Source organism: Emys orbicularis, chromosome 1 (genome assembly GCF_028017835.1).
Source record: "Emys orbicularis isolate rEmyOrb1 chromosome 1, rEmyOrb1.hap1, whole genome shotgun sequence".
Classification (NCBI taxonomy): Eukaryota; Metazoa; Chordata; order Testudines; family Emydidae; genus Emys; species Emys orbicularis.
The window spans coordinates 39,221,747-39,365,925 of NC_088683.1; the positions used below are offsets into that span (position 1 = coordinate 39,221,747).

At 43.2% G+C, this 144,179-nt stretch overlaps 3 protein-coding genes and 1 pseudogene across 3 annotated transcripts; 3 read left to right on the forward strand and 1 right to left on the reverse strand.

Annotated features, from left to right (window-relative positions):
* The first annotated feature begins 6,003 nt into the window (after nt 1-6,003).
* ZBED4 (zinc finger BED-type containing 4) lies at nt 6,004-33,682 on the forward strand. Its single transcript, XM_065405394.1, has 3 exons — nt 6,004-6,191; nt 13,249-13,325; nt 29,520-33,682. Exon 3 carries the CDS (start codon nt 29,917-29,919, stop codon nt 33,436-33,438), a length of 3,522 nt encoding a protein of 1,173 aa, XP_065261466.1. The 5' UTR covers nt 6,004-6,191; nt 13,249-13,325; nt 29,520-29,916; the 3' UTR covers nt 33,439-33,682.
* A 5,658-nt stretch (nt 33,683-39,340) lies between these two features.
* On the reverse strand, nt 39,341-59,949 carry ALG12 (ALG12 alpha-1,6-mannosyltransferase). Its single transcript, XM_065405405.1, has 10 exons — nt 59,914-59,949; nt 52,257-52,462; nt 51,955-52,087; nt 50,829-51,002; nt 48,808-49,002; nt 47,537-47,640; nt 46,122-46,345; nt 44,500-44,669; nt 44,222-44,297; nt 39,341-40,107 (listed from the first exon to the last, which is right to left on the reverse strand). Exons 2-10 carry the CDS (start codon nt 52,416-52,418, stop codon nt 39,876-39,878), a joined length of 1,470 nt encoding a protein of 489 aa, XP_065261477.1. The 5' UTR covers nt 52,419-52,462; nt 59,914-59,949; the 3' UTR covers nt 39,341-39,875.
* Nucleotides 59,950-60,451: 502 nt separating this feature from the next.
* CRELD2 (cysteine rich with EGF like domains 2) lies at nt 60,452-74,470 on the forward strand. The gene is made up of 10 exons (XM_065419431.1): nt 60,452-60,601; nt 61,489-61,571; nt 62,636-62,746; nt 64,349-64,440; nt 65,855-66,031; nt 67,455-67,553; nt 68,601-68,684; nt 70,055-70,150; nt 71,644-71,784; nt 73,875-74,470. Exons 1-10 carry the CDS (start codon nt 60,452-60,454, stop codon nt 73,931-73,933), a joined length of 1,092 nt encoding a protein of 363 aa, XP_065275503.1. The 3' UTR covers nt 73,934-74,470.
* LOC135873147 (U6 spliceosomal RNA) lies at nt 69,305-69,404 on the forward strand (annotated as a pseudogene).
* Nucleotides 74,471-144,179: the final 69,709 nt, after the last annotated feature.

Genomic DNA, 144,179 nt, shown 5'->3' on the forward strand with positions numbered 1-144,179 from the left:
GCACACAGGCAAGCCACATAGGAGCCAGGACAGAAGCTGCAGACTTGGAGAAGACCCTCCCTTGATTCCCTGCTGACCCTCAGCAGTGAGAGATCTTCCATAATGATCAAATCCTGTGGAAAGTGTGGGGACAGGAATGATAATCAGGCCCCCCTACAGTGCTGGTTCTCCCCAAGAGCCATGTGCCCAGTGTACAGCAGGGTCCAGGAAGAGTGATTTACCCTGCTCCTGCGGCTACTCACCATTTTGGGGGTCTTGTGCCTCCTGTGTGCTTGCCTGGGGTCAGCCAGTTAGTGACAGGTGTGTGAGTACTGGCTGTGTTTTAAATCACTGAATCAGTGTTCTCTGTGTTGCAAACAATACTACTTCTGTAAAATGTTGCGTTTAAACTTCACAGAGATGACCTTGGGAGCCCAGCCTCCCTCTTTGTTATTGGCGGCTGAATGGCTGCACAGAATTAGAAAGCGGCCAAGAAGAACTAAGGAGGACTTTCTGCGTGATGTTGTGATGCACTCCGCCGCTGAGAAACAGGAATTGAAGGAGTGGTGGGACAGAGAGAAGAGGGACCGAAAGGAGAACGCGACACTCAGAATGAAGCCACGGAGCGGCTCTTAAATGTTATGGAGCGCCAAGCTGACATGCTCCAGGCGATATTAGCTCTTCAAAGTGCGCAGCTCACCCTCCCCTGCAGCCGCTATCGCAAAACTCTTTTCCATGCTCTACCCAGACACCACCAATACACTCTTATCAATCTCCTGGCTCCAGTCTATACCCATTGCATTCCACTCCTCCCCCCTCAGAGTCCAAAACTGCGGACTCCCACTACCCACTGCACTCAACACCCATCCCTCTGCAGTTTGGCCCTGATGAAGTACAGTACCCGCTGCATTGTACTCCAAAGGAGAAGGCTGGATATGATCCCTGGACATACACAAATCTTTAGGCATCTCAGGACCCCTCCTCCTCCTGGGACCTTCCCTTCCCCTATGCCCCTCACTGCTGATGGGTTTTTTAGGTTTGACTCTCTCCTTCGGTTGTTGTTGTTTTTTTTAATAAAATAATTGTGTTGGTTTGAAAGCAATCTTTATTCTATTAATTGAAAGCAAAAACAGCCATACAAAGCAACACACAATTATTTTAAATCTACATACTGCACCGTCTGCACCAATCACCTCCCACCATTACAAGCACTGCACTCCCGAGCATAGCAATAAATATTAGTGGCTTTCAGCTTCAAATTGCTGCCTCAAGGCATCCCTGATGCTTATGGCCCTGTGCTGCGCCCCTCTAATAGCCCTGGTCTCTGGTTGTTCAAACTCAGCCTCCAGGCACTGAGCCTCTGTGGTCCAGCCCTGAGTGAAGCTTTCACCCTTCCCCTCACAAACATGATGGAGCGTACAGCACGTGGCTATAAGCATAGGAATATTGTCATCGGCCAGGTCCAGCTTCCCATAGAGGCAGTGCCAGCGGGCTTTTTAACGGCCAAAAGCACACTCGACAATCATTCTGCACTTGCTCAGCCTGTTGTTGAACCGCTCCTTGCTGCTGTCAAGTTGCCCCGTGTATGGCTTCATAAGACATGGCATTAAGGGGTAGGCAGGGTCTCCCAGGATCACAATGGACATTTCAACTTCCCCTACGGTGATCTTCTGATCCAGGAAGAAAGTCCCTGGTTGCATCTTCCTGAACAGAGCAGTGTTCCTAAAGATGCGTTTGTCATGCACCTTTCCGGACCAGCGTTAATGTCCATGAAACTCCCCCGACAATCCATAAGCACCTGGAGAACCACTGAGAAATACCCATTGCGATTAATGTACTCAGTGGCTAGGTGGTCAGGTGCCAGAACTGGAATATGCGTGCCATCTATCACCCCTCCACAGGTAGGGAAGCCCATTTGTGCAAAGCCATCCCACAATGTCATGCACGTTGCCCAGAGTCCCAGTCTTTTGGAGCGATGCGATTAATGGCCCTGCGGACTTCTGTCAACACGAGTCCAACAGTCAACTTTCCCACTCTGAACTAGTTAGCAACTGATCGGTAGCAGCCTGGAGTAGCCAGCTTCCACAGTGCAATCGTCACGTGGTTCTCCAATGGCAGGGCAGCTCTCATTCTTGTAAAAAGAACAGGAGTACTTGCGGCACCTTAGAGACTAACAAATTTATTTGAGCATAAGCTATCGTGGGCTACAGCCCACTTCATCAGATGCATAGAATGGAACATACAGTAAGAAGATATATATACATACAGAGAACAAGAAAGCTTATGCTCAAATAAATTGTTAGTCTCTAAGGGTACGTCCAGACTACCCCCCCGTATCGGCGAGTAGCGATCGATTTATTGCGTCTCGTTAAGATGCGATACATCGATCCCCGAACGCGCTCCCCGTCGACTCCGGAACTCCACAGGAGTGAGCAGCGGTAGCGGAGTCGACGGGGGAGCCGCGGCCGTCGATCCCGCGCCGTGTGGACCCCAGGTAAATCGATCTAAGATACTTCGACTTCAGCTACACTATTCACGTAGCTGAAGTTGCGTATCTTAGATCGATCCCCCCCAGTGTAGACCAGCCCTAAGGTGCCACAAGTACTCCTGTTCTTTCTGTGGATAGACTAACACGGCTGCTACTCTGAAACCTCTCATTCTTGTGTCCTTGCCCCGCAGGGCTAGGGCGAGCTCATCACACAGTCTCATGAATGTGGCTTTCCTCATCCGAAAGTTCTGCAGCCACTGCTCGTCATCCCAGACGTGCATCACGATGTGATCCCACCACTCAGTGCTTGTCTTCCAAGCCCAAAAGCGGAGTTCCACTGTGGTCAGAACCTCCATGAATGCCACAAGTAAACTCATGTCATAGCTACTACGTATGGCGAGATCAATGTCGCTCTCCTCTTACCTTTGTAGTTTAAGTTAACTCCACTGCCACTTGTGACGTGTTGGTCAGAGCGAGCAGACTATTGATCAACAGTTTGGGATCCATTCTTGCAGCCCGAAGAGGGAGGGCGCGCAATACACAAACCATTGAAAGATGGCACCAAATGCGGACGGAAGCACAGGGATTGCTGGGATGCGAAGCAATGTATCACAGGGCATTGGGAAAGGACCCAGGATGCCCCACAACCCCTCCACCTTCCCACAACTCTTAGTGGCAGAGAGAAAGAGGTGCTCTCTAGGATAACTGCCCATAGTGCACCACTCCAAATACTGTTGCAAGTGCCACAAGTGTGAAGATGCTATTGCGCAGGCAGCTGACAGTGTGAACACACAACAGCGGTTTCCCTTCAGTGCTCTGAGTGGCGCTGTAACTCCCAGCGCTGTAACTAAGATTGAGAAGACTTTTCTGATTAAAGGATGAGTTTTCTAAGTGCTCTGAAATCTGCATGCTTAGTTGTATTGTCTTGAAATTTGCTGTCTAATAGGATTATTGATATAAATTTGGGCTCATTTGAGCGAGAGGTTCCTGAGATAAAACCTCCCAGAAAAAACAGCTTTTCTTAAAGTTCACAGTATCGACAAACTTTTTTATGCACACCTGGTTTCTGAAGATGTAATGTCTTAATGGAACGGAAAGGGGCAGGTGACCTGGAATTGGTGGTGGTGGGGGGAGGGTGTTATATGCTGCAGGAGATAGTTGCCGGGGGTAGGGGTAGAGCAAAGACAAGAGATACGCACAAACCAGTCTGCTCTCACATGCTTAAAGTTACAGTTACCACCATGTAATAAAACTGTCAAGTGTTTTGGGACATAGACCATGTCTTAAGATTTCTCTCACTGGCTGCATTAGCAACTACACACTAAACATTTCAAACCACAGCCATTATCTCCATTCCATTATAACAAAGCATCGGATGTGAGGGAAGCATGCAATTTGTTTGTAGATGTCCATAGTTCTATAGCTAGCCCATAACTGTGTTTGCACAGCCTCTTCTCCCCTCAGGCCTAAGAGAGCCAATACCTCCTGTGCAGAAGCATGTCTAGTATGTGGAGCTGACACAGTCAGTTGCACGCAACAAGGGAACGCTGCTAGATGAGCTGCCAAGATGTACAATCAGGAAAAGGAATTGCAAAAACACATGGAGGGCTTTAAGCAGGGGTTGGCTTTCAGCCTCTGTGACCCTGGGCAGTGGAGTTTACAGTTGTGACCAGAGCAGTCACTGTCACGGAGTGGGACAGATGCTGTGGAGGACTGTCAGGATCAACATAGGTCATGCAGCGCCTATAGTTGCATTGTGTCAATCTCAGCAGGTCGACCATAGTTCTACACTGTTCGGGGAGATGATTTTACTGAGTTGCCATAATGGGATGGTTACATCAGCCAGAAACAAATTTGAGTGAAGATACATGCACAAAAAGTCAGCTTGAATTAACCAGGCTTTCCACTTCTTGAAATAAATCTGCTTATTGAGATTTAGCACTAGGGTTGAGACAGAAACTTTTGTCATCTACACAGACACAGTGTCATTTTTAAAATTATTATTTAACAATAGCACCATGTTGGACGTGAGATTTTTTGCTACCCATGGTGATCAGTGAGCCCAAAGTTAAGAAAAGGGGGAAGTCTATAGCTGCCTCCTCAAAGACCGAGATCAAGAGATCAATATAAAAGCCTACCAAATTGTCACAGATTGGCCTGTCAGGACAGCAATTCCTCTTTAGAGCCCTTTGGAAGTGGACCAATTGCATTAAAATAGGTGACCTATCAAAACATGTTTACTACCCTGACATGAGAGGTGTACCTCAAAATTGAATTGCAGAGAGCAACGACTGGTCCATGATTAGACATCAAAACTTTGTGAAGCCCTCTCCAGGGCAGCTGCCAGATGTATTTTGGATTAGACCCCAAACATATAGTGAAGAACTAGCCAGAATGGGAGATAGATGTATTGCAAAAATGCATAGGAAAGTATTCTTAGTGCTGGCTGAAGATGCGTGTTCTGGAGATCCCCAATGCCTGGTGAAGGGAGCAAATGTATCACGGTTAAGACTACAAGTCTGAACAAAGAACTCTCCCAAATTAGAGCTAGATTTATTAGGTATTTTACCCCCAAAATATGGTGAGCATAATTCTTATGCCACTATTTGGCACACTGGGGATTAGATCCCAAAACCCACGATTGGATCATATTCAATGTAAGTGAAAAGTGTAGTGTGATCATACCCGTAAATGAATAGTGAAACCATAACTATGTTGGATAATATACATATTTGGGGATGAATATATATGGTGAAGCTCTGCTTGGGGTGAGAGAGAGCGCTACTTGGGATCTGACCATGAACACATGGCTTTGACTAGAGTAAGTGATGAACATACTGCAGATTAAACCCTCACCTATAGATGGAGCTCTTCAGAGCGGGTGCCGTACTAGGGACTGGATTTAAAGCTCTTGTCATAAAACACCTGTGAGCGCTCCCTATGCAAGGTACCTTTGGGGATGAGACCCCGCTAGGGTGACCAGACAGCAAGTGTGAAAAATCGGGATGGGGGTGGGGGGTAATAGTAGCCTATATAAGAAAAAGACCCCAAAATCAGGACTGTCCCTATAAAAACGGGACATCTGGTAACCCTAGACCTCGCGCCCAGCGAAGTTCCCCACCCCCGACGCTGCGGGGCGGGTGTCTCATCCCCAAACGCTGCATGAAGCGAGGAGAGTCCTCCCCTTTCAGCGCAGTCAACGGGAGCCCCACCCAGGCTAGCTCCGCCAGGCACCCACCCCAGCCCAGGAAACCCCGTAGGGACGGGGCCGCCCTGTGGTCAGTGCCAGTCCCTGCCAGCGAGGGACCTGTTCTCACTCACCGCCCTCCTCTGCTAAGGAAGAGGGCGCGGCGCGGCTACGCGCAGAGCCTAGTAACCGTTCAGCGCCCCAAACGTCCCATGCGCGCTCACTCTGGAGCCGGACCCAGACGCGCCTGAAACGGCCATTTTGCATCGCTTTGCCTGTACGACGACACGTTACGCGCCGTACGTGGTGCCGTTCCGTTCCGCTGCGTGCCCCGCCCCCGCCCGTGGCGCCTGCGCGGTGTGCGCAGTGGCGGCTGAGCCGGGGGAGCCGATCAGCGTCGCGGCGGCGGCAGCTGGAGACAAAGCGCCCGACTAATGAATGGGACGGTCCTGCCTGACCCTTCCCTTTAACTCCTTCGGGCCCGGCCGGGTGGCGGTAATTGGTGGCCTCCCGCTTCCGCGACGGCTGACCGGCGAGGTGAGTGGTCGCGCTGTGGCGCAGGGCGGGGGCTGGAGTGGGGCGATCCGGTTCTCCCGGGCTCCTACTGCCCCCACCACTGGCTGGCTCTGCCTCAGCGGCGCCAGTTCTCGGGTGCCCGAGCCGCTGGCTCCCGGGGCTCCCCGCCGCAGTGTTCCGGCCGGGAGCGCCCCCAGGCCGGGGAGGGGGCGTGCGGTGGCGAGGCACAGGAAGCGGGGGACTAGGCCCCTGGTGCTCGCCCGCTCCATTGTCTCTGAGGCCCTGGGAGGGGGCTCCGCTGGGGTTGGGGGGTGCCCGGTACCGCTCCCCTGGGCGGGGCTCTCCCCGACCCCGGTGTGGGGAGCGCGGGTCTGACCTGCCCGGGGAGCTGCTGTGCTCCCTCCGCGGTATCCGGCAGGCTGGGTGGAGGGCTCCCGGCGAGCCCTCTCTGAAGGCCCGGGGCCCGCTTCGCATGCATGGCAGCGCGCGACTTGCATTGTCTCTGTCCGTCGCTGTCCGCCCCGTACAGCGCCAGGCTAGCCCGACATCCCCCCTCCCCCCCCGGGGACTGCGCCCAGAGGCCGCGGGAGGAACCGGGCCCTTCGCTTGGGGGCGGGAGGAAGAAGTGACCATGTGGCCGGTATGAACCCGATCTAAGATGGCTAAGAGTGAATAAGAATAGCCCAGGGCCCCGCTAGGCAGGCATTGCGCTCTGCAGAGCTGTGATTGCTGTGTCCAGCTTCATAACGCATGCTGGGGTGTGGGCTTAACGAGTAATGGGGAACTCCCTGCCCAGCGTACTGCATCTAGGTGTAAATGTGTGTAACATGCAGTCTGAGATGGAAAGTGTTTGCTTAACAAGACACACCCCCGCCCCCATTTGTGTGCGCACAAGCTGAGATGGAAAGTGCGTTCTGGACTCTCATACACGAACATACAATTTACAAACGAGACTCTAGACATCAGGGCTAAATAATTGTTTTGAGGTGGACACTGGATTTTAGAGGAAAGACTATCCACGGCTAGCATCAGCAATAATCTGGACACCATCTCCATCCCTTCCTCCTTTGAGGGTCCCCAGTCCTGCAGTTGGTATTCAGACAAAACTGCCCTTGGTTTTAAGAGAGACGTGTCTGTAAAGCCTGCAGAATTTGACTGTCATCTAGTCCAATTGAGTTTTTAATATTAACTTTACATTTTTAAACAAAATCTTGAAAATACTTCAATATGTACATGTTTTGGATCTTTATTACTTTTTTTATAGCACATTGTAATAGAGTAGCAAACTTCCTTATTGCACACCAGTTCATTATAAGAGATGTTAGCTATTTTGAAAAACATAGTGTGCATGTGCAATAGATGACCAAAATTGTGAAAATATTAAAGGTATGCAAGTTAAATTATGAAAGGATCCTGTTGGCATTAATGATAACCTGTAAATGTTTTTTTTTAAAAGTTAGGAGTGCACATTTCTTGCTTGATTGTGAAAGGCCTGATTTTCTCCCTTCCCCCCATCTTATTTATATATTAGAAATAGCAGGAATGTCAAATCTGGTCTTTCCTGGTTTTGCTACAGGACTTCTTGGGGACCTCAAAGGTCTTTACCTTTACCTATCATGCCTTAACTGAAGGAATATGTTTACTGAATCTTTAATGAAGATATCGTTTCAACCCCCATTAAAACAAACTTTTTAGGCTTTACATATGTATTGTTTAAAAAATGGAAAAGGGGACACAGTCCCTTACTTTTTCTTTAACAGTGACCTATAATTTGCAGGATGTGTGCGGGGGAGAGTCTGCATCTGAAGAAGTGGTTTTTTTTACCCACAAAAGCTTATGCCCAAATAAATCTGTTAGTCTGTATCAACAACGAGGAGTACGGTGGCACCTTAAAGACTAACACGGCTACCCCTCAGATACTTGGAGAATCCCTGTCAGCTCCCTCTTTCCTGCCCAAAAAGTCATACCTATAACCATGAAAATCACCATTTCTTTCAAATATTGTAAGGGTTGGGATAGGGGAGGGATGTTGTGATGGAAATGTAGAATTTTAAAGGTGGATGCAGAGGAAAAATAGAGCTTATATATCTTTTTATTTGTTGCTTCTTTATGATGGATAAAGAAGTCCTGAAAAATCCCCTCCTCTCCCCCTCCCCCCCCCCCTTTGATTTTAAGTTAGAGATAGAGTCCTGTCTGGGTTGGAAGACTATTCATGACTACCCTGGAGGGAGCAAGTTTAAAATAGTATCAGAGTCAGAACCATCTACATTAGGGTTTCCAATATTGCTAACACCCCTGTAGCCAAATAGATGTTAGCAACAGTGGGAGTTTTTCTGTGTAAATTGAGTAATGTAAATCTAAATTGGGTGGAGAATATATGAAATTTTTGCCTCACAAAAGACTGTAAGATGAGCAGTTCAGAGGGGAAAGTTTTTAATCACATTGTTTAAAATTTACTGTTTTTAATAAAACCTGTTTAACTTCAATTGCTGACACTTTGGATAAAGGAAGATTTTGTTAGACTCAACATCTTCAATTAGTGTGAGAGCTAAATATATAAACATGTTTATACTGTGAACTGAGACGACTGTATACTTTGCAAAACCCACTTGTTTTACTGTTATCTTGTTCTCCCACCCTCTCCAGACCTGTTTTTATTTTTTTTTTTCCCCATCCACCTGTTCAAGCTTGTCATAAATTGAGATTGCAAGCTATATGGTGTAGGTAGTGTATTCTTGTTACTTGTCTGTACGATGGCTAGCATAGTGGGGCCCTGGACCGTGATTAGGCTCTGTAGGCAATACTCCAATACAAATAGTAATGTATATCTGAGGCATACAGTCCTCCAGGAAAACCAGAAAAGACCAGAGTTCACCCTGCTGGTATCTATAAAATTAAAACAAAAAATAAAATGTCAGGGTCGCCTATAGAGAATGAGAGAATCTGAGAAGCCCACTTTATTTAAAAAATAAAATAAAAAAAAATTCAAATCGTCTCTAAGGGTGATTTGATGTTGTAATGCATGGGATCCTCCAACCAGATTTTCTTAACTAGATACTACAGAAAAACCCATAAAAATGCTTAGATTGTTGGGAAATAGCCGATCCTCTTACCGCAGTCCCCCAGCAGGCATGTGTTAATCTCTCTCATTTTTCCATGACCTAACTGAAGACTACCTTTGGGAATCTGTTTCTGGGTAAGGGAGGGCTTGGGACTGAGGGACATGAGTTCTCTGTAAAATGTTCTGTCTTCTCTCCCTGAACACCATACTGCCTCATGCCCCTCATCACAGTCAACACAAAAATGCCAGGGTAAATCTGCAAAGGTCTGGGGAAGAACTCATCATTTCCATCCCCAGATCAAATAATTTCCATGTAGGGGAAAATCTGGTTTTGAGATTTTCATAATTAGAAATTCTCAATATCCCACTGCAGCGTACATTGAAGGGAAATAAAGTAGACTTTCTTTACTTAATTACATTCACATCCTAATTGAGGCAACCAAAGAACTGTAAATATTAGATCTTTTTAGATAGAAGGGAATTATTATAATCATTAAGTCTGATCTGCATATCACAAACCATAGACCTTCACCCAGTAGGTCAGATACCTTGGTGATGGGTAAGAGATAAAAACCTGAATAGATTATAATAATAATTCAGGCACTGAGCCCAATAACTTTGTAGTATCAATATTTCTTTAAGAAGAGATATTTCAAGAATATAGTTAGTACTGACACAGACTAGTGAAAACTGCTTTATATGTTTAAAACTCATCTGTCTTAACTGTTCACCTTTGTAGAAGTTTGGAAATACATTTTCCCTAACAAATGTGTCCTTTTCTGTTTGGCAAAATTGCCCTGCTTTCTGTGGCACTGTGGCTTTTTGTTCCTGCATTTGCACCAGCATCATTAGTGTCAGTAGAAATGTGCACAATTGTGAGAATGTGTTAATTTCAGCTGCTGAACTAACAGGTGGAGTGCATGCTGATTTTGATGACTCAAAAAGCTATTTATGTGGGTTTTAAAGTTGGAGGTTTTAAAATAAATTAGAACATAAAGGTGCCACCAGGTTACAACTAATTAAAAGTTAGATAAACTTTTGACTTAATCTATGTGATAGTATCCTTGTAACGCACTACTTCAGTACTGGACAATTTATTAAGTTATGGCCATGCCACGTTAAAGTGACAAGCAGAATAGGAGAACATAATCTTGGCATTCTTCTTTTTATTTGTACCATATTTAATTTAAAAATATCATAATTTGTCCTGAACTCTTGAAAACTTAAAACCATGGTGTTTTTAAAATGTGTTGATCTTTCTGAGATTTATCCTGTATTAGTTTACAGTGGAAGTTGGCACAATAAATGTTACAATATTACTACCGTTTTTATTAAAGTAGGAAACAATCCAGTCTGTAAAATTGTATGATAAAATTGTCTTTTTTAAAGTAATAATTTAAGTAGTGATGCAGGGCTGAACGAAGATTGATTATTCTGTTCAAACTTAGAGTTATTAATTCATTTTTATAGCTGACTAGAAGCTCATTGCATTTTGTCAAAAGAAACTATAGCTTTTCCAGACAGTGAAACATGTCTGCTTTTACTTGAGCTGTGCAAAATTCATTTGTGTAATTTAAGCCCCCCTAAAATTTCATTTTATTTGCTGGGTTGAATAAAGGTCTACCTTTGCATTGAAAGCACAGATTTTGACTTATTAATACAAAAGCCATCTTTGCATAAATTATGTCTTTTCATAAGCAACAGATCAAGTCTGTGCTTGATTATTGGCCTCTTTTCACTGGAAAATGGACATGGTTTTACGTTTTAAGGTTTGTGTCTTAGTGATAATTCTCAAGTGTTCTCTTTTGAATTTATAATACAATGCAGAAAACCTTCAAATTCAAATAGTTTTGTTTTTCCTTGTGAATATTTCAGATACTAGTAACTGCTCTATAGATGGTGAGATACTATGGGATAGAGCAGAGGTGGGCAAACTACGGCCCACGGGCCACATCTGGCCCGTGGGACCGTCCTGCCTGGCCTTGAGCTCCCAGCCGGGGAGGCTAGCCTCTGCCCCCTGCTGCCACGCCGCCAAGTGGGCAGCGCTCTGGGCGGCGGGGTTGCGCGCTCCTGCCGAGCAGCGCGGCAGTGTGTTTGGCTCCGGCAGGGCGGCGCGGCTGCCAGACATGCTGCTCTGAGCGGCATGGTAAGGGGGCTAGGGGCGAGGGGGTTCCAGGGGGCAATCAGGGGACAGGGAGCAGGGGATGGTTGGATTGGGCGGAGGTTCTGGGGGGCGGTCAGGGGATGGGGGGGTTGGATAAGCATGGGAGTCCTGGGGGGCCCTGTCAGGGGGCAGGGGTGTGGATATGGGTCAGGGGAACAGGGGGTTGGATAGGCATGGGGTCCTGGGGGGCCTGTCAAGGGGTGGGGGTGTGGATGGGGTCAGGGGACTGGGAGCAGGGGGGTTTGATAGGGGGTGGGGTCCTGGGGGTGGTTGGGGTGCGGGTCCTGGGAGGGGGTGGTTAGGGGACAAGGAGCGGGGGGGGGGGGTTGGATGGGTCGGGGATTCTGAGGGGGGCAGTCAGGGGGTGGGAAGTGGGAGGGCGTGGGGGCCAGGCTGTTTGGGGAGGCACAGCCTTCCCTATGTGGCCCTCCATACAGTTTTGCAACCCCGATGTGGCCCTTGGGCCAAAAAGTTTGCCCACCCCTGGGATAGAGGATGGGAATGTGCCCATAAGGTGCTTAACTCTCTCAACTTTCAATTTCAATATTTCATGCTGATTCTCTCCATTACCTTGGGCAAGTCACCTAGCCCCTCCTCTGCTCAGTTTCTCAATATGTTGGTGGTGGAGTTTATTATAAATTATTTTAAAGATATAACTCACTATTTTTGCAGAGTAGTCCTGATTATTGTAATTCTGCTGGGCTGAATTATCCCACCTGTCCCCCATCTCTTCCCCTCTGCACTCGCACACACACTGTTCTGACTGCTCCTTAGCCCATGTGGATTCTTGGAGAACCATGAAGTGGAGGAGGGGAGGGAAAGTGCCAAAATGTCTACCATTCACAGCAGAATCCAAGGATTTCTGCCTGGAAATATGAATGACGAGATAATACAGTTTGGAGTTCCTGAGCAGCCTTAGGGGGATATCTGTCAGTGGTATCATGCCTTCTGCTTCAGTTGTAGTTTCAGATGTAGGGGAGGCTATGGAGCAGTAGATGACCCTACAGGATAGCTCCTGTCACTGGCTGAAGATATGTGGGGCTAGAGGGGCATAGCCTTTAAAATCTACAGGCCTCCAGCCCAGCTCCTCTCACCAGGAGAGTCAGTTCTTTAAAAGATATAAAAAGTGAACGTTAGCATTTTCCTCCTCCAGACTCTCAGTACCTCCTGTGTGGTTTTCTGTTCTGGGGGACTGATTTCTGGCCCATTGTAATTATTCTTTGATTCCTACTTGTTAATTCAAAATACCTGTTTTTGGAACAAATACAGTGTATAGAACATGATATATGAGTTTAGTGTATGGTGATCATGTGCTGTAGTACATGTTGATTAATACAAGATTCTGTTGGGCTAGAAGCACTGAAGCCGCATATTCAGTTTATGGAGGGAAGGAATAACTTGCTGTCAGGTAGATCTTCTGTCTGTAATGAAATAAATTGATAGGCTCTTTTGAGTGAACTGTTTCCAATGTGATGCAAGTGCCGTGTGTGGGGAGAAGTGGGTGGCATGCCTTGACCCCTTTGAGGGAGAAATCAGTATTGCCAACCCCAAGCACGCAATAATAGCGTCAGGTTCCAAAAATTGTGAGTTTGGGTTAAAACCATGGGTGTGTTATTTGTCTTTACAAGGTTCATAGAGTTCAAATTGTCCAGCTTTTGTCCACAACTGAGGCTGGAAATTTATCAGTTGAAAGCTGAGAATTTCATGTCCCAGGACCTGGGACTTAAAGCAAAAAAAAAAATAAAAAACTCAAAATACTGCAAGACTTGGGACAAAATCGTGATAGTTGACAACACTGAAAATTTCTTACGTTTAAAATAAAAAAATGTTTCTTCCCCCCCCTCCCCCCTCAGGTAGACGCCTCAGCATCAATTTGGATAGCATGTATTGAACCTGAAATGAAGCCAATGGAACACAGTGGAGCAGATATGTAAGTCTCTGTCAATAAACTGTTGGACAACTCTTTTTTTTTTTTCTTCCAGTTTGTACCTCTTTTTTTCCCTTCATTTAGAGCAAGGCCAGCTGTTACAGAAGGGACTTGAATCCGTGATCGTGAAAGTGACTTAATTTGTGCAGCAATTAATAATTTAGTGTGAGTGTGGGGGGGAATTGCATAAGTGCTTATAGAATTTAGAAGCAAGTGTCTCATTTGTGATCCTAAATCCCTTAGTTGCTTTTGAAATCAACACCCTTGCTTGCCAAAATACCTAATGGTTTTTAGATCTTTATCTTGTGAAAGGACAAGTGCTAGGCCTAAGGTTTCCCTCTGCATTTTCACTCTGATCAGTAAGCACAGGTCATCAGAAGAGCAGGATACACTTTATTGCCCGTTTAAAAAAAAAAAATAGAGCACAAATACAGTGGGGAAGAGCTGTTCATAATATATTAATGTAGCTTGACGATAAACACTATTTATTCTTGTGTAGGGTTTTAGAACGTGTTATTTTTTTCTTTCATAAATCCAATTTAACTTAATTTTTAAAATGGATGCATTCATTGGATCATGTGGACAGTGACAACAGATGGATGAAATATTAAGGTAGGCAAAATGTTGAGTCTGGAAATATTGATAGGCTTACTTAAACACTATAATAGCTTCACATATTTTCTCAAAATTTATCAAAAGTTCAGAGACAGTAAGATGACAATTCTTCTAGGTCATATGTCTGTGGTAAGCCTGAGAGGTCCTGTTGTGTACTAGTTTTGCCTTGGGATCTTTTCCTTATTTAGAGCTTAGGCTAGTCTACACTACAGCCGGGATCGACGCTCTGAGATCGATGCAGCAGCGGTCGATTTAGCGGATCTAGTGAAGACCCACCAAATCGACAGCAGATCGCTCTCCAGTCGACCCCTGTACTCTACCCCCGATGAAAAGAGTAAGGTAAGTCAACGGGAGAGTTTCTCCTGTCGACTCCCCGCAGTGTAGACCCGGCGGTAACTCGACCGAAGGTACGTCGACTCCAGCTACCTTATTCACATAGCTGGAGTTGCATAGCGTAGGTCGACTTACCGCGGTAGTGTAGACATAGCCTCAGTTAAGGGGAAATAAACTACTATGGCTGTCTCAGACAGAATTATAGGAATGGGGATGGAAAGAGCAGTTTCTCTCTGTAGTGGCCTTCCTATTCAACTCTAGCATCCTCTAAAGGGACTTTATGAAAATAGACAATATTGCTTTCTCCAGAATATGGTAATATGTAATTTTAAATATTAAAATATATATTTGTTGCAGGTATTTAAAACTGAAATGTAATGTGCACATCAGTGAGTTTTAGTACCTACTTCACATCATTTCATTATATAATGTCAAATACTGCAGCTTTTTATAGATGTTCCTAAAGCAATTTTCTAATGCAGCTCTCAAGGTTAAAAGCATTAATTGAAAATATGAAAATATCCACTTTAGCTCTATTGTAAGTGGGCATCATGTCTCAGCTGTAATTCAAGAAATAATTCTTGAGGATAATCCTAGGTAAAATAACTATTGACTGCAAGCTAAGGTTGCTGCAGTAGATAACATAATCTTATAAGCAGTTAACACTAGACATTAAGTAGTATGGAAATGTATATAAATATTTCATTCCCCTTACAATTCATACATTTCACTCCCCATTCTTTGTCATGCTCATTCATTGTATCTTAACTTTAAATTGTAAGCCCTTTGGGATAGGGCTTATGTGTAACTTTGAGCATGCTTTGGGGCACTATACAATAGAATATATGCCTATATTAGAGCTGAGTGTGTCCTGTTAGTTAGAATTAAGGTTTTTATGGGAGTGTGTAAGATGAAATTTAACATGTTGGGGAGTATGAAATATAAAGAAAATAGAATCTCTGTGTAAATGTTTAACCAGTCAGTTTCTTACTACTTCATGTTTGGCTATAATTGTTTTCATATAGGGGTTAAATTTATTGTATTAACTTGCAGTAAAAGTCATTTGTCTAGGTATTAATAAGAAATATTGTATAGTATATTAAGAGTAAATAGACATATAATGTGTATGCACCAAAATAGACCTCAGCACAAAGCATATTGTGCACAGGTCATTGTGTGCTGGTGCATGGAATTGCATAGCGTGGCTCTGCTCCCAGTCTGCACAAGAGCAGCATGAGAGTAATTTAGGATATGTCTACACTGCAGTGTAAGCCCAGGGTTTGAACTTAGGCTCAGGCCCTAACCCTCCTTACATCTACACATATGTTATGCTATCCCAGGGCCCAGATTTAAGGTCCCAGGACCCCACAGGGTTTAGGAGTTCTAACCTGAGTCAAGCTGGGACTCAGGGTTCAATATTGCTTTGCAGTGTAGATGAAACCCCACTGGACTTGTGTTCTGGGAGTCCATCAAAAGAATTCCACAGGCCAATGTGTTTTGTCCTCTGGACAGTCAAGTTTGGGGACAGTCAGGTTTTTCCATACTGCACTATGAACAAGGGGCTAGAGCAGCTGCATTATGGAGGGGCGCTAGGAAGTCTGGGATATGCATGGCTGGATTTGGGCTCACATAATACAGTGTAGATGCTGGAGTACCAGGTTGGGACTCAGGAGTTCCTAGCCTGGGTTTACAAATGAGTGTAGACCCTTAAGCCCTAGGGTTAACATACCCAGGGTCTGCTAACTAAAGTTCTACTAACCCTGTGCTTACATTGCAACGTAGACGTACTCTAAGGGTATGTCTACTGAGGAATAAAAGACCCATGGGCATGACTGTGGCTGGCCCAGGTCAGCTGACTTGGGCTCTCAGGGTTTAGGCTGCGGGGCAATAAAATTGCTGTGGGACCCGGAGCCGAAACATCTACAGAGCAGTTTTGCAGCCCAAGCCCCATGAGCTCAAGTCAGCTGACCTGGGCCAGCCATGAGTGTTAAACTGCTGTGTAGACATACCCTTAGAGTTGGGTGTGTCAGTGAGGCTTAACTCCTGTGCAACTGAGATGATGTGCTACTTGGCAGGTTGCCTGCGGTATGGAATTGCAAGTTTCATAGGAGCAGAGATCCTGCTTCTGCAGACCTTTTAATTCTGCTAGCAAGTACGTTCTTTTCTGCTTCTCAAAAGGGCTGATGTCTAAAGTTTGAAATCTCATAGTTCTGGTGTAAAATTTTAGAGATGTTTTATTCATTAGCCTTTAGTCTAAATAGAAACAACTAAAAAAAATTAAAACATCTAGCTTATTCACTAGATTTTGTTTGTGTATCTGCTTAGTATGATTGTTAAAGCAAGTCTAGTTGCAAGTTATAGGGATCTAGCAATATCAGACACGTTCCCTGAAATTTTAAAAATGTCACTTCTAATTTTTAGAACACCACCTAAACTAGTGGCTCTCCTAATCTTGTTGGAGCCCTCCTGGTGATTAATTAGGGGATTAGCACACCCTCTGGTCTCTCCCATCATACATTGGTATAGATCAGGGATCGGCAACCTTTGGCTGGCGGGCCAGGCTGGTTTGTTTACCTGCTGCGTCCGCAGGTTCGGCCGATCGCGGCTCCCACCGGCTGTGGTTCGCCGCTCCAGGCCAATGGAGGTGGTGGGAAGCGGCGGCCAGCACATCCCTCAGCCTGCGCCGCTTCCTGCAGCCCCCATTGGCCTGGGATGGCGAACCACGGCCAGTGGGAGCTGTGATCGGCCAAACCTGTGGACGCGGCAGGTAAACATACCAGCCCGGCTTGCCAGGGTGCTTACCCTGGTGGGCCCCATGCCAAAGGTTGCTGATCCCTGGTAGAGATACAGTCATCTACACTTTTTCTGACCCCTTTTTCTTTTTTCTTTGCTTTCTATCTTGATTATTTTTGTTCTGTCTCCCCCCCATATTCCTCCACTCTTTAGAAAGCTACAGACAGTCCAAGGAGGGGTGAATGAGAATATGCTAGTGGCTGTTGCATGTGTTCTCACAGTTAAGTAGAAAGTAGAAGAAAAAGTTTGGCAGGTGGGCTGATACCCTGTACATGCACTGAGGAAGTAGGGCTAAAAGGGCAGCTTTCAAGGAGCCACATGTTATGTTAGCCACAGCTTCAGGAGTGTCTTTGCTGTTGGGGTTGGAGGGCAGAGGGAGGGAACAAAGTGCCTTTCCTCTTTTGTCTCTGCTCCTCTCCTTTGTTCCATTTATTTTGTTCAGTTCCTCTTCCTCACACCCAAAAAACATTAGGTTTGTTAAAAGGATTTACTTCCAGTTTTCTAGGAAATTAGACCTGTAAGTGATATAAAGAATAAATGGTATAATTTTGCTTAGGGAAAACACTAATTTTCATACTCTGTGAAGCCATTTAAACTACTTTGAATTTAAAAAAACAAACACACAAACCACCCTCGATGCAACCTTAACCACTGAGTCACAGATGACACTTCGATAATACTTATCTATGTTACAGGGAGTGTTGTGTGGATTAAAGTTTGTGAAGCACTTAGAGTATGCAAAATATTAAAATTATTTTTTTCATATAAATTAAATTCCTGTCCTATTTCAATTTCACCTTTTTGAGCAAAATTTTATTTACCCATGCCTGCATCAATAGGACAGTTCTCTTTTATGACCAGCTCCTTGGGGAGGAGGAGACTGGGGTTTTGGTGTGCCAGGGAGGAAATGAGTCTGTGTCAGAATTCCTTCTTGTACCAAATGCTGCCATGGTGGCAACCACTACCTTTTCCCTTGCTGGCCCTCTCGGTAACAACTGGCTCTTTCTGCTGCAGTCTTGCCTAAGCAGCAGAAGGCGAGCAAAATGTGCATGCAACAGAGACTAGGATCAGCGACTCCTGGCATGGAGCCTAGAGTAGTTATATGCTGAAGAGCTGGCTGATTGCTGACAAGTGGGCAGAAAAAGCCTCTGTAAAACTATCATAGTGGGGTCTAGGAGTGGGCTCATTATTGAAGTTAGAGAGGAAACTTACTGTTCTAAAATGGTGTATGGGCCTTATGGCACAGTGGAAGGTTCGGGTGCCTGTAGTGAATTTACAGTTTACTTAGGATTGTAAGCACATCGTACATTATTTTGGGTCCTCAAGTATAAACTTCATTGGGTGATCTGGTCACAGTTGTTTCCATGATAGGCAAGGTAAAGCATTTCCAAAGTGTTTTTTTGTTTTGTTTTGTTTTTTCTTTTTTTTTAAAGACTTATAGGAAGTTTCCAAGCTAGCACATTTGTCATGGTCCATTGTTAGTTGCAGCAGAAGAGAATCGGAGAAACATGTTAGGATGAACCCAGGAAAAGACCAGCTCTGTTAAACCCCGTTAACAGAAAAAACCAAGGGGTTTGGAAATATTTGAATTCTGAGGAAAGCCTAGAATAGAGATGAACTAGAAAAATCATTTGTAATTTATGGTAACTTTTGGTAGCTATATATATAAAACTATTCAGAGCTCTTAACAGAGCTAACTGTAAAAGAGTAGTCAAACTTAGCAGCAAAATTAATATGGAAGATTTTGATTTAGTACTCATTACCTCATAGAATATACATACTGCTTTTTCAGGGACCCTCTGCCTCAACACATGTATCTATTTTATTAATTCACCTCCATATGCATAATCAGGCTTTCAGTTCCAGCAAACAAAGGCTTTGTGTAAATATAGTACCCTGTCTCTATATAAATGTAACATACAGTAGAACCTCAGAGTTACAAACACCTCAGGAATGGAGGTTGTTTGTAACTCTGAACAAGATGTTATGGTTGTTCTTTCAAAAGTTTACAACTGAACATTGACTTAATACAGCTTTGAAACTTTACTATGCTGAAGAAAAGTGCTGCTTTTAGCCATCTTAATTTAAATGAAATAAGTTTCTTTACGTTGTCAAAACTTTTTTTTAAACTGTCCATTTATTTTTAGTAGTTTACATTTAACACAGTACTGTACTGTATTTGCTCTTTCTTTGGTCTCTGCTGCTGCCTGATTGTGTATTATCGGTTCCAAATGAGGTGTGTGGTTGACTGGTCAGTTTGTAACTCTGGTGTTCGTAACTCTGAGGTACTACTGTAATAAAATAATGAAAAATCTCCATAGGCTGTAAATAAATCTATCTAAAGACACTTCATTGTATTCAGTCCATCAAAGTCCAGCTCATATTGATGTCAGTGGGAATTATGTGTAGAGATCAACAGTTCTGGGTGGCCCTTGGGGATTAAAACAGACCTTCCTGGGAGCTGATTCTCATTAGTAGGAAAGAAAACTGACACATAATGAAAGTGTCCTTGCAGTTTCATAGTTGATCTTCAACTTGAATTTTAAAAAATCGAGTAACTTAAAATAAATAAAAATCCAGTTTTGGTTAGAGCATCCTTTAAATGATGTATTCTAAATTTTTAAAAATCCTTTAAAATCTGTGTTTTTTTTCTTCTACTACTCCGTTAATATTTATAAGGATATTTTCAGGAAGAAAAACAGCAAAACTGACTAGATACAACATCCAGATCCACCAGCTGCCCAGCCAGTCTCTCTCCCTCACCTTATGCCTCCACCAGTACTGACTATCTTGAATCACTTGTCATTTTATTCCTTGTTTCAGCAAAATGATTATTCTTACATTGAAAACTTATGAATATGTTCTTTTTCCTAGATATAGATATAGATTGGAGCAGGGTTAAGGGAGACGTGTCCTCCTCCCCCCCCCCCCAATACCCCTTCATTTCGCAGCTGCACTCTCTATGTCCACTGTGCATACCAGATCACTGACATGTTTAGGTCTTTCCATGGCACAGGTACAGTAGGGGAGCAGAGCAGACTGGGTGTCATGAAGTAGGGAAAGAGCAAGGTTCTGCAATGTGGCTAATGAGTGGTTCTGTTTGGGGGAAGGGTTGTCTGAGGCGTAGTGTTATGCTGTGTGAAGGGATGGTGTGGGGGAGAAACAAGATCAGAAAGGAGCTGTTCTCTGACTCTCTGGTGGCTTTTCTAAAAGTTGACCTGGTATTTTCAACCAACGAAATGCAGTTTGTAGTGGGATAATTGTTTCTCTTGTCTTAAATTCTTTTTTGTCTCATCTGTTTTTCTCTTTCCATGATCTCTGATCCCTTTTTACCTTGCTATCACTCTCACCTTTTCATTCTCCACCATATTGTTCTCCTATTCCAGTCCTTTTGTTGCTGATCCCCTCATCCCCCAATAGCTTATAGCACTAGACTTTAACAGCAGTTTTGATGTCCCATGCTAAAAAATCCTATGAACAAATGAAACCTAAATAGCAGTTTTTCTGTTGAAAAAGAAACCCTAATATTCAACAAATGACTTTTCATAGTAACACTGTCCTAGGTCTTCTAATGTTAATAAACTTGTATAACCTGACATGGAAAACTTGTTTGTCTAAATGATCAAAATGTCTCTGAGACAATCTCCCATTGAATTCAGTGGAAGCAGAATTAGGCCAACCTTGAGAATTTCTGAAAATCTTACCAATAGTTACTACACAAAACTCCAACAAGTTATTACAATATAACTTCTGCAAATGACAAAGAAATTTAAGTCAGAGTTAACACTTTATTGTAATAATTTTCTTTTTTGGGTCCATTAGATTTTTGGAATTGTAACGTTTTATGTATTTTTTTTTTTTAAATTTAGCAGAGCAACTGTAACTTAAAGTTAATATATATTTAATGATTTTTGTATTAGGGTGTTGTCTGTCAGGCTAAAATGAACTGTATTGCTGGGTTAGAACTTGCAAAATGAACAGCGCTTACCCTCAAAATGTGCAAAGCAAGAACTACTTTTAGACTGCAATCCTTGGGGTAGGGATTGTTTATATTTGTCTGGCACAACGGAGCTCCAGCTTGGTTCAGGCATGTAGGTGCTACAGGAATATAAATGTCTAATTTTCAAGTGACTTATGAAAAACACAGAATGAATGCCAACATTTTCAAAAATATCTAAAGTTTGGCTTCTTAGTCATTATTTAGACACCCTCTTGATTTTCAATAATGCTGAGCAACCAACATCCATCATGGAGGTAATTGGGAACTTTGGATGCTTTGCAGTTTTGAGAATCAGGCGCCTTAATACAGGCTTTAGAGCTAAACTTTCGCCAAACATACTACTCATGTGGGCACAATATAATCTTTCTATTGTTTCTCTTCCTAGTTTCATACACATAGCTAGAACATGTATAATATTTGAGGAACAAAATCTCCATTTATGAAGATGCTGCATAGTGAGTGGAGGGCTAGTGTGAGTAAACAGTGTCTGATCAATTATTTAAATTTAAAATAGGACCGCATTCCTTAGAATGCTTTTATTTTAAATTACATGTTTAAATTACAAAATGTCTGAGTAAAGTTTTTAAAGGGACTTCATCAACGTAGGAATCATATTTGTATCTGAAATTTTTTGGTCAGGAATTTTTTTCCTTTAGTTCTTGACAGTGATTTGTATAGTCTTTTCATTATTTAATTGCTGGTCTGTTTCACTTCTTGCCTTGTACACTAGCACATCTTCTCTGTGTTCTGAGGTGGGCTCTTTTTCACATGTTTCAGGAAATGTATTAAAAGTAATACGGTAGCAGAGTTGCTGCTGATTCCAAATTTGAACCCAGAATGCTTGGGCAGAACCAGGAAGAATCAGGTGTTGGCGTGTGCCTGTGTGAGGGGCTTAATACCTATGTGAGCGAGAAGCGCTGGGGTATTGGGGGGGTGGAGGGTTGCTTCATTCCTTGTACCCTTTCCAAGGGTATAAAGAGCATCCGGCCGTGGCCTCTATGGACCTGATGAAGACTGGAGCAGCAAGGTTAAGAAAGGAGAAGGCAATTGTAAAATCACAAATTAGCCTGGGGAAGTTGGGGTTGGGTCATGTTGACTTGAATCCACTTTTGATGTATTTTGTAAAGCTGGCTATATTTCAGCTTGACTGTGTCCTTTTAACTGAAACAGTCATTTCTGAGCTTTCTATTGGTGTCATCTTACTACATTATTTTTTGTGATGGGGTAGGTAGAGGGAGGCTGGGTAACCAAGAGACTGTTAAAGAACAAAAATGTAACTTGAAATCAACAGACCTACTCTAATTTTTAATATAAACAAAATGGTTCCTGTTTACACACAGTAACATTATTTTGTGATTTATACTGTAAGTAATTGTATTGCTAATTTTCACATTGTAGCATAGTTTCTATAGCCGAAGATACAGCTGGAAAAGTCAACCCCCTGCATTTGTTACTAGGGCTAAATAACCCAGATGGTGATAGTTGTGGCTGCATACTCACATCTTCACACCTGTTACCCCTGACCAGAATGAATTATTGACTTGGTCTCAGTCTCGGACCAGGCACCTAGATATTTTAGTTACGCGGGGAGAGATGAATTGTCTCTGATAAATCCGAGCCCTCCACAGAAAGTGAGAGAACAGTTAGGAGCTCACATACCTTTGTAGCTGGGTTCCTCAGTCCTTCCACTCTGCTCTGTCTGCCTAGGTCTGTGGGTTTCTTATGCTGTTCCATCATTTTCCACAGTTCATTTTCACTTTCCTCCTCATGCTTTACCCTGGTCTGCCTTGTACTCTCGTTTCTGCCTGTTCTGGTTTCCTGCCTTCCTAGGGAAGTGGCTGGGGTGGGGGGAATCAGCTGCTATCACTGCACTTCAGATGCTGCCTTGCCTTTCCCAACAGCCTGTGTCCAACTGTCACAGAATCTCCACGTACCATCTGAGTCCAACATTCTGTCCCTATCCTGGTAGAGACATCGCACAACATTCTGGGCCTGTTTCTGCTCACTTACACTGGTAAAAAACCTGTGTAACTTCATTGATACTGATTCTCAGCAGTTTGAGGGCAGAAATGGATGCTCTTTTTCTTCTCTGTTGCAATTCAAACAGCTAGTAATGATTTTGTGTGTACCCCAATGTAGAGAGTAGAATTTTCCACTATCCTAGTCCCTCCTAAAATAAGTTGTTTCCCTTCAGGTCCCAAATCTAGAATATTTTTAAATTACCAAACATATTTTTTTTATTCCAATAAGTATTTCAGTAGTGCCTAGAGACCCACACCTAAAACAGGACCTTATTGTGTTAGGCCCTGTAGAAACTTACTGTAAGACAGTCCTTGCCCTAAAGAGTTTACATAATCTGAATAGACGAGAGAGAGAGAAACACATTATCTCTGTTTTAAGTGTGAGGAACTGAGGTGCAGAGACACTAAGATTTCCACAAGATCATGTGGCAGCACTGGGAATTTAATCCAGATATCTGGAGTCCTAGCCCAGTGCTTAATCACAAGATTGTTCCCCTGTTGTTCCAATTTGTCACTGTTAAAAGTGAATCGAGTTTGAAAAAGAAATTAAGAGCATAAACACAAGTAAAACAGATTTTTAACATTCTTTCAGCGTTTACAGTCAGGTATTTTTCAGTATTAGTAATCATTGGTCTCTTAAAAGTGAATTTGTCCCTTTTTTTTTTTCCTGCCAAATCCTTTTCTTCGTTACTCTTCTGATGACTGTTCTAGATATTACTCTTATTTTGTTTTTGTGATGAGTGATGGTGGTAATTTATCCCACTTATTAATTTACACTTCTCTAAATTATCTTATTAAAATTTCTCTAAACTATTCAGATCTTTTTATAATTGTTCTCAGGTGCCACTCCTACATTGATATAATTTACAGACCGTATCAGTCTGTACTTTACGCATCTCCTGGAGGATTAATGAAGATAGTAAATATGTCTGGCCCCCAACACTGTAAGCTGTTCCAGTGGCATTTAGGGGGTGTAAACATGATGCAGTCAGCTACAGGGAGAACTCCCCCAGCTCAAGAATCACATGATCACTTTGTGTAGCCCTGTACATCCCACTTGCAACTCCTGGTATAGTTATTGGCACTAGGGACAGGGAAGGGGCTACAGAAATTCTTGGCTGCTGTAGGCTAGGGGACAGCCTGTGGGCAGTCCCAGTAAACCATACATTTCTTCTTCTCTCCTCAGCTGGCTGAAAAATCAGGTGGTACAAAAGTGACTTAGTCACAGACCCTCTTTAAGGGCTGTTAGTCTTTAAGGTGCCAGCAGACTCCTCTTGTTTTTGTGGATACAGACTAACATGGCTACCCCTCTGATACTTAGACCCTCTTTAGCCGCTTCCCAATTCTTGCCTCTCCACCCCCTCCCAAGTTATGCTGTGAAGCTCAGCACAGGATCTATTCTTTTAGGTCCCAAGACCAATTTTGGGGAACTAAAGTACTAATCCTGCAAGTTGATCCACTCTGGCAGCTATCTGTGCCTATGCAGAGCCCTGTCAACTTCAGTAGGACTCTGAGAGTGTAAATCTCTGCCTACATAGATCTGATTCCAGGAATGGAGCCCTAGTCATTATCTTTTAATATAATCTTATGGTAACTTTCCAACTTTTGTATTTTCCTTTCCAGGCGGGGCTGGATTGAAAGCTTTTGGTATAAAGTCTCTATAGATAAATTAATTCCACTGCATTCCCAATCTTTGTTTAGTGAACATGTAATTTTGTCAAAGGGCGGCTAACAGGTTTATCTGGCATAATTGTTTTTTTATCAACTTATGTTGCTTATCATTCACCATGTTATTCTTAGTGGTTGCATATTAATACTTTTTTATTATTTTAATATTGACCTGTTTCACTTCAGTACCAGATAAACATTAGAATAATAATTTCCTAGGTTGTCATCTCCTTTCATAAACTGTCTTGTTCTATATTTTTTTTCTTCAAACAAGTTCATTAATTTAAAAAATAAACAGTTATATGTTAGTTCTTTTAAGACATATCTGTTAAGCTTGATGTCTGTTTCTTATTGATTAATATCTAATTTGCCAGATACTTTCATCTCTTTCCTCACTACCAAAATCTAGCACTATAGTCCTACAAATCTCTAATCATATTTAATTTCCTAAATTTTACTTAATGTTTGTACAATACTTGGAAAATATAAAGAACTATAGAAGCGTGTGCTAAGTAATATTCCATAATTTATTTTAAAGTCTGAAATATGACATCAGTTGAGAATGTAAGCCACTCCGAGCCCTGAGTTTCTTTGTTAGAATTGGAGAACACCAATGAGGTCTAGTATCTCCACCGGACACTGTTGGGTTTTTCCATGTTTTCTAAATCTGTGGACAAGCTAGTAAATTTGACAGCATTTCCAGTTTTCCTATTAGTTTTCCATGGAAAACTGACATGTCTAATGTCTGCTCTCTTTTCTTTAGCTGTCTTTATTCTCTCAATCATATTTACAAATGTTGTTTAATTTTTCCCCAAGTATTGAACAACATTTTCTTTATTTCTATCTGAATTTTACTGCTTGCTTGTTGTAAAACTAGGCAAATATTTAGATGAGTTGACATACCTCCTACCCCCAAAGACCTTTGCGTACCCCCAGGGTACGCATATCCCTGATTGAGAACCACTGCCTTAAAGCAACCATATATGTTGCTAGTTTTATATACTTATTAGTTTTATAACTCAAGCACCTTTTAAAACACATATTGTTATAAATGATCACTTGCTGAAGGATTCCCAGGGATATTTAGGTCCACAATTAACACTAACCTACTAGTCAGTATGAAATCCAAAATTTTCTCAACCTCTGGGTACCTTATTTGTTTTCAGAAACAAGTTATCTACATATGTGGAAGTATTCTTTGACGCATGTTTTGCTATATTTACTCAACACCTAGAGATGTTTGTTTTTCAGAAATGCTTCTTTTTGGCCTCGATAATAGTAGAAGATTTGAACAAATGGTTTTTCTTTATTTCTGTTTTCTCCTATCAAAAATATTTGGACTTTCATTACCATTATTACCTTCCTTAATTATCTGTAGTTCATTGTTTGTGTATATGAAATTGAGATTTTCAAAGGCACAAATGACTTTCAGTTGGAGTTTGAAAATTTTATGCACTTCAGAAATTTGCTTGCAGTATTTTACAATAGCCATTTGTAAACTTTGCATTTTAACAAATATTACAAAACTGTGTGTACTGAAGTACACAAGATATTTACATTTAAAATTACATCAAATGTTTTTTTCTTAAGATACCAAATGATGAGCTCGCGACTGAGGCTGAATTTTCTTAATTCCGAATAAATGACAAAAATTTCAAACTCTTTTAAAGTTGTTTCCAGTGTACACACCATAGTAACAGTGCTATTTCCAGGAGAAAATTCATGTGGAGTTTCATTAGAAAGAAGCATTTGCTCACTTCCAGAGGAAAAACCCTTAAGAGAACATAGCAGTTTTCTTCAAAACTCAAAAGCATTCAACTCTACAAAAATACACTTACCTATCCGTCTTTACCCCCTCCCCATATATTATTAATCTCCATATTTCACCCAGCATACGCTTCATACTTTGTGAGAGGTGAATGGTTTCTGAAACTTGAAATGAGTTTTCATAAGGGTTAGCAGCCATATTTGTCTTTGGAAAAACCATAGTATTTATACAGTTTGCATTAAATATGTGTTGTGGGGTATCTGTTTTATGCATGTCTCTTACACGAAGCAAAAACCTTTTCCTTGAATATCCTGTACTTCTAGAAGTAGCTCTTAAGCTGGAGTAGAGTTTCTGTGCCCAGTGTGCAAGCATGCATAAATCCTGTGGCGTGGCTATAAACAGGTTTAGACTTCATTGTATGCCACTGTAAGAATCTCTCTCATAGGATGCTCATCTTGTCACCTTAAAGAGATCTGATTATTAGAAGATGAGGGTTGAATAATTCCTGGAAAAAAAGGCTGTTTAAGGTTTCTCAAATTGGGAACTAGTCTGTAGGCCCAGAATTCCTGTGTTTATGCACATGTGCATATTTAAGAGATATGTATTAGCTAATTTGCATACACTCACCATCTGCCAAATATTTTATTTCCTCCTCTCTGCGCTCCTCCCCACCCCAATTTTCTTTGATTTCCTCTTTGAGGACTCCTTGCCCACTCCTCTGTATGTGTGTGATCATGTGTTACCAACTTTCACTACTTTGTAGCAAGTGAGGTGATTTTTGGCTCCAGCTGCAGAAGCTCTCGCTCAAAGTCCCAAATGAGATCACATTACACAAATCTGTATTGAATGCTGCCTGATATTGTTGTGCAGGGCTTCTATCTTCTCTCCAAAACCAAAAATGCCAGTTAATTTTCTTGATTCTCTTCTGCCCCACTCATAGCCCACATCTGCCCCCTTTTGCAGCATCAAGAGGGCTCCACCTTCCAAGCCTGGTGATCAGCGAGGGTCCTCTTCTTTTCCTTCTTGGGTGGAAGGAGAAGAGGCAACTGTCACTTTGCACAGGAGGGTAGGGAGGAGGGAGCAGAGCTGCTGTGCTCCTTCTGCTGCCCCCTTTCTACATGTGAAAATGATATAGACTCTTCCTGCTTCTCCCAGGAGGGAGCTCTACCTCTTGCAGCAGCTATGGTAGACTGTTTTCCCCTAGAAGGTAGGAAAATACTGAAGCTAACCAAACAAAAGGGCTTTTTCCTCCAGGTCTGAAAGTCATACAAAGGCTGCAGCTTTTGGTGACCTCCCAAGATTGCCTACAACTGAGGCCAAAAATCATGTTTACTGGGAGAGTTGACAGCTCTGTCAAAGCTTCTTGGTACCACAAACCTTTTCCTGTGTCACTACATTTGCCATGCACTGTTACTCTGCCTTGTGTCCGGATAATCTTTGTATCCACCACATTGCAGAGTCTACAGAGACGCCACCTGTATATGTGAAACACAGGCAGGGAGAATTAGCAAGGACATTTTTACAAACATATGTCCAAGCCTGCCTAAAATCTGTGCATTCTGTTGCGTGCCTTCCCCCACACTGGGTGAATTTTAGCCCCTAAAAATGTAACTTACACAGACAAGAGTGCATTTTGTAGTGTTAAGTGTCAGGTTTTGTGTTTGATCCTTCTCTAGCATTTAAATGCAGATCAATTTTAATCAGTGACATTTACTAGGAGTCAGCCAGGAGCTCTGCTCTCCAGCCTTGCTGCCAACCTCTGTTCTTCCCTCACCTTAACCATGTTTGGTAAACCCAGCACCTGAGTCCCAGATTGACAGGCTTTCTCAGATGTCAGACCAGAAGTGCTCTGATGAACCACAGGCAGTTAAGTCAGAGGGAACAGCTGCCTTCGTAGCAGAATTTCAAGCTGTGGCCCATTACAACTTCAACTTCTGCTTCTGTGACCTTCTTAGCCCTTATTAATAAGAAGGGGCAGGGTGATAGAGAGAATTGAAATCCAAGGTGTCAATATGGAAGCCTGCAGTTTTGCTAGAAAAGCAGCTGCCTCCTGTTGTGTCAGAGAAGGAAGTTGCTGACAGAGCCAAGCAGCTTTATTGGTTTTTGTGTGTAGTTCAATTATCTTGAAGAAACAGTTACTGCATTTAATTAAAAAAATAAAAATAAATCAAAAGCGACTTGCATCCAAGTTGAGGGGAGTGATGGAGGGAATTTTTGAGTTTGTGAGGACTGTGGTTGTTCAGCTAGAGGAACCCAAAGGTTCCAGAAAGCTGGATGCATTTCAAAGGATAAGTATTTCCTCATTAAAACTTAATAAATGTTTCTAAACATATTATATGGAACATTCAGTTGTTCTCTGAAGAATTATAACAAATTTGGAGATTGAATTCAATCACTGAAATGTGAAACAAAGCAAAACTAAAATCCCTAAGTGCAAAACTCAAAGCTAAAATAACTAGCGTTTCCACCTGTGTGCTCGAGAGAGAGAGTGAAAGTCCCCTCCGCCCCCCCCCCCCTTTTTTTTTGACATAATAAACTTTCAGGGTTTTTTTGCGGGGGGATTACGTATTAAATAAGCCCACTGTTTCTAGAAGTATATCTCAGGGATCGGCAACCTTTAGCACACGGCTCGCCGGGGTAAGCATCCTGGCGGGCCGGGCCGCTTTGTTTACCTGCCGCGTCCGCAGGTTCGGCCGATCGCGGTTCCCACTGGCCGCGGTTCGCCGCTCCAGGGCAATGGGGGCTGCGGGAACTGGTGCGGGCCGAGGGATGTGCTTGCCGCCGCTTCCCGACACCCCCGTTGGCCTGGAGCAGCGAATCGTGGCCAGTGGGAGCTGCAATCGGCCAAACCTGCAGAAGTGACAAGTAAACAAACCGGCCCGCCATGGTGCTTACCCTGGCGAACCACATGCCAAAGGTTGCCGATCCCTGGTATATCTTAATTTTTCTTGTATTATAATAATCTGAACTGTTTAACATGGTTTTCTTTTTATTTCTAGATGGTGTGAAAGGATCATAATTACCTAATCAACATCAACAGAATGGCTTCCTTGATGAAGAAAACAGAACATTCACTTCATAGGCTTATGTCTACAACATGAAATATTTAACAGTAGCTGTCTTTGAGAAATTAATTTGTGACCTGAGATCTCCTGGTCCCGGAAAGAAATTGAGATTTTACAAATTAGAGCTATAATTTTTCAGTATTTTTTTTTGTGACTAATGATATTTAAATTTGCACAACAAAAATATAGAATACAAAACCCAAGGGTTATACTGATACATTTTTGTTTGTGCATTACGCAGGATATATCATTTAAATTAAATTTTAAATCATCTTTACTTTTTTATTTATTTCTTAATACATGAAGACTCAGCAAGAATAATTTGTCACCCATGGAAAAAAATAAGGCATATTCCCCAAAAATGGAAAGTAATTTTGTGTTAGATAAAATCAACAATTTAAAAGTAGAGCAAGAAGATGATGGCATAAATAATTGTACTTTGGAAAGAATGGATATAAAAAATGAACATGAAGATTTGAAACATACAGACAGTAGTGATGAACAAGAAGTCAAAGAAAAACATTTCATCAATAACAATCCTGGCAAATATTTATCTACAGAAAATGAAGATGATTATGGATCTCTGTTTTCTCAGTATAGTAGTACTCTTTATGATGTAGCAATGGAAGCTGTGACACAAAGCCTCCTTTCTAGCAGAAATATAAGCTCCCGGAAAAAATCCCCTGCTTGGAATCATTTTTTTATATCCCCTCGAGACAGCACTAAAGCAATATGTATGTACTGTATGAAAGAATTTAGCAGGGGTAAAAATGAAAAGGACCTAAGTACAAGTTGTCTCATGAGGCATGTGAGGAGAGCTCATCCTACTGTACTTATTCAAGAAAATGGAAGTATGCCGGGTCTAGCTTCTCTTTCTTCACCTTCATTGTTACTGCCTGCTCAGTCTGCAGATGTTGGAGATTTAAGTGCTGTGTTATCGCCTATAAAACTGGTCAAGAAAATTGCTTCTAAGATACCATCTCCAGATCAAGTAATTGAGGAATCTGTTTCTATAGTCTCTTCTGAAGAAATATCAGACCTTTCAGTTTCTGAAAAGTGCATCAAAGAAGAAGTCATGGCTGGGTCATCTCCACCCCTACCCAACAATCAATATGATGAAACTGTGGAGAATGTAGCAGAGAAAACTCTTCCAATTCCAAAGAGTACATCAGGTTCCAGAAGAAGATCTGCTGTCTGGAAACATTTTTATTTGTCTCCTTTAGATAATTCTAAAGCAGTTTGCATCCACTGCATGAATGAATTCAGTAGAGGAAAGAATGGAAAAGATCTTGGAACTAGTTGCTTAATAAGGCACATGTGGAGAGCCCATCGTTCTATTGTTTTGCAGGAGAATGGCGGTGGTACAAGCATACCACCCTTGTACTCTGCTCCTCCAACTTTATTGCCTTCTTTACTGCCCTCTGATGGTGATATGAATTCTGTGTCGTCCTCTCCAGGAAAACTGATTAAAGAATCAATGTCTGCTTCTTCCTCTCCAGATAGAATGGCAGAGGAGATCCATTCTACTCTCCCTTCTGGAGATGCTCTGGTGGAAGACTCATCGATGTTGTCAGCTGATGATATAGGTGAAGCCTCCTTAGTGTCTTCTCCTGAGAAGCAGTGTGACGGATTAAGTCCATTGATATTTGAACGTAGCTCTGTGTTTCATCAGAATAAAAGGATTATGAAAAGGCTTAAATCAGAAGTTTGGCATCATTTTTCACTGTCTCCAGTGGACAGTCTAAAAGCTATATGTAGATACTGCAGTTGTATGATAAGTTGTGGGAAAAAAGGAGATGTAGGCACAAGCTGCTTGATGAGACATCTATATAGACGCCACCCTGAAGTGATTGGGAACCAAAAGAGTTTTATAGATGCAAGTTTGGCAAATTCTCCTTATGCTACTTTGGCTTCTGCAGAATGTTCATCCTCAAAATTGATTGACTTACCCACAATGGTTACAAATGGTAATCCAATTATATTTCCTGTCAATAGCAAGAAGACCTCAAAACTGTGGAATCACTTTTCAATTTGTTCTGCAGATTCAACTAAAGTAATATGTATGCACTGTGGACGTACAATAAGCAGGGGGAAAAAGCCAATAAATTTAGGTACAAGTTGCCTTCTAAGACATTTGCAGCGGTTTCATAACAATGTGCTGAAAACTGATGTTTCAGAGACAGTGTTGTCCTCTTCTATGGATAATCACAAGCCACTGAGCACAGAATTATTAGGATCTTCAACCTTTGATGAAACCAATGACAAGTTTTGTGATTCTCACCCAGTTGCCAAAAAAATTACAAGTCTTGTAGCTGAAATGATTGCACTTGACCTTCAGCCATATTCTTTTGTAGACAACATTGGCTTTAACAGGCTGCTTGAATACTTGCAACCTCAGTATTCTTTACCTTCACCATCGTATTTTTCTAGGACAGCAATTCCAGAAATGTATGATAATGTGAAACAAATAATTATTTCACATCTGAAAAAAGCTGAAAGCGGAGTAATACATTTTACATCAGGAATATGGATGAGCAATCAAACACGAGAATATCTAACTCTTACTGCTCACTGGGTAACATTTGAGTCCTCATTTAGACCACAGTGTGAAGATTACCATTGTACAGCACTTTTAAATGTGTCACAGATTGATTGTGACTACAATGGCATCAGTATTCAAAAACAGCTAGAATATTGGTGGGAAGCCTGGATAACTTCCATTGGCCTTCAGATTGGGATTACTGTTACTGATAATCAAAGTATAGGAAAAACTTTAAATGAAAGCGATCATTCGAGTGTGCAGTGTTTTGGTCACACTGTTAATCTCATAGTAAATGAGGCTATTAAAAGTCAGAGAATGGTTCAAAATTTGCTTAGTATTGCAAGAAAGATTTGTGAACGTGTTCATCGGTCAGCAAAAGCAAAGGAGAAATTAGCTGAGTTACAAAAAGAATATGAGTTGCCCCAGCATCAACTTATTCAAGATGTTCCATCCAAATGGAATACATCATTCCATATGCTTGAACGCTTAATTGAACAGAAAAGAGCAATTGATGAAATGTCAATAGAGTGCAGCTTTAGGGAGCTGATAAGTTGTGATCAGTGGGTAGTTATGCAATCTGTGTGTCATGCTCTGAAACCATTTGAAGTTGCAAGTAGAGAGATGAGTACACACATGTCCACTTTAAGCCAGGTGATTCCAATGATTCACATACTTAACAGGAAAATAGAGATGTTGTTTGAGGAAACAATGGGCATTGACACCATGTTAAAATCCTTGAAAGAAGCTATGGCGAGTAGATTGTCCAGCACACTTCATGATCCAAGGTACATTTTTGCTACACTTTTAGACCCCCGCTATAAAACATCCTTATTTACAGAGGAGGAGGCTGAACAGTATAAACTGGACTTAATCAGGGAGCTGGAAATATTGAGTTCTACCTCAGATGATGATAAACCTGTTTCTAATGGGTGCGATATAGGTTCACCATCTACAAACTCCTGTGGGGAGGATAATCTTTGGTCACTTATGGCTGACATGAAAAAATCAAAAGATCTAAAAGAGAAGGCAAAGTTACCAGAGGAAATGGTGCTCTCATACTTGGAGGAAGAAGTGCTTGAGCATAACTGTGATCCACTAACTTACTGGGATTTTAAGAAGTCATCTTGGCCAGTATTGTCAAAATTGGCTGTCAGATTCTTGGGTTGTCCACCAAGTATTGTTCCTTCAGAGAGATTGTTCAATACATCCAATGAAAACAGCAGCTTTAGTCAGTCAAGGCTAATGATTGAACACTTTGAAAAACTTATCTTTTTGAAAGTGAATCTTCCCTTAATATACTTCCAGTATTGAAACTAATGAACAAATTGCCAGACTAAAACTATTGTTGCTCACTGGATATTAAATATTTGGATTGTTAAATTGCTCCAGTAGGGGCCATGTATGACATCTAATCAGTGACTGTAATTCAAAATTTTAGTTTTGTCAGCTTTCATTAAAATGTCTACATGTGCCTTATTCATAGTTCTTCAGGCCAGATATTGTATATATGTTTTTTAAAAGTTCACACTAGAAATAGCCTGTCTTGTCAAATTATACATAATTATGTAGGTTTTAATCCATAATTGTAAATGAAGTTAAAAAAGCGCGGTCATTTGTTTTAATAGAATGGCAAAAAAGATGTAAACAGTTTTATTCTGTAGTTTTTTATTCAATTATGTAAAAACCATAAACCAGGTACTGTATTTTAGTTAAACATTGCTTTAATTGCAGCAAAATAGCTTTTGTAGCTGTCAAAAGAAAGCTGTACATAAAAGGTGGAGTTCAAGCCATCTTTTTACTTAGCAGTTTTTAATTGCAAGCCCTAAAGTACTTAAAGGGTTATAAAGAATTACTATGGAAGATGTTTACTATGACAGGAAACTATTGACTTACTATTTGAAAATGTAACTAAATTTAGAGGTATTATGGAACATCAGTTATACAATAATCTGTAATAAAATTTCCCATGTGCTGTTCTCCTATTCAGGTTTTACATTGTAACTGAATTACAGAAATACTCTGAGTATTTATATAAGCTCTTTTTGGAAGTTTTTATCAAAGTTTGTGAATGAATGCTTGTTGTTTAATGCAGTGTATGAAAAGGCAAGAAATTTACAGTGAAAGATCTGATGTTCTAAAGCCTTTTTTAATCTTTAGTGCATCAAAATTATAAGGGTTCCCTGGCGTAGAAATTGTGCCCTGGTTCCCAACATGATTACAGCCGGGTATAACAAATTGTCTTAAAGTTCCTAGGACAAAAATAACCAACTCTGATTCTGAAGAATAGCCTTATGGATATGGTGCACTGCTTAGAATTTTATGTAGTAGGGTTGATTCATAATTGTTGGTGTCCATCATGCAAATGAGTAGGCCCTATCAAATTCACTGTCTATTATAGGATTTTAAAAATGATAAATGTCATGATTTCAGCTATTTAAATCTGACATTTCAGTGTTGTAATTGTAGGGGTCTTGACCCAAAAAGGAATTGTGGGGGGGTTGCAAGATTGTTGGGGGGTTGGGGGGGTGGGGGGGTTGCAGTACTGCTACCCTTCTGCGCTGCTGCTGGTGGTGGCTACGCCTGCAGAGCTGGGCAGCTGTAGACTGTTGGCTGGGAGCCCATCTCTGAAGGCAGAGCCGCCACCAGCCACACCGGAGAAGTAAGGATGGCATGATATGGTATGTATTGTATGGAGATATACCTATCTCAGAACTGGAAGGGACCCTGAAAGGTCACTGAGTACAGCCGCCTGCCTTCACTAGCAGGACCAAGTACTGATTTTGTCCCAGATCCCTAAGTGGCCTCCTCAAGGATTGAATTCACAACCCTGGGGTTTAGCAGGCCAATGCTCAAACCACTGAGCTATCTCTCCATTGCCACCCTTCTGCACTGCTGCCTGCAGAGCTGGGCCCTCAGTCAGCAGCTGCCACTCTCCAGCTGCCCAGCTCTGAAGGCAGTGCAGAAGTAAGGGTGGCAATACTGCGACCCACCTAAAATAGCCTTGTGATCCCCTGCAACTCCCTTTTGGGTCAGGACCCCCAATTTGAGAAACACTGGTCTCCCCTGTGAAATCTGTATAGCATAAGGTAAAAGCACACACAAGACCAGATTTCACAGTCCGTGACGCATTTTTAATAGCTGTGAATTTAGCAGGGCCCTACAAATGAGTTGTTGTAGAACCCTCTAAACTTCAAAAATAGAGTAAAAATAGCCAGCATTTAAATTTTAAACAATGTTTTCCATGTTTTTCTTTCAACTACTAGAGTCATCTTCCCATTTCAGTTTGATTAAATACTTTTGGGAAGCAAGTCGTTCATTTGCCTATGACTTTTTAGAAAAATTGTAGTTTTGTTAAAATACTGTACCTATGCTAATCTAATTTTACATTTACTATGTTTTAGTGTATTTATAAATGGTGAACTCAGTTTCTGAAATTAAACATTTTATTTGCAATTTCTAGTGCTATTGAACACTGCCTTTTTCGTTTCAGAAAACCTGTTTAATGTGAGAATGAAACTGACTAAAATACATACAGAATCATATTTTAGCACAGAACACTATATGGGAGATTAATTGGTATATTTAGCTCTCTGGATTTCAAAGGCTATATTTTGTAGCCCTTACGTTGAGTAGCGTCTTACTGCAAGTACTTCTAGTGATTTCAGTATGCCTACTTGACCTGAGTAAAGGTTGCGGAGATATTCTCCCAGTGGCTTAATAGTTACTACATGACACTTCCCAAAACATTTTGAAAATAGGCTGTTAATGGAACAGTTAAAACTAAATTCTGTTCTCAACTATATGCACAATAACACCACTGAAATATATGGGAATTATACTTGGCCACCTGAGAACAGAATTTGTTCTAACCTAGTGCTTTCCCATCTGGGTCTGGTTCTTGTGCCTTCTGCATTTAAGTCCAGGTGGCTTTCTTCTCTACATTGCCTGGGCATCAGCACAGTGGGTCAATGAGAACATGCGAAAGACTGGGTCCCTGCTCAGTTCTAGTCTAGACTTCACTCAGGCTGGGAACAAGTCCTGCTCAGTCACTCTGAGAATGATGCATGTGCAGTCTGGTCAGCACTAGAAGCTGTGACAGGCTTGAGTATGCTCAGAGTGGACAGAATCTTGTAAGTGTTTAGCAATTAAAGTCTTTGAAGTCTGAGCATATCTGACCAGTAACTTTTCAAAGACCTAATGACCAAATGTAGGTGGCTTTTCAAAGGGATGGCAAAAATCCCTGCTCTGAAATCCATCTCCTACCAAATTTCAGGTCCCTACTGTGAAGCATGGGGGAGGTAAATTTCTCAAAGAAAAGACTGCTAGAATTTTTTAGTGTAGGTAAAACGTATTTTTCCTTAGTCTCTTTCTTGGAAATGACTGAAAAAAATTTCCAAAATAAAGTTCAGCCTGAGGCAGAAACCCAGCATGAAAATTTCAGCCCAATGGTTAAAGTTTGGCAAAGTAATAAGCAACAGAAAACAGTCATATAATGGAAGATGTCAAGCAGTGTTACCTGCTCCACCTATAATAAAATATCTGATATTAAAATTTAGGGTACTCAGATTTGATCACTTCATTGTAACTTTATATTAACAAATGCAATGCAATTCAACTATTACACACTGGTGACACATTAAAAGGAACAGCACCCACCACGGGGGGGATCTCAGGGCAAAAATACTATATTCCTTAGAAAAGCAATTTAGTGTAACATTTAAGGTTAGGATTCTCATTAATGATGCTTTTATTCCTGCCCCCCCCCCCCCCCGCTTCAACCAGTCATAGTGGCAAACTACATTTAAGACAAAGCTGTGACCAGTTGTGTAACCCACTAACAGTGAAAGCTGTGGTCAAACAGTCTTGCTTATATTGATATCATGCTTGGTTTGTGGTTTTGTTTTCTTATTGCAGTTTGAAGAATTAAACTCATTTGTGTAGAGGGAATCTATGCATTCAGAACTACAAGTAAAAGCATGTGGGGGTGGTCGTCTTCTACTGTTTAAGTGTGTGCTGTGAAGAGCACTCCTAAATTTAGGAGGAAAGTAGGGCAAAGGTAGCTAACAGTGAGGATTCTCTTGCACAGGCCTCCTGGCTCTGCAGCAGAGGCATCCTCTGCTGATGCCAATCTGATAGTTTAAAAAAAGGGAAATTTCATCCACAAAAAAAGACATGATGAAGATAAGGTTGCAGCATATACGGGTAAGCTGGGTGTATATTTTTCCAAACGATCATCTCTGGCAAGATTTCACTGCACGAGGTTTATGTTACGTCATTGTGAACAGAGAATATTTTGAAAGCAGACATGGTCTGGTGTTCTTTAGAAGTTAAAATGTTCTGGAAGCATTATGTATTAATTAACAATGGTACCTACAAGTTCAGATTTTACAGAAACTAACCAAAATGGTAAACTTTTTAAAGATAACTTTCAGTGTAAAAAATATTTGCAAAAAACTCACAAGGTTTGTGCCTTAAATGTATGCTGATTGATACATCAAGAAAGCAACACACAATGGTGCTATTTCTCCTCGGAGTATATTTCTAAACTTAAGGATAGCTGCAGCTTAGGTCAGAGGGCTTCTTAAAGTTTTAATCAAAAGCAACCACCCAAAAAACAAAACCCCATACCTAGCCGTTCACAAAAGTTGGAAAATTAGTTCATAAATTCAGTCAGCAATAGCTGAGTGCACCACCTATTTACTGACTTCTCACTTAAAGCTATCCAAAGGACGAAAGACTTAAGCCTAACTATTTAAAAAAAAAAAATAGTAGTAGTAAATAAATGGTGCAATACTTCCCACTTCAATCTGAAAATATATAGTTGCTTCTCTACAGTGGCAGTTAGGGTGTTTATTTGTTTCAGTGGCATGTTGTGGTACTGCACCCTTAATCTTTACTTCATTAAAACTTTTTTTTTTTTTTTTTTTGGGTGGGAGAATATACTGAAGTCAATGGAAAGTTTTTCAAACTAAGGTTTCATAGGAGTTAGATTATTTTTTGTTTAACAATACACCTGAAAACAGGTGATTTTCTTCTAAATGCTGGTGCCTTTGAAGCTGTTTTGCAAAACTTTAAGACCAAAAAAAATCTGAACTTTGAGATTTGGAAAGATGAATTCACTCAAATCTTTCCTTTGTGTTTTGTAAACTTACATGCTTGCACATGTACTTTTTTCAGTGCATCCCATGCTATTTGATGCTTAGGATGGCTCTGGAGGGAGTTAGTTAAGTTTTTTCTCAAAGGGAAATCAAATAGATGGCACTTCACCAGTGGCAATTTCAAGGGAGGCCAAAGACTGGATTAACAGGTTTTGCAGAATCAGCCTTGCCAGAGTACTGCGTGGGAAAGCCTGAACTGCTACAATGGAGCAGGCTCCACCCAATATTCTCAGTTCCTCCCATGCATGAGCCCGGAATCTTATGTGGGGGCTTAAGAAGAAAACAAAATCCTAGAACTGTAAACATGCACTTCCATGAGTGGGAAGGTGAGCACCTGCTTCTTTTTCAGTGGGAAAATTTTTTGTTCAGTAAAATATTTTACCTCTTGAATTTTCAGACAATAAGGAAGAATTACATATTCAATTGCTAAACTCCATCAAGTTTATACTTGTCACTGGCATTGAATTTTCATACGCTGCTGGACCTCTCACCACACCATATCTAGTATGTTTAAGAAAACAAGATGTCACAATTTTAATTGATAAACCACATCCCTTGTTTACTTCAGTGGACTATGCAGGTTTACTTAGCAGGAATTACTGGTGAGAGGTGGTGGATTCAGTGCTGATTTTGATCATATGTCTGTGTGAAACCTTATATAGCTTAAAGTCTAAACTGCATGAAAGCTGAGTGAATCAGTCTCAAAGTATGATCTTTAAACATAAGGAGATATCAAACCTATACTATACAGTACATTTGTCTCCTAAATATGTTCTAGCCATATCCATTTGCAAAGTCTTCCTGGACAACTTAATTCCCTGAAATTTATAAAAATTAATGTTTGTATAGGTATGTGTCTTTATCACATGTCAAGATAGTTTGGTTGTGAGGGGAAGAAGGATTATTAAACAAAATCCTAAATATTTTTCTCTGAAATCTACGTTGTCCTTTCTCCATGTTCAGTGTAAGAATGTGATGAACCCGCTTTTAATACCCAGCTCTGTCTCAAGGTGGTGCTTGCCAAAAAGTACAATTGTTCTTCAAATGGATTCTTGTAACTTTAATTATTTAACAGTTTACAAGGCACAATTATGTATAGTGACAAAGCTCCAATGAATGTGGCTTTGCTATAATACAAAATGAGATTATTAAAGTTTCACATAGCAATTTAGTGGGAAACATCACAATTTATACAGTAGAACCATCAAGCACATCTGTAATGCCCAAGGATTAAATACCACAGAATAGCATACGCCTGCTCCATTATATCTTTCATACCAGGCATTTAAAAACATGTATATATTGCATTGGTAATCAGGCCCAAACTAAATCAAATCAATTTATTTAATAATGCTGACCTTGAAGATACATACAATATACAGCTCAATCATGATGGGGATTGAATTTACATAACGTTGGAAAGCTTTCTGTAACTTATGTCAGAAGCAGAGGTTTAGGTAAATAAGTTAATCAATACAAAGATTGTATTTTTTCCACAGCTGCTGAATTGCATTGTTAGAAAGGCAAACTGCAGTTATTGTGGAGATTATCAAACCATCAGTGAAGTTATGTCAAAAAACTTCTTTATGGTCAAGAAGAGCTAGTAAGCTTTTCTAACAGTATTAATTTTGGTTTTAAGTTTAACGTAAAAGGAGGTAGTGCGGTAAGGTTCAACCCAATTCTACTGATGCCTGATACATGTGCAAGTGGCCGATGGGTCGTCTTGTAATGAGATATTTGAATGGGATCCATTTCCATTAGAATGTGTGTATAAGACAGCATCAACTGGTCCCCAGGTTTAACATCTTCCCTTTTGTCATACCTGTAAGGAGTATGCAGTGGATTTATTTGCATTCTTTTCAGAACATACTAAACTTCTGCTAGTTATCTGCATAGACATGTACGATCAAAAACAACATAAAAGGAACAAAAAGATTCTCAGTCTAATTCTCATTATGTGAGACACAGAAATAAGTGCTAATGTTTAAAGGAAGTCAAACATTGCATTAGCAACTCTTCCTGCTGCTACTAGGATAGTCCAAAGAGATCTATGAGCTGCTCATAGTATATTTCCTCTCTGCCCCTCTATTTGAAAGCTGTGGAGAAAAGGTTTACAGTGAGGCCTGTGATTTGCAGGGGAGGGGGAGTGGGCTAGCTTTCATTAGGGTCTGACTTATTTCTGGGAGAACTGGGATAGGCTGCAGAAGGGGCACTCTCCCATTGCTTGCAAGCAGTTGCAGTGGGGGCCCCACATCATGATGGTGCTGAATCATCTCCCCCCTGATAAAACGAGGAAGAATTGCCTACAGGTTAGGGCTCTAGTGTAGGACTTGGGAGTCCCTGGGTTCCATTTCCTGCTCTGCCACAGGCTTCCTGTGTGACCATGGGGCCAGAGTTACAAAGGCATTTAGGTGCCTGAAGATGCAGATTGGTACTTGGCATGATTTACAGAAATGCCTATGCATGCATGTGAAGCACCTAACCTGCTGAGGTACTTATGTAAATTATACTAGGGTCCAGATCTTCAAAGACATTTAGATACCTAACTCTCAGTGAAATCAACAGGAGTTAGGTACCTAAATACCTTTGAGGATCTAGGCCTCATTGCCTATCTGCATCTTTAGACACCTAAATATCTGGCCACTTGTTGCTTCATTCCTCAGTTCCCCATCTGTAAAATGGAGATGACAGCCCAACCACACAGGGCTGTTGGGAAGATAAATACATTAAAGGAGGATAGATAGAAACATAGCATGCCCATGAAAATATAATAGCCCTAAGGGAATGCTATTTTCTTAAGTAAATGATTCAGGTTAAAACATAGCCTTCATGAGACTGTGTACCATGATGCATTAGGTTCCACATAGTGGGAAGATAAGAAATATTTATATTTTCACATTATATGTGTATCTTTTCCATTGTACATAAATGATTCATAGATAAATCTTTTAGCTAATTTCTAAAGTTATGTTTAAGTTATCAATTTGCTTCCCTTGTGTAATTAGAGTTCCCACTTCTACACCTTGCAACAATGCAGCAAGGAAGAGGGAATGAACAAACTTCCTTATGTGTCAACTTGTATGTCCACCAATCCATCTAAGTTGTTTCTTCCCTGGTGGGATCCGAAGGTTACTCTAAAGTTGCCAGTTGTGGATTAGCAAGAGGAAGGGCCTTAATTCCAGAATGAAAGTTTCCAAAACTCTAACACTAAAACTCAGCTCTGATCAATCTGTCTAACTTATTTTTGACATGAAATAATCAGCCTCATCTTTGCTGAGGCTGAATCAAATTAATGAGCATTGAGCTGATGAGAAAAACTGACAGGAAATACATTTGTCCCCTAGCAACTGCTTGTCCCTCAGTATTCATCTCTGAGATGCAACTCTCAGTGATGGAGAAGTCAAGAGGGGCAAGGATAACAAAAGTTAATAGAAACAGAACCTTCATTCCAGCAAAATCTCATTAAGAACGCTAATTTCAAAGATGATGCCACAGCATGAAGCACATTCTGTAGAATCCCAAGAAGCCTGTAAATATACTGTGTAATGGTACATTAATGTATGCAAACTACATATTTATCATCTCTCCTAAGAAACCACCTTTTAGGGACTAAGCAGTTTAAGGACTATCAGATCCAGCTACCATTTGAGATGGGACATCTGGTGGAGAGAACATGACATCTGGCCAACAGCCTTGCCAATTCCAATCCCATAGTCTCTCTCTGGGCTAGTAAAAGAGCTATCATTATGATGCAAGCTTCCCTGAATATTATTTTAAAATAATACCTTATGCTCATACAGCACCTTTCATCCTGTTTCAAAGAGTTCATGCTAATGGAGGAAAGGCAAACAAGATTATAGACCCATCCAGTGTTAGAATCTCCATAAAGTTTCTTTCAGTCTCTCTTTGAAGGCAGATAATGGAATTCCTGCATTTGTCTTGAGGCAAATAGAATATCTGGGCATGCCACTTCAAAACACTGCTAGTTATACACTGCAGTTATCCTGATGAATCATCAGTCTGCTTAGCCACTCTATCCATAAATGTGATTATCCCTTTATGTCTACAGTCTGTGAAGACAGTAAATTATTTTCTACCCATCTGAAGGGCTCTTGCTTCCTCGTGCCAGTGGGAAGGTCTGGAGCTACCCTGATTCTTTGCATTATTGTGCTGTGTGATGAGAACCTGGTGCCAGTGTGTGTGGTGGTCAGCTGCTGTTTATCCCTGACCTCTCCTGTGTTGAGCCTTATGATGAATCAGCCTTTCCTTGAGGCACCTTTCTGATGAGCAAAGTGAGGGACAAACTGCCCCTCCATATGAGGCTGCAACATCTGTCAGAGTGACAAAATGCTATTACTTTTTTCCCCCCCATCACATTATGGCCTCACATTCTATGCTGCACCACCAATGGGAAGCAAAAACTGGTTAAAATTCATCAAAATTAGGCATCATATACAGAAAACGTAAAATAGTCCAGTCCAATAGTTGAGTAAAGTAGCTTGCTGAATAAACAAGAATTGGGGTACTCTAGTTACCATATCTGTCCTACCACATGGGGGGAACATTGTACAATTATTTCTGATAACTCATCTGCTGATTTAGAGCTTCCTCCAGATCCCAACATGTGAAGAGCAGTCCAACATGAGAGTTGAACAGCAGTGAGGAAATGTCCCCTTTAACATATTCAGTATTGTCATTAGATTGAGAAAAAGTAGCAACAATAAGTGGTGCCAAACTGGCTAACTTCTGCACTCCTGTCAAAAGCTAATTGCTTCTTCCTTCTCATTTTCCCTCCTCCCTGACCAAAAATCATGAGTTCTCAGGTCACCCCAAGAACTAAATTACAACTTTTTTTTTTAATATATATAATGCCTAGCACTATGGGGTCCTTGTACATAACATGGGCTCCTAGGCATTACAGTAACACAAATAACAATAAGTCTGATCCTGAAAATCATGACCTGGGCCAAGTAGAAATCCCCAGGCACACGTAATTTGGGAATTATCTTAAATTCAGACCAAATTCTGCTCCTATTCTATCAATGGGAGTTTTTCTATTGCCTTGAATAGTTATAAGATCAAGTCCTTTGCACACCTTTTGCTGATATCTTTTGACTAAGCTTCCATTTTAAAATAAATGACCTAGACCATGATTGTGGAGATCACCTTGAGAATTGAAAGGGCACTGTAGTCTTTTTTAGCCTGCATGCTGAGAAACTGGAACACTGGTATCCGGAGATACTAACTTCCCCTATTCATCTTAATAGTGGGCCCCTTAAATGCCAAAATTGTTAACCACTTCATTCCTGATGATCTGACCCAAATCACTCAGTAGATGCCCTCATCCATGGGCATGACTGTTGTGTTTGATATTCTATATGATGGAAAGGATATTCCACATAACTAAGGCTATATTTGAAAATGCGAATACCGGAACATTTTGTTACATTTTTTCAATTTAAGATATTTGCTGCTGTCCTTAAAAATCAGGATAAATGGTTATTTACACTCTAGTGTCATCAGCTGAAAAGTGATGGACTACCACAACGTGTTTTGCAAGATCCAGTGAAGTAAAGAAGGATTTTGAGGGTTATCTAGGACACATTTTTATCCAGTCACCCCAAAGGTAGTTGAGTTTAATAAGCTAAGAGATTTTTTGATTTTCCCTCTTGTGTCTTTAAATTATCTCTGGTACTTAAACACTAAATGGGCCAAGAAAAACAGAAAATAAAAAGCTTCACAGACGCTCCATGTTTGGTGGAGAATTCCTACAGACTTTACCAAAATTCCCTGAAGATTTGGATTGTCCCTGATTATGACTTAACACATACACTGTGTAAGAATCAGTGCCCATCGGGTTTGCCAGCATGCATGCGCACACAAGAAGGAAAAACAATGTTTACTGTCTTGACAAAAACCCCTTGCTCATGACATACCTCCAATTCGAGTTGACTTCCAAAAATCGAGAAATTCCAGTCTGTGCAGCAGCCACATCAATATGGACAGAGACATCTACAACAAAAACAATACTATTTCAAAATGCTTGTAACTACAGTACACCTCTAAGTGACTAATTAGCTAAATAACCATAAAGATGCATGTAAATATTCCAAAATAAACAATATCTAATGTATTTATGAGAAATGTATAGCAAAGAGTCCTCAAAACTGAAGTTAGATGAACACTGCTTAACATTCGAACCAACTTTACATACCTGCTGTTGAAGGCACCAACTCATGTAATTTCTGTATTGCAACTCCTCCAGGGTAGTTGAAATGTGAAACATATAATGATGTTCCTGAATAAGCAGCATTAATAAGGAGATGTGTCATAACCAACAGCGATCCTAGTTTATATAGCCAGGATTTTTTGTAGTTATGCAAACTGTGAAGGGGTAAAAAAACCAGAATGAAAATTAGCTGTTGATCATGCGTTTACATTTTGTAAGTACTGTAGTTATTGGGGCAGAACATTTTAAAAATAAAAAGTTTCACTGTTGGACAAAAGCAAGAGTGAGGATGCCTGCAAGTTCTATTATATTAATGAAAAAATTATAACACTGCATTTCTTTCCCCCAATTCTAAAGGAATTATTTTTAATGACAAATTAATAGTTACAATTACAACGAATAATAAAATATTCAGAATATAACCCTTTAACACTTCTGAGTTTTTAACCTTTAGCTATAGAAATAAATATACAATTCTCCAAAGCACTTTGGAATTTCACTTTAATTTGTTTATCTAAACAACTAAATTCAGTTCTTTAAGATAAACACTATAGTTAAATGTTAGCACTAAGTAGTCTCCTGAGTAAGGTAATAAGCAGTACAGCTATACAGTGTTCCCTTTCTCTTGTGGGTGAAATTAACTGAATTATAACACTATGCTGGGGGTACAACTTGCTGCAGATATCTACTTATAACTTTCATTAACTGGAGTCACACGTTCATCAAGGAGAACAAAAACCTGTATTTATACAGCATATAAAATAAGATTTCTAATAAATCATTTTAATGATGGTCAGACAATAGCTATCCCATTTTATTTATAGTGTTGTAACAGTTCCGGCCTTAACTGATGACTTATTTAATAAATGATATTTTAACTATCTGGTTACAAGGCTAGGACTATGGGCCAAATTCTGGAACTGTAACAAAAGCTTTCCCAAACAGGTTCACATATGTATTGCAAAGAGAGTGCTAAACCAGTGGTTCTCAATCTTTTTTCATTTGTGGACCCCTGCAAATTTTCGAATGGAGGTGCAGACCAGTTTGGAAATTTTGAATGGAGGCGTGGACATCTTTGGAGATCTACTGCCTGTTGAATTCTATCAGTTTTCAGTCCAAGTCTTTTGCAGACCCCTTAAACATAGTCCGACAACAGGTTGAGAACCATTGTGCTAAACTACTTCCATTTTCTGGCTGGCAGCTCGCAATCCAAAGCCCAGCCCTGCCCCCCATCTTACTCCTGCTGGGTGCCCAAATAACATGTTCCTGGGGCATTGCTAGGTTAGAAGAAGGATGCTCATAAAAGAGTGGCCCATGCCCCATAGTCCAATCCTAGAGCACCCCACTGTGGCTCTTGCTAGGGAGAACCTTCAGAGCTTTGTGCTGAGCTAGTATAAGGCAGCCAACTTCCAACCTGTGCTGCCACTGCTGGCCACAACAATTCAGGTACAGAATCTGGCCCTATCACATGCCCTCCTTTGGCTAGCACATTACATTTAATCTCCCTTTCTCCTCTAAGTGACAAAAGAACTGACCAGCATCTTGTAAGCTACTAACAAGTTTTGAACTGAGAATAATCTTTTCAAGAAGCATTACTCTGAACTTACATTCGTGTGCAGCCTTTGGCAGCCACTATGTTGAAGATGGGGAAAGTGTATATGATAAACCGCAGCTCTTTATGTGGGAGAAAGGAATACAAAAAAATAAAACCCAGCGTTGGTAGAATTAATACCCGAGTCCTTTTGTCTGCTGCACCTAGAGGCACAAATATAATGCTGCATCCCAAAGCACGAGGCAGGGCTGAATAGAAATACCACAAGAAGGGAGAAGTCTTTAAGATGAAAAGGGAGTTAAGGATGTTACTGTTATCAGCAAATGTCTGGGTTAAAATAACTTTATCTTTTCAGATATTCTGCCAAACTTTTGCAAGTATGCAATAAATTTATTTAGTTTACAGCTATCACATTGTTCCAAATTATTTCAAAGTAATTTGAAAACATCTTTTTTCTTTTTTCTTTTTTCTTTTAAATGCTCCTGGACTTTACAGCTTCCCTTCTCCCCCACCCTTTGTACTCAGCTGCCCTTGCAATTGCAGTCAGTGACCCACTGGTCTTTTCCCACTCTCTTCCTATTGCAAACGCTGTGCTGGGAATGTTAAATAGTTAGACAATGAGAAGTGGGTAGCAAGTCAAACTGTTGCCGGAAAGGGAGCTGGATTCAAGGGGATAGAGAGATAAAATGCACTCCCATGAAAAGCCCTCTTCTCTTTTCAAGGTTAGAGGTAATGAGGTAAGAGAGGAGGAGTCAAGGAGTGATTTTCAAATCAGGCCCTTAGCAGTAAATACAAAAAGGAAAGGGCAAATTGTAGAGGTTTTGTAAAGGAATAACTGCCTGGGGTGGTGGTGAGTTAATATGACACCAAGGCCGTGACTACATAGGAAAAGTTGTGCCCTTAAAATATATATATATATATCAGGGTTGTTCCACTGGTGCTACCAGCAGGAGAAGCTACAGCATAGACAGGATTCAGATGTTTTTGCAACTGGATCACCTAACCCTACTCTTAGTCGCTGCCTGTATTACAGCTGCAACCGCTGTTGCCACCACTGCACTGGCGAGGAATGATGGGTTCTGTTTTTGCCAGTGTAGATGCAGCCCAAGGCCTAGGTGACAGGGAGGACAGTGGAATTCACAACCAAGAGGGAGAGAAGAGGGAAAAATAAGGCAGTGAAGAGATTGAAGGACAATGCAGGACTGCACAAAGAGCTTGATCCTGTGCCCATGGAAGTCAATGGAAAAGCTTTCTTTGACTTTAATGGGGCAGGAGCAGGCACCAAGAGGAGCACAGGAGAGAGGTATGTCTTGGAATTGGACCCCACAAGGTAAATTTCAACTGAATTCTGTCATTGATGCCAAACATTTCAATCATTCACAGCTGAGTCCCATGAATAAATCAATACAAATATTTCGTTTAGCTGACATAAGGCCATGTCTTTATTTTCTATATATACTTAAAGGATACTCCCCAGTTTGAACTTTTATTTAAAACTATATTATACCAAAGCACTTTCCCCTCTGGCCATAGAAGCTGCCTCCAAAACACAGAGTCCACAGCAACTGTTAGTCCTAGAAGAAGAAAAAAATATCTTAGACTGAGGAGCTCATCCAAGCTGAACATTTGCCTAAGAGATGAACATAGACTGGGACACCCTATGAGCCTGATCTAATCCCAATCAAAACCACTGGGAGCCAGGTCAGACTCTGAGTCTTGTGCTGACATAGAAATGTGACAGGTGGTTGCACAGTTTGCATTTCATTGTAGAAATCACAGGCACAATTAGAGAGAGACTCATACTGTGTTCTTCCTGTATGTCCAGTGTGAACAACAGTCTGGACTGTGGGTCAGGAAGGATGTGGAGCAGGGAGTGGCTTCTCTCTGTAGCATCCTCCATCTCACAGTGCCATTAGGTAATGCAGAGTAAGTGAATGCTGATGTGCTCAGAATGATCTTACACTGCTTCTCCTCTCCATGCTGTAACACCCTCCCCGCTGCCCCTAAAATGGCAGTGTATTGATGCAACCAACATCAGGCAGACTCTGAGAGCATGCTTTTTAAGAGAGCCATGTTGCCATGAGGAGGCTCAATAATCTACATACATATGCTCCAGCCCTCCACAGATGGCTTAAGACCCAGGCGATTTCACAGTCTTTCAGCAGTGACCAACACCTAATCTATTCAAATTAAAGAAATGAAATAATAAAGGATGGGAACATACCATGTACCAGGCAACTCAACTATCCCTAGAACCTGATTTGTGTAAGCCTCCTTCCGTCTTCCTCAATATCATCTTGTGTCACATCACATTACATCTCATTCCCAGTCTGAGCTTGTTAAGGGTGGTAGATTTCAGGCCATTTCATGGTAATGATGGCCAACCCCCCTGACTGTTGTGAGTGGGAAACTCCATCTTACCTTACCATAACAGCGCACTCTAGGAAACTTTGCAAGTTGAAACATGCAGCATTTTCTGGCCACTACATTAGTTCCTTTTGTTTAGGAGACAATATGGTCCTAAGATTTTTGCTAAATATCATGCATTTCTCCCAGAGTAAAATTTCACCAGTTTAATGAATACACTAGCTTTCTTGTGGTGAAAATAGAGGGAATTTATTCTTAACTTTCACTTTCTATTAAGTAAGTTTTACTGCATGCATATTTTTAAATAAAAGAAGACCTTAGAAAAAAGAGGAAATATTAGATATTAAATTAAATGAAAAAAAGTTAGCACTTACCCAACCAAACAACGCCAGCAGCAACAGCATGGGAAAGCATCTTTAAAATGGAGATTCTTTTACTTAGTAATGTCACCAGAAGCATGAGGCCTAAGAAGATACAGAGCTCTGATCTAAAAGCAATAATTGCCAGTGCTGAGAACCAAATAAATGGTCCGTGCTTTTGCTGTATCCAAGATGTAAGTGCTAAGAGAACTGTAAAAAGATATAAAAACACTATATTAACCACTGGACATCTTTAAGGTTTTTTTAATTCAAGTATTTCCTCCCATTTTGGAATATTCAGTATTCCTACCGCAGCAAAGCTTTCACTGAAGCCAGAGAAAGGTATTCAGAATGGGGCCCTTTGTAAAGTACTCTAGTTTGATGCACTAGCTAACTAGGAACGGATGTATCACAAAGGAAGGAGTCTGGAATCCCTCCCCAGAGAGTATATTTAACGAGTGACATGAACAACTCTACTCGTGACAGGGTACTGAAAGCTTTTCTGAATCTAAGTGGTATGGTAATTACTATTATAATTTATTCAGTGACAGCTAGTGTGCTTGTTATTCTCATGACCTATGCATACCTTGCATTAATGCTAATGGCACTCAAATCCAAGCATCAAGAAGAAAATGCACCCTGCGTCTCCTAAGAACAAGGAAATATGAATACATTTGGGTGGCTAGTTGCACATGTGTCACATCTCTATACACTATGGGTTCTCTACTTTTTTCATAGTGCAGGCCACATCCTAACAAAGATCATATTGCGGACCAGTCATGATCACAAAGCATCCATGTGGAAATTACAGCAATTGCTTATATGAAAGACTAATAGTAGAAAAGTATTTTAGGAGTCTCAGCACCTTGTACAGTGCTTTGAAAAGGTTATTGCTGTACAGAAGTCACCTGATGATTCAATGTGTTTTTATTCTGTTCTATATAGTTCTTATACTGCCCTCATCTGAGCACCTTCCAGTAGTGCATTAAGTGACAGGACTAATATCTGCCACATGTGTCTGGTTGTTTCTCCCATCCTCTCTCCAGGGGGAGAATTATGTGTGCAGTGGAATCTTCTGGTTTGGGGGATTTTTTATTTTTCAAATGCATTTAGATTAAGTCAAAGAAGAGCATATTGCACTTGGGGAGGGAAGTGGTGAGGTTTCTGATGGTCCTTATTTCGGAAGGGAGTTCATTGCATAGTCTTGGACTGGCCCCTGAGGTAGCTCTGTCTCCTGCACAGACTAGCTTTACCTTTATTACAGATTATTAAACTGCAAGAATGTCCAGAGGCTGTGCAATGGCCGCATGTTTTATAAATAAAATGAATGTAGTCAAATCTCTACTTAATCAAAGTCACTTGGTAAACTCCCTATATATTCAACTTAAATACAACTTCAGTTTAACAAATTATTTTAACACATATGCTATAAAACATACAACCACAGTTCTCCAGATTCCTTGCCACACAGTCCAGCCATCAAGCATATATACATTAACTTGGTCTGACTGCATTAATTTGTCCATATGCCAGGAGCCAACCTGTGGCTCCGGAGCCACCTGTCGCTCTTCAGAAGTTAATATGCGGCTCCTTGTACAGGCACCGACTCCGGGACTGGAGCTACAGGCGCCAACTTTCCAGTGTGCTGGGGGGTACTTTCTGCTCAATCCCTGGCTCTGCTCTGCCCCCTCTCCACCCTTTCCCACCACCTCCTCTGAGCCTGCCGAGCCCTCGCTCCTCCTCCCCCCCCCCTCACCCCCAGAGCCTCCTGCACACCATGAAACAGCTGATCGGGAGGTGCGGGGAGGGAGGAGGAGGCGCTGATTGGCGGGGCTGCCGGTGGGCAGGAGGCGCTGGGAGCGGGGGGAGCTGATGGGGGACTGCAGACGTATTACTGTGGCTCTTTGGCAATGTACATTGGTAAATTCTGGCTCCTTCTCAGGCTCAGGTTGGCCACCCCTGCCATATGCATTCACAATCAATAATAATAGAAATAATTTCAAAATATAAATGACATCCTCAAAATAAATGCTTACCAACAGGAAGTGCGAACATATTGGGAAGTGTTCGAGTGCAATAAAACATTAGATGAAATTGCGTAACAGTTATTAGACAGAAGATCGTTGATACAGTTGATCCAAACTGCTTTCTAACTTCTTTCTTTAATTTCCATAGTGCATAAATCACACTAAGCCCCAGACTTCCTCGGACTTTTGTGAGGAAAAAAAAAGTATAGATAAGAAAGCAATGTCAGGTTGCTTATTGATGGAGGCAACAACAAAGAGGAATGTTAACAAATATTAAATTACTATTGCACAAATACAAAGAATATTTTAAGTAGTGCAATATTTAAAAGATGGGGTAAGGAGTGTATAAAGAAACAGGCAAATTATGTTACAATACAATATTTTAGATCAGACTTAAAAGAAAAAAGTATCTAAGGTAGTGTTTCCAATGCAATCCATCCTTGTTTGATTGTGACTCAGTATCGAAGGGGTTGAGTTCTGTGAATGATGTTACATGGGGTGGTGTAGCAGGGTGGTCTGCCCCTTTAAGGGCCTGCGGAGCCAGGGAGCAGCAAGCCCTGGCCAAAGGAGAAGCCCAGAAGACAGGTGCTGGGAGTGACCAAATCCAGCTAAGCAGCAGCCAATGATTGGCGCTGATTCCCAGCAGGAAGATATAAGTGAGGACCCAGCTCATTCAGAGAAGGAGGACCAAGAGAGACAAACACTTCCCTGGTCCCCAGCCCCCAGGGTGTGGGTGGGTGGGTGGGTGGGTGTGGCTGACTATCTAGCAGGTAGACAGACCCATCAGACTACCGGTAGATGCTGGTATGTCTAAATAAAATACAATATATGCAGAAAATCTTGGAAGTGAATTCTGAATTCCCTTCCCCCATTCCCTCAGTTTTCTGTTAGAACTCTGTTACTTTAGTATAACTTTCTTTGTGTTGTTTACCTGGTCCAAAAAGGATGGTGGAACCTTTAAGTTAGCATTAAGTTAAACAACTCCAGTCTTGCAAGTTCACTTATAAAATAAATATACTACCATATTCTCTAGCATTGATCAAAAACACTATATCTTACAACAGTGTTACAGACCAGTACTGCAGAATACAGCACTGTACAAGATCTCCTTTCAGACCTGATTTAAGGTTCATACCTATCAGTTGGGAGTAAAACTTGGACATTTGCAACCTTGACAGCACGAATATAGCTGGGCTGGAAAGCGCAGCAATAAAGACTGGTCCAAGAAATGTTCTTGGGACAACTCCAGGAAATTCATGATGGTCGTACTGCAAAGAAAAGAAAGGCTCAGTAAGAGAGGCAAGCTAGAAATAACATCTAAGAACAGATGATTGTAGCAGAACTAGATAAATAATGCTCTTATGCTTCATGTTGCATTTGTGCTGGTCAAGAAAGAGAGAGATGGTTATCTTGAACAGACCATAAATTCCTATTCACCTTCTCCAAGTCCAGTCTGTGGTACACAATGTCATGGATGGCTTGGAGGTTGAAACTCTCCTCCACTTTTGTAAATGGACAGACAGTTAAATGTGCAAAGGCCACAGCAATGATCAGCAACAGCAGGAGTGACTGTCCACCTGTACTCCTCTTCTCAGCCATGCTGGATGTGAAATCCACATATAGTCTGTTATCAGAGATCAAAGCTGACAAGGGGAAAAAATGAAATCATATTAACATCATGACAATGTGCCTACAAGGGGAAAAGGGGAGACTAATGCATTTTATTAAAATATAAAGGGAAAGACAATGCTACTGTACATGTAGCCTAGTGCATGACTAACAGATCAAATAATCAATCAGGTTTTCATATATACTAACAAAGTGGAGTATCTTGCCAAGAGTATACTCAGCCAATGTTCCATGATTTGCATTGACTGCCTGAAGTTTAAGGTTTTGGCTTTGATCTATAAAGCCTTAATGTCTTATGCTCTACCGTAAGAGACAACTTTTCTCCACATAGCATACTGCCACCACAAGCATAAAAGAGAAGGAGCTGGTGGCACAGTGTTTTCTGTGCGGGTCCCATATCTTTGTAATTTGCTCCTCCCTGTGGTGTGAAATAGCCTGACTTTAATGATTGCATGCAGTGTTGTTGTAGCCATGTCGGTCCTAGGATATTAGAGAGACAAGGTAAGTTAGGTTATATCTTTTATTGGACCAACTTCTGTTGGTGACAGAGACAAGCTTATTTCTGAGGCAGTTTCCGGAAAAACAGTTCAGATGTTTACAAGAACAAAATTAGGGCAAAACAATATATTTTCCCCATGTTTAAAAAATTCTTACAACTGAAGCTCATCCTGGTGCCAGGAATGTGCCTTTTGCTGTTCCCATGAAAATCCACTCAAATTTGCCCAAGTTATACAGCTCTGGAAATCATAATTCACCCATGCTCAGTTGGGGGATGTTAGAGCGTGGTAGTTAAATTCTCTGCAGATTCTGTCTGCAGACATCATGTCCCACTCCAACCCCTCTCCCTCCCCACCACATCTCCTACGTCAGGGATCAGCAACCTTTGGCACGCGGGCCGGGCCGGTTTGTTTACCTGCCGCGTCCACAGGTTCGGCCGATCGCGGCTCCCACTGGCCGCAGTTTGCCGCTCCAGGCCAATGGGGGCAGCGGGAAGCGGCGCAGGCTGAGGGATGTGCTGGCTTCCACTTCCCACCACCTCCATTGGCCTGGAGTGGCGAACCGCGGCCAGTGGGAGCCACGATTGGCCGAACCTGCGGACGTGGCAGGTAAACAAACCGGCCCAGCCCGCCAGGGTGCTTACCCTGGCAAGCTGCGTGCCAAAGGTTGCCGATCCCTGTCCTACGTGCTGACTAGGCGGCACATGTTGCATCCCCACAGAGCAACTGAGGAATAGTGGCGTAGTGGAACTGGAATGCACCAGCATGGCGTTCTGGCTCTGCTACACCACTGTGCACCATCCCTTACAGAGTGGGGGCAGAGTTAGAGCAGCATGAGGCGTAAAGGATCAGGCTGGTGCGGAGACACTGCAGTTTAGGACTACACCATTGCTGATGACACTCGGAATGTGAGTGCTGAGCAGAACTTTCTTTGTAATTGCTCCTCCTGACTGCCATGGGCCACTGTGGTGCCATACACTGGAACTGTGAGCAAGGAGTCCCTCTCTAATGTGCTCTCAATGCCCCCTGATAGCACCCAGGCAGTATAGAAGAGAGGGAGGTAACTTAACTGGAATGCAGAAGGGAGAAGAGCAGAGAGGGGAGACCAACACACCAGCCAAAAGGAAGACTGGGACAGGGACCAGACAGAACGAGGGGCAGAAATAGAAGGGATCAGAGGTATAATGGTCTGTAACTACTAGAACATGTACACTTGAGAACCTGGAATTGACCCCAGGATTCCTGAATCTGACCATTCCTCTGCTGTCAGCAAATACCTGTGAAACCCACTGGCAAAGTGTGTGTCTCATTTCCCTCTACTGTAGAGAAAATGACAACCTACTACCAATTATTGTGTTACCCCAGAGGTCTGTACTGTAAAACTAAAGGTTCCAACGTTGTTGATGATACATCCAGAAGTCAGTTTGGTTTTACACAAAAGAATTTTTTCCCCATTTTTCTTGGTTTGTAACTTTTGCCACTGCCACATATTAGCAACAATGCCATTCCGAAGCCCGGATAAAAGAGGAGGGTTCTGCAGTTAGGTTTGCTCCCCATTCAGGTAAAACCGTAATGCAACTGAAACAGTTCAGTCAAACCGAAATTTGAGAATGGTAGGTAAAGATGGAGGTCAAAACCCAAGTATGACAGTTATCAGCAAAAGCCAAAAGAAAGCTGAGATCTCAAGATACTGAATCCTGATAACCAAATCTGTAACCAGAATAGGCATGTGGAATGTATATACTTTGTATAGTACAGGAAAGCTGGCACAAGTTACACAAGAAATGAAGAAGTACCATCTGAACAATGAGACAAGATGGGCAGGGAGTGGAAAGATGGTGGCTGGGGCTACAATCTTATACTCAGGAAGATGAATGCATAAAGAGGTGTATAAATTATGCTAGATAATATCACAGTGAAGACCCTCTGGCTTGGGAGCCAGTGAACAACAGATTAACAACAGCTAGACTATAAATAAGACATGAGGAAGGCATCAGAGAGACCCTATGTGCAGGGCTAACCCCTCCCCCTGCCAATCCTGAATGGTAAGGAGGAGGCCATTAAAAAGGAGGAAACTGCAAGCAGCTGTGGGGCAAGATCATCTTGAGCAGGAAACAGCTGGAGCAACGCCTGAAGCCACAAGGGGAACTCCCATCCAGGAGATATCTACTCCCTAGTCTAGGAGGAGTACAGTGAACTCCCAGGGTAAGCCTGACAGAGTGACCCTGATTTCAGTAGCCCAGCCAGAATGACTTGTTGAAAACTGCTAAGCAGACTATCCTGAAGTAAGACGGTATTGTCTGCCTTTTTCCTTTTGAGTTGGGTCTATGAAGAAGATATTCTCGGGTGTACTGCTGAGACATTTAATTTTCCTTTTGATCCCCCATCAGAAGAAATTTAAGAAGGCCCACAAAGGGCGGGGTCCCTCTTTGCAAGGATTAGGAACCTGGAACCTGTGTATAAACCACCCAGCATAGATAACTGGGCATCGCCAGGGTCTCCCACCATCTGCAAGCTGCACCAAGTATCGGATGATATGCCTATTCATGACATCAAGCTAATGATAGGCAACTTCAATGCATAAATCAGCAACACCTATACTGGATGGGAAGGAGTAATGGGCACAGCAGCAGCAGGCATCCAAACTGATAATGGTGAACGACTCTTGAATCTCTGTGGCACAAACACCCTAAAAATCTCTTCCAGAACAAGAGGATTCAAAAGCTCACTGAGATCACTAGAGAATGCAACTATCAAACAGACAGACCATGTGTATATATCTAAGAGATGGGCATCTTCCAGGAGGGATGTCAGAGTCAGCAGAGAAGCAGATGTTGGCTCAGATCATTATATTTGAATGGCCACATTACAACTTAGACTCACTAAACCCACAAAGATGGAAACAAGAATGTTATAGCAATAAAGAAGTTCAATAACAAAAAAAAAAAAAACACAGATCAATTTCCAGATTGCACTTAACTATTCTACTGTTTTATAGGACCAGACTGATGAAAGTCTGGAAGACAGATGCCAAACTGGAAGAAGATGGTAGTTGAGACAGCAGAGGAAGTAGCAGGCCACCAAAGGGGGCTGAAGAAAGATGCATGGATTATATCTGGAACATGGGAAGCAACTGATGATCTGAAAGCTCTGAAGACCAAAAAGGAACAGTGCAAGATACAGGCAGAACTCTTAGAGGTGGATGCAAGATACAGAGAAAAGGACAAAAAAAAAAGACAGCTGCGGACAAGATAGAATTGCCTGGGTTCAGCAGAAGACTATAAGGCAGCAGTAGCAGCACAGAGGGGAGATTTAAAGCTGCTCTACAGAATAGTGAAAGACATCTCAAGAAGAACAAGTCACAGCTCTGAAAGATGGGAGACAAGCTAAACCAAGAGTACCCGAGGGAGGAAAGAGAAAGCAAGGAAGGCCAAGGAAGAACTGGCAGAAGACAGTGACAGAGGATACTGAATGTGCTGGCATCACTTGAGATCTACCACAGCTAGTGAATGACTGTAATGAATGGAGGAACTGGACAGCCCGGTGTGTCATAGGAACAGGAGGAACTAAGATAAGGTTTGTTTACAATTTAGGAAATTAACATACTTTTACCATAGTTGTGTCAAAAGTTGCAAACTTAAGCACTTAAAAGTTAGGAAATGCCAGTATTAAAATTATTTGATTACTTGATTATCACTTCAAAAGTTTTTTCTCTTACTTAATTGGCCTCTCAGAGTTGGTAAGACAACTCCCACCTTTTCATGCTCTGTATGTGTATATATATCTCCTCAATATATGTTCCATTCTATGCATCCAAAAAAGTGGGCTGTAGCCCACAAAAGCTTATGCTCAAATAAATGTGTTAGTCTCTAAGGTGCCACAAGTACTCCTGTTCTTTTTGCGGATACAGACTAACATGGCTGCTACTCTGAAACCTAGTATTAAAATTGCTTATGAATCCTAAATTTGCCCCCCGATGCATGTGCATCCTGATGCATGTGCATTATGATACAGCCTTTAATTACTGATCATACTCTACTTTTTTTCCACAGAACAACAAGAATAATGAGGAACACACAATTAGTGACTACCTTTGAAAAGTTTGGTTTAAGTGACCTGCCTGGCATCACATAGGAGCTCTCTGGCAGAGGCAGGGACAGAATCCAATTATCCAGGGTCCCATTCAACTGCCTTAACCATGAGACCATCCTTTCTCTTCCTGCAGTCCCCTGCCTCATTCACTACTCACCTTCCAACTTCTACAACAAATGAGTCAGTGGTCCTACAGACCTTCATTCACTACATAACCTTGATTTCTACCCAAAGCATTGTTCACAATGCACTGGATGGGAGCAGAGGTCTCGTAGAAAAAATAGTAAGTGATCATGTAATTAAAGACTACATACCCATCAATGAGCTGAGTTAGGATTGCCTGTACAATCAACTTTAGAGTGCTTGGTTTTGCAACATTAACATTTTAACAAAGAGGTTTTCTTTTCTTTTTTATTTAACTCTAAGTGCATTCAGAATTAGGATGCTGCAAGGAAGGTACATCCCTTTGGGATTTGCCACAATAAGGATCATTTTCTTTACTTGAGCTGTATCAGGTGTTTTGACAATGTGTTTTGAAGGTGCCCTTAAAAGTATTTTTAAACTCAGAAGGCCTATACCAGGCTTTTTCTTTTTTTTTCCCCAGGGAGGGGGTGGGTTCATTACAAAGTGAGGTGATGTGGTGCACATCATACTAGTCTTTCTAGGTTTTAACATCTCTTGAGTTCGGGGAAATCAAAGAAAGAAGGCTGTAATTCTGGACTGCAAATCTGAGAAGAAAACTTTTAAGATTTCTTCAGACAATGGGGATAACCAGGTTATCAAAATATTAGGTCTCTTGATTAATCACAGTTAACTGACACAATTAACTCAAAAATTGTGATCAAAAAAATTAATCACGATTAATCTCACTGTTAAACAATGGAATACCAAATAAAATTTATTAAATATTTTTGGATGGTTTTTTCAAATATATTGATTTCTATTACAACACAGAATACAAAGTGTACAGTTCTCACTTCATATTGTTGATTACAAATATCTGCACTGTAAAAATGATCAACAAAATAAATAGTATTTTTCAATTCACCTCATACAAGTACCATACTGCAATCTCTTTATCGTGAAAGTGTGTAACTTACAATGTAGGGGTTTTTTAGTTATGTAACTGCACTCAAAAACAAAACAATGTAAAACTTTACAGCCTACAAGTCCACTCAGTCCAACTTCTTGTTCAGCTAATCACCAAGACAAACAAGCTTGTTTACATTTACGGGAGATACCGTTGCCGGCTTCTTATTTACAATGTCACCAGAAAGTGAGAACAGGCGTTCGCATGGCACTTTTATAGTCAGCACTGCAAGGTATTTACGTGCCAGCTATGCTAAACATTCATAAGCCCCTTCATGCTTCTGCCACCATTCCAGAGGACATGCTTCCATGCTGATGATGCTCATTAAAAAAATAATGTGTTAATTAAATTTGTGACTGAACTCCTTGGGGGAGAATTGTTTGTCTCCTGTTCTGTTTTACCCACATTCTGCCACATATTTCATGTTATAGCAGTCTCAGATGATGATCCAGCACATGTGCTTTTTAAGAACACTTTCACAGAATATTTGACAAAACTCAAAGAAAGTACCAATGTGAGATTTCTAAAAATAGCTACAGCACTCAACCCACTTTAAGAATCTGAAGTGCCATCCAAAATCTGAAAGAGATGAGGTGTGGAGCATGCTTTCGAAAGTCTAAAGAGAGCAACATTCCGATAAGGAAACTACCGAACCTGAACCACCAAAAAAGAAAACCAACTTTCTGTTGGTGGCATCTGACTAGGATGATAAAAATGAACGTGCATTGATCCGCTCTGCTTTGGATTGTTATCGAGCAGAACCCGTTATCAGCATGGACGCATGTCCCCTGGAATGGTGGTTGAAGCATGAAGGGACATACGTGTCAGCTGCGCTGAAGATTCATAAATATCTTGCGACGCAGGCTACAACAGTGCCATGCAAATACCTGTTCTCACTTTCAGGTGACATTGTAAACAAGAAGCAGGCAGCATTATCTCCTGAAAATTGTAACCAAACTTGTTTGTCTGAGCAATTGACTGAACAAGAAGTAGAACTGAGTGGACTTACAGGCGCTAAAGTTTTACGTTGTTTTGTTTTTGAATGCAGTTATATTTGTACATAATTTTGTACATAATTCTACACTTGTTAGTTCAACTTTCATGATAAAGAGATTGCACTACAGTACTTGTATTAGGTGAATTGAAAAATACTATTTCTTTTGCTTTTTACAGTGCAAATATTTGTAATAAAAATAAATATAAAGTCATTTTTTTACCCTGGTTTAATTTTAAATGCATGGCCGGGTGCTTAGATTCCCTACACCCTCCACCCAGCTTCCTCAGTGACCCAGTTTAGTCGCTCTCCCATGCTGGCAGGGGTGAGACATGTCCAGATGGGCCCCTTGCTGCACATTATTTATTATTACGGCGTGTGCATTCTTCGAGCAGCCAGCGCTGTCGTGCGGGACCCCTGGCCTCTTCCACGCATTAGTGAAAACCTCCCCCTGCTTCCACTGGGCAGCCCCAGCTCTACCCGTGGGCGCCTAGCTAGCCGGGCAGCTCCACTCAATCAACTGCAGCGCGCTGTGGGGAAGGGAGTCGGCGGAGTTCGTACAGTGTCCCACAGCGACGTGCCTGCCACACGGTCACGCGTGGATAGGACACATCAAACGAATCCCCCTCCTCCTCACAGAGTCCCCTCCCGCCTCCCCGGAAGCACCGGCGCCACGCGTGACGGGGGCCCCACGGGGGAGAAGGCTGAGTGTGGAAGGGGTTGCAGACTGGCCAGCTGCCCCCCGCCCCTAGCAGCCGGGGCCAACCTGCCTCCGCAGCCGCCTGAACTCACCACCTACAGCCCGTCAGCCACGTGGCCTCCTCACACAGGGCGCACGTGACAGCGTGGCGTCACCTGACCGTACAAGAGGCTCCAGGCGGCCATGTTGGATTCGGGCAAAGCACAGCAGGCATACAAGCCCCTGTACGCAGCTTCTAACAGAAATGGGCGACTGGTACGAGGTCGCTGCCGGGCTCCCGGCTGCCCGGAATCAAGATGGCCGCTGAGCGTGTAGCCGGGCCCGCCCATCGCTCTTTCTCCTGTGGCTTCCTGCCCATCCCCGCCCTGGGCCTACACGTGGGTTCTCATTGGCCCCGAGCGTGGCGAGCTCTGATTGGACCACGTTCCTTCGGGCTCACTGTCTGCTCCAATGGGCGCCGGGGCTGGAGTACGCGTGAAGCTGACGCGGAAATCCGAATGGGGGCAGCAGCTGGGCCCGGCCGGTGTGGCTTGGCTTGGTTCGCTGGTTGCTAAGGTAGCCGTGTGGCGCTGCCGGTAGCCGGCTCCTGAGCGAGGGGCGGCTGCGCCCCGCTTCCCCCTGCCCCGCGCCATGAAACCCTGCCCCCGTCACGGCAGTGCGCCGGTGGCCGCGGCGCTGGTGCTGTGCGCCGCCCTGCTGCTGCCCCCTGCCCTGGGCGCCGGGCCGCGGCCCCGCCAGGCCTGCGCCACCTGCCGGGGGATCGCGGACCGCTTCAACCAGGTGGGCAGCGCGGGGGGCGGCCGGGGGAGCCGCAGAGGCGGGCGTCAGCCGGACACGGGGTCCATGGAGATGGAACCCAGGTGTCCGGGGCCCCGAGAGCGGGGCAGGCTCCCAGCCTTGTGTTACCTCCCAGAGCAGAGCCTCGCTCCAGGGGTCCGGGGCGCCTGGCGAGGCAGGGGCGGTCCGTGCCTCACGCTGTACTGGGGCGGGATGCTCAGTTCGCATCTCTTCTTGGGGTTGCTGAGCTAATGGGGGTTGAGACTTCAGCAAATTGGGCAGTGGTTCATTCAAGGGCTTCTCCGCCCGGCGTGGTGCGCCAGCTGCGGTAAGGAGTCTGCTCCGGCTCTTTGTTGTCTTTGTTGTCACCTTGGCTCTTCTGGTGTGTGTGTGTGTGTGTGTGTGTGTGTGTGTGTGTGTGTGAAAGTGTGTACTACATGTGGGAAAATATATCCGTGTATTGAGATAAAATCCCGGCCCCATTGAACTCCCTGGCACAACTTCCATTGACTTCAGTGAGGCTGGGATTTCACTCACATTCTCATATGGCAGCCAGGAAACCAATCTTAATAAAAGACTATTCCAGAACCTTATTATGCAAATAATAATCTAGGCACCATGTACCATTGTAATTTACCTTTTTTCCCATCTGTCTTCTCCCCTTTCCCCTGCTGCCTTTCATCCCTTTGTCTCATATAACATTTGATTGTAAGCTTCAAAATCTTGTTTTACATTTTTGTATGGCACCTATCACAACTTTGCATGTTGTGGAAGTTCTAAATATTGCTTGCCTATTACACTTAAAATGTGATTACTTTTTAATAGTAAAGGTCTACATGGATAATTGTTTCAATAAAACTTATTTTTAAAAAGTATTTTGTCTTCTGTAGGGATTAGCGGATACAGCAAAAAAGAATTTTGGTGGTGGGAACACTGCTTGGGAAGAGAAAACCCTATCCAAGTATGAATCCAGGTACAGTATATCTATGAACGTTTATGACTAAGCCATGCTTCTCATCTGCCATAATGTTATAGCAGTCTGTACAAAAGCATAAATATTGAACATATTTTGTAGAATAATAAAATAAAGCTATGTGTTCTTAATGATTTCTGATAAAATGCAACCAATTTGATACTTCCAGGGGTATTAGCAGTTTTTGGTGGAGACTACAGTCCAGTGTTTTAACCCTCGATCTGATTTTTACCAACACCACCAAAAACTAAGCTACATTATCTCATGCTGTTGAAAACCTTGTGAGGTTATTTAGCAATTTATTGAGTAATGTTTTTTTTTTTTTTTTTCCGCTGTCAGAGCTATCATAGGCTTCATTTTAATCCCAAACTGCTGAATCGCTCCCTAAATGCCTGCACTATTGTAGAATGCAGTGTTGTTTTAGCATTGTTGGTCCCAGGATATTCAAGAGATAAGGAGGGTGAGGTAATATCTTTTATTGGACCAACTTTGACAGACAGCAATCCAAAGGTCCAGACTTTCTCCCTGTTACAGTGCTAGAACAGTTTATGCTTTATCTTCCCATTTCTTGCATATGCAGGATAAAAAACCTGCCAGTCTGAATTGCAGTCTTCTCCCTATCTGCAAATTCAATATTGAATTTTGGTCTCTGGGTAATAAGATGCTAGTGTGAAACTTCTAGATTTGAGTTACTACAAAAGCTGTGGATTTATATTGCTTGTCGATATCTGATTTTACATTAGATAAATATTTAAAATATTGAGGTTGAAAATGTTTTCTTTTTTTCCTTTGCAACCCACTATAATCTATAAATATAATTGGTAAAATTAAAGTGGGTCTTGTGATTTTGTTCTTCACTGGTGCTGACTTCTTAGTTGATGATGCAACATTAGCTAACTCTTTATGCTTCTGCGGGGGATGTTTTGTTGCTATATTTGGGAACTGGCCCAAATCACACCACAAAGTGATCATGTAATAAACGTTAAGAGGTTGGAGTCTAGATACTCGGTGATCACATACCATTCTTAAATTAATTTTAAACTTGTAACTTTTTTTACTTCTAGTGAAATCCGTCTTGTAGAGATCATAGAGAACCTGTGTGACAGCAGTAACTTTGAATGCAACAACATGGTAGAAGAGCATGAAGAACATATAGAGAACTGGTGGTTCAAACTGTAGGTAACAAAATCTCTAGTGAGGTCTTTATTTGTGGATAAAATCTAAGACGACAATCCATCGTTACTAAATCCTGTGTCTGATCAATAAGAATAGCTCAGCCTCACTTTTCCCCCCCCCTCCACGCTACAATAACTCAGTAAGAAGCTACTATTTTTTTTCTCTATGGTTACTGCTCAGTTAGGATTATGGAATCAGGGTAAACTGTGGAGAAAGTTCATAGTGTAGCCATGATATTATTCTGAGCTTATTTTATATTTATACTGCACCTTTCATTCCAAAGGCTCTAAAAGCACTCTATACGCAAAGTATTATGAAATGCAGCAATCTCAGGACTGGAAGGTAGCACCCAATCGGCATGCAGTACAGCAATGAAGAAAGGTAGTAATTTAGCTAAGACACCCTGGCAAACCTTTCTTCTTAAAAGTATCTTGAGATCTCTATTCAAGTACCTTGAGCAAAAAGACCTAGCTCTTCTTAAATTTTGAAAGATAATGCACAATAAATGGCATATTGTTTTGTTTACCTTGGATGGATGAGTTGATAGATCTATGAGCCTGTGAAGTTTCTGGTTGTTTGTCCTAGATGAACATTGCCTTGAAGACAAAGCAGTGTGTTCATACTGCCTCTTTTTTTGTTGTTGTTTTCCTGACTTACTAACTCACTGTATAGGAGGTTGATGCTAATGTGAGTCCAGGGATTTGATCCCTTGTGAACTTGTAGCATTTTTCTAATAGTCTTCGGTACAATCCGATGGTTTCTGTTACTATTCCCATCCCGATCAATGGTTAAGACTTCTACATACTACTGTAATATAAATAAATAAAAATCATACTCAGTGAGGATGGCTTTGTAGGATTCCATGTCTCTTCTTCATAATTCCAGATATTTTCTCAGTTTACAGGTAAAAAAGTAGCTCCTCTAACTGCCAGTTCTGCCAATTTAACCTGGGATTAGTAGGGCTAATTGTGCTTGTATTACTTCATCATGTACTCCAGCACGTCCCTGCAGCCTGCCGCTTCCCGCAGTTCCCATTGGCCATGGTCAACGTCGGCAAAATGTCTTGTGGCCCACAATCAGCTTATCCTGATGGGCCGCATGTGGCCCACAGGCCATAGGTTGCCCACCACTGGTGTAGACTATATTCCATACCTTAAGAAAAAAAATTAGCTTATTGGACTGTTGCCTCACTGTTTACCTTTCCCCTTATTTTTTTTAAGTCAGGGGATATGAAATGAGAGCTACAAAAACTAAACTTTTTCTGTTTATTACACACCTTTCATTATTTAAATAAAGTAATTTGGTTTTGGAATACCATCAGATTCCGGAAGGCTTCCAGCAACTGGTCACTGAATTAAGATAGCTCTTTCCATTGTTGACAGAAAACAATTGTGATCCATTTTAAAATTATTTAATCTGTATGTTTTGATTATTTTTATTCTGTCCTCCAAAACTACACTTCACTTTTTTTATAATAGTGTCAGCCAAGGTGAGAATAGTGTTAAACATGTGTATTTCAAACAGAGTTTTGTTGAGTTGTGTGATGAGCTAGAAACAGGAATCTTTACTCCTTTTAAGAAATGAATGTCTTTATTCTACAGAAAGAAGAAGTATCCTGACTTGTTTAAATGGTTTTGTATAGAAACTACTGAAGTTTGCTGCCCTGCTGGAACATATGGACCAGACTGCCTTGGTATTTATTTAAGTTAAAAAATATTACAGTAATTTTAAGCCCATGAGTATATTGGTTCTGTTTTATCCAGTCATCTAATGCTTGTCTGTCCTGAACTGCTTTGTAAAAAATAGAATCTTGCTGGAGACTCCATCTGATTTAATGGGGGTCCAGATCAAAAGAGGTGAGAAGGAAGTGGTATCTTGAAGTGGGGGCTGAGCAGGCAGAACCATAACAGTGAGGCAAAAAGAAGGGTTAGTGCCCAGATACTGTGGTGATATTTACAATAGCAGTACAGTAAATAGCAAGAAGTATGTGCACATATGGCAGTAGCTAGTGTAGCTGAAGGATGGAGCAGCAGTTGAGAGGCCAGAGACAGCAACGCATCCTGGAGGCTGCTGGAGAAGACGCGGGCAAATCCAAAGTTGAGGATCAGGTGGAAGGAAGAGTAGAAGAAATGGGAGGGAGGCAGCTGGAGAGGTTTAGGAACAGCAGCAGAGGAGGTGAATCTGGGAAAAGAGTAGGAGAAGTAGGTGGGAAGAGGAGTGGGTTAAATCAAAGTGACACTGCATCTATGAGAGAACTACAGACCTGGCTGAGTGGCAGGCCAAGGCTGCCCTCTGAAGTGATGTCATGGTAATAGGGTTAGCTCAAAAATTGACCTCTCCTATAAGTAGTGCCATTAATACCTGTCTGCAGTTGCAATCTGATCACTCTTCGCAATCCAACTATCTTTTTCTTAGTTGCTAAATAGATGAAGCCTGATTATATGAATTCCAAGTTACATGAAATTTATTTGTCTTCCTGAAACCCAAATTCACTTAAGTGGAATTAACTTAGTCAAAACTCCAGTAAGCAGGTAGCACGGACATAGCTATTTTATATTGGCGCTGGTTGGAGTTGAAACATTTGGATGTGTATGTGCAAGTGAGCAAAGGATAGGGCTATTCCTCAATCTAGACCTCTTTGCTACCTTTTTTCAGCAAATCTATTTTCTTAAATCTATTTTTCAAGAAATGATATAAAAAGAAATTCAGCACAACAGGTAAACTCCAGATAACTCCAAAATTCTTATGAAAACCAATCTTTATCTGAAACACATTATTTTTATGTCAGATGTCCCTGAGACATTGATTATTGGTATTGACCTGTATACTGAAGTACAAAAGTAAGACCCTGTCATGGGACTTTTTTTGTTTGTTTGTTTCAAGAGTAGAACACAACTAATGAGGAGGTTCTGCACGTGATCTTCCAGCGTGAAAAATAAATTTCCTCTCACTTTTTATTGGCTAATTTGGGAATGGGTGGGTGATGGAAGGGTTGGGGTTGGAAGGAGATAGAAAATACTCCTGTTTAGAATTTCAAGGTTTTTTTTTTTTTTTTCCCCCATAGTAATGAAAAGTTCTAAGTTACAGTGTTTTAACCCTCTTTGTAGCATGTCGCGGTGGATCAGAAAGGCCTTGCCATGAAAATGGTCACTGTGATGGAGATGGCACTAGAGGTGGGGATGGATCATGCAGTTGTAACAGGGAGTACACAGGAGAGTTTTGTCTAGAGTGTGCTGATGGTTATTACAGCATCCTGAAAAATGATACACATTCTGTTTGTGCAGGTAACTAGCATTTGCTTACCTCTTTGTATAACCCTTTGTTAGTCGTTAAGAATTCTAATATATTAAATAAAATATCTTAGAAAATCATGCAAGTAGAGGATATGAGCTGACAAGAAACGAGAAAAAAAATCAGAATGGTTAGATTATTGTGTCTTAGTGAGACATATCAGTCATGCACATATTCCATTGTGGTGGAACATCTGATGATCTGGCAAATCGTTCTTCTGAACGTTCTTTGTTTTTTTGTTAATCTGTTCTGACAGTAATCTTTAAGTAACTTTGTAACATAATTCAGTTATTAAATGTAACTATTGATTTTAATTGCAGAGATAATACATTAAAATATGTAGCAAATATCCTATGAAATTTTGACCGTAGGTTACCATATAGTGGTCTACATTATAGCCTGTGTAATAGTCTATCCTGGTCACTTGAAAATATTTTTAGCCAAAATCCATTTAAGTCCCACCTAAAACAAAAAACCTCACAGTTGTATAACTTGATTCTAACACTCTAATTTTGCAATTCAGTTAAGAGCAGACTTATTTAGTAGCTTAAAAAACCTGATTGCAGGATTTAACTAAAAATGTTACTTAACATTAACTGAACTATTAGTAGCACCATTTGGCCGTGTTATAATGCAGTTATGTAGCACTTTTTTTTTTTTTCCCCCATCTGACTTGATTCATATTATGATCTAAAGAAATTTATCCAGTAGTATCAAATCCTAATACTGGATGCATAGCATGTTTCACCAGGCCTTTTGAGGCCAGTACCATCTCAGGTTATTGGATCCTAAAGCAAAATTGGGTGCTAAAAAGAAAATAACTGAATAACCTGATTCAGTAGGTAGCACTACTCTGGGTTAGTACTAAACTAGTGCTCCAACACTGTGCTAGTGAACAAAGGGTTGCAGGAGTTGCTATGTTTCTGTTGAGAGGTGAAATTGGTTCTAACCACTTCCAGTGATCAAATAATCTCACAGCTCTCTTCTCAACACAAGGGTGCCAACCTCTCTGTACTTACTAAGTTCTAATGTGAGTAACTACATTCTGTCGCACCTCATGTAGTTACTTTCACTTGACTTTATTCTTCATTAAACTTATGCAAAATACAAAAACAAAAATTCCAGCTTGTTATATAGTGTTGCTAGTTAAAGTGCTTGCTCTCTTCCACTCTATAGGTAGTCAGATTTTGGTAGTGGGTGAATGGAAGTGTGTGGGGTTAAAAATAAAATAATATATATGATGTTTATAAAAACTCAGATTTTATTCTGAAGAATAATATTTATACATTAATGTGATCAGGTAGTTTCTGGTCAGTCCTAATATTTGGTTGCCTGAAGACTTAACCTTTGAAAGAAAATCTAATTTGTTTAAAGCATAAGTTAATGTAGCTCTGACTGCTCAAAATCTCTTTCCAGCTTGCCATGATGCTTGTAAAACTTGCACTGGCTCAACTGACAAAGACTGCAAGGATTGTAAAGAGGGCTGGATCAAAAATGAGGAAGAAACCTGTGTGGGTAAGCGAGGCCTTGTCCACACTAACACAAAGTTAAATGCATTTTAAAAAATAATCCTGTATTGTACTTTCCTCTTCAATCTTGTATCTTTAACAACACCTAGAACACTTTGTTGGCTTGGTAATATAGGAGCAGCAAAAGTAGAAGTGTTCTAGTGAGGTAGAAGTGACTGTCTGAATATTGCAAGTTACATACAGTAGAACCTCAGTGTTACGAACACCTTGGGAATGGAGGTTGTTCGAAACTCTTAAATGTTTGTAACTCTGAACAAAATATTATGGTTGTTCTTTCAAAAGTTTACAGCTGAACATTGACTTAATACAGCTTTGAAACTTTACTATGCCGAAGGAAAATGCTGCTTTTAGCCATCTTAATTTAAATGAAACAAGCACAGAAACAATTTCCTTACTGTGTCAAATCTTATTTTGAATTTTCCCTTTGTTTTTTTAGTAATTTACATTTAATACAGTGTTGTACTGTATTAGCTTTTTTTTTTTTTTTTAGTCTCTGCTGCTGCCTGATTGCGTACTTCTGGTTCCAAATGAGATGTGTGTTGACCGATCAGTTCATAACTCAGGGGTTCGTAACTCTGAAGTTCTACTGTAGTGTTTATGTGATTAGTGTAGGAGAATGCATACCTCCAAGTGTTATGCAATTGGAAACACATCAGGATGTGAGGTTTTCTCAATCTCAGTTGCTTTTTATTTAACTTGAAATCATTCCAGTCTGATGTGTCTGTCTTACTGCTGCTCTAAGCAGAATTAAGCTTCATTAGTACTTGAGTGTCAAATATACATTTTCAAGTTGGGCAAATTAATACTGGGCACTGAATGCTTTTTGCTTTCAGGACAATTTGACATTGTGGGCCTGATGCAACCCCATTGGATGGGAGTCGATGAGAGTCTTTCTATTGACTTCAGAGGACTTGGATCATGACCTGTATAAAGTAGTTCTTACAGGATGTTGAAGATTAACACTTAAACATTATGCTAACTGTTAACCACATTCAACAGTTGTAGATAACCTGTGTCATTTCTTATGTTTCAGATGTGGATGAATGTGCTGTAGAGGCTTCTCCTTGCAAAGATGATCAGTACTGTCTAAACACAAATGGATCTTTTATATGCAAAGGTTTCCTTTCAATTACCTTAACATTTAGAGTAATATTTGATCTATATAGAATGGAACAAATTCTCTTACTTTCTTCGGCTAGACAAGCGTGACTAATACTACTGCTTCAAAAATACCCATATTAATTTAACTATAATTTTTTTCTGTCCTAACCACAAGTTAGAATAAGAGAATTTGCTGTTTGTGTCCTCTTCCTTTTTTCATATTTCATTTGAGGGATGTTTGTATAATTGACATCATCTGTAGTGTGTCTTGAAGTTTGTCGCTGGTGTTCAGAATCTGAATGTATTAGTAATGACACATACTGCAATTTTGTTACAACCTTGTCTACATCACCATTATAAATCAACTTTGTTTATAAGACACTTAAAGCCTCTTATAGTATTTGCAGCAGTAAATGATGATATAGTTACACCTAGAATACCATTAATTATTTTCAGCTTTTCCTTGCTCATAGCTTTCCGAAACTTTCTTTATTGATCAAACTTTCTGTGCTTGGTTTCAGCTTAAAGTGGACTCTTCTGGAATGCTTGAAGAAAACTTAATATATATAATTTTTTCTGTTTCACAAAGTCGTCACAATGTAAATTAATGTACTGTTGCCATGTTAAACCCTCACTGCAGAAAACTGTCTGGCTATAAATTGGAACGATACAGAGAAGATTAGCATGGCCCCTGCACAAGGATGACACGCAAATTCCTGAAGCGTTCCATATTTAGGGGGGAGGGATAGCTCAGTGGTTTGAGCATTGGCCTGCTAAACCCAGGGTTGTGAGTTCAATCCTTGAGGGGGCCATCTAGGGATCTGGGGCAAAAATCTGTCTGGGGATTGGTCCTGCTTTGAGCAGCGGGTTGGACTAGATGACCTCCTGAGGTCCCTTCCAACGCTGAGATTCTATGATTCTAAATAGTAGAAACTATTCAGCTTACTAATGGGTAACCGCCACTGCCCACAAAGAATGTTTAAATGTTAATATTAACCAGCACAGGCAGTTTCTTTTCATATTCTTTGTTTTGTTTTTAAATCAAGGAAGCTGAATTACCCTCCTCCCCAAAATCCAAATTGAAGATTACAAAATTAAATGCACAACAGTGAAGAAACTAATTTGGAGCTCATCAGGGGCTGTCCTATTGTTCAGTTAAGCACCCTTATAATAGTGCCCAGTCCTGATTGGGGGGAGATGGGGAGGGGCCTATAGGTGGTTTCATGTTGAACATGTGAACAAGTTAGTATTATTTGGGGAACTATAATTTCTTTCACTCTTCTCCCCCACCCCCAATGTAAATTTGTGATATTAAGTTCAAGATGCAGTCTTTTCTGTTTACAGCTCATCTGCATTCCAGTATTCATTAATGGTGTTTTGTTTTAGCATGCGATATTAGCTGTGTAGGCTGCACAGGAGAAGGTCCTGGCAAATGTAAAAACTGCTTGTCTGGATACACAATAGAAGATGAAAAGTGTACAGGTTAGTTGGATTTTTGAGTTACTCTTAATGTACTGTAGTGCACTTGCTGGATCAACATATGTTCCAAAAGCTGGAATACAAGATGGGTTATTGCTGAGTGTCTCTTTAATGTTAGTCTGTTAGAGCTTCAGGTTTGGAAATGCTTCAGAATGTTTCATAAAATAAAAAGCTCAGCAGTCCACTGGTTTTAGGTAACAATAGAGATCCCTTCTAATATTCAGACACTCTGCATATGGCTAAACTGATCTACAGCAAGGCCTAAAAAGACTAGACACTGCTACACAGGGGAAAAAGGTATTGCATTTAACACTTAATGTTTGTTCCCGGTATATCCATTATAGTGACAAGATAACTCATTCAGGAGAGTCAAACATATAGTCCTCATGATTTCTGACCTGAATTACTGTACATGCTCATGTTCTGCAGACTCTAAGCTTTAATTTTTATTAAAGGGAAGCTTGCAAATGTGAACAGTGTAGTTTGTCATGTCTGCCAGAGTTAGCAGGCAGCCTGAAACAATGCTGCAGACATGTGGACTCTGTCTCCTATTAATCTAATTAGAGTGGCAACTCTGAAGCCCCAGGATGATACTTCAGTGTCAACATTAATTATTTCATTGGTGGTTATTTTAGCATTGGGAAAAGGGATGGAGTGAAGCCCTTGAGGGGTGGAAATGGGAGTTGCTGTGGAGAAGGAAATTTGGAGAGAAGAACAGAGTACATACAAAGAGGGAGCAAAACAGTGGAGGGAAGATAAAAAAACAGGCAGAAGTTTCGATGGCCTAAAGAGGAGCATTTTTCTTACTGAATGTGACCATATGGTACTGAAAAAATAGTTTACTACACAAAGCCTCTAATCTCCCCTCGATGTCTGTGCAAATCTTCAACTGACATCTGTGAGATTTGCTGTATATTGAGACGAGTACAAAGTCCTGAACTTATCCCACCCCATGAACTACAATCAAACATGGAATCAGCACACTCCTCCCAATGAGTTTGACATCTCTGTCTGAAGTCAGCAGAATCAAGACAGGTTACTCTGACAGAAGTCAAAACTATGGGCAGCATTTCTACCTTCTTCAGTACTGAGGAGCAGTAAATGAATATACTAGAAGTGCATTGACATCCAGAGGAAGTGAGCAATGTTTGTCTTCCCTTGTTGATATAGTTATAGGGATAGCTCAGTGGTTTGAGCATTGGCCTGTCAAACCCAGGGTTGTGAGTTCAATCCTTGAGGGGGCTACTTAGGGGTTTGGGGCAAAAATCAGTACTTGGTCCTGCTAGTGAAGACAGGGGGCTGGACTCGATGACCTTTCAAGGTCCCTTCCAGCTAGATAGGTATATCTCCATATATTATTATTAAATATGTCTTGAAAGTTCTTTGCAAACCCCCTATGTAGCTGATTGTTGGATACTTTCATGGAACTGGGTGCTAGCAGTCTTCACTATAAATGAAACAATTGCTTGTTTTAAAGCAGTTAATTTCTTTTTTAGATATTGATGAGTGTAACCTTGCTGAAAAAGTGTGTTTAAGAGAAAATGAAGACTGTATTAATACCCCTGGCAGTTACAAATGTGTCTGTTCAGAAAGCTTTGAAGAAAAAGATGGTATTTGTGTTCAGACTGGAAAAACAGGTGAGTGGCGTAAAAAAAAGCCCTTAAACTAAAAGTACTTTAGTACAGCATACCTAATATATCAGGCTTACAAGCTGTGAATATTCTACAGCTTTGTCACTATATTTGTTCTGAGAGTATCCAGTCACTTCCACTTTTTCATCTGTGGGTGCATGTATACACATCCATCAACCCTTAATCTGGGCCTCCTATTTTAATGTCTTTAATTTTAAGTTGTTTGTGGGTAGAGGAGGCATTCCCAGATAGGAAGTATCAGTATTTAATTTTATTGTCCTACTGGTCCTCTTTCTTTTTGATAGTACCTTTCCTTCTACTACTTTTTATTTTTGTTGTCCCCTTTGGAGAGAGCCCCTCTTGTGTAAGGTGTCAAAAAAATCCATACCAGGGTCTTTCATATTGTTAAACTGGAGGGGATTCAGAAAAGAGCTACAAGAATTTGTGGCCTGGAGAAAACACCTTACAATGAGAGACTTAATGAGATCAATCCATGAAGTTCAAAGAGAAGACTCTGGGGGAACTTAATCTGAGTCTGGAAATACCTACACAAGGAGAAGATATCTTATACTTGAGAGCTCTTTATTTTGGCAGACAAAGGCATAATTAGATCCAATGGTTGGAAGTTGAAGCTAGAAAATGCAAATTTGAAACAGGGTGCAAATTTTTAGGTCAGGGAAATTAACCACTGGAACAGATCACTAATGTATGTTACAGATCTGTCACTTGAAACAGTGGTTCTCAACAAGGGTTACGCGTACCCTTGGGGGTACACAGAGGTCTTCTTGGGGGTACATCAACTCATCTAGATATTTGTCTAGTTTTATAATAGGATACATAAAAAGCACTAGTGAAATCAGTACAAATTGAAATTTCATACAATGACTCGTTTATACTGCTCTATATACAATACACTGAAATATAAGTACAATATTTATATTCCAATTTCTCATTTTTACCATATAATTATAAAATAAAGCAAGTCAGCAATTTTTCAGTAATAGTGTGCTGTGACACTTCTGTATTTTAGTCTGATTTTGTAAGCAAGTAGTTTTTAAGTGAGGTGAAATTTGGGGTACGCATGACAAATCAGACTTCTGAAAGGGGAACAGTAGTCTGGAAAGGTTGAGAGCCACTGAAAAGATGCTTTAATCTGACCACGTTATTGAGCTTGATGCCAGCATTACTGGGTGGAAATATATGACCTGTAATATGGGGGAGCTGACAGTCACACTAAGTGGTGATGGTCCCCGTTGATTTTTAATCTATTAGTCCATGTGAGCCATATTGTGCAGAAGCCCCCCCTTAACTCCTTAACCCTTCCCAAGGTCATGAAGGATTGAGCTATGCTTGCTTTCAGTATAATTTTCACTAAATAGCTAAGTTAGCCACACGTATGTGCAGTCTTAGCTGTGTTCTCTGTGTCTGACCCACAGCCCACTAAAATCAGTAGAAATATTCCCATTTACTTCAGTTGGCTTTGGATCAGGTATTTTGAGTTTAACAAAGAATACAGATGTATTACATGTTCACAATGTGAATTAATGGGGTTATAACTCTGAATGTCACCAGACTGTTCAAAAGGCACTTCTCCTTATTTCCCTGTTAAGTGTCAGTCTCCTACACATCTGTTTGGGATATAGGTACAAGAGTTTTTTGTTTTAATTGGAAGAGGGTGTCTCTCCTTGTTATCAAAATACCTGAATTGCTTATTCTTAAACTTAAGTCAAAATTATAATACTCTGAAAACAAAGGCTTAAAATGGAAAAAGCTATGCTGCTGCTATTGTGATTGCTTCTGCTATAAGTGTATTCTAATTAAGTCCTTTGGAACGTATATGATATAGAAACACTGGCTCAAGTAAGCATAGGCTCTGTAGCCTGGAACCAATTTATAAAGCTAAGACCAGGAGACTAATGCAAGCAGGCCTCTCCCCAGTATGACTTGACACATGTTGTTGGTTCTTTCTCGATGGATATTCTTGAGTAGTTTCTCTTAACACAGTAAGTTCCCAGAGTCAAAAGGTGACAAATATGGTGGTACTTATTGTAAAAATGTAATTAGAGGCTTTATTCTAAGTGAGACCCTTCTTATAGGAGAAGAAGTAGAGACATTGGCAACTGCACCTCCATCTGCTGGACATGAGGATTTATGATCTGCATTCCAAAGCAAGACATTAATATCTACACTTTAAATTATTGGACTGAAGTGCTGTTTACCTGATGTTCTGTGGAAATGGTGTTGAATATTCAGGTTGCCGGTATGATTATTTTGGAAACCGATAGTGATGAATTGCCCTCCCAGCTGCATTTCTTCATTCACTTAAATAAATGCCACTTTTATACAGGTTTAATAAAACCCTCAAACTATGAACCTCACTCTAGATGGATAAAGTATAGAATTTGTTTGAATTGGTGTAATTGATTTAAAAACAGTTTATTCTTAAGCAAACTGCCTATTTCTCTTTCTAGCATCTATTAGGAATGATCATCCTTTTAGAAAGGCTTAAGTTTATGCTGAACTTCATAATTCAAACAAAATGGACTGACCATCTGGGGACTTCTGCTATGAATATTTTTTCTATACTAGAATTTGGCTTTTAGAAACTGTAAAAGGGAGTCTTTTTGGAAAACTCTTGTCTTAAATGAAAGCTGAATGCCTAATATTGCATTCAATAAAGATTTATTTTGACTGGTGTGTGTCTCAAGTTGCAGAATATCTCCACGCTCTGCTTTAAATGTAAGTTACAGGGGAAAGTAGACGAAAGGAGAGAGATTACTTTGCAGTTTCAGTAATGGGAGAAAAGTGCTCTCACTATCTGAGCAAACTTAGTGGCATGTTTCTTCAGAAAGTTGTCTACAAAACCAGATGAGTTCAAGCTTCTCCTAAATAAAGCGGTTACATTAGATGTTGTACCTACCCAAGGCATGGTCCCTGCACTAAAGAGCTCATAGTTGTAAGCAGCTGCCTCTTTGGGATTGCTTGAAATCTATGTTTTCACTAGATACTACATAGGCAAAACAGTAACTACTCTGCTGGTGTGTATACAGTGCCCAGTATATTAGTATCTTGCCAATGACAAAACAATGGGTTATATTGAAACTAATATTACTATTTGTATGTATTCTTCCTTTGGCAGTTTTGTCTTTAGTGAATTGTACCAGGTACAGTTTAAGTATGTAAGTATCTGAACTTTTCCATGTGCTAACTGATGTAAAAAATCATCTTTAACAATGAGCTTGACAGTGCTAGCGTCTTCAAAAATAGTGGCATGAGTTTATATACTAAAACTCAGCACATGGTAGCACAAACATTGAAAATGAAGCTTGTGGTTGGTTTGGTTTTTTTTTTGGGTTACACATAAGTGAAGTTTTTTAAATGAGAAAGTGCTACCATTGACTGCTCTTGGGAAAAACCAGTTCAACCACTGGATTTCTAGAGCACCAGAACTGCTTTTACCTTGAGTCCCAGAAAAGCATCAATGACTGTGTCTCCCTATTGACAAAATGAAATAAGTTGCATTCTTAGGAGAGAATAGTGAGGGGAAATTATTGGAAAAAGTGAAGGTAGAACTGGACATAAACTAAACTTAGATTTTGGGTTTACCTTATGTTCCCACTGTGCCCTAAAAGCTGCCACCTTACAAAACTTAATACATTGGACAAAAGCAAGAATGATTAAAGCAATGACCAAGGAAGATAATCTTAGGAGCTCCACTCTCAAGCAATCTGAGAAGCAAGGTCATGTTTACAGTAAGCAAGCTGGGAGATAATTAGAGCCTCAGCAGGAGCACTAGCTGTAGCAACAGAAGAAAAATGATCTCAGGTCTTGTCTACATTGCAGAGTGTTATTGTCAAAAGCAGTTAAAGGTGTACACCCTGCAGTGCCACTTTTGGCAACAAAACTATTCAGTTTTGGTGACAAAATAAAACTAACTTGATGAGAGGCATAAAGCTTTTTGCAGCAAACTTAAAGTGACAAAGCATCAGTGTAAACACTGCTGTTCATTATATTACCATAACTGGCCTCCCCCAGTATCCTACAATGACCACTCTGCTCACTGTTTTGAACTCGGCTGCCCTGCAGTCATCCGTCCTTCCCCTTTCAAAGCTCCATGAAGTTCTGAGAGCTGAGCATGCTGCTCAGGTACCAAAGAGCAAATCATTAATGTGGAATTCTCAGAAGACAGGATACTGGGCTGGATGGACATAAGAATGGCCATACTGGGTTAGACCAAAGGTCCATCCAGCCCAGTCTGCCGACAGTGGCCAATGCCAGGTGCCCCCGAGGGAGTGAACCTAACAAGTAGTGATCAAGTGATCTCTCTTCTGCCATCCATCTCCACCCTCTGACAGAGACTAGGGACACCATTCTTTACCCATCCTGGCTAATAGCCATTAACGGACTTAACCTCCATGAATTTATCTAGTTTTCTTTTAAACCCTGTTATAGTCCTAGCCTTCACAATCTTCTCAGGCCAGGAGTTCCACAGGTTGACTGTGTGCTGTGGGAAGAACAACTTCCTTTTATTTGTTTTAAACCTGCTGCCCATTAATTTCATTTGGTGGCCCCTAATTCTTATATTATGGGAACAAATAAATAACTTTTCCTTATTCACTTTCTCCACACCACTCATGATTTTATATACCTCTATCATATCCCCCTCTTAGTCTCCTCTTTTCCAAGCTGAAAAGTCCTAGCCTCTTCAGTCTCTCCTCATATGGGACCTGTTCCAAACCCCTAATCATTTTAGTTGCCCTTCTCTGAACCTTTTCTAATGCCAGTATATCTTTTTTGAGATGAGACCACATCTGTATGCAGTATTCAAGATGTGGGCGTACCATGGATTTATATAAGGGCAATAAGATATTCTCCGTCTTATTCTCTATCCCATTTTTAATGATTCCTAACATCCTGTTTGCTTTTTTGACTGCCGCTGCACACCGCGTGGACATCTTCAGGGAACTATCCACAATGACTCCAAGATCTCTTTCCTGATTAGTTGTAGCTAAATTAGCCCCCGTCATATTGTATGTATAGTTGGGGTTATTTTTTTCCAATGTGCATTACTTTACATTTATCCACATTAAATTTCATTTGCCATTTTGTTGCCCAATCACTTAGTTTTGTGAGATTTTTGAAGTTTTTCACAGTCTGCTTTGATCTTAACTATCTTGAGCAGTTTAGTACTGTCTGCAAACTTTGCCACCTCACTGTTTACCGTTGGTCTAACCCAGTATGGCTGTGCTTATGTTCTTATAAAAATGGGCGACGGGCTGGATGACAGCATGCTGACACACTCACTCTCCCCCAACACACATACACAATCCCTGTCACACCCTCTCTCCCCCTTCAATTGAAAAGCGACAGACAATCTCGTAGGATGCCCATGGAATGATGGGATTGAGAAACCTGCATCATGTGACTTTACTTGCCCCATGAGGCATTGCAAACCCTTCCCAAAGCACCCTGCGGCCAATTGCACAGTGGGATAGCTAGTGCGGATGCGCTCTACTGACACAAGAAGCATAGTGTGGACATGCAACAGTGGTTTTATTAAAGCGGCATAACTTTTGGCGACAAAACTGTGCAGTGTAGACATAACCACAAAAAGATGAAGGAAAAAGTGGCAGTAGTGGACATTGCCTGCCTTTGGGGGAAGTGGGGTGGGAGAGACATAAAGATGACCCAACTTTTGGGCTTTATTTCAGGCAGGCTGGAGGATTGTCAACAGCGATAAAGAAGGTTAGAGAGTTTGGGAGGGAAAATGCCACTGCCAAATTCTATGTTAAGTTCAAGATTATGACACATAGACTGCGGTGGGATTGAATGGAGGGAGACAAGTCAGTGTTGGACTAATTTGTGCGGGGACAGAAGCTGAAGCCAGGGCACCCAGAAACAGTATAAAGGAAGGAGAGGAGATGAAGACAAGAGCCTTGTGGGACCTCCTTGGATAAAGGGGGTAAAACCCACTAAAAGATGGTGGAAGGGAAAGCTGAAAGGAGGGGTTTGAGTGTGGCAGAGAGAGGTCATGGACACAGCCTGAAAGATTGGAGGCAAAAATGATGAGAGTAGCACTGAAAAAGATGAGGTGGTGGAATGAATAAACTACTTTGAGTGATTAGCATCCTCTAAAACAGGGGTTCTCAAACTTTTGTACTGGTGACCCCTTTCACATAGCAAGCCCTTGAGTGTGACCCCCCCCTTATAAATTAAAAACATTTTTTTTATATTTAACATTATTATAAATGCTGGAGGTGAAGTGGGGTTCGGGGGTGGAGGCTGACAGCTTGTGACCCCCCCCCATGTAATAACCTTGGGACCCCTTGAGGGGTCCCAACCCCCAGTTTGAGAACCCCTGCTCTAAAACATCTAACCATGGTACTGCAGCTATCAAATACACTTTCAAAAACCTGTCTTTGTTCAAACTTAACAGTGAACGTGCTCTCTCAATTTGTGAAGTGATTGCCCTCTTGTGGTGAGCTACTCCTCACCGCACAGCTCTATCAATAAGTGGCTGGTTATCAGTTACTTATACTGTGTGTGCTCTTGCTGTGTTTTTGTTCTTTGTAAAGAAACTAGCAACTGACTTATTGGACTGAATATTTTTTCTTTATGCTGCAGTAGTATAGACAAAGCAGTACTCATTTCTTTAAATCAAGGTACTTTCCATTAACTAGTATTTTAGAAGCTAGTGTTTGCTTCATAGTGTGAGACTGAAACCCTCTGTTTAGCCACAGCACAGGCAGCAGTAGTTAATTCTTTTACATTCTTCCTACCATAAGTATCAAGTTAGTTTTGAAGGGCCCATCTGGAAGGGGATGGAGTTGTCTGCCATTCAATCAGTGTCTGTATGGAGACTCGGTAAGGTTACGCGAAGGTGGTTTTTGGACACCTTAGTTAGCATCTCCTTAGAATGCCATCTTGCTTTAGAGACAAGATGGGTGAGGTGCTGAGGGTGCAGGGAATGGTGCCAGAGCAGAGAAGCTGTCACCAACATCAGCAGGGTTGGTTTCCCTCTGGTTGGTACTGGAGGACCTGGTGCTATATAGGAGTTGGGGCAACATGCTCCCTTCTGCTTGACATCCTCATCGGTGCCGGATATTGCCCCTCCAGAGTCAGTGGTACCAGGAATGCCATGAGGTCCCTGGCCCTGGTGAACGCCTCCGGGGTGGACAGCACCATGATCCCACTGGTGCCACAATGTCCCCCCGGGTGTATGTGGTTGGTTCTGCACTGGACTCAATGACACCTGCAAGCATGGAATCGACAGTGCCACTTGTGGGGCGAGGGCAGAGGAGTGGCCTGACTCTCCATGCTTGTCCTTCCTCGGATCCGGGGAACACCCCCTCTTGGATCATTGCTTTTTTGTGCTTCTTCCTCTGCACCGGTGAAGAGGAATGGTGCCAAGAGACACATGCCACCAGAGGAGCAATCGGCACCGACGTCGGTCTGAGTGCAGCTTCCATCAGGATGGACTTTAGCCTAGCCTCCCTGCATGCCTACCATCATGGGCAGTAAGAAGAAACTGAGAGGGTGTGGGGCTGGCCGGCCCCCTTTATACCAGTGCCTGAGCACATGGCCCCAGAAGGTGCTAGAGCTGGCCTGATGGATACCACTGGGGAAAAAATCTCCGGTGACTGTGCACATGGCGCATGCTCACCTGACGTGGAATGGCCATGAGCAACACATCTTGAAGAACAGTTACGGAAGAACAGTTTTTTTGAGAACCAATGGAGAGAACAGAAAAAGGAGAAACAGGAAAGGAGGAAAGAACATGCTGCAACCCAACTTAACAATCCAGATCCGCCCCATCCATTGGGAAATATCTGCCCCAACTGTGACAAGGTCTGTGGATTTCAGGTAGATCTCATTAGTCACCTGTGGATCCACCAGTGATAACCAGCTATCTTTTTATTGGGAGACAATCATCCTCGAACTCCGAGGGATTGCCGATGATGACTACTGGATGCTGTGAGACTAATTTCATTTGTGTTTGTCATACCCTTTGAGATCCTTGGATGGAAAGCTCTGTCTCAAGCAGAGTTTTGTACTAGTCTAGTTCTGAGATGAAAGATTAAATTGGGTTTACTAGCTGTCGTTGGGTTCAGGGTGCAAGTCAGACCAGTGAGGGGTTGAGTCACTACTTGCCCTACTGGTGCCCTACAATGCTTTGCTGCTGTAGCTCCCAGTCTGGAATGCTCACAGCCAGCCTACAAGTATTCAGGTCACACCCATGAGTGTCTGTGTGGCAGACAGTGCTGGTTCAGCAGCTCTGACCTCAGAAGTCTGACTACAGCGCCATGCTGGCTTCTACCAGCCTTGGGTACAACCAGCAAAGTGTCCCCAACACACTCCCGGTTCCAGATTTCCCCAAAACTGTGTGCTCTGCAATGTTCAGCCCTGTCCTGAACCTCACAGAGAAATAATAAGGTTTGTTTGTTCCTTTAAAGAGACAAAAGCATCTCACAGCATACTAACTTAACTGGGGTAAATATACCCCTTCCTGAAAACACCTCACTGCGTTGGTTTATAGAAAAAAATAAAACAAAACATATTTGTTAAGAATATATTATATGAAGTGAGGCCAAGTAAAAGGAATAAAAATAGAAATGGTTACAAGCAAATAAAAGTGAAAATGCATCTAAAAATCTAAAACTTAATCTAGCAGGGTACAGGCTTTGTTCAAGATGGTTTCTCTCACCAATCATTCTTCTTTCCAGCAATGGCTGACTTTCTCAGTCAGGACCTTCCACAGAAGTACAAGATGTTGACTTCCCTTGTCTTCCTAGGTGAAAGATCTTCTCCTAAGTAGGTTTTTCACCTATATTCAGTTTCCAGAAACTTCAGCTCCTGGGTTGAGGGATCTGCCATTCTCAGCTTGCAAGAGCTCTGTTCCCCTGTCACTGTCTAGTGATGGATGCCAAAGATGGCTTTTATTTTTGCTTATATCTTCCAAAGTTCCGTGACCTTGTTGCAAGAGGCAGGATGACCTCATGCTGTTTTTCCCTTCCTGTTGGCTTCCCAGCCCCCTGCTGATTTGAATGTAACTGGGGCTTCCAATGTTTTGGGTCACACCTTGCTTAATTTATTGGAGACAGGTAGAGAGCTGTGACCTTTCCTTCGGACAGGGAGAGACCTGTTTCTTCCATTGTTTGGACACAGACTGTGAAGCTTAATATTAATAAAAACAACAAGGAGTCCTTGTGACACCTTAGAGACTAACAAATTTATTTGGCCAAATTTGTTAGTCTCTAAGGTGCCACAAGGACTCCTCGTTGTTTTTGCTGATACAGACTAACACAGCTACCACTCTGAAACCTTAATATTAATGAGTATCAATAATTCCTTATATGTGTTAATACATACATTTGACAGTACTATTAACCACCAATGTGTCATAGGCTTTCTTAAAACACGTCATTCACTAAACTTGTATAATACAGTAATATTATATGCAATCAGTTGATTCAGTTGCTTATCAGGTTCAGCTCCCCTGTCTTTAAAGACCAGTAAAACTTTGCAATGCATTCTTTGAAAAGAAAAACCCAGACCAAGATTCTCTGTCCTGCTGGGTGTAGACTGTGATGTTGGTAGACAAAGTGCCAGCTCTTGCCAAATCTGCAGGCATCAGCTGAGCACTGATAAATTCTTAGCAGGAAGCCAGACAAGCTCACCTATGTATTAGTATTGTTTGAGATAGGTGTTAGATTTGTAAGAAAGTGTTTAGTCTCTATAAAATGCTTGTAAGCTGCTGCATGCATTAATCTTATTTGTAATGTCTGTATCCCATGCTATAAGGTAATATCAAACTTTTGCTTTTTAATTGTAAAAATGCCTGCTCTGAACTTGTGAACTCAGACAGGAGGAGTGGTTCCCCCCACCCATCAAGAAGGACTATCAAAACTAAATGGACCATTGTAGGACAAAAACTTTGTTGATTACCCCATCCACCTATGAAGAAGTTAGGTGCAGGAGCGCTGTCTCATCCCATCAGTTTGAACTCTGGGGGAAAGGCATATAAGGATGCTCAGAAGAAGAAATAGTTCTCTCTTTGATGTTTGAACTCTCCCAGGGCTACAGCTAAGGGTATGTCTACACTACGGGATTAATCCGAATGTTCAGAATTCGAATTTTGGAACAGATTGTATAAAGTCGAATGTATGCGGCCACACTAAGCACATTAATTCGGCGGTGTGCGTCCGTGTACCGGGGCTAGCGTTGATTTCCGGAGCGTTGCACTGTGGGTAGTTATCCCATAGCTATCCCATAGTTCCCGCAGTCTCCCCCGCCCATTGGAATTCTGGGTTGAGATCCCAGTGCCTGATGGGGCAAAAAACATTGTCGCAGGTGGTTCTGGGTATAGCCTCACCCCTCCCTCCATGAAAGCAACGGCAGACAACCATTTTGCGCCTTTTTTCCTGGGTGAACACAGCAGACGCCATACCACGGCAAGCATGGAGCCCGCTCAGCTCAAGACAGCAGTCATGAACATTGTAAACACCTCGCGCATTATCGTGCAGTTTATGCTGAACCAGGACCAGAAAAATGAGGCAAGGAGGAGGCGGCGACGAGAGTGATGAGGACATGGACATGGAAATGGACACAGAATTCTCTCAAACCGCGGGTCCCAGCGCTTTGGAGATCATGTTGTTGATGGGGCAGGTTCTATCCGTGGAACGCCGATTCTGGGCCCGGGAAACAAGCACAGACTGGTGGGACCGCATAGAGTTGCGGGTGTGGGACGATTCCCAGTGGCTGCGAAACTTTCGCATGCGTAAGGGCACTTTCATGGAACTTTGTGACTTGCTTTCCCCTGCCCTGAAGCACCAGAATACCAGGATGAGAGCAGCCCTCACAGTTGAGAAGCGAGTGGCGATAGCCCTGTGGAAGCTTGCAACGCCAGACAGCTACTGGTCAGTCGGGAATCAATTTGGAGTCGGCAAATCTACTGTGAGGGCTGCTGTCATGCAAGTAGCCAAAGCAATCATTGAGCTGCTGCTATGAAAGGTAGTGACTCTGGGAAATGTGCAGGCCATAGTGGATGGCTTTGCTGCAATGGGATTCCCTAACTGTGGTGGGGCGATAGATGGAACCCATATTCCTATCTTGGCACCGGAGCACTAGGGTACCCAGTACATAAACCGCAAGGGTTACTTTTCAATGGTGCTGCAAGCACTGGTGGATCACAGGGGACGTTTCACCAACATCAACGTGGGCTGGCCGGGAAGGGTTCATGACGCTCGCGTCTTCAGGAACACTACTCTGTTTAAACGGCTGCAGCAAAGGACTTACTTCCCGGACCAGAAAATAACCGTTGGGGATGTTGAAATGCCTATAGTTATCCTTGGGGACCCAGCCTACCCCTTAATGCCATGGCTCATGAAGCCATACACAGGCAGCCTGGACAAGAGTCAGGAGCTGTTCAGCTACAGGCTGAGCAAGTGCAGAATGGTGGTGGAATGTGCATTTGGCCATTTAAAAGGTCGCTGGTGCACTTTACTGACTCGCTCAGACCTCAGCCAAACCAATATCCCCATTGTTATTGCTGCTTGCTGTGTGCTCCACAATCTCTGTGAGAGTAAGGGGGAGACGTTTATGGCAGGGTGGGAGGCTGAGGCAAATCGCCTGGCTGCTGATTACGCGCAGCCAGACACCAGGGCAATTAGAAGAGCACACCAGGAAGCGCGGCGCATCAGAGAAGCTTTGAAAACCAGTTTCATGACTGGCCAGGCTACCGTGTGACAGTTCTGTTTGTTTCTCGATGAAAACCCGCCCCCTTTATTGACTCATTCTCTGTAGGCAACCCACCCTCCCCCTTCGATCACAGCTTGCTTTCAAGGGAAATAAAGTCACTATCGTTTAAAAATCATGTATTCTTTATTGATTGATTATACAAAGAGGGAGAGAACTGACAAGGTAGCCCGGGTGGGGTTTGGGAGGAGGATCGGAGGGAAGGAAAAGGCCACTAAAAAAAGGTTAAAATAATGACAGCCTTTTGCTTGGGCTGTCCACTGGGGTGGAGTGGGAGGGTGCATGGAGCCTCCCCCCCACCCCCCGCGTTCTTACACGTCTGGGTGAGGAGGCTTTGGAACAGGGGGAGGGGGGTTATACAGGGGCTGTAGCGCCAGTCTGTGATCCTGCTGCCGTTCCTGAAGCTCCACCAGACACCGGAGCATGTCTGTTTGCTCACGCAGCAGCCCCAGCGTTGCATCCTGCCTCCTCTGATCTTCCTGCCGCCACCTCTCATCTTGAGCGTCTCTCCTCTCCTCACGTTGGTCCCTTCTGTCCTCACGTTGGTCCCTCCTGTCCTCACGTTGGTCCCTCCTGTCCTCACGTTCACTGGCATCTTTCCTATACTTTGAAACCGTGTCCTTCCACTCATTCAGATGAGCTCTTTCATTGCGGGTGGATTCCATGATTTCCGCGAACATCTTGTCTCGCGTCCTCTTTTTCCGACGCCTTATCTGAGATAGCCTTCGGGACGGAGGAGGGAGGCTTGAAAAATTTGCAGCTGCTGGAGGGAGGGAAAAAAGGAGAGAATTTTTGTAAAAGATACATTTTACAGAACAATGCTTATACTCTTTCACGGTGAACAACACTATTCACATTACATAGCACATGTGATTTCTGTGCAAGGTCGCATTTTGCCTCTTCCTATTGAGTGCCTGTGGCTTTGCTGCTAGAGATCACAGACGCAGGTCCGGGCAACAGAATTCGGCTTGCATGCAGCCATGGTAAGCCATTGTCTTTCGGCTTCTGCGTCCTCCTTTCCCACATACCAAGCAAAGCCTGTTGAGTGCTGCGGTTTTCTTGTTAACCTTCAGCAGCAGAAAACAAACTAACCCCCCCCCATTCAATTCTCTGGGATGATCGCTTTATCCCTCCCCCCACCGTGTGGCTGGTATCAGGGAAGATCCCTGCTAGCCACACGTGAAAAGCTTAGCGCCAAACTCCCTCCCCCCCCCCCCCCCCCCCGCGCTTGGCTTACTACAGGGAAGGATTTCTTTTCAGCCACAGGCAAACAGCCCAGTAGGAAGGGCCACCTCTGTCCCCTTAATTAAATTCCCATATTTCAACCAGGTTACCATGAGCGATATCACTCTCCTGAGGATTACACAGCGAGATAAAGAATGGATGTTGCTTGAATGCCAGCAAACACCGGGACCATACGCTGCCAGGCTTTGTCATGCAATGTTACCAGATTACTTGCTACTAGCATGGCGTGGTCAAGTGTCCTACCATGGAGGATGGAATAAGGCTGCACTGCCCAGAAACCTTCTGCAAAGGCTTTTGGAGTACCTCCAGGAGAGCTTCATGGAGATGTCCCTGGAGGATTTCCGCTCCATCCCCAGACACGTTAACAGACTTTTCCAGTAGCTGTACTGGCTGCGAATGCATCCCAAGTCCTCAGGGCAAAGTAATCATTAAAAAACGCTTGCTTTTAAACCATGTTTTATATTTTAAAAGGTAAACTCACCTGAGGTCCCTTCCATGGGGTCATGGTCTTGGGTACTGGCTTGGGAGGGTACTTCAGTCAGGCTGAGAAAAAGATCCTGGCTGTTGGGGAGAATGGAGTGCTGTGTGCTCTCCGCAAGCTCGTCCTCTTCCTCCTCCTCCTCCTCTTCCCCGTCCGCAGAATCCTCAGGTGTGGCTGATGAGATTACCCCCGCCTCGGAATCCACGGTCAGAGGTGGGGTAGTGGTGGTGGCCTCCTCTAGAATTGCATGCAGCTCAGCGTAGAAGCGGCACGTCTGCGGCTCTGACCCGGAGCGACCGTTTGCCTCCTTTGTTTTCTGATAGGCTTGTCTGAGCTCCTTGACTTTCACCCGGCACTGCTCTGAGTCCCTATTGTGGCCTCTCTCCATCGTGCCCTTGGAGATTTTTTCAAAAGTTTTGGCATTTTGTCTTTTCGAACGAAGTTCTGCTAGCACTGAATCCTCTCCCCATATAGCGATCAGATCCAGTACCTCCCGTACCGTCCATGCTGGTGCTCTTTTTCGATTATAATTATCGGCCTGCATGGTTACCTGTGCTGATGAGCTCTCTGTGGTCACCTGTGCTCTCCTGTGCTGGGCAAACAGGAAATGAAATCCAAATGTTCGCGGGGCTTTTCCTGTCTACCTGGCCAGTGCATCCGAGTTCAAATTGCTGTCCAGAGCGGTCACAATGATGCTCTGTGGGATAGCTCCCAGAGGCCAATACCATCGAATTGCGGCCACACTAACCCTAATTCGAAATGACAATATCTATTTCAGCGCTACTCCGCTCGTCGGGGAGGAGTACAGAAATCGATTTTAAGAGCCCTTTATTTCGAAATAAATGGCTTCGTTGTGTGGACGGGTGCAGGGTTAATTCGATTTAACGCTGCTAAATTCGAATTAAACTCATAGTGTAGACCAGGCCTAAGAAACAAAAGCAGAGATCCCCAGGCTCAACTTGGGTTAGCCCTAAAGGACATTCAGTGCTGACAGATTACTACAGCTCTGTCACCTTTTGGAACCATAGACCTGTAACTCATTTGTGTGTATATGTTGCCTGCTTTAACCAGTAAATAACTCTCATTTCTTTTTCCTAGTTAATAAATCTTTAGTTAAATTACTAGAGGATTGGCTACAGGTGATGTCTTTGGTGTGAGTTCTAAGGTACAAATTGATCTGGGATAAGTGACTGGTCTCTTGGGAGGAACCTGACAACTTTGTGATTTTTGGTGTAAGTGACCATTTATCACTAAGTCCAGCTTGCCCTGGTGGCAAGATTGACTGGAGTGCCCAAGGGGCCAGTTTGTGACTCTATGGTAAGACTGTTAATAGTACTTCAGGAGTTCACATTTGTTAGTGGATTGGTGAAATCTAATTATAGTACATACCGCCAGTTTGGGGTGCCTGCCCTGCTTTTTGACCATCTGTCCTGAGGTGGAACTCACAGTCATGAGCTACTCCAGACAGCATGCTGGCTCCTCCCCCACTTGTTTGCATGAGTACTATCTTTACCTAACACGTAAATGGACCTTCGTTGTGTCTGCCTGATGACCTGGCTAGTCAAAGAAGCAAACACATTTCTTTGTCTATGGCAGACCGGTTTACCAATTCCCCCTGACATGCCTGGCTTAAACACATTTTAGTTATCATTCCGTATATATCCATAACTCTTAATGCACACTGTGTACAGACATCACACAAGAACATTAATGATCACTGAATTATTAATTTTCCAGTGACGAATTGCACAACACCTTTTCGATACAGATTATAAAACATAGTGAGCTGGGGGAAAACTGAAGTGGTCAGGCCAGCTGAAACTCATTACCTAATACTAATGAGCTCCTTGCCCTCTGGCACTGGGATGCTCTTATGGTCACATTAGCCATCTCCTAAAATACCTACCTTTAATTATATCAGGGCTACATCATCAGGATTCCTCTACATGTTCAATAAATCAATAAAAACATGTTGCTTGTCATTGAGTGTAATGTTATACAAACCTTCCTGGTGTGATATACAGGGGCTCTTGTCTGCTATCACTATACAGTTTGTGCAATATAAGTTTACCCTTTGGTACCCTCTGTTATCTATGTTCAGAGACAGGATGCCCCACCAAGCACATTTATCTTGCGTCAATAGCAAAAATGGTATCTTTTGTTTATTTTATTACATTATTTGTGTCACAGTAGTGCCTAGGAACTCAATCAGAAATCAAGCCTCATTGTACTTAACTATGGTATGGATAAGTGAAGAAGACATTTCCTGCTCCAGAGAGATTACGTTCTATATGACAATTGTTTCTTCTAGCAACATTGAAGACGCATAAGAATAAGAAATATCTTATTCTGCGAGTTTCTGGTTAATAATAAATTGCAAAAAAAAAAAAAAAAAAGCCACAAACAAACAACCCACCCACCACCACACAACACAAATAAGACTCTGAACAGCTTAAAAGTATTTTTGGAGGGTGGGGAAGTAGGCCTTTAATAAAAAAAAGTGAGGCAGGAGTATAATCCTCTAAATTAAAAATGGAAGGGACCTTTTAGGTAATCTTGGGCTAGGTCCATAAAGGGACTTAAGCATTATAACACCTAACCTAACTTAACCCAGTGGAATTCACAGCCCTGAGTTAGGCACCTCAGCCCTTTATACAATGCATTGTGAGAGATGTTAATGTTATGTTAAATGTTTATATCAGGGTTAGAAGGGACCTCAGGAGATCATCTAGTCCAACCCCCCTGCTCAAAGCAGGACCAATCCCCAGACAGATTTTTGCTCCAGATCCCTAAATGGCCCCCTCAAGGATTGAACTCACAACCCTGGGTTTAGCAGGCCAATGCTCAAACCACTGAGCTATCCTCACCCCCCCCCCCTTAATATAGGGATATAAGAATAAGATCCACAAAAGATAGCAAGGGGGAACAGGCTGGTTAGCCAATAGGAAATGCTTAGGAGAGGGGTATGTCCTAAGCCCCACCCCTCAAAAGGACTTAGGCACATAAGTCCAGCCAGAAGCGGGGGTGTCTATCTTCATTTGGAATTCTCAGCCATGAGCCCTCTCCTAGACATAGGTGTATAAGCAGGTTCTTGTGAGGTGTAGTGACGGTAGCTTCATTTATAACCTTTAACCCCGTGACTAGCATACTCACCAGGATATGAGAGACCCCCCTCTACGTGCTGTGGAGAAGGGATTTGAACAGAAAGCTGAAATTCTCCCCTATTACATGACTGCAGCAGTTGAGGCTTTAAGGAAAACACCCCTTACTGCAGCACTGAAATTCTAAGCTGAGGTTTTAAAATGGTTTTAGCGATAACCTCACATTGTTCACTCATTCATTTACTTTTAAAAAGTTCTCCTGCTGAGCTGAAGTTTTCTGAGTTTGATCTTCCACAGAGGATTTTTTTAAGGGTTTGAAGAAAACTGTCTATTTTAAATTTAGTGTTGCTGTGAGGGGCCTTAGCAAGGCCTGTGTGCTTTGGCATTTGTACATATACAGTTCCCCAGGAGAAGGAGCCCAGGTAGCAAATGAGCATTCACAGTAGCTGTCAAAGGTAGGAAAGCCTGGAAGCCATTATCCAAACATAATCTATCCAAGCCCTGCATGTTCCATAGGACTTTAGCCCAGGCAATTGCAATACCAGATAGCCAGTCAGGTGCATCCAATTTAGGGAATATAAAGGATAGTAGCCAACTTGGTGCATCCAGTGTAAGGAATATAAAGCATAGCAACCATCTTGGAAGTCTCAGCTCCATCCTTATTGTCAGTCTAGAGCAGTGGTAGGTAACCTGCAGCCTCTGGGCCACATGTGGCCCATCAGGGTTAGCTGATTGCGGGCCGTGAGACATTTTGCAGACGTTGGCGATTGTGAACCATGGCCACTGGGAGCTGCAGGGGGCCATGACTGCGGACAGTCAACGTCTGCAAAATGTCTCGTGGCCCACAATCAGCTTACCCTGATGGGCTGCATGCGTCCCGCAGGCCACAGGTTGCCCACCACTGGTCTAGAGGGAGTTCTTAAGAACAACACCCAGGCGTATTTGCAGGCTTAGGGCATAATATAGTAACAAAGGTGGTTCTCCACAGCTATATATACTGTCATTGTATGATTTGCCTCATGTTGAAACAATCTCCTGTACTTTCTCCAGCATGCCCACATGTTACCATGAAGCTGAAACTAAAGATTTGGTTTTGGTATGTGATATAGAGAGGGGAGAAAGGTGATCAATCAACTCATAAAGTGCAGAGATACACTAAAAAGAGGCAAAGCAGAAAATGTTCCAGCTTTCAGCACAAAAACAATTAATTTAACAATTTACTGCATACTGTTCAAACCCAAGGTGACTACAGACAGCATGCCATCTAAAACAAATACTATTGTGTGAGAGCTACTCACCCAGGTGGCATTTGAAAAAGCAGTTGACAGGACAAATGTTATAATGGAATGATAACTATGATTCCTATGATAGTCTATGAAATTCTTTTTGTGGAAGAAAATAGAACTCTAGCAGAAACAGGAACAGTCTGATGTTGCTGTAGGCATTCCCTTGGTCTTTGTAGATGGTAACTGTGACTACATAGCAATTTCCCCCTACCTAGAGATGTACAGCTATGCTCCAACTGTAGGGGAATAAAGCATATCATGGCATTTGTTGTTGCAGGAGACTCTACTGTAACAGACTTTCTCTGCTTTCATTTTAAACCAGTAGAGGGTACTCTTAAACTGCTACAACCACAATTAGGGGTTGTATTCCTGATGGAGAGTCAGTGTTTGAAATGCAAACAATATTACTGGGAAGGGTGAGAAGGATTATTTTGAACTTCTAATGCCAGTCTATGGGAGAGATCTCTCACAGTAAGGTTAAAACTAACATTTAGTATATAAAAAAATTCCTAAGCATAGAATACTAACGGTCTACCTTAGTCATCAAATAAGATACCATGGTGGCAGATTCTGGGACAGCAAACGCTTATGCTTCACTTTACATATGTGAGTAGTCTCATTAAAGTCAATATAGCACTATTCGTATGCATAAAGTGAAGCATGGGCGTAAGTGTTTGCAGGATTGGTGCTATAGATTACTATAAATTTCAATTCCTGCCAATTAATATAGTTCTTAGCACAAACCAATTTAAGTCTATGGGATTCAGTAAATGATAAAACCACATGACCTCATAGAAACGTGAGGCTAGAAGGGACCTAAAGAAATCATATAGTCCATCTCCACTATGCTGAGACAGCACTAAGTATACCTAGACCATCCCTGATAGATGTACTGTAATCCTCATCAGAAGAATAACTGATACCACATGATATTAGAAAGATGTGTCATAATCATTATTTACATACCTCTTACTCTCCATTTTCATACAAGCTAAAGTCAGTCCCAAAAACATACAATTCATTTATCTTGGTAATATTTTGTCAACACAAGTGTAAATAATACATTGGTTCTTAAAATATCACATGCTTTCTCCATGCAACTAGTACTTTTACACTGTTTCTTGTCTGTATAACTACATATTATTGTATTAAACATATGAACTATTTGCCCTCCATGCTCCTCTACCTTTCCAAATCCCAGCCTCCGTCAGCCAATTGTACCCAGCGTCAAGTCCATTCTTATTGCTCACAGATGTTTCGTCTCTACAAATTGGCAGAGAAGCAAAGGGTGAGGTAACCAGCAACACCTGGGACCAAATCATGATTCTTATTGGCACATCTGGAGCTCCCAGAATGATTAAAGTGCTAAGACTAATGGAACCACTTTTATGGTAAATTTGCAGTCCAACACTACCTGTGCCAGATATAGTATAATGAACGCTGGTGGCTCATTAAGAACAGAATAACATTGTTTTCTACTGAAGCTCTTGCCTTGACACTGCAGCCCATTAGTTCTCCATTTTTTCCCTTCAAAACTTTCTATAGACAGGAATGTGGAGGGACAAAAAGTATGATTGTTACATTGTGAGCAGCATATTTTGTTTTAGTGCCCTGTTTTAAGTATCTGATAGTTACAAAAGATCAGGGAATTAGGGGCTGGAATACAGACAAGGCAATCAGCATTCTTGATGTACGGGGAAGGTGAGATAATTCTCTTGTTAATTAGCAGGTATTTTATTTTCCAAACATGTTCATTTTAAACATATCTGTATAATATGATTTCTTAATCTTGTCTGTGCCATTTCTGTGGATTCCCTGAACCATACTATAGAAATGCAAAGAATCATCATTATTATTTATTATGACAAACTCCATTCAAATACAGTTCAGGGTAGGGAAGAAATATTGTTTAAAATCTGAGGTCTCTATGCTTTCTTTTTACATTGACTTCATCTGTCCTGTGTATTATCTGTCAGAAGGTAAAAACATGCTTACATCCATCCCTGTTCAGCAAAGCACTTAAGTTCATGATTAACTTTAGGCACGTGCTTCAATCTAATTCCCCAGAAGTCAATCTGATTTAAGCATGGGCTTAAGTGCTTTGCTGAATCAGCTAGCAGAGCTGCAGTAGCCAATAGCTTGTGTATTCATATGGACCAAGCTATGGCCTTCAGCAAACAGTAACACACATGCTTAACTTTAAGATTGTGAATAGTCTCAGTGGCTTCAATGGAACTATTCATATGGTTAAAGTTAAGCACATGTACGAATGTTTGTAATATGATTACCTAAATTACCAGTAAAAAGCAACAGAGGGTCCTGTGGCACCTTTAAGACTAACAGAAGTATTGGAGCATAAGCTTTCGTGGGTGAATGCCCACTTCATCAGACGCAAGTAATGGAAATTTCCAGAGGCAGGTATAAATCAGTATGGAGATAACGAGGTTAGTTCAATCAGGGAGGGTAAGGTGCTCTGCTAGCAGTTGAGGTGTGAACACCAAGGGAGGAGAAACTGCTTCTGTAGTTGGATAGCCATTCACAGTCTTTGTTTAATCCTGATCTGATGGTGTCAAATTTGCAAATGAACTGGAGCTCAGCAGTTTCTCTTTGGAGTCTGGTCCCGAAGTTTTTTTGCTGTAAGATGGCTACCTTAACATCTGCTATTGTGTGGCCAGGGAGGTTGAAGTGTTCTCCTACAGGTTTTTGTATATTGCCATTCCTGATATCTGACTTGTGTCCATTTATCCTCTTGCGTAGTGACTGTCCAGTTTGGCCAATGTACATAGCAGAGGGGCATTGCTGGCACATGATGGCATATATAACATTGGTGGACGTGCAGGTGAATGAGCCGGTGATGTTGTAGCTGATCTGGTTAGGTCCTGTGATGGTGTTGCTGGTGTAGATATGTGGGCAGAGTTGGCATCGAGGTTTGTTGCATGGGTTGGTTCCTGAGTTAGAGTTGTTATGGTGCGGTGCGTGGTTGCTGGTGAGAATATGCTTAAGGTTGGCGGGTTGTCTGTGGGCGAGGACTGGCCTGCCTCCCAAGGTCTGTGAAAGTGAGGGATCATTGTCCAGGATGGGTTGTAGATCACTGAGGATGCATTGGAGAGGTTTAAGCTGAGGACTGTAGGTGATGGCCAGTGGAGTTCTGTTGGTTCCTTTTTTGGGCCTGTCTTGTAGCAGGAGGCTTCTGGGTACACGTCTGGCTCTGTTGATTTGTTTCTTTATTTCCTTGTGTGGGTATCGTAGTTTTGAGAATGCTTGGTGAAGATCTTGTAGGTGTTGGTCTCTGTCTGAGGGGTTGGAGCAGATGCAGTTGTACCTCAGCGCTTGGCTGTAGACGATGGATCAAAGAAACTGAGGAACCACCTGATCAGCATCCTATACAGCAAACAGAAAAACATCATGGGGCCACAACAGGGGTACCCCTAACTCACCCAGCAATATCGTCAATTTATCCAGCTACACACTCAACCCAGCAGAAGAGTCTGTCCTATCTCGGGGACTCTCTTTTTGCCCCAGCACCACCACGAACATGATACAGTTGAGTGTGTAGCTGGATAAATTGACGATATTGCTGGGTGAGTTAGGGGTACCCCTGTTGTGGCCCCATGTGACAGGTAGGATTTTAGACAGCTTACGGTCCTTTTTCCTTTGTAGAGAGGTGAAGTGTGTAATGTAGATCTCCTGTCTTATTTTAGTAAAGTCCAGTTGTGTGTAGGGTTGGTTATTTATGAAAGTCTACAGGTTGGAGAGCTCTTTCTTGATGTTTTTCTGTTTGCTGTATAGGATGCTGATCAGGTGGTTCCTCAGTTTCTTTGATCCATCGTCAGATTCTCACCCTAAGAGATGATGCAAGCAGGCTGCAGATTCTTAAGGGGCAAGTTGCACTTGCTTACAGCTTGGAATCCCCAGGTGTTCCATTCACAGAGTTGGAAATCCCTTTAACTTGGGTCCAGCACTTCCCGCAGTTCAGTCTTTGTTCCTCAGGTTTTTCCAGAAGTCTTCTTGTGTGGGGAGCGAAGAACACCAGATGATGTCACTCCCCGCCTTATATAGCTTTTGCACATGATGGGAACCCTTTGTTTCAAAGCTTGGTTCCCAGACTGACCTGTGGAAAAACACTGACATCCCAAGATGGAGTCTAGAGACATGTGGTCACATCACATGTCTTTGTAGAGTCATAGCAGCCATTACTTGGAGGCTGTCTGTAGCGTTCTCAGGAAGGCTCCCCAGGTGTGAGATAAGCTTCTCCTAAGGCCTATTGTTTTTCCTAATGGCTCATTGCCCTGAATAGGCCCTTCCCCACTAGACTGAGAGCATCTTGTCTAGTGGGCATTAAAAAGATGTAACTACATTTGAAATACAGATACATAATCAATAGTCATAACTTCAGATACAAAAATGATACATGCATACAAATAGGATAATCATATTCAGCAAATCAGAACCTTTTCAATGACATCTCACATGACCTATCTTGCATGAAATGCATCATAATTATGCTATAATCATATCATAATATCACTGTGAAGAATATGGGCTGCAGTGTCACAACCAGTAGTGCTGGGTTTCTTGCAGTGATGTTAAAGAGACACTCCATTGCATGTTGGTTGTAGTGGTTCAATCTAGGACAACACATATCCATGGGAACATATCCTTGTTATTGAATTCAACTATCTCAGAACACATGCTCCAAATCCAGAACAAGGTGTGAACTTATGTGATTGTTAACAGCAATGAAAAAGGCTGCCAGTTTCATAGTAGTCAGTCTATAAACAAAAAAATGGACTACTTTTGAAGAGTTATCTTCTCTTACTCTGAAAATAGCATGATATTTACCAGGAAAGTCATCATCAATCATATGGCAATCTGGCTATTGGCTTCAGCTCTATAGTGATAATATTTGGACATTACATAATGTAAAATAAGAACACAGTGTTTAGATGAGTAAGGAGTACAGTATTGGAAAGATTCAATTACATGAGTTAATGTTCCTTGAATAGCACTTGAATAAACTTCCATGGGAAATTTGTTTATTTCTGAACTTAGTTAAATGGTTCCAGGAAATACTCACGCTATGAAAAACTCTGCCTATTCCCTGGGGAAGGAGAAGTATTTATCAGAGGATCGGGATATTCTGTCTTGGCCAGTGGTGAAATGGAAATGCCATACTTTATTCTTAGTCTCTGTGTTTACAAGTAGAAAGAAAGAGAGAACGCACAATGTTGGAAACTCAATTAGGCTGCTGTTTCCAAGGTCCTGGGAAAGCCTCAAAAGTCTTCCAGTTCTTAGTAGCAGATTGAGTGATGCAGAGAAGCAGCATTAATACAATAGTAAGAAGGGGCCAGCATTGAGTCTGTGTAATCACAAAGACCCAACTCCACAAAGGGATTGAGGCACCACTGTGACCCACAAAACACCTGCTAGGCGTCTAAACTCGCTTGGCACGTACATTTCTATTGTAAAAACTCCATTGGCACCTACATTTCTGGATCTAGGCATGTGCATTGCTGCTTCACTTTAGGTGGCTGGAGGCCTATCTCCTGCCTAAGCCCCAGCATAATCCATGGAAAGATAAGTGTTCACCCACCTATTTTACCTACAGGGCCCAATTTGGTACACGTGCTCATAGGATGCTTATCAGATCAGACCTTATCCAAGATCTGGTAGTAGCAATGGAGGGAGTGGTGGCACTGCCACTATTATAACATTTAGCCCAGTGATTAGAGCACTCACCTGGGATGTGGGAAACCTGGGTTTAAATTCCCCTCTCTGCCTGAGGGGGAGAAAGAATTTAAGCAGGGGTCTCTAACACCCCAGTGAGTGTCCTAACGTCTGGGCAATGAGATATTCTAATAAGAGAGTCCCTGAATCTGTCCAGTTGAAGCTGTTACACTTTGGATAAATACTTGATAGTCATTGCACCACAGAGCGAGAATAATTTTATAGCCTGGGAGTTGTGGTGCCCACCTGGGAGGTGGCAGACCCAGGGTCCAGTCCCCCTATTCCGGTGACTTTTTAATTATTTATCCAAACTGGAACAGCTTCAGCAGGAAAGACTGAGGGAGACCTACATCAGACTGTCCTATAGCTCAACGGTTAGGTCACTCTCCTAAGAGGTTGGAGATTTCTGTTCAAATGGTTTCTTCCCATCAACATCAAACACGCATGGTCTACTGAGGACTGTTGCACCAGCCAGCCAGAGTGACTGTAGCTGACAGTGTTGCAGCAGGTGTTGTGTAATGAAGTTCCCTCATCTGGCTGAATCCATGAGTCTTGGGGGCAGCCCTGTGGGCAGCGGTATTATCGCTGGCAGAGGCAGGGAATGTGCCCCTTTGTGCATCCATGGAGAACTTGAGAGCACGGCGTGTTGAGGTATTTTTGGCCACATGCAACGCCACTTTTGAATATAACGAGCGACTGAAGGGAGGCCATATCTCTGTGAGATTGTGACATTTTGCACAAGGTCAAACCACTTTATGCTCAGGGCTTTGGCGATGAAATCACATACGGAATGCTTCCAGCCACTCCAAGTCTTGCTGTAAGAGGGTCCAGGTTTCTGACTCATATACCAATGCAGGTAGTACACAGGTTTGATAGATCCTGAACTTTGTCCCAGTGCAAAGACATTTTCCTGTCCATAAGTGAGACATGGACTTCATGCTGGAGGTGGTGAGACCTATTCATTAAAGAACATTCAGTTTGCTGTGACCTTTGAACTCTGCATGCAGCCTAGGTAGGTGAACCCATCAATGTTCTCCATGATTCTCAACCCCACCTGCACCAAGGGTTTTGGTGGCCCAGATCCAAGGTTCTGGACATTGGTTTTCTGCCATGAGACATTCAACCCCATAGTGCAGACGGCATCTTGGCGATCGTGGAGGGTGATGCTGATATTCTCTGACTTCTCCACAGGCAAGGCCATGGTGTGAACATAGTGTTGGTGTATGACAGGGATGCATTCTCACTCCAGCTTTATTCTGTCAAGCTATCGACTGGCTATTAGGACTTACTACTCCACATGTCAGAATCAAGGCTGATTAAGACGTGTTTGCTGACCCATCAGACAGAGAAAGGAGAATTGAACTGTTGTCTCCCACATCCCAGCTTAGTGCGCTAACCACTGGCCTAAAAGTTATAAGATGGGTGCCACCTCCCACTGCCATCACCATCATTTTGTGTGCAGTGAGGCAGGTATCTAACTCCCATCTCACATGACACACCTTAGGTGCCTAAGCCTCCTGACTCCGGGAGAGGGGTTCACAGTTCTGGATCACAAGCGGAGATAGGCGCATAATTCCATGAGTGGAGAGGGGCTTAGGAGACACCCGTCTTCTCAGCATCTCCCACTGTCTGGCATTTCTTCTTCAAGGGGAGTCGCTCTCTGAATAGGCAAGAATTATGAGAATTTACTCAATACACTGACGCAGCCTCCATGCTGATTTACACCCCTCGTAGACCCTTGAAGTCAGTGTGACTGTGTGGGGAAGAGGATCATTTGCAGCAGAGCCACAAGGGTGGGAGTCAGAGATCTAGATTCTATTAGCTCTGCCATAAACTCTTGTGTGACTTTGAGTTAGTCACTTCACCTCTCTGTGCTTCAGATTCCCTGGTCCAAACTCTCCAATTAGGAAAGGACCTAATTGGTGTAGCTGGCCATGACAGGATCAGCTCAGAATAGAAGGGGTATTCCAGTGATAGCTAGTGAAATGGTTCCTATACTCCCACTCAGTGTGAGGGCATGGCCTGGGAAAGGGTAGCCTTGTGCTCGGACAATCCTCAGCTGCCATAATGACCAGTGGGGCAACTGACAACTGTAACTTAGAGCAGTCCTCATGTATCTCTTAACTGCACTGGGAACCCACCAGCAATATTGTAGCCCCAGGACTGGAGGAACACAAAGGTGCCTTAAAGCCACCTTGACAGCCCCCTCCTGGGTTGGAGTGTGCACTCCTGTGCCAGAACCACGGATCCCTTGTGTGAAAACATGGACAATAGTTTTTTTCTACCTCATAGTGAAGTTTAATTCATTAATATTTGTGAGGAATGCTCAAATGCTACAGTGACAATGCCATAGAAATACCTACGATTAGTGAAATAAGCCCTGAATTTGGCAGCCTGTATGCATATAATGAGGGTCTATATCTGATACGAGTTCAAACTGAACTGAGGATTAATGTGGATTTTGTAGGAATATGTGGTTGGGGTTTTTGGCAAGAACTTGAGCAAATGCAGGGATGGAGAAAAAGTTCCTTTTGATTATACAAGGACTGATCATATGTTCATAGCTGGAGCGTTCACAGGGAATCTGCAATTTGCTGCATTCCCACAACAGTAATAAAATAGTTGCACAGCAGAGATGATAAACTACAAGATGAGAAACATGCACAGTCCACTCCCCTCTCCTTTCCCCTCCCCAATGGAAACGTCTTCATGTTTCCTTTTTCCTAAAAACGAAGCATGTTAGAAAAAGGCATTAGCAGCTGAACAAAATGTCCTTTCTTCTTAGCAAAAGTCTATTTTTATCTTGAGAAGATGTGTAAAGAAATACCAACCTTCACAAAGTGTATTTAATATCATGCTTTGATGAATGTTGTGATGACAAGCATTAGAACCTGCAGGGGCTGGAACCAGAAGGTTGGGGGCTGCTGATGCCACTAAATCACTACAGGAGGCTTTAGGCTGGGCTCCCATGGGAGGATCCTGTGAGGCTGGGGTTGGCAGGCAATACCTCCCAGCAGGACCAGAGTGGCAGCTCTTCACAGCCCCCGATTGGCCAATACCAGTATATAAACCAAGAAACCATAAAGGGGAGCCTTCTGAACAAATATACAGACTGCCTGCTTGCAGGGGTGAAAGTAAGTCCAGTGACTTACCGGTACGCTGGGGCCAGCTCTGGCCCCCGGAAAGGGCGGGGCCTAGGGCGGAACGGGCAGGGCTGAGGGAGTCAGAGCCAGCCCCAGCCCACCCTGTAAGGTAAGTGCCCCCCCCACCAGGGTAGTAGCAGCAGCCAGGGGCTCGGGGGCTATTTAAAGGGCCCGCGGCTCCCCTGCTTCTACCGACCCGGCCCTGTAAATAGCCGCTGGAGCCCTGGGGAAGCAGCGGGGCTCCCGCGGCTATTTAAAGGACCAGGGCGGCAGAGGCAGCTGGAGCCCCAGCCCTTTAAATAGCCCCTGGAGCCCCCCGCTACACCTGGGTCCGGGGGCTATTTAAAGGGCCCACGGCTCCCCTGCTTCTACCACCCCCACCCTTTAAATAGCCGCCGGAGCCCTGGAGTAGTGGCGGTGGGGCTCCGGCGGCTATTTAAAGGGCCGGGGCGGTAGAAGCAGCGGGAGTCCTGGACTTTTTAAATAGCCCCCAGAGCCCCGCAGCCCTACCCCAGGGCTCCAGCAGTGGGGCTCTGGTGGCAATTTAAAGGGCCTGGGGCTCCAGCCCCTGCTGGGAGCCCCAGGCCCTTTAAATTGCCCCCTGGCTCTTGCCGGTACACCGTACCAGGGCGTACCGGCTTACTTTCACCTCTGCCTGCTTGTCTCTGCTATAGACTCTACTGGTGATAGACCCTAGATTCTGGCTTCAGACCCTGGTTTGTCTTGGACTTTGCTGTTTGGTTGCTATCTGTAACCTGGTGCCTGACCCTGATCTCCTGGTAACCTGATCCTGCCTGAATCCTGATGCCTGTCTCAGTTCACCCTCTGGCCTGTCTTGGGCTCTGACTTCCTGGTACCTGACTTAGCCCGACTCCTACTCTGAGCACTAGGTCTGGCTGCCCTTGTCCTCCCCCTAGAGATTCAATTCTCTTTCTCCTTTTGGTTTTTTTCTTTTTTTGTTTTGGGTGGTATGAGTGTGAGAGAATACAATAAGAATGGAATATGAAAGAGAGGCATGGGCGGCCGGTAGCATAGGCAGAGGAAGGCTGTGCCTCCCCAAACAGCCTTGCATGGCCCCGTCCACACTCCGCCCCAAAGCCCCCTCCTGCCTACTTCCAGTTCCCTTCCCACTGTTCTGTGGCCGAAAGGCTGGGACAGGCAGGGTGGGGCCAGTGCGCACAAAGCCCGGGGCTGGTGCCACGCCGCATCGCCTGTCCATCTGCCCAGCGCTGGGGGCGCTCTGCCCACCCACCTGGCGGTCTGGGGCTGATCCGCCCACCTGTCCAGTGCGTTGGGGCTCGGGCCGCTCCGGCTGCACCACCTGCCATCCCGGTGCTCCGTGCGGGGGGTGGGGAGTGCTCTGGGCTCCGGCGGGTGAGGGGGGCAAAAGGTGAGGGGCAGGGCCTCGGGCAGAGGGTGAGGGGTCAGGAGCTAGCCTCCCTCAACAGCATGTTCACCCATGAAGATAGGAATTTTTCTTTCTTTCTTCTTTTTGTCAATTGCAGCATCCTGCCCTTTTTTCTATCCTTCCTAGAAAGCTGGGACCTCATCTGTACACAGAAATTGCACCAGTTTAATTAATTTTTTTTAATCTAAAATGGAGCAAACCCCTATATGGACACTCTTGAAGAATAGTTTATTTCAGTTTATCTGAAACTTGTTCCTAGGTGATTTAAGCTACATCAGTATAAACTTGGTTTAGGGCTATTAAAGAACCTTGTGCATGTATTTAATTAAATGGATTTTAAATCACACCTTTGAGTTAAACTGATGCAACTTGGTGTTTAGAAAAGGACAAACAGACAAATATAAAAGCTACTGTTGCTGGGCTACCAATGACTGGAAATGCCAGGTTAGCAAATGGGAACATGAGGCCCAGGAAATGGTGAGAAATCAAAAAACTTCTGGAGAGGCTAGCCAAAGAAACTCTGGTACAGACATAGCTAGTGAGCCTCACGCCTTATGTTGATAATTAGAGCTACTTTTAAAAGAAGGGTAAAAATGTAGTGTAATGCTTTTTTGAAAATTCAAAAATTTTCAAAGCTTGAAAAATCGCCCCCAGCTCTGTTGGTGATGCTGTCATTTATAAACCTCTGATGCCAGATGCTGGGACTGGATGACAGGGGATGGATCACTTGATAATTGCCCTGTTCTGTTAATTCCCTTTGAAGCATCTCACATTGGTCACTGCCTGAAGACAGGATACAGGGCTAAATGGACCATTGGGCTGACCCAGTGTGGGCGTTCTTATCTTTATATTAATCCTTGTAGTTGGGTTTCAGTCTTTCTCCCCAAGAAGGGGAAGACTAGAAAATTCCGTTTTTTACCCTACTTGGACTGAAGCACCTGACTTTCTTTATGAAGCTGGCCCAGGCTCTTGGTGTTGTTGAGTTATGAAAATCCAAACAGAACACACAACTATATCGAGGGGGGGAAAAAGTCACCTGTAAACCTCTTTAACAGGGAATCGTGGTACTTATGTCACTGGGAACATAGACTTCTGGGTTATATTCCTGGCTCTTCCACTCAGGACCAGCTATAGAGTTTGAAAGGCCCTGTGTGAGGAAACTCTGTGCTGGAATCTCAGACACACTGAGTATGTCTACAGTGTGATTAGACACCTGCCACTGGCCCATGCCATTAAACAGCCTCTTAGCCTGAACCCTGTGAGACCAGATCAGCTGGCATGGGCCAGCCATGTGTCTTTAGTTGCAGTGTAGGCATGCTCACTGCTGCTGGAACTCACATAGCACATGTGTGGGGGAGGATTTGGTGACTGGATATGCAGGACTGGGGCAGTATTTGGCAGTGGTTCAGGATGGTTTCATCAGCTGGGAAGGGAATTGGGCTGGTTATCACTGAGGATTTGGGCTCCCAAATTTGTTCAAGTTAGGAGAGTCGTATGGAATCTGAGGGTGAGGGAAGTTATAAAGAAATGCCAGGAGGTGAGGGATTGAAGGGGACACTCATAGAGTAGGGTCTCCAAACACACAGGACATTGTGCAGTCATACCCTCGGCACATGTCCATCATTGGGTTCTCCCTTTGGGCAGGTCACTGCACTTCTCTGGAATGGAGCTGGCTGAATGGGGAATAAATTATCTCACCACTGTAAGCCTTGGTTGTTCTGTTTGTGAATTATTTGCAAACAAAACCCTGATTTCTGGAAATGTAGTAACTAGTCAGAAAGGCCCAGTAAATGGTTTGAATGAACAAATGTCATGCTGTGGGATGTCCATGAGCTGTCCAGGGCTACTATCCACTACTTCCGGTTGGTGCTATGTCATTGGCCCCTCTGTGCCACACGGTATTTTTTTTTCTGCTTCCTGATAGGATGACTGAAACTTCTTAAATAGGAGAATGACAATTAAAATAAATAGCAACTAATGGGCAACAATTGCTCTTGCTTGGCTGCAAGGCTGTTTCTTTCATGTAGGCAAGGGGGGTTGTGTGACAGTTATTCCCCGAACATCTGTCATTGAATGACACAGTCATTCCCTGAATACATAGGCGCTGAGTTTTACTTTTCTGCCCTGAGGCCCAGCCTGCACTCCACTGCCTCTCCTGAGGCCCTGCCCTCACTCCGCCTCTTCCCAACGCTGCTCCACACCGTCCCCGAAGCCCTGCCCTAGCTCCGCCCCCTCCCCCGAGGCCCTGCCTTCGCTCTGCCTCTCCCCCAGGGCCCTGCTTTCACTCCGCCTCTTCCCAGCCCCACTCTGCTCCTTCCCCTGAGGCCCCGCTCTTGCCCTGCCTCTTAATGCCCCTGCTACACCCCCTTCCTGAGACCCCCACCCACCTGCCGCTCACTGCTCTCTACCCTCGCCCCAAACCCCTCTCCGAGCCACCAAACAGAGGTGGCGCCTCCAATCAGATCTTTGGTGGCACCCCCATTAGCTGATTGGGGCAATGCCAAACAGCTCTGACTGGTGGGTGCTGAGCACCCACTATTTTTTTTTGGTGGGTGCTCCAGCCGCAGAGCACCCATGGAGTTGGCACCTATGCCTGAATACCTGTCATTTCCCAGCCACTCACCAACATTACCAACTAGCAAATAACCAGGGGTACAAATGGAGCTGGTCAGGATTTTTTTATAAAATATTTTTCCGTTGGAAATCGAGATTAATCAAAAAGGTTTCGCCAACATCCCAGGTGATCGCCCTAATCACTGAGCTATAGAGTCCATTTCTCCAGCTCTCCTGTTGCAGCTTCTTCATTTTGTATAAGGGCTTGTCTACACTACAAAAATAGGTCGACTTAATTTAGATCATCCTAAAGCCACTGCAGTAATTCAATCGGCTGTTGTTGTTCACACTACCCTCCTTCTGCCGGTGGTGTGCGTCCTCACCAGGAGCGCTTGCATTGACTGAAGTGGGGCATTGTGGAGCACTGACAGCCTTGCAGGGCTCACAGCTGGAGCCCGCCATCCTCCCCGGGGTGACAGCCGGATCTGTGACCCTGCGGAACTCTATTTCACAGCAGGAGCTTACCAGCAGTGAAATTGACATTCTTGTCAATTTCAGGGCTCCAGTGGTGAGCCTCCATAGCTGTAGGCAGCTGTGAAATTGACAAGAATGACAGCCAACAGCCGAAGTAAGTAATGGGGTGTCTACATGGACATTGTGTCACCCTAACTACACCGACATAGGTGCTACGCCTCTAGTGGAGGTGAAGTTATTATTTCGGTGTAGCAGGCCACTTAGGCTAGGTCTACACTACGGGGGGGGGGGGGTGTCGACCTAAGATACGCAACTTCAGCTACGTGAATAGCGTAGCTGAAGTTGCGTATTTTAGGTCGACTTACTTGGCTGTGAGGATGGCGGCGAGTCAACCACTGCCGCGCCGCTGTCGACTCCACTTCCGCCTCTTGCCGCGGTGGATTTCCGGAGTCGACGGCAGAGCCATCGGGGATCGATTTTATCGCGTCTTCACTAGACGCGATAAGTCGATCCCCAATAGATCGATTGCTACCCGCCGATCCGGCGGGTAGTGAAGACGTGCCCTAAGTATGACGGAAGCAGCATTCTAGTGTAGACACTGACATAATTAGGTGGACATAATCTGCCTTATGTTGATTTAACTCTGTAGTGTAGACCAAGCCTAAATAACTAAATCTGAATCAGACAGAGCAGTGTTTTGCACTTGGGTCTCCCACATAGCAGGTCAGTGTCCTCAGGGTATGTCTACACTGCAGCTGCAGCATTCATACTGCTATTTTTAATGTGCAGGCTTGAACCCCACTAATTCAAGTCTGTCTACCCAGGCAGGGAGGTTGTCAGCTGCAGTGTAGACAGACCCTTAAGGGCTTGGTTTCATTCTGTTGTAGAATAAAAACAAAATTCAAACCTCAACATTTGTGGTGATCAGAATTGTTTTCCGGCCTTTCCTAGGTACCAACATGGTCAAATGGAACAGCATTTTGGAATTCAAATGAATGTTCTGGACACAGTTTTTACATCATTCTACCAGGTTTCTGGGCTTGATCCTGCATGGTGTTGAACATGCCTGCACAGTACTGAGCTCCCTGCGTGCAATGGGGGTTGAGAGCACTCAGCTGCATGTGGACAATACTGCCTACTTCACAAGGGTATTGTGAGGCTTAATTCATTAGTGTATGTTAAGCACATTGAGATCCTGGGATGAAGGAAGTGCTAGGTAATCTTGAACTGAATGGACAAAAGGCTTCAACATTTTAGCCAAGAAGTGTACTTTCTGCTGAGCTATATAAAAAGTAACAGTGAGAACAATATCTATTAAACTGTCTGCCATATAAAGCACAGCTAATATTCTTGAATGGGAAGGCTACAGTCTGTTGGTGGATAAAATACTGATTTTGCTATCCTTAATTTAATGATGATTTGCTTAAGCTTTATATAACCGTGGCTTAAAGGAGCCCAAATATTCTAAACTGATGAGGCTGAGAAAGCATGCTAAATAGACCCTAGCAGGTAAAAGGATAGTTGCTCCAAACTTAATAATTTAAAGCCTCTGTCTCATACATATTAAAGCCTGAATTGGCTTCCACTCTTAACAGAAATAATGCCACAATGGATGTGCAATGGCATAAATCGGGTTTGCCAGTTGCGTGCTGCACCACTTTTGAATAGAGGCCATCACAAGGGAAAGGTACAAAAGCGCTAGATACAGAACAGCTGAAATCTCAGCATGAGCATACATTTTCCAAGCAGATCTATGTTGCCGTTTCACCTAGTGAAAGAAGAGCAAATCAGGTCTCTCATCTTCCTCTTGTATGGCAGTGGATAACACCCTTGTTTTATGTGCCTATTCATATGTCCATGTGAATTGGAGGAAAAGGTTTTAATTATTGACTTATTTTCTTCTTTTTAAATACACCAAACCGTCTTTTGTAACCCACTTAGAAGCCAAAGAAGCTGAGTATGAAAAAGAGATATTGCTACAAAAAGGAATGATAAGGATCAGCGACTTAGTCTGAATTTTTTACTGTATGTTTATCCTCTCTTAGCCTGCAGATCTTTTGTGTGGCTCAATAAATGTCTATTCTGTCCTTTGGACCCTGGAAATACTAGCAATATTTTGGATAGTGTAGGGGAAGGAGTTTGGTGTGTGTACACAAGTCTAAGATTTCCAGTTAAGATCATGGATCTGGAAGGAGGTTCTCCTATTTTTGTGACCATGTAAAGTAAAGATGTAAAGTCCAGCTTGTGGTAATTAGTATATGGTACTACACTCTGCTACTGTACATGATTTAAGCATTGTTCGTTTGCTTAATTTTCGATGCATTATTTCAATGTGTGGCAAATCAGAGGCTAACTTGGCAACTCTGGCAGCGATAAAGGGCTACATACCCACATTTGGCAGCAAGTGCTCTATGACAACCAGCAATTAAACAGAACCGAATAAATTGAAAGTGGGATTGGCTGACTGATCCGTGGCATGGCACCCACTCATTAAGCCCCTAACTTTCTCTTACCTTCTACCCAGAGGAATTTTTATGCACTCAGAAGCATTCAGGAACTCTTGAGTTGTATGTTACAAACTGGATCCTACCATGACTGTTTAGATACCAAGGTAACTGGGGCCTTAAAACGACCTTCAGTGGATAACTGTATAGATGGGATTCCCTTGGCCTCACTCAGGTTTTAAGGGGAGCTATCAAAATGAGTAGATTTTTTTTTTAAAAAGTAGCCATGTGTTCTTAAGGCTATAAGCTTTGACCTTGGTTTTCCTATTTCCTGTTGTGGTTGTTACTCTCACTCACTACATCAGATCTGAGAATAAATTGTAAGATAATTGTGACAGGAATGTTTGTGTCTTTTGATCTGCTTTCAAATCAGTCATATTTGTAATTGCTGCATAAAAAAAGGGGATAATTTTTTGGCAATTTCCTTTGCAATACGGTAAGGCCCTCCCTTCGCCACACCTCCACCCTAATTTGCATATAAAACATAGTGCTATCTCCCACTGTGTCAACAAAGATTTAATAGATAAAGACTGGAGTAGGGTCTCATATAAATAGATTTTGTTATTTTTACAAAATCTCCTACAGAAAGGTCCATAGTTTACAACAGACAGTATCAGTAATTAAAAATATACCAGACTTCCTGAATATTAGTTGACCGAGGGATAAATTTTCAAAATAATATATAGTGTGCAAATTGTACATGCTTCCATCTGAATCTCAGAGGCTGGCTTTGCAGCTCTCAGCTGATTCTCCACCAGCTTGCAATATGTGTAGCCATTTACAGCTGTACCAAGTGAGTGTAAAATGCTACTATTCTGATTATAGTTAATGCACAGGTTGGTGCTTGCTTGAATAAATCATTTTAAACTGGTTAATACCAAAAACATGACATGCTATAATTCACTCATGGGTTAATAAGAAAGAGTTTGCTGAAACAAGTCAAAATATATAAGTACTTTGGTGTTTTTATTTTCCCTGAGCTGTAATACTATTATAGAATCATAGGACTGGAAGGGACCTTGAGAGGTCATTTAGTCCAGTCCCCTGCACTCATGGCAGGACTAATTATTATCTAGACCATTCCTGACAGGTATTTGTCTAACCTGCTCTTAAAAATCTCCAATGATGGAGATTCCAGTGCTTAACCACCCTGACAGTTAGGAAGTTTTTCCTAATGTCCAAGCTAAATCTCCCTTGCTGCAATTTAAGCCCATTGCTTCTTGTCCTATCCTCAGAGGTTAAGAAGAACAATTTTTCTCCCTCCTCCTTGTAACAACCTTTTACGTACTTGAAAACTGTTATGTCCCCCTCAGTCTTCTCTTTTCCAGACTAAACAAGCTCAATTTTTTCAATCTTCCCTCATAGGTCATGTTTTCTAGACCTTTAATTATTTTTGTCGCTCTTCTCAGGACTCTCTCCAATTTGTCCACATCCTTCCTGAAATGTGGCACCCAGAACTGGACACAATACTCCAGTTGAGGCCTAATGAGGGCAGAGTAGAGCAGAAGAATTACTTCTCGTGTCTTGCTTACAACACTCCTGCTAATACATCCCAGAATGATGTTCGCTTTTTTTGCAACAGTGTTACACTGTTGACTCATATTTAGCTTATGGTCCACTATGACCCCCAGATCCCTTTCCGCAGTACTCCTTCCTAGGCAGTCATTTCCCATTTTGTATGTGTGCAACTGATTGTTCCTTCCTAAACGGAGTACTTTGCATTTGTCCTTATTGAATTTCATCCTATTTGCTTCAGACCATTTCTCCAGTTTGTCCAGATCATTTTGAATTTTTAATTCTATCCTCCAAAGCACTTGCAAACCCTCCCAGCTTGGTATCATCCACAAACTTTATAAGTGTACTTTCTATGCCATTATCTAAATCATTGATGAAGATATTGAACAGAATCGGACCCAGAACTGATCCCTGCGGGACCCCACTCATTATGTCCTTCCAGCATGACTGTGAACCATTGATAACTACTCTGTGGGAATGGTTTCAGAGTAGCAGCTGTGTTAGTCTGTATCAGCAAAAAGAACAGGAGTACTTGTGGCACTTTAGAGACTAACAAATTTATTTGGGCATAAGCTTTCATGGGCTAAAACCCACTGAACATGAAACAATGGGTGTTACCATGTACACTATAATGAGAGTGATCTGTTAAGGTGAGCTATTACCAGCAGGAGAGAAAAAAAACTTTTTGTAGTGGTAATCAAAATGGCCCATTTCCAGCAGTTGACAAGGTGTGAGGAGCGGGGGAGGGGGGGGGGAGGGGGAGGGAGAAATAAACATGGAGAAATAGTTTTACTTTGTGTAATGGATGGGTCATTACAAAAAGTTTTTTTTCTCTCCTGCTAGTAATAGCTCACCTTAACAGATCACTCTCATTATAGTGTGCATGGTAATACCCATTGTTTCATGTTCTCTGTGTGTATTTATATCTCTTTCTACTGTATTTTCCACTGCATGCATCCAATGAAGTGGGTTTTAGCCCACGAAAGCTTATGCCCAAATAAATCTGTTAGTCTCTAAGGTGCCACAAGTACTCCTGTTCTTCTTTCTGTGGGAATGGTTTTCCAACTTGTTTTGCATTCACCTTATAGTAGCTCCATCTAGGTTGCATTTCCCTAGTTTGTTTATGAGAAGGTCATGTGAGACAGTATCAAAAGCTTTACTAAAGTCAAGATAAACCACGTCTACCATTTCCCCCCCCAGCCACAAGGCTTGTTACCCTGTCAAAAAAAGCTACCAGGTTGGTTTGACATGATTTGTTATTGACAAATCCATGCTAACTGTCACTTATCACATTATTATCTTCTAGATGTTTGCAAATTGATTGCTTAATTATTTGCTCCATTATCTTTCCAGGTACAGAAGTTAAGCTGACTGGTCTGTAATTCCCTGGGTTGTCTTTATTTCCCTTTTTATAGATTGGCACTATATTTGCCCTTTTCCAGTCTTCTGGAATCTCTCCCGTCTTCCATGACTTTTCAAAGATAATCGCTAATGGCTCAGATATCTCCTCAGTCAGCTTCTTGAGTATTCTAGGATGCATTTCATCAGGCCCTGGTGACTTGAAGACATCTCATTTGTCTAAGTAATTTTTAACTTTTTCTTTCCCTATTTTAGCCTCTTCTGACCCTACCTCGTTTTCACTGGTATTCACTGTGTTAGATGTCCAATCACCACCAACCTTCTTGGTGAAAACCAAAACAAAGAAGTCATTAAGCATCTCTGCCATTTCCACATTTTCAGTTATTAGTCCCTCCCCCCCCCCCCATTGAGTAATGGGCCTACCCTGTCCTTGGTCTTCCTCTTGCTTCTAATGTATTTGTAGAATGTTTTCTTGTTGCTCTTTATGTCTCTAGCTAGTTTGATCTCATTCTGTGCATGCCCTTTTTAATTTTGTCCTTACATACTTGTGTTATTTGTTTATTCATCCTTTCTATTTTAACCTAGTTTCCACTTTTTGTAGGACTCTTTTTTGATTTTCAGATCATTGAAGATCTCCTGGTTAACCCAGTGTGGTCTCTAGGCATACTTCCTATCTTTCCTACTCAGTGGAATAGTTTGTTCTTGTGTCCTTAATAATGTCTCTTTGAAAAACTGCCAACTGTCTTCAACTTTTTTTCCCCTTAGACTTGCTTTTCATGGGATCTTAGCTACCAACTCCCTGAGTTTGTTAAAGTCTGCCTTCTTGAAATCCATTAATTTTATTCTGTTGTTTTCCCTCCTGCCATTCCTTAGAATCATGAACTCTGTCATTTCACGATCACTTTCACCCAAGCTGCCTTCCCCTTTCAAATTCTCAACCAGTTCCTCCCTATTTGTGAAAATCAAATCTAGAACAGCATCCCCCATAGTAGCTTTCTCCACCTTCTGAAATAAAAAATTGTCTCCAATACATTCCAAGAATTTGCTGGATAGTCTGTGCCCTGCTGTGTTATTTTCCCAATAGATGTCTGAATAGTTGAAGTCCCCCATCACCACCAAGTGCTTTGGATGATTTTGTGAGGTTTTTTAAAAAAAGCCTCATCCACCTCTTCTTCCTGGTTCGGTGGTCTGTAGTAGACCCCTACCATGAAATCATTCTTGTTTTTTTATCCCTTTTATCCTTACCCAGAGACTTTTAACAAGTCTGTCTCCTTTCTCCATCTCAACCTCAGTCCAAGTGTATACATTTTTAATATATAAGGCAACACCTTCTCCCTTTCGTATAGAATCATAGAATATCAGGGTTATTTCATTTACCAAAGATAATTGAAGCAGATATTTATGAAGTCATTGGGAGGTGAACTATCTCCAATTCAAGAGGTTAATCATTAATATTTGGAGGATTTTCTTGCCAGGCTGTATTAGGAGGAGAACATCACCAGACAGACATTTAAATTGTTTTATTTAACTAAAACAATAATGTTAAGTATTCTGGAATTTTTTCTTCAACAGCAAACATGATATTTTAACAAAAAAAATATGTCCTTCACTTCTCACATTTATCTCCAGACTTCTCCTTGTCTAGATCTATTCTGCCCCCAACAATCTTCACTTCATTGAACTTTTTGAAACTTTTCACTTTTAAAGAGAGGTAAGGGGTTGACCCTATGTACACAAATTTGCAGAGGGACAGTAGAGTTGAGGTCTGTTATTTCTCACCTCTATACATTATTTATTTATATAAAAACATTTTTGCTGTTAACAAGCATGTTACCTCTGGAGACACAAATCCACAGTTTGAGAACTGCAAAACTAAGCATCTCTGATGGTATCTTCTAGACTGAGCACTGAGTCCCATTGGGTAGATAGAAAAATTAACCTAAATAATCTATTCCACAGAAGCCTGTGGAATCCCATAAGATTGGATCTCTAAGCCATGAACTATTAGAACTCATTTACAAAACTTTTCTTAAACATTACATGAATATATTGTCTCATACTATAGAATCAGAATTTATAATCCCCATTCCATGATATAATGTATCTTAATTAAAACTATCTTTAGATTGGATTTTTGAGGGGGAAAAAACTATTTAAATTAAAAAAATCTGATTTTTTTAAAGTCATCGATTTTTATCCATCCTGACAGCTGGGCATGGTGCGGGGGAAGGATTGGTCCCCAGCTGGAGTGAGGGAGGGGCCTGGGGCGAGATGACCACAGTGAGGCATGGGGAGAGGATTAGTCCCTGCTGACTGGAGCAAGGCAGGGACTGGGGGCAAAAACACAGTGGGACGGGAGCTAGGGTTGGTCGTCGGAGTAAGGGAGGGGCCGGGAGTAAACTGCAAGCGCAGCAGGGCTGGGGAGGGGGTAAACAGGATCCCCCTCTCACCTTTGCCCACATAGAGCGGGTACCTACCTTCTCCCTGGTTCTAGCCCATTCTCTTCGCCTCTCTCTGCACTGAGCTGAGGGTGGGGGTACAGGGTCTGGGTGGGAGTTAGGGTGCAGGAGCAGGCTGGGGGTTGGGGTGCGGGGTCTGGCCAGGAGCTAGTTGAGGGAGGGGGCTCAGGGTTGGGGCAGGAGGTTGGGGTGTGGAGCGCTTACCTGGGGCAGCTCCCATTTGGTGCGAGGGGTGCAGGTGGGTATGTGGGGGGGGAGGGTGCAGGAGCTCCCATTTGGTGCTCAGGTTGGGGGTGGGAATGTGTGGGGGGGTGCAGGAGTCAGGGCACGGGGAGTGGGGGGGCTGGGTATGTGTGTGCGTGGGTGCAGGAGTCAGGGCACGGGGCGTGGGGGGGCTGGGTATGTGTGTGCGTGGGTGCAGGAGTCAGGGCACGGGGCGTGGGGGGGCTGGGTATGTGTGTGCGTGGGTGCAGGAGTCAGGACATGGTGTGTGGGGGGCTGGGTATGTGTGGAGGTGCAGGAATCAGGGCTGGGGTCATGGGGGGGGGTGCAGGGGTCAGGGCAGGGGGGTGGGAGTTTGTGAGAGGGTGCAGGGGTCAGGGCTGGGGAGGTGGGCTGGGATTGTGGGGGTGCTCCCAGCCCCCTGCCCTGAGCGGTTCACAGCAGGGGGCTGGAGGGGGTATGCCCCGATTCCACCTCTTTTCCCAAGGCCCTGCCCCCGCCTCTTCTCCACTTCCTCCTCTCTTTCCCAAAAGTTATTAAATGTTCAACGCCAAGGAACAGATGGGGTAGAGGACTGAATTTTTCACGGCCTCCCTCACAAAATATATCACCACTTTGCCTTTAGTAATTATCCTTTTGAGGGGAAAACCGGGCACTTCTCTCTTTTTGCAAAGTCCTGTGACCTCTTTCAGCTAAAGAAAACTTGTGAGTGCTGGTGATGCAATAGCTCTTTACCGCTCTCCCCGTTATAGTAGTGGGAGATGAGTAAAGGTGGGGGTGCAGTGTTAAGGCCCCCCTGACCCCCTGCTGTTGGAAGGGGCATTTCCCTCACTCGTGTTAAGCCACCCGATGCTCCCAGGACTTGGAGGGACAGTGTGGCTGCCACTCTAGCCGAGCTGGAGCTGGGAGGAAGGACACGGGTGCTGCTGTGCAAGGTCCCTCGCCCCCGTTAGGAGTTGGAGCAAGGACTGGGCACCAGGGGCAAGGAGTGGGGAAGTGGGAGGGGGGAGCTGAGGGGCAGAGGGGCCCCTGGGCAGGGGGCACAGTGGGAGGAGGATGGGGAGGAAGATCTGGGAAAAGGGGGTGGCCCGTAAAAAAATCACTTCCGTCCAGAGAAGCAGCTGTGGCGGGGACTCACCCTGCCCGGGGTCCAGGCGGTGGCAGTGGCTGCTGCTCCCTCCCTGGCAAACAGCTGATCGGGAGCAGGGAGAGAGAGTGAGAGGAGGAGGGGCGAGTACGCAACACGCTGGGTGAAGAGGTGGGGGAGGGGGAGCTTTGCTGCCGTCTGCCGTGCAACAGCAGGACAGAGCCCCGGGCACAGCAGCACCAAGCTTCGCAGCGAAGAGAGGCCGGGTCGGGGCCCCTTTGGCATGGGCCCGGCGCTATGGCAGTCGCGCCATGGTAAATCCACTACTGAAGGCAGGACAAGAAGTAATCAACTTGATCTACAGCAAGGGAGATTTAAGTTAGATATTAGGAAAAACTTTCTAACTATAAGGATAGTTAAATACTAGAATAGGTTACCAAGTAGGGTGACCAGATAGCAAGTGTGAAAAATCGGGACAGAGTGTGGGTGGTAATAGAAGCCCATATAAAAAAAAGCCCCAAATATCGGGACTGTCCCTATAAAATCGGGACATCTGGTCACCCTATTACCAAGGTATGTTGTGTCCCTTCCTTGGAGGATTTTAAGCACAAGTAAGACAAACACTGTCAGGGATGGATTAGGTATACTTGATCCTGCCTCTGTGCAGCGGGATGGATTAGCTGACCTCTTGAGGTCCCTTCCAGTCCTACATTTCTAGGACTCTCTGATTTGTTGGAGCTTCATCACTAGTCTTCTCATTCCATACATTTCAGTCAGGCTTCTTAAAAGGCCATTACATATAGAAGCCAAAATGAGCCATGTGGATGGATCTGAGGTCAGAAATAGGCCCATGTATTCTAGGTCTGATTTATTTGTTTTTACAGTTTAGGAATAGCTCAAGTAAATGAGAAACACATGTGATGCATTAGTGACACACAAGTTATGACTAATCAGAACAGGAAATTACCTTCTGCCATGGTCTTTCTCCTGCACTTACGACTAGGTGAAACTATGATATGAAATAGTTCAGTCCATGAGAAAAGAATTTGGTGAAAATATGCAAAGAGAGAAGCAGATTCATGGCATTTTTAGACTTCAGAGTAATTAACCTACACTGGAAGATTGCTCTCAGTGTTAATCTAATCCAGTGCTCGCTGAGAGTTCATAAGAAAAAACAGCTTCCAGAAGACAATCTTGTGTAGTGAGTTTACCAACTTGTTAAACAAACTCACAAAGAGAACCGAAACCACCTGCTACTGCTTCCTGTATAACAGGCATCTAAGCTACATCTACACTACAGGGGGGGGGGGGGATCGATTTCAGATACGCAAATTCAGCTACGGGAATAGCGTAGCTGAATTCGACGTATCTGATCTGACTTATCCCGCTGTGAGGACGGCGGCAAATCAACCGCCGCAGCTCCCCCGTCGATGGCTCTTACTCCTACCTGTGCTGGTGGAGTACGCGCGTCGATTCGGGGATCGATTATCGCGTCCCAACGAGACGCGATAAATCGATCCCCGAGAGATTTATTTCTACCCGCCGATCCGGGCGGGTAGTGAAGACAAGCCCTTAGTGGAGACAATGCACTTAAAATGGTGCTCAGTGTTTTACAATCTATTATTCATGTAAGTAATTCACTGCAGAATGGAGTTATTCAAAACTTGCTTCACAGGAGGGTTATGTACCCCGACTTTTTCTAAGGTGTTTGCATCCACTGAGTTTGGCATAGTTTCAGCCCCCAAGAACACAGAACTTGCCAGCTTGACTAGCAACTTGGCCCAGGATTGTCAGCTTTGAACTTGGTCTGACATTCAGGTTTGTCCCAAACATTAAATTAAGTGAACTTTGTCTGGTTTTGAGTGTAATGACAGAAGTTTTACCTATCCCTACTGAAGAACACGAAATAGCTCCAATCGTCGCTCCTGGGAAGGAAACAGTGAAAGCTAAAATTGCAATAACTTCCATATCATGTATCCTTTGCTAATAACTTAGGATATCAGAATCTCGATGTTTCTCATGCTGAATAGCACTTAATTACATTAGTGGTCCATTGATTCATATTGACTTCAGTTGCACCACTCATGGAGTAAATTGTAATATTGGCCTCTTTAATACCACATTATGCTGTAACTTTTACCTTACTGATCTGGATTGCTGGAGAGTTCGCAGAATGGTTTTAAATGTTACTCTTCTCCCACCCCCCCAAAAATGCAATAGCAAACTATTATAGGTATTGAATAGCTAGCTCTCATTGTCATTAATTCCCTTACTGAGACAATTCAAACGTTCATTCTTTGGAAATGCCTGGGTTTTGCTTTGTTTTACTTTGTGAATAGCATTAGTTGTACTGTATTTTAATTTGCTTTATACTCTACAGTTAACTACTAATTTGTTATCTGAACTGTTAGACTGTATTTTCAATGTTAAATATCATTTTGGAAAAATCATGATCTAATTGAAATCTAACTTTTCTGGTTCTTTCTTTCTTTCTTTTTAGTTATTTAAACCTAATGAAAAGACACTCCCCCCCCCCCCCCACAAACTATAATCATCATGGTTCAAATCCTCAGCTAGTGTAAAGTGGCTCATCTCCATTGACTTCAGTGGCATTACACTGAGTTACCCAGCTGAGGATTTGGCCTAATATGAATTCTTCAGACTCTAATCTAGAGAAATTCTGTCTCAAAGGCTCCAGATGGACAGCAGTTTGCATGTAATGATTTGCCATGAAACTGCTGCTAATTGATCATTAAACAAAGCAGTGTTTAATCATTAAAGAAACATTGTGTCTATTACACACTTTCATTTTTTGATCTTCCCTTCAGATGAAATTGTAGAATCCTGTCCTAGTTTAGGTAGGGGGACAATTCTGTTGTCAACAATTACTCCACAGCATGCATGGCTAAGCAGTACACTTGGTTTTGCTATCTGTTCAAAAGCCATATTACCTACCCTGCTTCATTAAGGCCAGTGCTCTCGAAGTAAAAAATTCAGGACCTTGTTGTGTTAGACAAGAGGATGAAATAATTTTGTTTGATTTAATTTCCCAATGATTTCCCTTTAATCTTCTAGTATCAGAAAAGTGAATCATGAATGTTGTTAGCCAATGCACCTATGCAGAGTGTATCCATTTGGTAGCTCTTTAAGGATCTATTCAACTTTTTTCCCGAGGGGACAGTGCAGTTTAGGAACAATAGTGACATGACATGCTTGAACAAGGAGTACATGGCATCTGCAAAACTTCTATCTTCAATAGCTTGGCAGTATATCATGTGGGAATTAGGGATAAAAGCAACAGATGTAACATATTCAGGCACCTGGATAAAGAAATGAAACACTGAAAACTACATCTATAACTTTAACAAAGCAAAATGGTGAAATTTAAACTTGTTTATGAAGTCTCATCCCATTCAAGTAAGGTGTTTTTTGTTTTTAAATGGAAATTTGGCTTGGCATGACATGAGAACAGTGTAAAGCACTTGAGGTCATATTACAGCTGGGACAGACATATTTGATGTTCTTGCTTTGATTGCCTGTGTTTTCAGCTTAGATCTTGAATACACATCTCTTGTAAACACGAACAGTTCCCAGACCTTTTGATCTGCAAAGTGACTCATTCTTCCACAATTCCACACTAGGTTGCACTCATCCTTGTAATACCGAAGTGCTTCCTGCGTAAATGAGATGGGGATAGCAAGGTCACTACTGGACCTTATGGTGTCCTCTTCTCCCTTCTTATAGGAGAAGGCTTTGCTTGGGTTCTGTTTGACTGAAATATTGCAAATTCCTCAGGAAGGAGCTCTCCTTTGAAAGTACTTCAAACAATCAGATCAATTAAGAGTCAAACAGAATAGCTGGTGTGGCACTACAGGAAAAAGGAGTTAATAGATATAAACTCTCCTTCCAAAGTAACCAACATAAAATGGGGAATCACCCCAATATCACCTGTTCTATACAGAAGAGAGTATGAGAACATCTCTGCCTCATTTACAGCTCATTGACAGAACAAGGAGCAATGGTCTCAAGTTGCAGTGGGGGAGGTTTAGGTTGGATATTAGGAAAAACTTTTTAACTAGGAGGGTGGTGAAGCACTGGAAAGGGTTACCTAGGGGGGTGGTGGAATCTCTTTCCTTAGAGGTTTTTAAGGTCAGGCTTGACAAAGCCCTGGCTGGGGATGATTTAGTTGGGAATTGGTCCTGCTTTGAGCAGGGGGTTGGATTAGATGATCTCCTGAGGTCCCTTCTGTCAAGGCTGTATCCCCACTTTGAACTTTAGGGTACAAATGTAGGGGCCTGCATGAAAACTTCTAAGCTTATCTACCAGCTTAGCTCTGGTCCGCTGCCACCATCTTAAGAATTCCCTCCCTGGGAAGCCTTGAGAAACCTTTCACCAATTCCCTGGTGAATACAGATCCAAACTCCTTGGATTTTAAACAAGGAGAAATTGACCCTTCCCCCCTCCTTCCTTTCACCAACTCCTGGTGAATACAGATCCAAACCCCCTTTGGATCTTAAAACAAGGAGAAATTGACCCTTCCCCCCTCCTTCCTTTCACCAACTCCTGGTGAATACAGATCCAAACCCCCTTTGGATCTTAAAACAAGGAGAAATCAATTAGGTTTTAAAAAAGAAGGCTTTTAATTAAAGCAAAAGGTAAAAATCATCTCTGCAAAATCAGTATGGAAAATAACTTTACAGGGTAATCAAACTTAAAGAGCTCAGAGGAATCCCCTCTGTCTTAGGTTCAAAGTATAGCAAACAAGATAAGCACTTTAGTAAAAGGTACATTTACAAGTTGAGAAAAACAAAGTAAATCTAAGACGCCTTGCCTGGCTTTTACTTACAATTTTGAAATAAGAGAGACTTGTTTAGAAAGATGGGGAGAACCTGGATTGATGTCTGGTCCCTCTCAGTCCCAAGAGCGAACAACCCCTTAAACAAAGGACACACACAAAAACCTTTCCCCCCCCAAGATTTGAAAGTATCCTGTCCCCTTATTGGTCCCTGGGGTCAGGTGTCAGCCAGGTTACCCGAGCTTCTTAACCCTTTACAGGTAAAAGGATTTGGAGTCTCTGGCTAGGAGGGATCTCAGCACTGTACACAGGAGAGCTGTCACCCTTCCCTTTATAGTTATGACACGCCCCCCAAATCACAGATAGTGTTGGACGTTTGGTTCCACACTGGCTGTGATTTCTTTCCTGGAGCTCTAGGAGAAAACAGAGTTAATAAGACACATGTACCTTTAGACATACTACTGATTATATAAAAACTAACAATATGTTTTATTACAAGAACAATTGTTAACCAGTTAACTCTGGGAAACTTTCCCGGGAGAGTGCATCAGCCACTTTGTTAGAAGCTCCCGAAATGTGTTGTATTTCAAAATTAAAATTTTGGAGAGCTAAACTCCACCGAAGAAGTTTTTTGTTATTTTCCTTGGCGGTATGAAGCCACTGTAGCGCAGCATGGTCTGTTTGTAGTTGGAACCGCCGTCCCCAAACATATGGGCGTAGCTTTTCCAGCGCGTACACAATGGCGTAGCATTCCTTTTCGCTGATTGACCAGTGGCTTTCCCTCTCAGACAGTTTCTTGCTGAGAAACACGACAGGATGGAATTCTTGATCCGGTCCTTCCTGCATTAAAACTGCTCCCACGCCTCGCTCGGACACATCTGTGGTTACTAGGAACGGTTCGTCAAAGTCTGGGGCCCTTAGCACAGGGTCAGACATGAGTGTTGCCTTAAGCTGGTTAAAGGCCTTTTGACACTTATCAGTCCACTGAACTGCATTTGGCTGTTTCTTTCTGGTTAGGTCTGTCAGCGGGGCGGCGATTTGGCTGTAGTGTGGTACAAATCGCCTATAATATCCGGCCAAGCCTAAGAAGGATTGGACCTGTTTCTTTGACTTTGGAACCGGCCACTTTTGGATAGCATCCACTTTGGCCTGTAGGGGATTTATAGTTCCTTGACCCACCTGGTGCCCCAGGTACGTCACTCTGTTTTGGCCTATTTGACACTTTTTAGCCTTAACAGTTAGTCCTGCCTGCCGGATGCGCTCGAAGACTTTTTTCAGGTGCTCCAGGTGTTCTGTCCATGAATCAGAAAAAATGGCCATATCATCGAGGTAGGCAACTGCAGATTCTCCCAATCCTGCTAGGAGACCATCTACAAGTCTTTGGAAGGTGGCAGGTGCATTTCGCAACCCGAAAGGGAGTACATTGAATTCATACACCCCTGCCTGGGTGACGAAGGCTGACCTTTCCTTAGCGGGTTCATCTAGTGGTACTTGCCAGTACCCTTTGGTTAAGTCTAAAGTAGAGATGAATTGGGCATGTCCCAATTTTTCCAATAGCTCATCTGTGCGTGGCATTGGATAGTTGTCAGGACGAGTTACAGCATTTAGCTTACGGTAGTCCACGCAAAAGCGTATTTCCCCATCTGGTTTGGGAACTAGAACCACTGGAGATGCCCATGCACTGGTAGAGGGGCGGATTATACCCATCTGTAGCATGTCCTGGATCTCCCTTTGTATAGCCGCTTGGGCATGAGGTGACTCCCGGTAGGGTGGGGTTCTAATTGGGTGAGCATTACCTGTGTCAATGGAGTGGTATGCCCGTTCGGTCCGTCCTGGAGTGGCTGAGAAAATCGGTGCAAAGCTTGTGCACAGCTCCTTTATCTGCTGTCGCTGCAGACGTCCCAGGGTCGTGGAGAGGTTCACCTCTTCCACGCCACCATTCCTTTTTCCTTCATAGTACACACCTGCAGGCCACTCCGCGTCATCAGTTTCCTGGGCTGTAAACTGGCAAACGTTTAATTCTCTAGAATAAAAGGGCTTAAGAGAATTAACATGGTATACCTTAGGCTTTATGTTGGAGGTGGGGGAGGCTATGAGATAGTTAACAGCTCCTAGGCGCTCCTGGACCGTGAATGGTCCTTCCCACGACGCTTCCATTTTATGGGCCTGGAGCGCCTTTAAGACCATGACTTGGTCTCCTACTTTGAAGGACCGTTCTCTGGAATGTTTATCATACCAGGCCTTTTGCTCTTCCTGAGCATCCTTTAGGTTTTCTTTAGCAAGGGCTAAAGAGTGTCGGAGGGTGTTTTGTAGGTTGCTTACAAAGTCTAGAATGTTAGTTCCTGGAGAAGGCGTAAACCCCTCCCATTGCTGCTTCACCAACTGTAATGGCCCCTTAACCTCGCGGCCATACACAAGTTCAAATGGTGAAAACCCTAAACTGGGATGTGGTACAGCCCTGTAGGCAAAAAGCAACTGCTGCAACACTAGGTCCCAATCATTGGAGTGTTCATTTACGAATTTACGTATCATGGCCCCCAAAGTTCCATTAAACCTCTCCACCAGACCATTGGTTTGATGGTGATGAGGGGTGGCAACCAAGTGATTCACCCCATGAGCTTTCCACAGGTTTTTCATGTTCCCTGCCAGGAAATTAGTTCCCGAATCTGTAAGTATGTCGGAGGGCCACCCTACCCTGGCAAAAATGTCTGCTAATGCCTGGCACACACTTTTAGCCTTGGTGTTGCTTAAGGGTACAGCTTCCGGCCATCGGGTAGCAAAATCCATGAAAGTCAGTACGTACTGCTTTCCTCTGGGTGTCTTCTTTGGGAAAGGACCCAGAATATCCACAGCTACTCGCTGAAATGGGACCTCAATTATGGGTAGTGGCTGGAGAGGGGCTTTAACCTGGTCTTGGGGCTTTCCCACTCGTTGGCACACCTCACAAGACCGGACATAATTAGCAACGTCCTTGCCCATTCCCTCCCAGTGGAAGGACTTCCCCAACCGGTCTTTGGTTCTGTTCACCCCAGAATGGCCACTGGGATGATCATGGGCTAAGCTCAAGAGTTTTACCCGATACTTAGTGGGAACTACCAGCTGTCTTTGAGGATGCCAGTCTTCCTGGTGCCCACCAGAAAGAGTCTCCTTGTATAAAAGTCCTTTTTCTACAACAAACCGGGATCGGTTAGAAGAGCTGAGAGGCGGTGGGGTGCTCCGTGCCGCTGCCCAAGCTTTTTGAAGGCTGTCATCTGCTTCCTGCTCGGCCTGGAACTGTTCCCTTGATGCTGGAGACATCAGTTCCTCCTTGGACTGTGGACTGGGGCTTGGTCCCTCTGGAAGCGATGCAGGTGCTGGGGCTTTTTCCATTGACTGTGAACCGCTGTCCGCTGGTGCACTATGTGGTATTTCAGGCTCTGGCTGAGCCTCTTGGGTAGGGTTATCTGCTGCTTCCGCCAGTTTAGGCTCGCTGGTGCCCTCTGGCATTGGAGTTGTAGACGGGGTTGCAAGCGCTGGACTCAGTGCTGGCAATGGTTCTGGTGCTGGTTGCGTTGCCAGTTCCGGTTCTGGGACTGGCTTTGGCTGGGTCTCTGGGATTGGATCCACTACAGCTGTTGCAGTCGTTGGCAGGGGATCCGGTTCCACCACCTTTGTTTGGGTCTCCGGTAACACAGACGGGGCCCTGGTGGACGGCTTAGGAACAGGGATGGGGGTGAAAGCTTGCTTAGCCTGGCTGCGGGTGACTATTCCCACCCTCTTGGCTAGCTTCACATGGTTGGCCAAGTCTTCCCCCAGCAGCATGGGAATGGGATAATTGTCATAGACTGCAAAAGTCCACATTCCTGACCAGCCCTTGTACTGGACATGCAACTGGGCTGTAGGCAAGGTTACAGACTGTGACACGAAGGGTTGAATTGTCACTGTAGCCTCAGGGTTGATGAGTTTGGGGTCCACTAGGGATTGGTGGATAGTTGACACTTGTGCCCCAGTGTCCCTCCAAGCGATAACCTTCTTTCCGCCCACTCTCAAGGTTTCCCTTCGCTCCGAGGGTATGAGAGAGGCATCTGGGTCTGGGGTTCTTTGGTGTGATTGGGGTGTAATGAACTGTAATCGGTTGGGGTTCTTGGGGCAGTGAGCCTTTATATGCCCCAGTTCATTACATTTAAAACATCGCCCTGCTAAGGTATCACCGGGGCGATGTTGGTTGATGGAGACTGGTGTGGTGGGGTGAGAAGGCGTCTGGGGTTTCCCTTGGGATGTGGGTGGGGCCTTGGGTTGTCCCCGGTGATAAGGTTTTGTTTCGGCTTGCCCCTTCTGATATTCGCTCCAACTGCTACTAGCTTTTTTCTTTTCTGTCACCTCCACCCATTTGGCTCCAATCTCCCCCGCCTCGGTTACAGTTTTGGGCTTCCCATCTAGGATGTACCTTTCTATTTCCTCAGGAACACCCTCTAAAAACTGCTCCATTTGCAATAGGAAGGGCAACTCTTCCGTAGATTTAACATTTGCTCCTGATATCCAGGCATCCCAATTTTTCCCAATGTGGTAGGCATGTCGGGTAAATGACACATCAGGTTTCCACCTTAGGGCTCTGAACCGCCGACGGGCATGCTCAGGTGTTAGCCCCATTCTGATTCTGGCCTTGTTTTTAAAAAGTTCATAACTGTACATGTGTTCCTTAGGCATTTCAGCCGCCACCTCTGCTAAGGGTCCACTGAGCTGCGGCCTCAGCTCTACCATGTACTGGGTTGGAGGGATGTCGTATCCAAGGCAGGCCCTTTCAAAATTTTCTAAGAAGGCCTCAGTATCATCGCCTGCCTTGTAGGTGGGGAATTTCCTGGGATGGGAAGTGGTACCTGGAGAGGAGTTGTTAGGATGGTCTGATGCACCCTGCCTAGTCCTTGCTGCTTCCAGTTCCATCTCTTTTTCTTTCAGCTCCATCTCTCTTTCATGGGCCTCCTGTTTGGCTTTCTCTTCTCTTTCATGGGCCTCCTGTTTGGCTTTCTCTTCTCTGTCATGTTTGGCTTTTTCCAGCTCCATCTCTCTCTTGTGGGCCTCCTCTTTGGCTTCTTTCTCGAGTTTTTTAATTTGAAGTAGTCTCTGATGTTTTTTCTCATTTTCTTCTGCTTCTAGTCTGGCCAGTTCTAGTTTGCTAGCTGCTTCACTGGTAGTCATTTTCCTGCTTTCCTGTGCTGGGCCACACCCCTCTGCAGTTGACTGAAACTGGGATGTACTCAGCTCTGGCTGCTGCTGAGTTAACAGAGACTTTCTAACTAGCTACTCACGAGGATGTAAAAAGAAAAAAAAAAAACAATTCAGCTTGTAAATTCCTTTTACCAGTCGTTTGCTCATTAATTGAACCCTTCTCTTAACAAAGGACCTTGTTAAAAAAAACTTAACACCTCTGCCTTCAGGCAAGGAGAGATAAGATATGCATCTACCTTCAGCTCTGCTCTCCAAGCAGCTAGAAGGAAAAAAAAATCTCTTACTGGCTTTTGGGTTTAAAACGATCCCACCGCTGTGCCACCATGTCAAGGCTGTATCCCCACTTTGAACTTTAGGGTACAAATGTAGGGGCCTGCATGAAAACTTCTAAGCTTATCTACCAGCTTAGCTCTGGTTCGCTGTCACCATCTTAAGAATTCCCTCCCTGGGAAGCCTTGAGAAAGCTTTCACCAATTCCCTGGTGAATACAGATCCAAACTCCTTGGATTTTAAACAAGGAGAAATTGACCCTTCCCCCCTCCTTCCTTTCACCAACTCCTGGTGAATACAGATCCAAACCCCCTTTGGATCTTAAAACAAGGAGAAATTGACCCTTCCCCCCTCCTTCCTTTCACCAACTCCTGGTGAATACAGATCCAAACCCCCTTTGGATCTTAAAACAAGGAGAAATCAATTAGGTTTTAAAAAAGAAGGCTTTTAATTAAAGCAAAAGGTAAAAATCATCTCTGCAAAATCAGTATGGAAAATAACTTTACAGGGTAATCAAACTTAAAGAGCTCAGAGGAATCCCCTCTGTCTTAGGTTCAAAGTATAGCAAACAAGATAAGCACTTTAGTAAAAGGTACATTTACAAGTTGAGAAAAACAAAGTAAATCTAAGACGCCTTGCCTGGCTTTTACTTACAATTTTGAAATAAGAGAGACTTGTTTAGAAAGATGGGGAGAACCTAGATTGATGTCTGGTCCCTCTCAGTCCCAAGAGCGAACAACCCCTTAAACAAAGGACACACACAAAAACCTTTCCCCCCCCAAGATTTGAAAGTATCCTGTCCCCTTATTGGTCCCTGGGGTCAGGTGTCAGCCAGGTTACCCGAGCTTCTTAACCCTTTACAGGTAAAAGGATTTGGAGTCTCTGGCTAGGAGGGATCTCAGCACTGTACACAGGAGAGCTGTCACCCTTCCCTTTATAGTTATGACACCTTCCAACCCTGATATTCTATGATTCTATGATAGACAAAAATGTAGAGTAACTTGTTACAAATTCTTCCATTTTCATTGACCATTTACTTCCTTGTGCCTACCCCAGAATTGTTTGCTGTGCTTGGCAGAAAGGTATTTTATGTTACATATTTCTTCAAATTCAGATGTTAATAGCACTGAAGGAGATCAGTGCTCAAATGTACTAGTGCCTGTGTCAGCAGCTTTTTCTTTTGTGACAAGACCTCACAACGATGGCCACTGAAGTGTCATTACACATTTCAAAGGATATTTCTTTCCTCTGGAAGTGTTTGTGTGAGTGAGATGTATTAGGACTTGTCTATACTTAAAACGCTACAACTGCACAGATACGCTGCTGCAGTGCTTCAGTGCAGACACTACCTACGCTGATGGGAGAACCCCTCCTGTAGGCGTGAGTAATCCACCTTCCTGAGACAGGTGGTAGCTAGGTCAATGGAAGAATTCTGCCATTGACCTCACGCTGGGATTTGGATCAGTTTAACAATGTTCTTCAGGGGTGTGGATTTTTCACAACCCTGACCGACATAGTTAAACCAACCTAATTTTCTAGTGTAGACCAGGCCTTCTTAAGGTTACCTGACCCTTTCCATTATATGAACCTGTTTTCATTGGCTTATAACTTTGCCAAATTGTAACAGTTTGAGCCTCAGGCTTCTGTTTAATTTCAACAAAAATGGTTCAGCGGTTTCAGAAAACAGACTGGGGAAAAATGTGTTGTTTTTATCACGTTGCAAAATTCAGGATACCTGTTCTTTGAAAAGCTCTAGCACTCCCATGCTTTGGAGCAGAGACTTGAGATGTGTGTGTGTGTGTGTGTGTGTGTGTGTGTGTGTGTGAGAGAGAGAGAGAGCGGGGGGGTCAAGGGAGGGGGTTGGGGGTTGACCTTTGTGTCAGAGATGTGCCTTTTGCTGTTCCCATGAAAAGTGGGTAAACTTTGGCCAAATTATAAGCCTTTGAGAAATCAAAGTTTGCACATGCTTAGTAGAACCTTAGATTTTGGCAGCTACATTCCCTGAAGATTCTGTCTTCACTGAGAATGCTGCAGCCCAGGGATGAGCAGGATTTTCCCTGCAGTTTCAGCTCTGGGCTGCAGAGGGCTGTGTTGGGCCTACTGCTGGTCCAGGTAGATGACGACAACCTTCTACTGCTATCGGTTACTCTGTTAGCTCAGGTGGCAGAAGTCTGTGCTGTGGATCTAAAGGTTCCAACCCTGGTGATGACACCTGGTGGGTGTCAATATGATGCCACATGATGGAATTTGTTTTTTCACTTTGTGTTTTTAAAAACCTAGAAAACTATAAACAAACTATTATTAAGGTTGCAAAATCAAACATTCAGAAGTTAACAGATGCCAGAACTAGGGTTGCATGTGCAATCTTAATTTGGCCCGCTATGCCGTATGCATTATAACGGTCTTTAATTGCATGATGGCAGATTGTTTTTTCCACAGGACCCCTGTCTCATTCAGTGCACAGGATGGATGGTGCTCAATTAATGACAGCTATTCAATGTTTTTTTTCTCCTCATTGCTCAGTGTGTGGCCCTAGGTCTTATTTGCTGCACACTATTTAAACCCTTCTCTGAAGACAGGATTATTGATTTCTTTATGGACTTTTCTATGGTGCTCATCACTGCAGATGTGAGTGCTTCACAAACATTAATTAATGTTCACAACACCCTATGAGGTAAGGAAATGCTATTATCCCCATTTTACAGATGGGGAACTGAGACACAGAGAGATTAAGGTCAAAAGTATCTACTATTTTTGGGTGTCCAATATGAGATGGCTACAACCTGAATTACAGAGCAATTCATATGTTCAACCACAGCTCCTATTGTCTTCAGTTACAGCTATCAGTGCTCAGTGCTTCCACAGTTCTCACCTCAGGGGGGGTCTCAGGGTGGGCACCCAGAAAATGAAGAACTCTACAATTAGTGACCACCTGTAAAAAGTCTGGAGTAAGTGACTTGACTAGTATTATTACACAGGAACTCTGTGGCAGAAGCAGGGATAGAATCCAATTCTGCAGGGCAGGATTCAGCTGCCTTACTCATGAGATCATCCTTTCTCTTCCTGCAGCCCCTGCCTCATTCAGTACCCACCTTCCAACTTTTGCAACAAATGAGGCAGGGCTCCCACAGACAACAGCCCCCTTTATTGCACAACTCTGATTCATCCCCAGCGCAGGTGCCATCCTGTGCACTAACTAAGGGTATGTCTACACTACGGTGGCTATACCAGCAGGGCTATGTTGGCATAGTTATGCTAGCATACATGGGCAGTGCGTGACTCCTTCATTTGAGGAGGCTGGATGTGCCCAGACTGTGGCCCCGCCCTGAGGCCCGCCCCTGCTTGGCTTCCTCCCCCCGAAGCCCCTCCCACACTCCATCTCTGGCCCCACCTGCCCCTTCCCCAGAGGCCCCTCCTGCCTTCCTCTTCCTCTGTGACCCCCCCCCACCCGCTGCTCTCGGCTCTTCACCCCATCCCCCAAGGCCCTTCCGGCCAGCCGCTCACCACTCGTATGTGCCTTTTCCCCTCCTCCCCCGAGGCTCCCATGCAGGCGGAATGAGAACAGGAAGAAGCAGAGCAAGGGCAGGGCCTCAGGGGGAAGAGGATGAGTGGGATTGCGGCCTGGGTGCCCTTTCGACAGCGGCGCACTCCAAAGGTGGTGGGCCGGCTGTTTGGGGAGGCTTAGCCTCCCCTGGCCTCTTATATCCGTCACCCATACTAGCATAGGTTTATAGTGCAGATGCTGCTGACAGAAGGGGTTTTTTGTTTGGTGTAGGAACACCACCACTCTGAATGAAGCTAGCTATGTCGATGGAAGCCCCCTTTTATCAACAAACCTGCATCTACACAAGGCTGTGTTGGTCGGGGTGTGGTTTTTTTCACACCCCTGACTGATGTAGCTATGAGGATATAACTTTTCAGTGTACACCAGGCCTGGGCAGGGATCCCGTGGAAAAATAGTATATGATCATGTAATTAAAGGCTGCTATACTGCATGCACACACAGTTTCAGATTTCACAAGCAGCCTTAATTCTGGCATGTCCTAAATTTTGGGTGCTTGACTTGGGAACCTTAATAATTTTCTTGCAAGGTAGTTTTTTGTGTCTAATATATATATAGGTTTCAAATTAACTTGCTGAGATGACAGATTGCAGCTAGCTGCTAGATGAAACTTCTTAATGTGTTTTGTTTCTAGTTGCCTATACTCTTGTGTAAGTTTTGCATATTGCTGTGGGTGTTTCACTGTGCATTAGTTGTGAGCTATATTTTATGTATATAAAATACACCAGCAATATGGTGACATTTTAAAATTTGAGGGAGAGTTCTGCATCACACATCAGATATAAAATATATAGCTCACAAATAATACACAATGAAACAACCTCTGTGCAGCAATACACAAAACCTCTGGAGAGTGCAGGCAAACAGAAAACTGACAAGTTTCAGCTAGCAGCTTGCTGCAAGCTGTTATCTAAAAGGGTTAGTTTTGAAGAAATCCTCTGCACAGGAGCAATTGGGCCTCTACTTTCACATCTGTTTTCCAATTAAATTAATCAATTTTTAAAAATCCTATCTCAAGGAAAGAGAGTCCCTGTTTTCCCCCTCACTGACTCATTTTAGCTTTAGATAGGTTTTATCTTAAAACAGTATGAATCTGCCATCTAATATGCTGCTACTGTGCTCCTTGATATGTATCATCACCTGACTCTATCAGACTCTGCATGTTGAGTTCAAAGAGATTTTAAAATTCCAAGTAGAAAAGATTTTTTGTGTGGCATCTATCTGTCATCATTCACAAAGATATGCTTAAAATAAACTATACAGGCACCTATCACCTTCAGTGCCATTTCCCTTATTAAAAGCATGGCTACCTCATCATGTCACTTTTGGCTAAGGAACAGATCTGTGTTTTCTGAAGTGACTTGGGAGTTTCCCTGGCACTTTCCTTTGGGATCTGTCTACATCCTGTTATTGGAGTGTTATTCCTCTTCCTCTTGCTAAGAGAGAGATGTCCGGGAATATGATGTTTATCCTTTCCAAAATCTCTCCGGCTCGTGTCTGGCGACAGACGGTGGATGACTGAATAGAAAAGGAAGTTTTAACCGGACGTGTGTGCTTTTAAAAAAACCCAACACATTTGCTTAGTGCTCTTTTTCACAAGTTTAAAGGGAATGACCACTTTACATGGGTACATTATATTTTTTATATTACATTGTGTGTGAACTAGCTCCCCTTCTACCCTAAAACTTTCCATGCTCATGAATTTAGTGAAAGTGACTTAAAATTACTTGAGAGACAAGATGGGTGAGGTAATATTTTCTATTGGACCATCTTCTGTTGGTGAGAGAGACACCAGCTTTTGAGCTTACACAGAGCTCTTCTACAGGTCTGGGAAATGTACTCTGCTAAATAGAAGAGGGAACAGATTGTTTAGCATATGTAGTTTCAAGGGACCGTTCAAGGTGAAGTGGCTAGTTAACACCTCTCCAGTCATAGGTGGAAAAGGAGGGGGGGGGGGGAAGACACTGAGGGGAACCAACACAACTACAGCAATACTGCATACTTAAATTTACTTGCTGCTTTTAAAATTATTTGTGATGTTCTCACTGTAAGAACAGCCACTAGAGGGAACTAATACTCTGTGCTAAATAAACTGGATGGTGCTGGAATAGAGCGGCAACTCCTGAGTCTGGGCTTATTGCTATAATATATGTGTGCCTAATGCTTTGTTCCCCTGTCTTGCCTGTTTCTCAGATACGTCTCTCATGATATACAGGCAGGTTGTGTATGGAGTTTCTTCCTTTCATTGCTCAGAGGTTATAAGAATAAACATCATGTTGCTACTCTGGGAATGTCTCTGTCAGTGAGATGCTGTCTTCTGCTGTTCTAACTGTTTTGGAAGTGGGGGGATGGAAGGAATCAGCTTGGAGTAGACATCCTGGTGTATGGTGTGCAGAGCAACTGACCTGTACCTGCTGCCTGACGGTGTGTCTACACTGCAGCTGAGAGGGTGCTGCCCTTTCCCCTCCACTCTGCACAGCAAGCAGGAGGGTCTTGGGAGCAGCTGGCCAGAGGCTCCAAGGCAGAGGGCAGGAGCAATGCAGCTGCAGAGCAGCCAGGGGAGGGACACCTGAACACACGCTGCCGTATGTGCACGGCTCTGCTAATGAAGTGCCTGGCACTTGATTCACTCCTGGGCGACCATGCGACCGTGCAGCTTAGCGGGAACACAGGTTGCCAGCCACAAAGTGCAGAATCATTTCAGATGGCAGCAACACCAAAGGTGCCAAGTCCAAGGAGACACCGCCTGGAGTTAATCTTTTAAAGGGCAGCAACATGGGAGCAGTCCTAGGAAATCCCACAAATTGTAGCTCAGTGGGAAACTACAGACAAAAGACAGGAAGGCAACAGGTCAGCAGTAGCAGGAGGAGGCAGCATTTTTGTGAATTTATGTGACACCAATGGAGATTTGTGGAATGACTGAATGTTTTTAAACACCGGGCTCTGATCATGACCTACAGGCATCTCTTCTAGGGTTGAGAGGATCGTAAAAACTCCATGCCCCACACACAGACACATTCTGCTTCCACTGAAGTCTATGGGAGCTTTGTCATTAGCTTCAATTGTAGCAAGGCCGGGCTATCACTCCTAATTCTCTCTACGGAGAATGCCCCAAAGGCTGCCAGTTGGTGCTGGGATGGAGGTGGCTTTTGTGCTCTAAAACAACAAGGAGTCCAGTGGCACCTTAAAGACTAACAGATTTATTTGGGCATAAGCTTTTGTGGGTAAAAAACCCACTTCTTCAGATGCATGGAAGAAGTGGGTTTTTTACCCGCAAAAGCTTATGCCCAATAAATCTGTTAGTCTTTAAGGTGCCACTGGACTCCTCATTGTTTTTGTGGATACAGATTAACACGGCTACTCCTCTGATATTTTGTGCTCTAGACACTTGCCCACTGGAAGCTGGGCTCAGAAGGCCAATAGGATATCGAATAGCCAGCAGATAGTAAATAATAATAATAATAATTTGCTACCTGACAGTTTAGGTTTGAATAGGTGATCTAGAGATGAACTGCTCTGTGTCCCAGCCCCTAAGTCACCCGTGCTGCTATGCAAATACTATACAATAGTCACCAGCTATTATTTACCGTTGTGTGTGTTGTTGTGTTTTCTCTGCTGCTTGGTTACAGATTTATTATTTAGAGTCAAGAATAATTGCTTTTTATTGGTGGTTGGCTTCTCTCCTGTTTGGGATGGCTCTTCTGTCTGTTATTACTGTAAACAATTCAAATGCCCATCTGAACATAACACAGAAATGAAAGTGAAGATGACTTTTTATTCCTTGACTTTCAGTCAGTGCTTGACTCAGCTCTGTCAGGAAGTGTCAACCATCAGTGTTTAAAAATAATGTTTTTCTTTTGCAGTCACCCATCACCAGTATACAGAAAGTGATGTTGAGTCTGTAATACACTGTTTACGTGTTCATATAATGACTTTGGGCTCAGTCCTAGAGGCTATTGAGTGCCTTCTGCAAGCTACTGGGTGCCCTCAGATCCTCTGCTCTGCATGAGCCCTTCAGTTTAAGAATTAAGGCCTGGTCTACACTACCCCCCAAATTCGAACTAAGGTACGCAACTTCAGCTACGTGAATAACGTAGCTGAAGTCGACATACCTTAGTTCGAACTTACCGCGGTTCAGACGCGGTCCACACGCGGCAGGCAGGCTCCCCGTCGACTCCGCGGTACTCCTCTCGCCGAGCTGGAGTACCGCAGTCGACGGCGAGCGCTTCCGGGATCGATTTATCGCGTCCAGACCAGACGCGATAAATCGAACCCAGAACTTCGATTCCCAGCCGCCGAACTAGCGGCTGGGTGTAGACCTGTCCTTTATCTCTGAAGAATGTTTAAATGTTAAGCATCTTTTACACCGTGGCAGAAATATACTTCATCATTCATACATTCTCCATAAGCATGCCTTTGATGGCGTGTCTACCTCACACAGGTGATTAAATGATTAATGTGGGTGTGAGAGGCCAATTAATGCACCTGGATTGAGTTTGGAGGGTTGGCCAGGCCCAGTTAAAGATTAGTCTCAGCTAGGGGAGGAACTGGGTGGTTTCTATAAAGGGAAGAAGCCCAGAGTAGAAGTGGGCTGCAGGGAGAGAAGGGAAGAACCGTAGTACCTCTCTGGATAGTAGAGACCAGAGGCTCTTCAGGGGGGAGTTCAGACCCTGGCCTGATGCAAGAGGTTAGCAGGGGAGAAGGGCACAGTTGATGTGAGAAAAGGCCAGCCTGCAGGCAGAAAGGCTTCTGTGGAAAAACAAAGAGGTGAGGAGGACTCAGAATGATTTAAAAGCTCAAGCCTTGGGAGATGACCAAAGATGCTTTTGTTGTGGTTTGTCTTTTGCTTTCGGAGCTTAGTTAAAAAAGCCCAGGGAGAAGCCCTGGAGCCACTGCTCTGAGAGAAGAATGGAATGGAAGAGGAGCCTAGGAAGTGTGAGGAAGGCATCATATGGGACACTAATACCTCAGAAGGGGAGACACTTTAAAGTGACCTGTCTGGAGGGCCAAGTCATGAGAAGAGATACCATCACAGGGCTGGAGAAGCTGTCAGCAGGGGGCGCTAGACAACAAACAAGCAGCTACATCAAGCCCAGCCACAAGGGGCATGCTTGTGGTGAGTACACTCATTTAAAATGTTATAATAATAATTAATGGAGATATCCCATCTCCTAGAACTGGAAGGGACCTTGAAAAGTCATCAAGTCCAGCCCCCTGCCTTCACTAGCAGGACCAAGTACTGATTTTGCCCCAGATCCCCAAGTGGCCCCCTCAAGGATTGAACTCACAACCCTGGGTTTAGTAGGCCAATGCTCAAACCACTGAGCTATCCCTCCCCGCCAAGGGTATGAAACTAATCCTTTCATACCCTTTTCTAAACAAATGTATTGTAATGTTCCAATACATTTGTTTAGAAAAGGGTATGAAAGGATTAGTTTATGGTATTAATGAGAGAAAAGCAAAGACAGGTAAGTAAATGAGTAATAGCTGAAGTATTTATTTGTACAGCTTTCACCTCAATGAACAACAAACATACACAAAATTTTAGTGCATATAAAAGATGCCAAAACATACAACAGGAATACTAATTTGAACAAAATAATAAAAACAGTTGAAGATGGATTGAAACAATATTAAAACCAATTTTTACTTTTTTCAAATTTAATCATAAATATTTAAATGTCCATCCAAATTTTTTCACTGTGGCAAGAAAAGGAGCATCTAGTTACCATTTTTCCAAAACTTTCAGAGTGAGGTGTGCAAAATTTCTACAGGAAACAGAGTCCAGATTTACTAAGCTTCCAGGAACAATACAACCTCCTCCCAACTTTTGTCATGGGCAATTGGGAAGGGGCTGGATTAATGGATTAATATTAAGCTATATGCAGGGCTTACTGTGAGAGTTTTATGTGGCAGTCCTGTTAATAAAGTTTGTGTGATGAATAGGATTGGTTCAATTCACAGGACAAGAGGATAGGCGTGGCAATGATTTTCAGGGTGAATATGTTCCAAAGAGCAAATCTACATTGTGTACAAAGGTCCAAAAATCGTGAATCCATCATCGATAAGGGGGTCTGTTCCAGGTTTCAGTTCAAGTAATGTTTTGTGTGCAGGTCATAGCAACAAAAGCCTTTACTGGTCCCCCACCAGCAGCAGGTGATTTGGGTGTACCAGTTAGCCAGACCTGCACCACCTTCATCATGTTATGAACAAGGATGTCAGGCATTGGACCAACCAGACTCCAATGTCTTCCCAAGTGACTCAATACCATCTTAGGTGGCTTGGTCCATATGCTCCATATGCTGAAGGCCATGCCAGCCTGCCAGCTTTATATGTGTGATCCAACAAAAGCTGGATGGAGAAGACTTCATGGATGCCCTTGCATATGCTGGAGGGATATCATGGCTTTCAACCTCACCTGCCTCAGCCTTTATATAGAACAGGCCACAACACTGGCAGGAGACCAGGCTCTGGAAAAAGGTGATCTGAAGCATGTATGCTATGCTCCACGAGGAGAACTAATGACTGAATTAACTGAATAGGATGGTTAGAATTTGTGCATTGGATGCTGTTGCTTTAATTCTCTAAAGCACCAGGGATATGAGATTTGATGCTATCCAATCCAAATAAATTAAATATTGGACAAAATCCTGTTCCCTTTATTTGCTTACATAGCACTGATTTCAGAGGAACTATGCCCGTCAATAAGGAAAGTAGAATTTGGTTCGTTATTACTGATTCCTCATTGTAAACAACTAAGGCTATGTCTACACTACTGCGGTAAGTCGACCTACACTATGCAACTCCAGCTACGTGAATAACATAGATGGAGTCAACGTACCTTAGGTTGAGTTATCGCGGGGTCTACATCGCGGGGGGTCGATGACAAAACTCTCCCATCAACTTACCATACTCTTCTCGTTGGGGGTAGAGTACAGGGGTCAAGTGGAGAGCGATCTGCTGTCGATTTGGTGGGTCTTCACTAGACCCGCTAAATCGACCGCCGGTAGATTGATCTCAGAGCACTGATCCCAGCTGTAGTGTAGATGTAGTCTAAGTAACTTGGTGTGAAGCATGAGGGGAGACTCTTGCAGTAAAGGGTCAGTAGTTAATATTACATTGCAATGTATTTTCTAAGGCATAATGGGTGAGATTTTCAAAGCTGTCCAGGGCATTTAGATACATGTTTTCCATTAAAATTTATGAAATATGGGTATCTAAATCCCGTAGACAGCTTTGAAAATCTCAGCCAGTATATCTGTACTGATAACCAAATAATGTACCAATGATTCATTGAAGACAGTAATAAAGATACGCCACTCATTTTCAAGTGCTTTGGGGAGGAGGGTGGTTTCAAGTGTTTTGGGGGGCACCTTTGATTCATACACTTTAAAAGAATGAAGGAATGAAAGTTGTTTGCTAGAAAGCTTGAGGGGAAAGAGAGTCCTATGACTATTTGGAAAGTAAAAAATATTGCTTTGGAAATGGTGGCCAGAATGGTGCTCAACATTATCACACATAATGTAATCATCACTCACTGTAAGCTTTTCTGGTTCTAAACTGAGAGCTGGAAATGTTGACATGGTCTGTCCTGGAGTCTGTTTTATTGATTTAATGGAACAGTTCATCCAGCCATACTGCAAAGTCTCCTTGAGCTGCGAGTTTGGTCAGTAAATGTCAGTTTGTGTCGGAAAGATGAAGTTTGAAATACCCTCCTGGGAATGAACAGCTATTCTTATCTTGGAGATGGTTAAGGGGAATGCCCTCTACCAAGCAAGATTAATATGAGTAAGAGACTTGCAGGGTGAATTAACTGTGATCCTGATCTTTCCAGCAGAATGCCTACTCCACAGCCCCATGGATCAACCCACCGATATTTTGCATGACCAAAATAAGCAAAGTTTGCCTTAGAAATTCAAAATTGGAATGGTCTGCTAGTCTCGATGCAAAGTGGTGCTGCTTCTTAGGTTTGGTGGGTGTGAGGACAGGAGAAATGATGTAGCTACTAATGGCATTTGACATGCTTCATAAAGTCTGGATAGCTTGAATCATAAAACCTGTATGGCCCAGAGATAGGCAGCCATGCTGGGGTTTTGTCAGGCAGGAAATTACACTGAAGAGAGGGTCTACACTGGGGAGCAGAGGAGGCAGAGGTGGTTTGCCAGGTGCAGGGGCTATTGCTGTGCAGCTTGAAATTTGTTGCATAGCTTACCTGGCTTCTTTGAGCAGTTTGTTCCATTTTGTTACACACTGTTTTATCTGACCTTAATTTACATTGTCAGATTTTCAGGGCAGGCACTCTCTATTCCTATAGTTTGTACAGCACCTTGTACAGCACCCACTCCCGACTGTGATCTCTCTCTCTCTCTCTCTCCATGATCCGGTCATATGGTCAAACATAAGCAATAGTTTTTAAAGAGGCTGTCATGTGGATTTTTATGTGCTGCCTGCCCATGCTCCCCTTCAAAACTCTAATGGTCTAGGCCAGCATGTGGTCCTGGAATAGGCCTAAGTGACAGATGGACATGTGCTTTGGAAGCATATGATTCCACATAAATGCCATGACGTCTCAAGTAAGAGGGGAGTGCTATGATATCCTTTATATCCCAAAGCCATATGGATGCAAGCCTGTGGGTACCAGCTGTTTATGGTATATGATGACCTTGATGATTTCCAATTTCCTTGGAGGTGCCTTGATGCTGACATACCATGACTAGATTTATCTGCCTACGAATTAAGACTATCTCTGTCCTCTGTTGCTGTGATTATTTTTAAGAGATTATTTTGAATCTCTTAAAAAATTCTAATGGAAATACTTAAGCACATTGTGTACAGTGGCGGCTCCAAGCACCAGCGCTCCAAGCGCGTGCCTGGGGCAGCAAGCCGCGGGGGGCGCCCTGCCAGTCCCTGAGAGGGCGGCAGTCAGGCAGCCTTCGGCGGCTTGCCTGCGGGAGGTCCGCCAGTCCTGCGGATTCGGCGGCAATTCGGCGGCGGGTACGCTGAATCCACGGGACCAGCGGAACTCCCACAGGCGCGCCGCCGAAGGCAGCCTGCCTGCCGTGCTTGGGGTGGCAAAAAAGCTAGAGCCGCCCCGATTGTGTATGGGAGACACTTTGAAATGTTTATTAACTTGTGATTTCCATTTCTATTGCATTGTTTGAAGGATGGTGGTTCAAGTCTGATGAGAACCTTTTTTGGAAGCATGCCTATTTTTTCCACTGACATACTCCCTTTTCACACATAAACACTCATCCAGACTCAGTGGATCAAGAGATCTGCCATCTGGGAATAGCCACATCATAGAAATGCTTCATGCTATCAGCAGGTCGTACCAAACATACTGCGGAAAGAATACTTCACGCTTGTTTTAACACTTCCTTAGGCACATTTGATGTCATGATTTTGCCTTTATTGTTTATTGTCATCATTTTTCTGTAATAAAGCCCTTTACTTGAAGAATAGCTTTCTCAGGTGCAAGGTAACATGTATGATTAAAGCAGTGTGTGTGTATATGTGTGTGTGTTTTATTTTGCTTTGTGTGTTTCTATGAGACATTTACTCTCTCCTTCACAGATGATTTTGATTGATCTGTGTGGATAAATTGTGATCATAATTCTTTAAAATGGGAAAAGTATATTCTCCCCCTCTTACCCCCTCACAGAGCTCAAGAATGGATGGAGCACTTTTATTTAATATTTTCCCCAAAAAACCTCACCGTTGGACAGAAGTAGAGCTTAAAAATTTCAGTCTAAGAGGTGAGCTTTATTTTCAGTATGTTACGAATATGCAAAATCAGGGAGTTATAACTGAAACTGTTTTGTAGTCTTCACCATAACAGTCACTATCAGGTATTAGAGAGAGAGAAGGTGGTGAAGTAATATCTTTTATTGGACCAACCTCACCCACCTTGTGTCTCTAATATCCTGGGACTGACATGGCTACCAAAACACTGCTTACAACTATCAAGTATTATTAGTTACCATTTTCTGACAGCCTAAGAGTGTGTTATGCTCTTTACAAAAATCTACGGTACATATATGTCCCCCAGTACTGTAGTATCTGAGCTAAGTATGCTAATCATTAATTAGCATATTTAGCCTCACTATGCCCCTGTGAGCTAGGCAAGTTCTGTTATCCCTATCTTACAGAAGGAGAGTGAATGCACTCACAATAGTACCTCTGTCCATTGTTTCTTTTGCAGCTGCAAATGTGGCCTTGAGGGTCTCTCCATCCACACCGGCAGAGCGGCTCAGACAGATACAAAGGAGAAAGAAGAGGAAAAGGGAAGACATTTTCCAAGAGATCCGGTAAGCCTCTGGTGCTTCGGATACTGAGCAGAGGGCTTGGAGGATGACGCTCGAGGACAGAATGGACAGGGATAGTGAGGACAGGAGAAACGGGCACCAAGAGATAATAGCGCTTCTGAGGGAGCAAACAGACATGCTGCGGTCTCTGACCTTCTCACTCAACAGATCCGTGCTCACCTCCCTCTGCAGCCCATAGAGAACTGCATTCCGGTGCCTCCCCCCACACACCATACCATGTGGTGTCTGTGGCCAGTGCAATACCTCTATCACTCCACCCCGGGGAGAGTACAGACGCCCATACATTGACCTGTGAGAGAGACGGTTGGTGTATGTGTTTGTGAAATGGAAATGGAAATGACTGTTCGTTCCCCTTCAAAAGTTCTTTCCCCTGTATTTATAGAGTTTTGTTCAGTTTTAAACGTGTGTGTTTGCATGGGTTTGGGAAAAAAATCTATTTATGGAAACTTAATTTGTGAACTTAATTCATCTTTATTACTTCACAATAAATGGTGTCTGGAGCTGGCATCATTCACAGATAATAGCAATAGGTGCATTTGCAATGTTATATTACCACACACACAGCACTCATTACAAGGTTCATACCACGGTGCCAAAAAAAAAGCCAGGCACAGCACACTACAGCAACACACATTACTGTGGCCAGGGCCGGCTTTAGCAGGTGCGGGGCCCCACGCCGGGACGCGAATTGTCTCTCGCCCCGACTCCGCCCCCCTCCCTGCCCCATTGGATCCCTCCCCAAATCCCGCCTTGGCCCCGCATCTTCCCCAAGCACGCCGCATTCCTCCTCCTCAACCCTCACTCCCAGGCTTGCGCTGATCAACTGCATAGCGGCGCAAGCGCTGGAGGGAGGGGGGAGAAGCAGGATGCGGCTTTTTTTTTTTTCCCCCCGCTCCGCCGGCAGCCCCGGACGTTGCGGGGCCCTCTTAGGCGCAGGGCCCCATTCCGGGGAATCGGCCGAATCGGCTAAAGCCGGCCCTGACTGTGGCTCATTGTTAAAATGGTCCTTTAAAGTCTCACTGAACCATATAGCCCCCTCCAACCCCCATTGAGTTCTTCTTATAGCCTGGTATCTGGCTGCTCAGAATCAGCAGACAGCTGTTCCACCCCCATGCTCCATCCCTATGGAGACCTCTCCCGCTTTGCTTCACAGATAGTATGAAGTGCACAGCAAGCAGCTATGATCATGGGGATATTTTTTTCACTGAGGTCTAATCTTGTGACTAGACAGTGCCAATGGCCTTGCAAATGGCCAAAGGCATATTCAACTGTCATTCTGCACCTGCTGAGCCTGTTATTGAAGCACTATTTGCTGCTGTTTAGGTGGCCAGTGTACGGCTTCATGAGCCATGGGAGTAAGGGGTAGGCTAGGTCTCCCAATGTCACTATTGGCATTTCAACATCCCCAGTGGTAATCCTTTTGTCTGGAAAAAAAGTCCCTGCTTGCAGCTTTCTGTACAGGCCCATGTTCTTAAAGATGCGTGTGTCATGTACCTTCCCTGACCAGCCTGCATTGATGTTGGTGAAACGACCCCGGTGATCACCCCAGGACTTAAAATACCATAGAAAAGTAGCCCTTGCTGTTGTTGTACTCCGTAGCAAGGTGGTCTAATGCCAAAATAGGGATATGCATGCCATCTATCGCCCGCTACAGTTAGGGAACCCCATTGCTGCAAAACCATCCACTATTTCCCACACATTGCCCAGAGTCACAGTCCTTCATAGCAGGACATGATTAATGGCCCTGCACACTTGCATCACAGCAACCCCCATGGTGGATTTTCCAACTCCAAATTGATTCCCGGCTGATTAGTAGCAATTTGGTGTTGCAAGATTCCCCACAACGATTGCTATTTGCTTCTCCACTGTGAGTGCAGCTCTTAATGTAGTGTCACTGCACTGGAGGGTTGGGGCAAACTCCGAACATAGTTACAGAAATGTTGCCTTCCGCATCTGAAAGTTCTGCAGCCGCTGTTTGTCATCCCATACCTGCATGATGATGTGATCCTACGGGACAGTGCTTGTTTCTTGGGCCCAGAACTCGTGGTCCACTCTGTGCAACTGCGCTGTGAATGCCAACAGCGATCCTGAATTGTTTCTTTCCATGGCACAAAGCAAAGTAGCCTGCAAGGAATCATCATAGTCTGTGCGGCTCCTTTCATGACTCTGGAAATACTGCAGGCTCAGGCATACTGTGTTCATAACGCTCATCACAATACCGAGAGCAGTGCAGGATCCATGCTTCTCACACAGATGGTGGGCATGCAGGTTTCCAGGGCTTTTGAAAAGAGGTATGAAACATAATAGGATGCCCATGGAATGATGGGATGCTGAAAACTGCATCATGGGATGTTGAGCCCATGTTCCCAGTCATCCCTGCATGATTTATTTGCCCCCATGAGGCATTGCAAACACTTCCCCAAACACCCTGTGCTAGATGGTGTTGATTTGCACTGTGGGATAGCTACCCACGTTCACTGCTCTTTGCATCAGTGCAAGTGCTGCAGGTGAGGACATGCACCACCAATACAAGAAGCATAGTGTGGACATACAAAAGTGATTTAATCACTGCAGTGGCTCTACACTGATGTAACTTAGGTCAACTTAATTCTATAGTGTAGATGTGGCTGCTGTGACTCACCCAAGGTCACACACATGAAGTCTGTGGTGGAGCTTGTAACTGAATCCAGGTCACCTGAATTGCAGGCTAGTGCCCTAACCAATGTTCTCTCTAATTTTGTATATCCATGTGGAATGAAGTTTATGTGCACCACTATGGAGGTGATGTGTGGCAGGGGTGGAGCCATGGGTTTAGAGTGTGGGAGGGGGCTCAGGGCTGGGGAAGAGTGTTGGGGCGTGGAGGGGTGAGGGCTCTGGTTGGGGATGCAGGCTCTGGGATGGGGCTGGGGATGAGGGGTTTGGGGTATGGGAGGGGGCTCTGGGCTGGGGGGATGGAGCCAAGGGGTTTAGAGTATGGGAGGCAGCACCAGGCAGAGGCAGGGGGTTGAGGTGTGGGAGGGGGTACAGGCTCTGGACTGGGGGTGCAGCTCTGGGGTGAAGCCAGAAATGAGGGGTTCAGGGTGCGGGAGTGGGTTCTGGGCTGGGGCAGGGAGTTAGGTTGGATTGCAGGAGGTGGTGTGGGCTCTCGGAGGGATTTGGAGTGTGGAAGGGGGCTCAGGGTTGGGGCAGGTGGTTGGGGTGTGGGAGGGGTGAGGGTTCTGGCTGGGGGTGTGGGCTCTGGGGTGGGGGATGAGGGGTTTGGTGTGCAGGCTGCCCTGGGCTGTGGCAGGGAGAGAGGACTCCCCCCCAGCCCTCTCTCACCGCAGCAGCCCAGGGCTGGGGGAGAGGCACCTCTCCCCGGCTGCAGCAGGCAGCTCCAAGGCTGGGGCCTGAGCAGAGGCCCCTCTCCCTGCCGCAGCAACTCTGAGGCTGGGGCCGGGGGAGAGGCGCCTCTCCCCACTGTGGCAGCTCTGAGGCCGGGGGAAAGGCGCCTGTCCCCACCGCGGCAGCTCCGAGGCTGGGGCCAGGTGAAAGGTGCCTCTCCCTGCAGCATGCCTGCGTGGCCCTTGATAGCTTGCTACATGGCAGCACAGCTTAGAGGGAACCATTGCACCACCTTTTTTCTCAACACATAGTTTTTGCCCAGAAGAACTAGTGTAGGAGCACTCCTGGATTCCTTGCTGACACTGAGCTCTCACATTGCAATGGCCGCCAATAATGCTTTCTACCAGCTCCAGTTGCCTAAGAGACTCCATCCCATCCTGGTGGATGAAAACCTGGCCTCAGTTATTTATGCCTTTGTCATCTCTTGGTTGGACTACAGCAAGGTAATATATCTGGGCATCAAGTCTTCAGTGTTTAAACTCCAGCTAACACAAAATGCTCCAGCATGTCTCCTCAGCCACATGGGCTACTGTGAGCACATCCCACCTTTCCTCTGCTCTCTACATGGGCTTCCCATAGACTTTTGAATCAAGTTTAAGCTCCCAGTCCTTGTCTCCAAAGTGCTCTGAGGCCTGGGCCCAGGATACCTAAATGACCAACTAAAGCTCTGAGATGAAGACTGTGGCCAACAACTTCGCTTCTCTGGCACAGAGGAACTCTCAACAATAAGAACAAAGGTCATCTGTGTGGAAGACAGACCCTTCTCAGGGTAGGTCTAAGACTGTGGAATCAACTGCCCCAGGAACTAGGGACCATCACAAGCCTCACATCTTCCCGCTCCAAGTGCACATTTCTTTGACCTTGCCTTCTCTTACATAGCAACAGAGATATTTAAAAACAAACCAACACCAACCCCCCCCCAACCCTACAAAAACAAGATCCTTCACTGCACATGCTTCTCTCCCTGGGGAGGGGGTGATAGAACAAACAGCATGGGACAGAAGCAACAGAGGGTCCTGTGGCACCTTTAAGACTAACAGAAGTATTGGGAGCATAAGCTTTCGTGGGTAAGAACCTCACTTCTTCAGATGCTTAACGCACTACTGATACTGTGGTGGTGACATGGTATAAAACCTATTTAGACTAGAACAGCTTACAAACGAAGTTCAGCATGATGCAGCAAAAGTTCATTCTGTCATAAACAGTCAGAACTAGGGAGGGAGCAAGTGGGGAGGTAGGAGGACAAAGGATAAAATCACACAGTAACTCAGATCAGTAAGTCATGTGTACATCTCAAAGAAGAAGTGGGTTGTAGCCCACGAAAGCTTATGCTCTAATAAATTTGTTAGTCTCTAAGGTGCCACAAGTACTCCTGTTATTTTTGCGGATACAGACTAACACGGCTGCTACTCTGAAACCTATCTCAAAGGTTGTAAGCTGCTTTTAAAACTTTGGTCTCCCTTCCCTTTTTGCAGATGAAATGACAGGAGTCATGCTGACTCCGTGGGTGCTCTGGGGCTCAAGCACTCACAGAAAAAAAATAGGGGTTGCTTGGCACCCACCAGCCACAGCTGTTCGGGAGGGCCATTGATCAGCTGTTTGGCGGCTGGCAGGAGGTGCTGAGGGGAGGGTAAAGAGCAGTGAGTAGCAGGTGGGCAGTGGGAGGGGGTGGAGAGGGGAGGGAAGAGGCAGAGCGAGAGTAGGGCTTAGGGGAAGGGGGTGGAGTAGGGGCAAGGTCTTGGGGCAGAGTAGGGATGGAGCAGTGCCTGTGTCAGGAGTGAATTTCTGGAGGGACTTGAATGGGACAAGAGTAATAGATGGGCAGACTCGTGTGGGGCAGGTGGGCATTCCAAGCACAAGGGACGGCATGAGAAAAGGCACATAAATGCCTGTTGCACAGGTAAGACCAAGCTGCTGCCATTGGTGGAGGGCAGAAGGTTCTGGGCAATGAGAAAGGAGATCAAGGAAGAAGCCGTGTGATACAGGGTCTTGTAAGCAAGGGAAAGACGATTACATTTGATGAGCAGCACAATGGGGTATTAGTGAAGTGATTCAAATTTGCTGGGGTGAGTGGGATGTGATTAAGAATAAAGACTGTGGTGGCAGCTTTTTGGATGGAGTAGTGATAGTCCATGATAGTTAGAGTCCAAGTGGATGGGATCTTCTTGGCATCTGTCTGTGTCATCCCTTCCAAAGGCACTCTTAAAATAGATGAAGTTAGTATCAAAAGGACCTGATGGGAAGAGATTGCAGTAGTTGAGACAGATGACGATTAACGTGTGCACTGGAGATATTGCTCCTATGCCATATACATTCCTATTAGTTTTGGTCCTGTTGCATTCTTTGCCATTGACTCCATTAAAAAAAAAAAAGGGGGGGAGGGGGACGGGACTGAATTATATGATGAATACAAAGTAGGTGATTTTCCGACTCTTTCTTCCTCAGTTTTGCCTCTCCCCTCCTTCCACCATGGGGAGAGGAAAAATTCTTTTAATCTTTGATTTATAACTCTGTTTAGCCCAACTTCAAAAGTGCAGTAATTCAAGCCATTCTGTGCAGCTCCAGGCTAGCATGGAACAGATTGTTTGTGAAAAATTGAGCAAAAAATGGCTAGAAACATAATCCAGGAAAAAATTATAGTTTTTTGAATTTTTTTTGCAAAGCAATAGACTACTAAGAGAACTTGAGGGAACAGGGTGCTTGCTTCTCTCGCTATACAGTGTAGTATTGCTTGCTGGAGTGGAAAACTTTAATGAAGAATTTTGGCAGTATATGGAGCTGTAGTCAGCTGTTATTTATTATCTAATACCATAACAGCATGACAAGCATTTCAAACACTTTCAAGGGAAGTTGGAAAGGTATTTAAATCGGTCAGTGATGTAGCATCACATGAGGGCAGGGACTTTGAAGACTGGCGATTAAAAGAGGGGATGTTTGCTATGTCTGGAAAGCTCACATCTCTAAACGCCAGTAAAACAAAAAATAAATTGTTTCCCCCCTGTGACTACCAAAGCATGAGCCAATATCATGCTAGGTAACCCAGCCAGCTAGCCAAAATGGTGCTAAATAACTATGCAAAGCTGTAGTGTTGTGAAGCATTAGCATTGGTACTGACAAGCACTAATTTAATTAAAGCAAACAAGCGTGTTGGTTTAAAACAGTTATATAAACTTAATTTTTTCCTCCCACCAAACTTCAGAGCAGTTACACGGCTTATATTGAAAGGAATCAGATTCAATCATCTCATCCCGCATCAAGTCACATAGTGCTGTGTGAAATGTGCTGCTTCGGGTAACGTCCTTTGACTTTCACTTTAAATTTTGGACTTGATCTAAGTGGTCAGGTAGCAACAAATAAATAAATAAACCACTAACTAATTTGCTAATAATTTCACCCTAAAAGCACCAAGTTCAGCTCACGTTTTATTTGTGAGGTTGTATGGTTCATGATTCACAAGTGTCTGAACAACTTCTGGGCATTCGTGAAAATGCCTGTGAATCCAGAAAGTTTCAAGAATTTTACCACGAATTATTATCTTTTTTTAAAATCACACTAGAAGCATGTCATTTATTTGCTATTTCAGTTCCTTTTCCAGTCACCCAGTCAGGCACAGAGACAATACCATGTGACGTGGGGGAGCAACCAGACAACAGAAATGATGATGAACAACAAATAGTTGAAGCAAACAGTTTGATTTCAGTGGAACCAAGATTTCACTACTGGTTTTGTTTGAAGCTGACACTTAAGGAGTTCTTCATGGTTTCAGGTTTCACTGCTGTAGGATTGCACAGCACCGCTTGCATCCCATTTTGTGTTAGGTGTGGTCTACACCTAAAAATTAGGTCAACCTTACCTAGCTACATTGCTCAGGGCTGTGGAAAACCTTTGCACTCTGTATGATGTAAATTGAGCTAACCCCCACTGTAGATGCAGATCTTCTGTTGACCTAGCTACTGCCTCTTGGAGAGGTGGGTTACCTACATCAACAGAAAACCCCCTCCTGTCGATGTAGGAAGCATCTCACTATAGCAGCACAACTGCAGTGCCATAGCCGTACTGTTTTAGCCATTGTAGTGTAGACATGGCCATACTGTTTTGCTGCCCTTTGCCTGGAGGTCTCAGACAAGTCAGCAGCACCTCAAGATCATCAGTGTTGAAGGCCATCTGTGAGTCTAACAGGCTGAGAGTATGTTTACCCTGCAGGCAGAGGTGTAACTTTCATCTCAGGTAGATGTACATGCGCTAGCTTTGATTGAGCTAGGGGCTAAAAATAGCAGTGTAAGCATGGCAACATGGACCGCCCGAGTATGTACTTAGGCTCTCGGACAGGATTATACTCAGGCAGTTTGTGCGGCTGTAGCTACGCTGCTATTTTTAGCATGCTAGCTCTATCAAAGCTAGTGTCTGTACATTTATCTGAGCTGGAAATTACACCCCCATCTCCAGTGAAGATGTGCCCTTAATGTGGATATTTGAACTCCCCACACGGTCATGAGGTGATCTCTCAGCTGTTTCTGGCTTTGCAGTCTGAGTGCTCTGCGA

Coding starts and splice junctions, on each gene's coding strand:
- ZBED4 (XM_065405394.1), top strand. CDS start 29,917: ATGGAAAAAAATAAGGCATATTCCCCAAAAATGGAAAGTAATTTTGTG.
- ALG12 (XM_065405405.1), bottom strand. CDS start 52,418: ATGGCTGAGAAGAGGAGTACAGGTGGACAGTCACTCCTGCTGTTGCTG. Junction 49,003..50,828: donor TATGTTCGCACTTCCTGTTG/GTAAGCATTTAT, acceptor ATCTTTTTACAG/TTCTCTTAGCACTTACATCT. Junction 44,670..46,121: donor GCCAAAGGCTGCACACGAAT/GTAAGTTCAGAG, acceptor ACCCCTTCACAG/TTTGCATAACTACAAAAAAT.
- CRELD2 (XM_065419431.1), top strand. CDS start 60,452: ATGAAACCCTGCCCCCGTCACGGCAGTGCGCCGGTGGCCGCGGCGCTG. Junction 61,572..62,635: donor CTATCCAAGTATGAATCCAG/GTACAGTATATC, acceptor TTTTACTTCTAG/TGAAATCCGTCTTGTAGAGA. Junction 70,151..71,643: donor AGAAGATGAAAAGTGTACAG/GTTAGTTGGATT, acceptor TTTCTTTTTTAG/ATATTGATGAGTGTAACCTT.